This window comes from Lissotriton vulgaris, chromosome 4_1 (assembly GCF_964263255.1).
Source record: "Lissotriton vulgaris chromosome 4_1, aLisVul1.2, whole genome shotgun sequence".
Classification (NCBI taxonomy): Eukaryota; Metazoa; Chordata; class Amphibia; order Caudata; family Salamandridae; genus Lissotriton; species Lissotriton vulgaris.
In genome coordinates, this window is record NC_141691.1 from 230,395,575 (window position 1) to 230,539,753 (window position 144,179).

General features: G+C 42.7%; 1 protein-coding gene across 1 annotated transcript; it reads right to left on the bottom strand.

Annotated features, from left to right (window-relative positions):
• Positions 1 to 28,806: 28,806 nt before the first annotated feature.
• On the bottom strand, positions 28,807 to 115,115 carry ESX1 (ESX homeobox 1). The gene is made up of 5 exons (XM_086966747.1): positions 114,870 to 115,115; positions 111,180 to 111,729; positions 55,914 to 55,959; positions 32,696 to 32,982; positions 28,807 to 31,484 (listed from the first exon to the last, which is right to left on the bottom strand). The coding sequence occupies exons 1-5, from the start codon at positions 115,075 to 115,077 to the stop codon at positions 31,271 to 31,273; spliced, it is 1,305 nt and encodes a 434-aa protein (XP_086822873.1). The 5' UTR covers positions 115,078 to 115,115; the 3' UTR covers positions 28,807 to 31,270.
• Between the last annotated feature and the right edge of the window lie 29,064 nt (positions 115,116 to 144,179).

A 144,179-nucleotide genomic window follows, 5' to 3' on the forward strand; every position in this document is an offset into this window, starting at 1 on the left:
TGCTCAACTAGGCAAATCACTCAATCTCTCCATGACTACCAAAAATGAATGTGCCTGTGTGTAATGTAACTGGTGTTCGTGTAAAGCGCACCAATACCTTTGGGTCGAGTTTGCGCTATATAAAACTAGAATTTTTTTTTAATAATAACTGTAATTACAGCTCTCTCCTAGGGTCAGTCTCATCAGTGGGTAGGCAAAAACGAGACATCTACTGAATTTTTTTTTTCAAAGTCACTTTAGGATCATGAAGTGGTAACAAATGTTGATTTGTTTGATCTGCATGCAGTGTGTTCAGTGGGTGGGGATTTTATTAGTGCTGCCTACGTCATTCATTGACAGGAACAAAGAAAGGTGAAAGCATGCTTGGAGTCATAATACATTCCCCAGCAAGGTGACTGCACAGCAACTCTTTCATGCTGCAGTACAGACACTAATGTTTTTTTATTCATACACTGATACATATCGTTTCAGCAATAATGTACCTGGTCCCATGGCACCGTGGAGATGTTGTCTTGCATACAGGAGTCTACAAGGTGGTTGATGGACAAGCACCTTTCAAGCATTCCATGTACCAATCCCCATATGACCATCCAGTCACCAGTCATACACATCTTCACCAACACTATTCCAGACACTTGATGCCAGAACGAGAATCCAGTGTGCTTGTAGGATATTGTACAAGTTCAGGGTGAGCAGAGACAAGTGCATGCACTCATGTGCACATGCTCCTCAGGACTTGTCAAATCATATGACCATATTTAGAGATTGACGGATGGATACTCAATCATCAAAGTGGCGGATGTCCAGTCCGTTGTATTACAAGGACATTATAACCTACAGCACTTTTAATAAGGTGTACAGTATATGAGCTCTGTTTTGACAGAGTAAGACATCTACCACACTCTAAAAAAGTCCCATATCCTCTTACTAATCAATAGATATCTTAAATGGAGAATCCACAATAAACAAATTACCCATTATGGTTTTCCTTTTAAAAGATGTTTAGTGAAGTACACTATGCATTGGATTTGTGCCATCTGTGGCAGCCTCACACTTACTGTGCTAGAACTCACACACTTGTCACAGTCTCAATGCTTCCTCTATCAGTACCCAATCTATTGTACTCCAGTGCATCATCTGTATTACCCAGGAATAAGAAAATGTAACAGTATGAGAGCAATATAAAGCTCTGTAATGTCACACTGTCTATTCAAACCTTTGGGTATCTTTAATTGGTACTAGAAATAGTTAAAATAGTAAATTTTGGCATTAAAATTTGGAAGCGGAATTGCCTTATGATGTTAGGGCAAAGGCTTCTTTTTTTTCATTTTTATTTGTTTATTGTTTTTTTAAGCCACAAACAGATACTTTACAAAAGAACTACGAAAATATACCACTTTGATACTCTTCAACATAAACATGAACATAAACATAGGTATGGCACACTGTAGAAAAAAATAAAGGACGATCATATTATCAGAGAAAAAACGAGATTTAATACAATAAATCCCTAATCCCATTGGAGACAGGACCATATCCTATTGAATCTTTGCCGGGACCGACAGCCCTGAGCTTTGCCTAAAGCCATCTCCATTTCATAAATTTCCCTTAACAGTGTCCAAAATTCAATAATACTTGGACTCGTACTTTGAATTCAAGAGCGGGCAACACAAAGTCGTGCACAGGCTGAGACAATAGACCAAAAGGTTTCATAAAATGACCCAACTCAGAAAATATTCCCAATATCAACCCTTTCCCAGAGATAAAAAAGGGCTATCGTATCCAGACCAAGTCTCCAGAACAAGAGCTATATTGGACCAGAATTCCTTCAACATTGGACATGCAAGCAACATATGATTGAGATCTGCAGCATATTCTTGACATTTCGGGCAAACTAATTTATCAGTGATGACATTGTTACCTCATTTTGAAATTCACTCTGGAGTGTAGTATAGCATGAATTTTGTTCTATATTGCTGTAGCTTCAAATTTACCGAAGTTGCAGCTGAGTCAATAGTTTCTAAAGATTCCAGTGTCTCTTCTACAGTTATGTTACAGTTAAAATCTCTGACTAAGTTGAGCAGCAATTTGTAGACCGTCATCGCTTACGACAGCTATAAGCTTTTGCCTATAATCCCCCGACCGGCAAACGCTTCTTTCATATGTAAAAGCTGCGTTTATAGGTAACTAAACAATAATATAAAGGAAAAAGATCAAAGACATTGGACAAATATAAGAATAGACACCCTTTTCAAAGTCAATAAGACTTACAAAATGTGTATGCCCACATTAACCTTTTTAATGTACCAATTTTATTTAGTTGTGGAGTGCATGGAATAGCAAAGGTGGTATATGTATGTATTATATATACATAAGATATGAAAAGGCAAATATTCAACTCAGGACAAATCAGAGCCGGCCAACAGTCTTTATTAGTGATTAGTTTATTAGTGATTACAGGAAACATTGCTTAACAATCGACTTTTTGTCAGTCAACCCCTTAGTTCAAATAATCAGTACCATCTGGGGAACCCCATATTCTGTGAAGGGCGGCTCTATGGACCACCTATGGAACATATCTTTCCTGTGTCCATCCCCTTCCAAACTCATTACTTAGGTTATAAAGAGTTTCCAGATTTTCTCACATAAATGCATTCTATTGTGGATGAACGCTATTAATTTTTCAATGGCATAAACATGTCATATATTAGTCCACCACAGACCAATGGGGCGGGTGAGGGGCGTAGGTTGCATCCACCCTTGAGCCAAAAACAAATGTGCCCCCAGTAACAGTTGAAGTATTCGTTGACCCACAATGGTATGAAGGGGAACATTTTATCTTGTCCCAGATTTCCCAATAAAATTATAAATGCCTCCTGAGCTAGTATCACAGTAGTTATGACATTAATAAGAACCAGCAAGTCATCCAAAAAGAGTCGGACATGTTCAGGAGACCAGAATATGTGTGTCAAGGTTCCATGTTGTTGACCTGCCCTTCAACATTGGTTTGCACCCACAAATATTGAAAAAGTGTTTATGTGTTAAATGCCACCTAGCAAAGATCTTAAAAAAATGCTCTCATTGTACTGAGAACATACAAAAACACTTGATTTTTTCCCCCAGAGTGCATAACCACGTCTCCTACAACATTTCAACATCTAATTCTGTCTCCCATTGGCACACGTAACTATTTTTTGTTTGTCCTTATTGGTGTCTAGGGCAGTGTACAAAACTGAGATCCTGCTAGAAACTGATCTCTGAAACCCTGATCAAAAAACGACTCAACAAGAAGTTTATTTCTGCCTCAAATCTAGGACTTCTTCTGAGTCCTACCAACATAGAAGTTGTGGTAAAAGAAAATCATCCTTGTGGGACAAAGCGAAATCTCTAATGCACTCCTACCTGCTATGTTCTTACGTGCATTTGTCAAGTGCACTATCAGCCACATGTGTCTCCTGGCTGTGCTGTGCATCAAGCTTTCTAGACAGAGTTCACCTAATTCAATTGGAGATCAAACCCCCCCATCTGCCGAGGCTGGAGTCCATGAACTCAGGGCTGGTTTCAGGGTTATATAGCAAGTGTGTCATGGGTGGGGAAAAAACTGTTGCATCCTATTTTCTTATTACTTCACCCAAATTTTCAAAGAGGACCAACCCAAAATCAATAGTTATTTTGGATCAGGATGATGCCTGGATAGCAACCTTAACAAATTTAGAAATGGAACCCTAGCTTCATCCATTTCAGCTATTAACCACAGTTTAGTATATCTCACATCTGTTCAATCTAATATTGGGTGTGGCCTACTCCCAGGAAGCCCTGCTTCACACTTGGAGGATTCATTCTGTTTTCCATGCTGTATGTTGAAATGATATGTTTATGATCCAGATCATTATCTGCCTTCAGAACTACCTCCTATCATGCTGCCAGGTCAACTGGATTATGAGGTTAGAGAAATCTGGGATTCCTGAACTTTATTGATACATTGGAAAGATTAGCCCTTTGTAATGACTGCAAAGGATTTTTATTCTGATGTTTTTGGTGCTTAAGATTAATCTCCAAATGAAATATGTACATATTTTTAATGGTTCTTTTACGTTTTTATATAGTATACTTTTACGGTTTTAAATTAACTAAAGTGATTTTGACTGACTGACTAATTCGCCCTCTGGTGACCTTCCTTTCAATCTATGTCTTCTTGTTGGTTCACAGTTTTTCCCCAGCAGCATCCTGATACACCTGGAGCTTCAGAAGGCGATGAACTGTTCCATTCAAGAATGGGACTCACAAAAGGCAGCAGTATGATTACTTGACTTCACATTTTCTAGCGAGAAGGCAGTACATCTTTGACCTTTGTGCTCAGTAAAGCTTTTGCTGCTAGTCTGCCTAGAGAGTTGCCACTTCCACGGCTGCAACAGTTTGGGGAGTTCCCCACTGGCATTGGCCCATCGGCAAGCAGTGAAGAGTGCATGGGTGGGAGGTCAGCAGGATGAGGATGTGAGCACAGATGCAAAGAAGGATGCTAAACTGAATGCCAAGGAAAGCAATTTCCCTGTAAAAGAAGGTATGACTAGCTTTAAATACAACCCTATCCAAAATTGTCACATTACGAGTTTCGTTACCAGAGTTTCTCAATCCATGATCAATAAAGCTATTCTCTCTGGTTGCTATCCCTGCCAATGGAAAACATTTTAGATAGCAAGAATCTTAAAAATGACTGTCCGGTTTCACTTCTCCCACTTCCAGCTAAGATCCTCGTGAAACATTTGCACTGCCATGTGATGGAATTTGTGGAAGAGCAGGAATGGCTGGACAACTCCCAGTTCGGTTTCACAAAAGATCATGGAATCAAATCTGTGTTAATCTCATCCATGGATTGTATTAGGCAATGGATGATGGGCAAGGTGTGGCATTGGTACTTTTAGGCCTATTCACAGCCTTTGATACCATATCAAACCTCACTACTGATTGACCGCTTTCAAGATATGGGCATTACACAACTGGCCCTGGCTCTTCTGTCCTCTTTCCTCATGGACTGTTTGCAGAGGGTGGTGCTATAGCAGTTCTACTCAGATGTTTTTTTTCTGCCATATGGAGGGCCACAGGACTCATAACTGATCCCTACGCTCTTCAACCTCTATGTCTCTCCTCTTGCTTGCATCACTTGGGTCTATGGGATCTATGCAAATTCCTATGCTGACAATACACAGATCATTGTGTCAATTCCTAAGAACTCTGTTGCCACTGCTGATAACTTCTCAAAATGCATGTCAGCAGTCACCGGAATGTTATGAATCTAAAGAGTGATAAAACTGAAATTCTACTCTTTGGTAACTTTGTGCTAGAATAGTGACTGGTTGCTGGGTACCTTGGGCACCTGTCCCATTCCAGACAAGAAGGAAAAACATCTTGGGGTCATTTTAGACACCAAACTCACACTTAATGGCCAGGTTCATTGAATTGTGGTGACCTGCTTTTGGCGTAGAAGGATGCTTAGGAAAATGTCCTCTTTAATACCATTGCCTGCGCAAAAGCAGGTCACAATAGCCCTGGTCATGTCCAGATTGGACTATTGTAATGAATTCCCTCTACGTTGACTCCAATATCAGCACTCAGCATAATCTGCAGGTGACACACAATGCTCTTGCTAGAGCGATCCTTGATATTCTGAGGTGCCAATCAGCCGCTGCTGGGCTGTGTGATCTGCATTGGCTCCCCATCACAAAACACATTATGTTAAAGCTATACTGTACTGTGCACAAGGCCCTTTCCCTCCCTCGCCCTGCTGGGATTAAAGAGATGTTCCATTGGTACACTCCAGCAAGACTCCTGCACTCAGGACACCATAATGTGGTCTCTGTGCCTAGGACCCGAAAGAAGAAATTGGAAGGCAGAGCCTTCTCTGTCGCACCAGGAAGACTCTGGAACTCCCTTCCACAGCGCCTTGCGTCTATCACAGGGCTGTTGTCGTTTAGAAAGACACTTAAAACCTGGCTCTACACTATATAGGCAGCGTTTACCCCTGCTATTATTATGTGGTGGGTCTATGGACATTGCTCAGTTTTAGGCGTCCGGCTACAGCACCTTGATGCCTTGCACTGTATAATTATGTAATCAAATCATGATGGCGTTCACCCTTTTTACGGGGATGCCTTTTCCTCTCAAAATCAGGAAGGAAGCATTATTCAGAGAAGAATGTGTTGTAACACTTTGAAACCATATTCTTCGTTACATTCATTGCCCACTTAGATGCCATTTTCGGCCCTAAGTTAGCTGGATGTCTTTTCTGCAAGACTCATGTTGGGTTCTTTCCCAACCTTATCACATGGTTAATTTGGTGCCTTGGTTTTCAACACTTGAACAACTTCAATCAAAAAGTACCAACAATGCCAAGGAACTCTTTTTTGCCCTTTGTGTCTTGGCTTTTTCCTCCCAACTAGGAGCCTCTTGAGGATATACTTGTCACCTGCATACAAGGTGCAGGAAGGCATCATTGCTACTAGTAGGATTCACCCTTCCCTCAGGTGCACTGTTTGGAGACAACTTCCTTCCATAGACTAGGGACATACATTCTTCTATGGTTCGCATAAATCATTTTCCCCAATCGATTAATTATAAGTGCCCCTGATAGAAGCAAACAGAGCAATAAAAACATGCATACTGACCAGAGGTCTTTGGGACTATACACCAATAAGTATGACTGTAGGGGGAGGAGCTAGGAAGCGGCTGGGCGTGTGGCACTTAAAAGCTTTGTGGCAACAAAAGGCTAAGCTAAAAGAGATAGGACTAGAAGAAAAGAAACAATATTGCCTCCTTAGTAACAGTTTAGGGTGGTTCCCGGTTGTATTATTTTATTTATTTATAAAGATTTATAAAACGCGCAGCTACTCACAAGTGTTTCTAGGCTTTGAGCAGGAGAATAAGCAAGCCAAGTTTGCAGATAACAGTACATAGAGGATTATACTTGGTTGTAAATGAAAGTCTTGAGTGTCTTACGAAAAGCTAAAAGCGACTGACACATCCTAAGTTCAAGAGGGAGAGAATTCCGCAGTTTGGGGCCAAGGTAGGAGAAAAAAAGGCCTCCCATATGAGTGAGCCGGACTCTGGGAATAGAAAACAGAGAAAGGCTGGCTGATCTCAGCTTTCAAGTGGGTACGTAGGGTTTGACCAGGCTTTGTATGTAGTGGGGGGCACCAAACCATGTTTAGCTCGAAACATGTAGCATAAAGCCTTGAACTCGACGTGTTTGTTCACCTTGAGCCAGTGGAGTTAATGGAGCAAAGGTGAAACTGAGGCATGTCGAGGCAGCCGAAAAAGTAGCCGGACAGTCCCATTTTGTATGAGCTCTAAACCAGCCGTAGTAGGAGTTTCTGCAGAGCGGTGACGTGGGGAGGGGGAGGGGCAGGGTGGGGGGTAGTAATGTATGGATTACGGAGTTTAACAGGTAAGTAAACATATAAATAAATAAAACGAATTTCGTTGCGCTCACTGCATCACATTGCGCGCAACGAAATTCGTTTGATTTATTTATATGTTTACTTACCTGTTAAGGTCCATAATCCCACCCTGTCCCTCCCCCTCCCCACGTCACCGCCCTGCAGAAACTCATACTACTGACCGCGGCTGCTCTAAACGGTGGATGGAGGCTTTGTCAGCACCCAGGAATAATACATTGCTGTAGTCAAGTCTGGAAATCACCAATGCCTGTATTACAGTTCTCTGGGCAGGAGGTGGAATTAACCAGAGGACTTTTTTTAGCCACTTGAGAACCGTAAAGCAGGTTGCGGTGACTCCAGACACCTGGGCTCTGAGGGAGAGGTTGCCAATGGTAAATCCCAGGCTCTTAACCTTAGGGATTGGAGCAGGTAAAGGCCCCAAAGTGTTAGGCCAATGGGTAATTCCCCAAAGTTCAGGATTGTTTCCCAGAATAAGGACCTCTGTTTTAGAGCCGTTCAGCTTCAAGGCATTTCTGGACATTCACCAGAAGATATTACGCAGTCCGAGCTGAAGCAGGGAAGGATCCTGATGCTGAGCAGCTGAAAGAGAGAAGATGCCCTGGGTTTCATCTGCGTAGGAAAAAATGGTCAGTCCTGACTTTTCAGCAGGGGGTAAACGTAAAGATTAAGGAGCAGAAGGCTTGAAATTGAGCCCTGCTGTACTCATGACGTTAAAGCTACTGGATTAGATGTAGTGATATGAGAGAAGACTTGGAATGAGTGATCTTTTAGAAAAGAAATAAACCAACTCAAGGCCATAAACTGCGATGGATGAGGCTTCAAGATGGTCAGCCAAGATGGAATATGAGATCGTGTCAAAAGCAACACTCAGGTCCAGTAAAATGAGAGCCGCCATACCACCGCAAACAAGCTGTTGCCTAAGATATTCAGTGACACCAAGCAGAGCCAATTCGGTACTGTACCTGGCACAAAAGCCCGACTGTGATGGATGAAATAAATTGTAAATCGCCACATGAGAGGAGAGTTGGGAGTTGATATGTCTTTCCAAGATCTTAGAAAAGACAGAGAGAAGAGATATAGGGCGGTAATTTGACCAGCAGAGATGATTGAGGCAGGTCTTTTTCAATAGAGGGAGCTCAAGAGCATGTTTCCAATTGAAAGGCACATGACCTGAGCTTAAAGAGGTATTAAGCAGAGTGAGAATCACGCTAAGGGCAGGCTCGTCCAAAAGTGTGAGCTTGCATGGGGGGAGAGAGGATCAAGTGGGGAGCCGGACTTGATAGTGCCCAACAATAATTGAGTGACCAAGTCCAGGGGGAGACAGGCCCTGATTTGAAAAGACTCGTCAGATGAGGGGGCCTGGAAAAATGTGTTGGCCTGATCAAAAGAAGGAGTAGTAGGTGAGATAAAGCTGTCTTGATGGGAAGGGTCAGAATCAAGCTGACGGTGAATAACTCTAATTTAGAGAGGAAGAAGGATGCAAGCTCATTGCACTGATGTAGCAAGAGTGAAGGAGAGGGCAGGAAGGCAGTAGCTGCAGAAAGTTCTTTCACAACTTTGAACAGAGTTTTCTGGCTATGTTGGGCATTCGTAATCCTGTCCATATAAAAAAAGGCACAAGCTGATTTACACAGAGCATGGTATTTTTTCAGAGAGTCAGGTAAATTAACAGCCTCAGGGGTGTAGTGCTTCCTCCATTCTCTCTGTAGTGCAATATTTTTTTATCGATTTTAAGGGAATTGGTAAACCAAGGGGCAGGAGGATGCACTCTGAGTTGAGGTTTGGCTAACAGAGGAAGGATAGAGTCAATAGCCTCAGAAAGCCAGAGATGCACAGAAATTTGATCTGAGTCAGGTGGGAAACAACTGTTACAGCGCATGCATTACAACGCATGCTTTTACCCCACATGCCATGACCAAGAAAATGGCTTGCTGTAGGGGGTATAAGCTGTTGGATTTAACTCCAACACCTTCCCTACTGTTGGACAGACTGGAGTTGGAATAGTAAATTATACTATTCCAAACTCCAGTGCACCCCCGACAGCAAGTCGGGTAAAAAAATGTGTTGTGATGGCATGCGGGGTAAAAGCATACTTTGGAACGTCATGCAACCGGGTCAGGTTGGGATGTAATAATAGGGATTGTGTTTATGAGCCACTCGTTAAGCGCCAGCATATCAAGTTTAGACCAGTTACTAGATTTTGGTGTTAAGGTCAGTAGAGAAGGAGGTGTCAGGGAAGATTTGATAATGAAAGGAATGGCAAAGTGGTGAGACCAGCCGAGTTGAATAGGAGGGGCAACAGACAAGGTTAATAGATTAGAAAAGATGGGGCCCAAGAGATGCCCTGCTGAATGAGTAGGTATGGAGATAGTAATCAAGAAGTTAAGAGTTTTCAGGGAATCAATGAGAACTAACGCTGTTTTGTTATTGGAGTCCTCAAGATGAAAATTGAGGTCACCAATCACTGAAAAAAATTGATACCTGGAGAATATGGGGGCCCAGTGGGTATGCACCTGTTACAACGCATTTTTTACAACGCACTACCACTACAACGCAGGCATTACAACGCATACCATTACAACGCATAGCACTGGGGGGCGCTCTAGGATAAGAGGTAAGTTTAATTTACTATCCAACACCTTCCCTAGGGTCCACGGGGACTGGAGTTAGAATAGTAAATTATACTTACCACTATCCAGCACCCCAAAGCGCTATGCGTTGTAACGGTATGCGTTGTAAATACCGCGTTGTAATGGTATGCAGAGTAAAAGTATGCGTTGTAACGTCATACATCCGGCCCAGTGATTCGGCAAGGGCTAAGCCCCAAATGTTGGAAGGCCCAGGGGGATGATAGATAAAAAGCACCCGAAAAAGTAAATTGAGAAGAGAAAGGGAGTCATCAAATCAGTGCTGAAAGGCAGTGTGACAGGATATATGTACTCAAACTCAAGAAAGAAGAGCAAACAGAACTGAAGATTGAGGAAGCCCAAATGCTAGTGCTACAAAGTAAATAGAAAGAAAAGCCACAGAAATCCTTTGATATAAACTTGACACGATGACACAACACTAACTTCAATTCACCCTCCCAGAAGCCCAAAAAAGCAGGACTTGTCCCCAGGGCAGAGTGTGTGAGTATGGCAGGCAGGCAAGGCAGGCAAATTGATTTCATTACTGAATAAAAGAGAAGTTTTTCAAACTCCGGGCGACCCTGAACTCACAACCCCAGAGATCTCACAGCGGTATTTGCCCAATTCAAAAGAAGTTATACATCTCCACCACACAGCTAAATATTTCATGTCTAGACAGTTCTTTAATGAAACTCCAACTTAACTTATATCAGAGACTGATTGTGACACTTAGAATCAAGAAATCACCTCAGACAAAATGACAGAGGCGATGGAAAAGTTACAATCAGGAACAATTTCCCATCATAGAATCTTATGAAGCAAATACTTCCCTTTTGGCCTCGTATTTATTGAAGAGGTTTACAGGCGCAAAAGATAGAGACAGAAATATCATCAAAGGTCATTAGGAAAGCGGTAATCACAATCATATCTCAACTTGGCAGACAAACTGATAGATGTGATTCCCATCGCCCAACATGAACCCTCAATATTGAGTCTAAAATACCAACTAATATCCTAGCTAATCGATTAACACTAATCATACAGACGATCAGTGGCGGCTGGCATTTAAAGAGGGTGGTGAGGTGGGGAGACAAAAAAAAGTACAAAAATAAGTAAACAAAAAATTATTCCACTTACCTTACTGGTGCTACGTCCTCCTCATTCCAGTCTGCTCCAGGCAGGCAGGCTCCAATGCGGGACCAAGGAAACTAGTAACCAATCTTGGCACTGTTCTCATGCAGCATTAAAGAAGAACCAGAATTGGAGGGAGCAGCCTCCTTCGGTGATCCGGAGGACACTGCAACCCTATACTGTCTCTGAGGTTGAAAATGCGCATGTTTGGCTGGCCGTCGCAAGACGGCTGGCCAAAAAAACATGCGCACTTTAAACTTAAAGTGTCCCACCCATCACTGCTTTCTGCTACTACCTGACTGGCGGCAGCAGAAATCAGAAAGCTCCATCCCACCCATGGTCCTGACACTCGGCTCGGGCAGGGTTTTGCAAAATGTACTTTCTTTCCATTTTATTTTTCTATCTCTGGGGGCAAATTTTTTGTGGAGTGATGCTTCTCTACCTTAACGGAGGAGCGGAGGATGGTCCACGAGAACCAAAGTGGCTTTATGTCACATTGTGTATCTAAACATAACGTATACTGTCTGACACTGGCAAACAGACCAAAAGCCCCTCTAGCAGTTTTCCAACTAGATTTTGAGAGGGATTTTGGTTCACTAGATTCACTACACTGGGAATATTATCTGTATTACTTAATCATGTAAAACTGAAATCAACATTTTATCATCCCCTCGCCTCCTCTCCACAGAACTACTAGCTTGATGCTGGTAAATGCTAATCTATCGCAGCCTATCACATGTGCACGTGGTATCCGACAGTATTGACCCATATCACCATTACTGTTTACACTCACAATTGAACCTTTGGCTGCACTCATCAGTGGAGATCCAAAAATTAGGGACTTAACTGGGGTGAGGGATTGAGGACAAGGTATTGCTAAATGCAGATGACCTCCCTTTAGACCTTAAATATCTTGACAAATTAGGATCACATGGGATGCAGGTTCTTACTGCATTTGGTAAGGTTTCCTGCTTCAGGCTTAACTGGATTAAACTCAGCTTGTACCAGGTCAGGGAAATCTCAATCAGAGGGACTGGATCACCCACCTCTCATTGAGAGTGGAAGTGGAAGGGATTAAATATTTGGGAAGGTATATTTCTGAAGACCCAACTCGATACTTGGAATGGAACTTTCAGTGACAACTTTCAAGACATCACACATTGGATGATGTTACCAATATGCTTAATGGGCAGAATAGCCTTAATAATAATGGTTGCACTCCCTATAACACTTTAATATAAAGTATCCACATAAAATAGCAATTCTTTTGAAAACTTGTCTCTATGGCTAGGTCTTTTCGTGGGTGCAATACAACTACATGTGTCTGCATTCAGAGACTGATGGATTTCATGCCTGAGAGGCTCCTGTGGAAGCTTTAGTCCAGCTGGCACTTGAGGAGAATTCTGGGTGTGCTGACCCTAAAACTAGTGAACTATAGCACTTCAAAAAGAGAGAAGATGTAGAAATCAGATGCTTTCTTCACAGTGAATACCAGTGATCATAAGGAATCTGCCCCTGCTGTGGGCATCCCTTATTCTGGAGATAATGGACTCTCTGTCCTGGGGAAGCCACGTACGTTCAGAGAACCGCAAGGTGGCAGGAGGCCTCTAATGCTAGATTTCTATAAAGCTCATAAAGAGGTCTATTATTGAAGAGCACTGGCATGAAGATGAGGCACAACCTAAAGGAAAGGAATGAGTTATTTAAGACCTACTGGGAGGCCTAGGGTCCAAATGTAACCATGGTCATGTCATTTGCACTCTGACTGGTTTGTGAAAGGGAACGCAACCTGCAATACGACCTAGGTACTAATATGTCACATCACAAATTATCCATTCGCAATGGTTCACAAAATGACCAGCCTAATGAATATTTTGCAATTTACAACTTTCTGTGATTGGCTGACAAGACAGAGGTGGAGGCCTGCAATGCACAGCAGACCTCCGTTCCTGCCTTTGCTTTCATAATCGGCCAACAATTTTGTTTTAAAAGCAGCCCATGTCCATTAAAGGCACAGGTTGTTGTTTAAGAAAATTGTCTCTCATTTGAGAGACATCGGAGGACACAGGCAGTGTCATGGAATTCTAGTTCTGGAACCCAGGATTTAATGCCAGAAGCCATATTCACAGAACTAGGGGAAGTGCACCCCTTTGCTACAAATAAGGGACTAGTAGGTGCTGGAGGTTTTGTAGGAGTGGCTTACGAAGTCCTGAAAGCTGGGAGAAATTACTGACTGATTAACACAGTATTGGAGGGAGTTTTCTACAGATGTTTCTTGTACTTTTGCATACAAAACTCTGTTTTGGAGCCAATACCACCTGCTTCTGCCTGGGGCTCTACAGGGACATTTTTACCCACCCCTCAGTAAAGCCTCCCTGGTAGAGACACTTGCTCAAAGTAGATTTGATGTTGTGGAGATGACAATAGCCTGCCTGGGAGAAACGTATCCTGAAAAACCTGAGTGATAAGCAGATTAAAAAGGGTGAGTATTCATAAGACAATGTACTGATAGGATTTAAACTTCAAGACCTTACATGTTGAGTCAGCATTCATATTCAACCAGCTTTTGATGCCAAATCCAACTCACAAGTTGCGATGCAAACGGTAATGTGTATCCCCAACCATCGACTGGAGTCTCGAGTCTTTAAGTCATGAGAATCTAAGACTAATTGAATCTTGCCCAGATGTACCCGCCTTTCAATTTACTGTTTGACACTTCTCTTTTTGAGCTTCTCTGCACTTGTACCACTTTGAGCCAAACACTGAGCAGCTGAGACACTTCTTGTGTTGACTCAATACTGTGGAATTGGACATTCAACGTGTTTGAGCTGAAGCTTCAAAACTGTAATGTATGCCTTCAAGCATTTGAGACAGCTTTGTATGAAATCAGTACTGTGGTGAGGTAGCAAGGTGCAGCCTGCTGATCTGAATTCCAACTGTACTTCTAAACTGAAGTTACACCCTAGAGTAACTAAGATTGTTTTAGGATAGTTCTATTCTTTTTTATTATTTTCATTCTTATGTATATTCACATTACTTTTTTACACTATGTCCCATAGTGGGTGACTTGATTTAGGTGATTTCTTGTATCTATTTAGATCATTTTATTTAGACCATCAATATATATACCGTACCTGTCGTTCCTGCTTGACTTTGTTTTGTTAATAAAATGTATAAAGTGATCATTAACCAAGGTTTTCATAGTACTATACTGCAGCTCATTTGACAATCCAGAATGTATATGCTTGGAGTAAAAGTCATCTCCGCAAAATCAGTCTAAATCAGCTTAAGGCAGAGGTAGCTCTCTTATCATCTGATAGAGAATTCTAGCTATCAGATGTTAAAATCAACTATTTGTAGGTCTCGCCTAGGCAGTGCTTGCGCTGTCTCTTTGAGACATACTGTGGCCGCCATTATTGGAGATCTTCTCATTAAATACCCCTACCAAAATTCACTTATAGTTGGGGATTTCAATAATAGATCGCTTGATAAGCCAGGAAAGGATAACAAACAATCCAAAGAGGTCGCTGCATTGCAAGCTTTATTTGATTCCTGCTCTATATCATCTGCTTACAATCTTAAGAAAGCAAAAGTTCAGATATGGGCCCCGCTCCCAACATAGAGATACATCTCCACTATAGACTATATATTTGTTGGCAGTACACTAGCTTTTCACATGAATGACTTTGATATAGACAACCGAGCAGAGAGCAACTACAGGCCCCTTAAGACATCATTCAGTCTTTCCATCGCTCTATCCTGCAAGTATTCCCCCACTGGGGAAGAATGCAATAAACTCCCCCGCAGGATAAAATGGACCTTTAATCTTGGCACTAAACTGTCCGTATGGACAACAAAAAAATGAACATTTAAAAACTTAATTCGACCCCCAGGCCCTGCTAGACTACTGGCCCATCCTCCTCACGGATCTGCATCTAGCGCTAGGTGGAATATCAGACGCTCATCAAAAGCAGGGGCCAACCCAGCTAAACCGGTACAAGAATAAGGAAACGCTGGAAAGCAAACAGAACACTCAAAAGGTCCCAAAAGCAAAACAAAGAGGGAACAAAGCATTGCAGGGTGCTGCCACTGGATCTCTTCGAGCTGCCTATAAGAAACATGCATGGGAGAAACATACTAAACAAATAGAAGATGCTTTGCTCAAAATGTTCTCCTTTCTTAAAGAAAAAAATCCAGCTCTAGACTGGAAATATGTAAATCAACTCAGCAACAACAGCCAGTCCTAGGAGAACGGAGTACCTGAGAATGTCTGGGTGAATCATAATAAATAGCACTACAGCAGAGGTACAGGAGAGCCGCTAGTCTCCCAATCATGCAGGCTCCAGGTATTCCAGAGCCAAAGTAATTAAAATCATTAGTAGCATGAGGAACAATGGCACGCCAGGACCCAATGGAATACCCGCTGCGGTCTTTAAGTTGAACCGATCCTTTTGGGCAAAACTCTTTACTCCCCTTTTTAATCAAGCCTTTATTACAGCCACAATTCCATCTACTTGGCAGGGCTCAATATTACATCCAATTTACAAAAAGTGCAACCGCTTAAAGCCAGCCAATTACAGACCAATAGCGCTATTGGACATTGAAGCCAAAACCTATGCTCTTGTCCTGCTGACTGAATTAGAAAATTGGGTCACAGAAAATAGTATTCTCCCCCGTACCTAGTCAGGCTTCAGATCAGGCTGCTCTACAACAGACAATATAACAGCCCTGGCCTATTTGTCCTGGAAGGCTACTCTGAGTAACAATCCACCCATATTCTGCTGTTTTGTGGACTTCAGTGCAGCATTCGATAGAGTCGATCGAGGCGTCCTATGGAATAAGCTAAATTCTTGGGGGATACCCTCCACACTTCTCTCTGCACTGAAGTCACTACATCAGAAGACCTGGGTGAGGATTAAAACCAGCACCACAACAGTATTTGCAAAAATTCCAACAGAAAATGGATTAAAACAAGGCTGCCTATTAGCCCCGCTACTTTTCAATCTCTATACTGCAGACTTACCCAAAGTACTGGCTGGTGCAACCTTGGTTGCCCCAAAACTGGGCGGTGTGCGGCTCCAGATCATGCATTACGCAGATGACATTGTCATCAAGAACCATACAAGAACGGGGCAACAAAGAGCGCTCACTGCCCTCAACACGTAAAACATAAGGAACAAACTCCTGATGAATGAGTCAAAAACTAAAGTCATGATGTTTGGGAAACATCAAAGAAACAAAATATTGTCTTGTAGAGTAGGTGGGTCACAAATAACCACCTGCACCAGATACAATTATTTGGGAGTCTGGTTCAATGAAAGGGGAAATCAAGTGGTCCATCTTAAGCCTCTTCGGTCCAAGGGAGCTGGGTTTATATATAGCCTGAGGCGCCTAATTCGGCAGTTGCACAGCCCCTCCGCCAAGCCAATTTTAAGGGTCTTACGCGCCAAATTGCTCCCAGCATTATCTTATGACCACCTGGCTTTTCCAGGTAAAACAGACCTATTTCTTGCGAATTATCAAACAATGGCCTATAAGAAAATATTTTCCAATCCCCAGCATGCAAGTAGGGCCAGTCTGAGGCTTGAGTTGGGCCTGGACAGTGCAGACCTTCGCTGCTTAGGCGATTTAATGGAATTTTACATCTACACCCTACGCGCCTCAGCTTCATCCTTGAAAGAACAACTTCAATTTATATTCATGGACAAACTCTCCCCCTGGTACAGACAGCTGCATTTTGCCATTATCACATTGAAGATTGAAACCACAAACCTCTCTAATCCAGCTATTCCTCTGTGAACATGGAAAAAAACTATAAAAAGCCAAATTATCCTAGTGTCATTTGAGAGAGACATTGCTCAGCTTTCTAAAAACCCACTCTTTACAGTCCTGGATGCCTCATACATCAAAGGGAAACATCAACCATATATTAATTACTCCCTTCATCCACAGACTCGTAACAAAATTATTTATATGAGGCTTTTAGCCCTATCAATCTATGACTTTCATCCCCTTTGGGCTCGGAGGAATGGACAGCTAACGTATAGGCTTTGTAATTACCCTGATGTGTCTTAGCTTCACCTGCTATGCCGTTGTCCCCTCCTTGCTCACGACCGTCGTCAGTTATTGTTCCCAGTCTATTGGGACAAGCTGCTGAGGCATTGCAGGGAAGCATCTGATTTGTGTTTCAGCAACAACTCCACTCAAGTTCCTGCAAATGCGGGGAAATGCATTAACATTATTTTAACCACATTGCACACAGCTCAGCACTAAGATGCAGCTAAAGAACATGAGACGGCATCCAGGGGGTCAAATCGGATCATCTTGCAGGGTCAAACAACACACTTACAGAGATAGCTCACTAAGAGCTGTTGAAGCTTTGTACAAATGGACTTTGCTGAAAGCTAGGTATTGGCAACTGTAACTAACCCTGGGACATTCTGATATTGCCTTTTGCACCTCACACTTTTCTTCTGGCTCTAATTGGTTAAATTTACAATTCTTGCCATTACCCAGAAATGCTGCTTGGGAATTGTTATTAATCTTGACTGCTTGCTTTTACAATGTGCTTTTACATTTTTTTTCGTTTTAATTAGGTATTGATGAGATGATGGTATGTTACGGTTTTAATTAACTGTATAATAAAGAAGTAGTGACATACTGTGTTCAGTATATGGGCTTGAGCTTCGCTCATAACCAACCCATGTTTTCAATTGGTCCTTGTAACTGTCCTTTGTAAATGCTTCCTTGTGTTTGGTTATTTTCCTTAGCAGTCCCTCCTTGTCTACTCTTGTAACCTCCCATAAGGAGTGCTCCTATTCCATGTGTTGTTACTCGGTATGTTTCATTTACAGTTTGTGAGCACTCTTTTGTTAATAATGACTTCTTCGGTGTGGCTGCCGTTACACGCCTAACAGCTACACACTGCCCGAACAGCACTACCCCAACATGTTGTTCTTGTAATTGTTTCTTGTAACGTTGTGTGTTTTTTCAAAGGTTTCTGTTGCATTAGCGTGAAAGTTTTTTTTTCCAGCGCGGCACGCCATGCTTGATCTTTAACAATGGCGGCTGCACTTCTTTTATTTTGTTGAGTGTGGCTTGCCCAACAACATATTTTTTTGAGGGTGGGAGTGCAGCATGCTGCGCTTCACCTTTACGAATGGTGGATGTGCGTCTTTTCTTTTGTTGTGCGCGGCTTGCCCAACAACATTTTTTAAATTTTTGAGCACGGCATGCCACACTTCATCTTTACCAATTGTGGCCAGCAAGAGGACACCAGCATCCCGGACAGGCTGCAAACACATTACTCACCCGGCGCATGCACACTGTTGCTGGTTGCAGGTCTATAACAGGCCTGGCAAGGAAGTTATAGTCAGCAACAAAGGCAACAAAGTATAGTCAGGCCCGGAAATGAAGTATAGTCAGGCCCATCAACGAAGCAGGGCCAGCGCAGGAAAGGAAGGGCAGATCAACTCTTATTTTAGCTGACCGTGCACTGGCAATGCATCTAAAAGTACGGGGCCTATTTCTTAAGTAGGCCAGTAGCACTAACTTTCAACAATGCAAGACCTATTGCATTGCAAATAATTGTTAGACAATGTATTTATAATCAGCAGGTGGGCCTTGAAAGAGTAAAGGCATTTATTTGGCTGGTAAGGTTGAACATCGTTCCATATGAAAGCGGGACCAATCGTTACAGGTCTTGGTGTATTTTGCAAAGAGATTTAAGTAAGATATACTTTTATATGCAAAGGCAGTACAAGGAGCAAAATATTGGTTGCACATTATGGAATGAGAGGCACCAAATTACAGGTGAGCTGCCTGATAACTAAGTACTAAGCAGCAGGGAGCCTGTGAGGCCAAGATAGAAAAACATTGGCATAATCCAATCTCGTCCCTATGACGGCTGAAATAGTCCTAATTTTGCCTTCTTCATTGGGGAATGGCATGATGGTCTCACATCTCATTTCTCTGAAGTAAGCATGGCTGATTGTGCCTAGCTACCAATGGTGAACCAAGGATTCTGTACAGAAACAAGATTAACTCTGTGGATCAGGGGCCCAGATTTACTAAACTTTCACGCAACACAGAGCAGCAAGGGAACTACTCCCCTGTGCTGCATGGGAGGGAGCAGAAATGCACCATATTTACAAAGATAAGGCACATTTCTCCTCTCTCAGATTGCACTGGTGCACTTTAGGCAGCCTATTGCCAATGCAGGCACCCTTGCGCCATGTTAAGGTCAGGATTGTTTTTGTGCAGGAACGTTTACCTTCCTTCAAAAAATCAATACTTAGGGGTGTATTATTTTTTCTATGTGTGCTGCATTCTTCAGCACAAATGAAGAGAGCAGCTAATGAGAACAAATTACAATGTATTTCCTTGTTACACCTTTCTCAGGTAGGCACACTATTTTGGTGCAAAGAAATGTTTACTGCCTTAAGTAAATCTTGGTTTATGTCCAAATAAATGGGTGGGCGCTCAGGAATGCCCATGATCCACCCATGTAATGCCTACTCGATGCAGTGTAAGGTGCAAAAAACACAGTTGATGGACAGAATGCAGAACAATGTCTTATATTCACCCCAGTACAAAAATCTGGGCCTAAATCCATTGTCTTTTTTGCACTCCACACCACCCTAGGTCAGACAATGGCTATATGCAAATCAGCCTTGACCCTGTGCCTCATGGGAAAAGTCCAGCCCAAACTACCAAGCCATGTCTTTCCTAGACCGGAATCAAGCATCCAAGGACCGGTTTCTGGCTATCAGCCTTCTTCAGCCTGGATAGCTTGACTCCAGTGATGTGGAGCGTCTGGGACTCACGTCTGAGCATACCCAGCCCACTCGGGGTGAAAATTGCAGAAAACACAGTTGATGGACAGAATGCAGAACAATGTCTTACATTCACCCCAGTACAAAGATCTGGGCCTAAATCCATCGATTTTTTGCACTCCACACCACCCTAGGTCAGGCAATGGCTATATGCAAATCAGCCTTGACCCTGTGCCTCATGGGAACAGTCCAGCCCGAACTACCAAGCCATGTCTTTCCTAGACCGGAATCAAGCATCCAAGGACCAGTTTCTGGCTATCAGCCTTCTTCAGCCTGGATAGCTTGACTCCAGTGATGTGGAGAGCCTGGGACTCACGTCTAAGCATACCCAGCCCACTCGGGGTGAAAATTGCAAAAAAAACAGTTGATGGACAGAATGCAGAACAATGTCTTACATTCACCCCAGTACAAAGATCTGGGCCTAAATCCATCGATTTTTTACACTCCACACCACCCTAGGTCAGGCAATGGCTATATGCACATCAGCCTTGACCCTGTGCCTCATGGGAACAGTCCAGCCCGAACTACCAGGCAATGTCTTTCCTAGACCAGAATCAAGCATCCAAGGACCAGTTTCTGGCTATCAGCCTTCTTCAGCCTAGATAGCTTGACTCCAGTGATGTGGAGAGCCTGGGACTCACGTCTGAGCATACCCAGCCCACTCGGGGTGAAAATTGCAAAAAAAACAGTTGATGGACAGAATGCAGAACAATGTCTTACATTCACCCCAGTACAAACATCTGGGCCTAAATCCATCGTTTTGTTGCACTCCACACCACCCTAGGTCAGACAATGGCTATATGCAAATCAGCCTTGACCCTGTGCCTCATGGGAACAGTCCAGCCCGAACTACCAAGCCATGCCTTTGTAAGGCAACACAGCAATTTTACAAAGCCATGTGAGGAGATGCAAATTAGCCCTTGTGCTACTTTGTAAATCTCGATTAGCGTTTTGTATTGTGGTTGCACCAAAAAAGTGGTGGAACCACGATGCAAGATGATAGTAAATCCAGGCCTGGCTGTTTGTGCCTTGTAGGAGCTCTTTCGCAATTCACATCATAGAATCGACCCCTCTCCCCTACCACTCACTATGAACATCAACGTCAGAAAGGATACCAGTGCATGAACCTATATATAATCATTAATAAGTACACAGCAGCCAGGCCTGAATCATTTTATCTGGCTTTTATGGATCTTACATTCGCATTTCATAGGGTCAACTGAGATAAATTAGGCTTTTCTCTATGGATGTGGATCTAGACAGCGTTTATTTCTTGAGTGATCTCCAAGCCAATAGAACAGCATCTATTCTTTATACTAGGATTCTGCAGGGATTTCGGCATGGGTGTATTCTCACCCCATTTTTGTCACCTTATACATAAATGGGTTATAGCAAGCATTTTTTTTTTACTGCCAAGGTTGACTTTCCCCAGACAGGCACATGCTCACTTCTGGTTCTGCTTTATTCAGACTGTTACTGATGGCCAGGATCACAGTTCGTTTACAATTGCTTCTGAATGATTGTTTAGCCTTCATTAATAGTTTGGATCTTTATATTAATTTTTAGTAAATCTTTTGTTATGGTGGCGAGCCCCCATTCTACCAGATCAAAAGCATTGCAGGGTATATAATCACACACTGTCTAAGGTCACAGTTTTCTCTTATATTGGGGTTTTATTTAATTCCAACATGAACTGGAAACACCGATTGCTAGTGAGAAAGAGGATATTATAAAGGCTAATGCAGCCGTATCCAGTTTGGCCTCTAGGGATTAGATCGCCTAGACTCTAACATAGATTTAGAAGGCAGAGTGCATTTCCAAGGTAACATACAGCTGTGATATATGGGGATATGAGAGGATTTGATGCCTGAAGACTATTGAAAATACATTCTTAATGCACCTATTAAGTGTCCCCCAAAGTACTCTGTCAGATTGTGTGCATAAATAATTAGGATTAAAGTACCTTAGTGACTTTATGGCTTGAAGGCCTTTGCTTTGCTGGATTAATGTCGGTACTAGGATTGAATCCCATTAGAATACCATAAAAAAAAAAATCCTTCCTTCAATCACATTTGGTTACTGAATAGACCCCTTTGCTAATCTTGATGTATGTTGTTTTGCTTGATGTTGATGTTTCTTAGTTTTTTTTGTCACTACTTGTAGTGGTTGACCTCCATTTCAAATGCTGACGTCTTTATTGCTGTTTTTGAGTATTATACCATTACCTATTTTGCTCATTACTCTGTGTCACCCTCCTTTTCAAATTTTGTTGTCTATATTATTTTGTTTTGATGTTGTTTAGGTTGATGTTGTTGAGTATTAGGCCTTTTCCTATTCTTACCTTGTTGATGCCCTCCTTTTTGAGTATCTGCTTAATCCCTTTACTCCACTTTTCTAAAAACTCTCCTTTTTCGAATCGTGTTGGTCTTGTTTGCAACGCGGGTGTTCTGCTCCTGTGGATGTTTTTAATATTTTGACATTCCCTTTCTGCCTCTCTTCTGCTCTGATAATCCCCATTTTGAAAATTATTTTCAATCCTGAACTCTCTCCTTATGCTTGTCTGCCTCCATTCTGATGTTCTTCTATTGTGGATGTTTTTTTTATTATTTTGACTTTCCCTCTCCCCCATTTTTCTGCAATGATACTCTCCATTTCGAAAATTATTTTCTAACCTCAGTCTCTCAATCCCTCCCTATATAGTAATTTTCAAATCTTCCCTCCTTATCCTTGACTGCCTCTATTCCTACTGTGCTTCTTACCATGTCTTCCACCAAGCCCCCTCACACTCCCTCGGATCCGGCTCTCGATAGATATGGCCCTAACTCGTGGAGTATCTTGTATCCCCCTATTATCTCTATGAACGCTAAGAAAAATTTCAAACACAAATTATTGAAATGTCACCCTGAAACGTTAATAGTTGATACCTACCACAGCCTGTCATTTCCAGTGAAAACTGACTTTATTTTCCACACCAAATGCCCCACACAATGCAAAAACACTTTCCTTCACCTCCTTCCTATCATTAAATGTACCAAAATCACGTATGGATTTAAACTGTCGACTACCCCCTCCCTCTCCTTCAACTGGGAAAGTGATATATCCATATTCAGAATGGGTAATATTCTTATCCAAGCATCTGAACACCACCTCAACATTTTTGACAGCTATTTCAGTACTATGTCCTACCAACTCTCTCAATTCGACCTTAATCCCTCAGCAATCCAATTGCCTTGCTCCCACGTTTCTCCACCCACCACCCCAGTTCTGGCCTTCCCTCCCCCTCCCTTTCCCGTCTGCAACTATAACCCCTGATGGGGCCCCACTCCTCTGCGGAAGACCCTTGCTCTTCCATGACCGTTTGATCTCTTTCCTTCTCTTACTCCTCCCATCCTGTCCCTACCATCTTCTTAGATTCTCCCTCCAACTCTTTCCCCCTGCCTCCCCTTGTGACTCCTTCCTCTCTCTCCACTATGTCCAAGCCTCCGACTCCTAATGACATCCTTCACAAGCAATATGATGTGTTTCTCTCTTCTATTCCTCTCTCTCTCTCTCACCCTCTGCATCCACTGAGTGTTTAAATGTCCCGAATCACTTCTCGCATAATCTATTCAATACTTGTCCGAATGCCATTTTGACTCCCACCCCAGTCCTTGCTCACCCTCCATTCGATGGTTTGCCTTCCCCTGTCAACAGTGACCCCTTTTCTGTGGGTCTCCCCCCCAGCTTTATTGCACAGACACTCAACAGCATTGAAAGTAAACTCAATGCTATGGCTTCTGAACTATCTCGGCTCAAAGGAGATCTCTCCATCCTTAACGCCTGGGTTTGCCCCAAATAATTGGATTCTCTTCTCTCTTGCTCTTGTCTCTTCGCCCAACATGCCTGGTGGCTGACTATACCCCTTTGCAGACAAGCTCTCAGGCCTCGCCATGCTGTGTGCTCCCTTTCCATGTCTGCCCTAAATGACTTATGCAATTCCTATCTCCCTAAGCTTCTGCCGATGAAGCATCTCACTTACTCCACCATTTAAGTCATTGTGGGCGTCAACCAAGTCCCTTCCACTCCCCTCTCACCTAGGCCTTCTGCACAACTCACCACCATCCACTTCCTTAAACCTGCTAAGGATAACCCTAATCCCCTCACTTGCATGCTTGTTAACTGCAGATCGGCTGTTCCTCATGCTACTGAGATTTCAGAAACCATCCTCAGTGAGGCTATTGACATTGCCTTCCTCACTAAACCTTGGCTCAAAGACCACTCGACGGCTATTCTCGATCGGCTCACCCCCCTGGCTACTCCATCATTAGACAGGACAGACCAGAGAGAAAAGGGGGTGGACTATCCTTAATCCATAAAACGGTGATCACCTGACATTCGAATACCTTGGCGTTGAACTCTCAGTCAAAGGTCTCCTCCGATTAGACTACATAACATCTACCACCCGCCAGGTGAGTTACTCCCCTTTGCTGAAGAATTATCTAATCTCCTCACTCATTTCTCCCTTCCGCCTCAAAAAATCTGTTTTAAGGAGATTTCAAAATCCATTGGAATAATTCTGATGATCTCACAGTTAAGCAACTCATTAACCCTCTTGAGTTCAATAACCTTAAGCAACTATGCAACAATCCAACCCAAATCAAAGGGGCCACACTCGACACAATCATCTCTAACACTGACCTGGTCTCCCTTACCAACATCATTACCACCATCTCAATCTGTTCAACATCTCAATAATTGCCCTACACCCCAAATTAGGTAATTATAAACCATAAGATATTGATAAGAAACCTTAAACAAATCCCCCTTAGTGAACTGGAGTCCAAACTCCAAGGCCAACTTCAACTCCTTCCTCTCTCCCAATGAGCTAATGAGCTCACTGAACATTTCAATAAAGCCATTAGTGATGTCCTGGATCAAGTTGCTCCACTCAAACTAAAACAACAAAGAAGAATCCAATCAAATTCTTGATTCAATCCTGACCTCAATAATGAAAGCAGATAAATTAGACTAGCTGAAAGAACAAGGAGACAACAACCCTCACCCTCCCATTTGCCTTCCTCAGATCTGCAAGATCACTCACAAAAAGCACATTTTTAATGAAAATGCATCTTTCTTTCAAGCCCAACTTGATCGTGCCAAAAACAGGCCCTGAGATTTCTTTAACATTGTCTGAAAACAATCTTCATCTGCCCCCCCCCCCCCCCCCCCCCCCCAGTGCTGACAGCCTCAATCGAAAGATGCGAGGAACTTGCCAACTTCTTCTCGGAAACCATTGCTAAAATTGATCAATCCTTCCCTCAAACCCAAATTTGCACAGACATACCTCCTTTCTCTGGCCAATCCCCCGCCTAATCCTCCCATTCACCTACCTACTCCAACTACCTCTGGGGACATCCTCTCCAATTTACAACAGAAAAATAATGCCTCTGGTCTAATTTCTATCTGTGACTGAGCTTGAAGTCTTTAACATCATTGCGAAATTAAAGCCATCCTTGCACACCAAAGACCCACTCCCTTCTAACCTAGTATATAACCTTAACCACATAATTGCCCCATGTTGGAAAAAAATCATTAACACCTCCTTTGCCACTGGCTGTGTTCCAGACTCCCTCTAAATCGGGCAAATCACGCCCATTGTTAAAAACCTTAATAATGACCCTAACGATCTCAACAACCTCCGTCCCATCTCCAACCTCCCCCTTCCCCCGCGTTTTGACTACCTGCGGGGAAAAAGACTGCGGGATAACAACATATATTCGTCCCCCAGGGCTCAATTCTCTCCCCCTCTCTCTTCAACCTCTTTATGGAACCCCTTACTTTCATTCTGAAACAAGCCGGGATCAGCTATCACCTCTATGCCGATGACACCCAACTCTACTATAAGATCAAATCCCATACTGATGTTATACATTTAAATAATACCCTGAGCAAGATTCAGTCTTGGTTTTACTCCAACCATCTTAAACTGAACCCCAACAAAACGGAAATTATTCTTTTCTCTCCTAAAAGTAACAATCTTCCCTTCCAAGGCTGGATATCTGACCTCAACGACCTCAACTGTCCGCTCACCTTATCCAACTCAGCGAAATCCCTAGGTTTCATTCTTGACAAAAATTTGGCACTGAAGGACTATATTAATAGCTTGGCCAAAGGAGCATTTTTCACTCTCAGACACCTCAAAAAAATCAAACCATTCATCCCCCAAGACAACTTCAAATGTGTAGTACAATCATTAGTACTCTCCAAACTTGATTACGGCAATGCCTCCCTCACAGGAACCCCGAAAATCCACCTTGCCCCTCTTAGAGCTGTGCTCAAATTGGCGGCCAGGCTCATTACTGACTGTAAAAGATCTGACTACATCATGTCTGCCCTCAGATCCCTAAATTGGTTGCCCATTGAAGGTAGATGATTTTTTATAAGACTGCCTGCATCACATACAAAGCTCTCCACTCACAATCTCTGTCATACAAACAAACTCAACATTTCTGACTGCTTCAGACTGATGAGAAGCTCCAAGGCCCTCCTCCTCATACCCTCGCTACCAAAAAAGAAATCTACCCAAACTCGTTCCTTCTCTGGAAATGCTCGAGCATCTGGAATGCCTTCCCGAAGGACCTGCGCTGCAACCCCTCCTACCTCAGCTTTAAAAAACACCTAAAATGTCACCCTCTCAACAAGTACTGGAGTCTATAATTTCCTTCCGACATGGCAAACTGTCTCCCCTTTATTGGTTGCCTTTCGGCTAACCTGTTTGACCTTACGCTCTCCCTTTTGTACTCTTCCCTTCTGTGTACTCTGACCTTGCTCTACCCTGCCCAGCTCCTATCCTAGCAGCTCTAACGTATGTTCTGCTAGCTATCTGAGGACTTTCTCCCCTGTCCATTGCTTCCCTCCCCCCCTCTTTGTTCCCCTGCCTTCCTCCTCTTCAATTTGTGTTCTCCCTGTTGCTACTCCTTTGTCTGACTTGAGTCGTTCCCTTCATTTTATTTCTATATGTATGTAACTCGTGAATCAGCCAGAACTCTGGCTCTTCTTAGAAATAGAGAGATGTGCTCTCTCCTGACTGTTGTTCTCTTTGCTCTGAATTAGTGTTTTGCTTTTGTTGACTGCTCTTGTAAAGCGCTCTGATACCTCCGGGTGTAGCCAGCGCTATATAAAACTTTTTGAATAAATAAAAATAAATAAATACATCTGAACAGGTTGATCATAAAGGATTGTTTATCACTTGATCATTCATCCAAGATCCCATTATTTACTTATAATAAGGAGGCGTTTAAAAAGTTTGGTGTGGGTTGATTTACTTCTCACTCTCCAGACCATGGAAAGCAACGAGCTGAAATGGGAGAGAGATCAAACAGTAATATCTTCTGCTTTCTACACCATTAAGGTTTTGAAGAAAATGTTAGCTTATCTCCCAGAAGGAGTTACGGAAAGTAGTTGTCACTAGCCTTATCCCGTCCAAACTTGTTACTTCAACAATCTTTACCTGAATACTCAAAAATGAATTCTGAGCAAACTTCAAGTCCTGCAGAATACAGCAGTTTTCATGCTTTTAGGTCTTCCCAAATTCCATTTCACCAGACAAGCGCTCCGCAAAGTCCACTGGCTTCTGATTCTCCAAATAATTTCCTTTAAGGCCCTTTACATCACCCATAAGGCTCTATACAGGGCCGTTGTTATACACAAATAAGACCGCTCCCATCAGAATGATCTAAATGGTGCTCAGGAGTGTTATGTGTATGTGAGTGTGGACATCTCACAAAAAGTTTAGGAATGTCCTCACACATCACCTGTGTCATGCTTCATCATCGGCTGTCCTCGCCCTCTAAACACTTGGTTTGATAGAGGGCGAGCATACACCTGACAACAAGGATGCACTTCTAACTAAGTGGGGGCCCAAAGTGAGTGAGTGAAATTAAAAGCTGTTACAGTTACCTCACTTAATTTTAATGTACTAGGTGACTGTATGGTGAATAAAAACAAGTGAACAGCAAAATGGGGAGAGTTATTAACCACTCGCCATATAGAATTGGCGGCCCGGAACACCTTCAGCATGCTTCAAATAGTACTGCCCTTCCAGACAATTGTGCTCTAGGAACTCAAAAAAATTTGATAATCCCTAGCTACAGACTTGCCTTCTGGGTAGGGCGATGATTTGTATGCAATGCTGCAAAACTTTGAAACTCCCTTCCAGTTCACTTCAAATCTATTCCTAAACACTGGCCTTTCAGGAAAGTATTAAAAACTTGGCTTTTCAACATCTAGCATCTTCAATTTCAATAGCTAACCATCTTTATTTAATATTGAAGCAGCGCCAAGATACCTTTGGGTAAACATCGCAATAGTGGATGTTGTGAGTCTGGGTCTCGGAACCCTTGTGGCAGCGACAATGTATCTCCGCAAGATACTTTACATTTCATCATATTTTCTGGTTATTTTAAATCCCCCAGCAGAATGTTCATTATTCCACTATTTAAAGCTTAGCATTCCTCACACACGTTTGACCTGCTCTTCTGTTTTTGCAACTTTTATCTGATAAATCTATCATTTTTAAAGTAGTATGTTGTTAAAAGCTGTTATAAGATTGAGGTATACCCGGATTGATTAATTTTGTTATATATGATTTTAGATTATCATTAGGGCAATGTATATGTCATATATCAATGTATTTACTTTTATGGTTCTAATTGTAACCAGAATAACGTTCTTATATATAAAACAGCTACAGTGAATAAAAGAAGCTATGCATTTCCCAAATAGTAGTAAGGGTAATGAGTTTATTTAATAATTGAACTTTAATAAATTTGAATTAATAGCCATCTTTGCATAAATAAATACACATACGGATTTCAATGTAGTCATAACACAGAATAAACATACATTAACAACAGCTTCTTTACAAATATTTTACAGGCCTGCATTGCCCTTTAGTCATTATACATTCAAAATAATTATAAACTAATTTGCATATTTGAAATACAAAAACAGTATTTGTGCTGGATGTGATTATGTCTTGCACTGCAATGCAAGATGTGTTAAAATACATACATTCATTTCTACTGGTCTACAATACTGTGCAGTTTTATTTGGATGATGACATGATGCGCACTTCAATATGAAGTATGATTTTTTTTTTTACCAGAAATGTTCACCTGCAGAAGATATTTTTATTGCAAACATTGACAAGAAACCTGTCAAAAAGTACAATAAGTCCTAATTCATTCAAGAGAAATGACGCTTTCTGAAAACACAAAATATGTTGCTGAAATTTGGAGAGAATGTTTTAAATTTATTTGGTGATTCTTCAGGGCATGGCCATCTCAATGACTATAAAAATGTATACTCAGAAACCGGTCCCAGGATTCTTGTATCCGGTCCAGGGAGGACCTGTCTTGGCAGTTCGGTCTGGACTGTTCCCATAAGGCACAGGGTCAAGACTGATTTGCATATGGTTTGGTCTAAACTGGGTGGCATGGGGCGAAAATAACAATGGATTTAACTCAGATCTCTTGACTGGGGGTGAAAGTATGATTTATTCAGCATTCCGTCCATCATTTGTTTGCGTAGCACTATAAAAATGTATGACACTGTCCAGGGATTGCACCATGGAAGGATCATGCCTTGCACCCACTGGCTAGCGACGGTCCACTTGTTGTATATTATAAGCTGAGGCGACAGCAGGGAGACAAGGTGTTCTCCTTGTGGGGCAGCAAACCTGATGCCTTAACAGCTGGTGCTACTATCTTGTATGACCCACTTTTAATCAATGCACTCATCCATTGACTGCCTGAAGTGAGGGCAAATGTCTACCCCCTTCCCTCATTCCCACCCGCTCCCAAATTGATTATTCTCAAGCAGGCAGAGTTTGATCACTGGTTGAAATGGCGTCTGACTCACTCTCTGCTCTGCTTCCCTCACCCCATTTCCCACCATAGTCACAGACCCTTTTTAGCGTAATGGGTGCCTCTGTTTTACTCTTCCATCATGTAGAATATTTGTCTGGTATTGCATCATTTAATTTTTGGGATATTTGCATTTCGCCAGGACTTATTGTGGGCCTCAACTACATAAAGTGCTAAGCGCCTGAAGTACAGGCGTTCCACTACTCACATATCGCGACTTTGATGGTGAAAGATGCTCACTTGAAGGTTGTCCACCTGAGGGTATTAGGCTTCGCCTAACTCACCTCTTTCTTATGTATTGTAAATTATTCTTACTGTTGGCATGATGGTCCTAAAACAGCCCTGTGCCTTAAAGGAGGGCTTGGTAACTGCAAATGTAAATGCTGTAACTAAAGGCGTTAAAGCCTCGTGTTACAACTCTGAGGTGTGAAATAAATGTGGATGAAACATGCAAGCGGCCTTTGAACCCTATCTCTGAATTATCAGCTCCCTGGAGCACCACGTTAGTAAATGAAAAGCATCATTTGTGATTCAACATCTATTTTGAACATTGTACAACTTGGTCTGAAAAACATATCTGCATTCTTCGGATAATGGCAAAGGTAACATTTCTTTTCTTTAGGGTGAAAGGAAAAAAAATAGTTTTGGCTGCACATATGTCTATGAGGCATACATTCACATACACATTAATGCTCTAAATCTTCAAATGTCTTCATGCATTCTTGAGATTTTCAGTGTATTGTGAATTTTGAGTTACAGAAATGTCATCAATCTGGCTTGTGCTGATCTTCTGACTTCACCAGTTACATGTAAGCTACTATAAAACTTTGATGTCAGAGGAAAGAACATTTTATCTTCAGGAAAGAATATACATGTTTACCTAACAGGAACTCAATAACAATCCAACCACAAGGAACATTTGCTAGCTTTGGTATCCGGTAAAGAGCAGAGTGATAATTGAAAGAAAGCTATAAATGTTTCACACAGTGTATCAGATACAAAGTAACTGTAAAAATTTTAGAACATGAATTTATGAAATGTATTTCAGTGCCTCTAGGTGAGTATCAACGTAAAATAACAACATTTGCAAAATAGTACCTGAAAACAGTCTTTCAAAATACAGAAAATATAGGTGTCTAACAACTTAAATTTAACACCAATGAACAGTATGGAATTTTTCAAAAAATGAAGTGCTAACTTTTTTTTAATGAAGTGTAATGTGTAAGAATGCATGTTTTCCTCTAACACCTTTTACGAGAATACAATCTGTGGAGTTGACATTATGGTCACCATTTTTAGTCCAGTCTTTTAAAGAATTCCTAGGAATGTTCTTTCTTGGTGTCTGTAAGACTGGACATGAGCTTTAATTGAGGGATTTGTGCTGAGTGCTCTTTGGCTTTGAGTCTTAGCGCTGCGATGCTTGATGTTTTTCTTTCAACGGCTGCTGGATCAGCAAAGGCAATAGGCACTTGCTCTGATGGAGGTCCTGAGGTAGAGGCTGCGGCCACAAGAGGATTTAAAGCATTGAGGAACCTGCAAAAACAAAGTGAGTCAATACTCCTAAATTCACACTCAACCATAACAAAGATGCATTTCTGTTCTTCTGGCAATCTATATGAAACTACAGAAAAATTTCTATTTTGGTATAGCATTTACATTTTTTCAGTTTAGAATATTTATATTTGTTAAATGAAATTGTTATGGAAATTGGGCAAAGGTGGCCTGGACAATGTGTATGGACAATGTTTTAAATTTCAGGCAGGCCTGTGCTTTATTAGTAGCAAAGTACAAGTGTTCAATAAAAGGTATATTCACAATAACAATAACATTTTGAAATTTTGAAGATATCTTTTTAGCATATGGAAAGTACAGTACAAAAAGGTAGAAAGTGAAAAGTAGAGGTAAGGATATAGAGTTAAAAACGTTGCGGCTAATAAGTATGTCAAGGGAAAATGCATAAATGTTGAGGAAAAATGTAGAAGTTTTACAAATAATTTTGTGAATTGTTCAAAGACATGCACTAAATCATACACTAATTCCTGTTAACTCACTTCTTAACTCTCGCCCTAACCATTTTACCATACACCATGTGGTCTCTGCCATTTTATACCCCATTACCACTCACTGTGCCACAATTTTCCTGGATCCTCTTCTTACATCATCCCTTACACTGTCACTTACATTTCACCTTATTCTGACCCTACTCTACTTCTAAACCTAACCTAACCTTAACCCTATTGTCGAACCAAATCCTGATAATTTCCAAGACATAAAATGAGTCACTTTTGTAACCTCACCACCCATAACACCTTAATAATTCTGATTCAGTCATTAACTCTGATTACCGATGTGAGCGAATATTACAAGACTTTCATAAAGAGTGCCCTGCTGTTTGCCAGTGCAAACTTGCATATGCACAGCTTCCGCTTGTGCCTTGGTTTTTAGGTGAAATTTCTTGCAGAAAGTCCTGCTGGAAGCTTTTCTGAAGAGGTCTCTATGATGTGTGAGTTTTCAAGGCCAATCAACCTATTGTACTGTTACAAATGGGGGTGGGGTCGCACACTACTCACACACCGGCGGTGTCGCCCCTAAGGACTCTGGTTGGATTTGTAAAGTTTTTACCTTCACTTTTCATTAAGTTGATATGATAAAGATATCTACTTATTAGGCTGAAGAGACACAACACACATTTTACCAAAATCAGACCAATAAGATGTATAATCTTGTAAAACACATTTTCATACCTTCCAAAATAAGGACTCAAAATCGGGTTTCTGAAGAGAGATGTCCATGTTAGGTTGTTAAAACCGAATGATCCTACGGTAGCTGGGGTGAGGCCGTGAGAGAACGAGGGCATAGCAATAGCTGACATTGGCACTGAACGCCATGCAGGTTCAAACAGAGGAGGCTGATTCAAAGGGACGTCCAGATACAAGCCAAGAGGGTGTGGTAGGGTCATGCCTGGAACACTCCCGAGAATTTCATTTTTTTCACGTTTTCTCCACTTTGCTCTTCTATTCTGAAACCAAACCTTCAAAGGAGAAGATGAAAATCAGATGACTTGTTTTCTCACTGAACATGAAATTACAGGATATTGGGAGGCTAGCATACAGAGGTTATTGGTCAATTTCTCAGTGTGGGCTAAGGCCAAGTGTGGGGAGTGGATATCTGTCATAGCTCCCACATTGTGAAATGTAATCTCTCTGTTTCTAACACGAGACACACATCTAGTGAGTTATGTAAATAGCTTTATGCACTTTTTTCCCCTGTTTCCTGTGACGAAACCACTTCTACTATGGCCCATCCATATCTGTTCCTCTTCACATTCTGGCTGTGGTACATTTTTGACTATGGGATCTGACCTCGATGGAAAATGTCAGATCGAAGTTTAGGAAGGTGAGCGTTTCCAAACTCGCAAGGTCAACTATTTAGGGGGCATATTTACAAGGGCCATATCTCCGCTTTTTTGGCCTTTAAAGCTACAAAAGCGGAGATAAAAATATCGCCCTATTTACAAGAGGGTGCTAACATGCATAAGCGCATGTTAGCACCCTTTTTTTCCGATGCCTCCCTTTGCATCTCTAATGAGATGCAAAGTGGGCGTCACTGGGCAGTACAACCTTGTAAAGATCGCTGATGTACACATCACGAAATTTACAAGGTGGCCCATGCATTTTAGCAGAAGTTAGTTTTGTGCAAAAACCCCTGTTTTCGCCAATAACTAACGTCTGCTAAAATCATGACTAACCCATACCTTACATGGGGGGTGGATTCTTGTGTTACGACCACATGGTCGTATCAACAAGCATACCGCCATTTTGCAGGGAACATCGCTGGAAAATCAGCGATGTTCAATGAAAAACATTGACTACCCGCTATAGCTGGAATTTATATCACCATTGCGCTATGCCTTGTTAATACAGCGCAAACATGGATATACTTTCCAGCGATAGACAGCGATACATATTAAAGCGCTAAGCGCGCTTTGCAATATTTATCGCTGTCTGTTCTTAATATGCCCCTTTGATTTTTAAATCATATTTGAGTTCTTCACACAATTCCCTTGGCCTTTGCTTGGTTAAGCACAAAGTGTAACGTCACCAACAGTCTTCTTGGTGATTCAAGCAATCACAAGCACAATGCAATACAGTTAAGAGTGTAGTGTAGTTCCTACATTCCCAATAGACTCTGCGCATTGGAATAACATATACTATAGTTTAGACGTAGGACTGAGGTCGACTAGGTCTCTATCGAATATATTAGACTTAATTGTGAGTGACAGCTAGCTCAGAGGTCACTAGAAACTTTCTCGAATTCACAAGAAGGGATTTGTTTCTGACAACCGCATAAACATGAGAACTTTGTTTCCCAAGAATAAGAAATCAATCTCTAGAGTTGCGGAAACAATAGATAGCTATTTGACTCAGTCAATCGTGCATGCTTCGTTTCACCAGAGGTGCTGAGAAAACAGAGAGACGGGCGTTTTCAATAAAAAGTATTTATTGAACAGTCTTCTTTCTCAAGCATAAAATGTACTGCTACAATCGTAATACTGGTTAAAAAGCACAGAGTATATAATACGATAAGTATTATAAAGTAGTACTGTAATAGCATGATATGGTTTCTAAGCCATAAAACACCTAAAATACATATAATACATACAGTGATAAAATAATGACTAAAAGTACTCAACTGGTGCTTCTAAAATACGCCTACCCCGGTGTACCTAACCTAAATCTAGTCCGAGCGAAGAAGTAAGTGAGGTGTAGCTTTAAGTTCAGTAAGTTTTTCTCTGCCAAGTATCTGTCTAAGAATTCTCTATGGGTCTAATCAGCTTCGTACCTTGGTTCTAGAACGAAGGAGGTCTTGTATCTCTCTCTCAGGACTCAATCTCCCAGCAACCCGCAAGGGTAGCCTGGAAACACTGGAGCTGGATTTCTCGGCAGGAGAAAAGACAGCGTCTCTCAGTGAGTCAGCTGGAGGGTCGGCTTCCTTCGGCACTTGCTGCTGCAGGGCATTGGGAAAGTAGATAGTCGATCTGCTCCAAACCACCGTTTGTTTTGTATGGGCAAATGTAGGCATATTTATACTTTGAAGGTGCTGAGTTTGACGTATGATTGGACTTAATAACGTCATCAAAGACTCAGTTCTTCGAAAACTCCATGATTTCCTAGTTAAATTAGTATTCAGGCAAGGGGAAGTCCCTAGCTGCTGGAGGCCAGTTTTTCTAAGAAATCGTTGTTTATTCTCGGAATTTAGTGGTAGTAGCCATGCCGTATTTGGACTGCATAGGCTCGGTCTAAATATGGTAATGATTTCTATGCCTATATAAGGATTGGGTAATTTATACCTATATAAGGGCATGAATCGGGAAAATTACACTAGGGTCCTAGATTCATTTACAACAAGAGATAACAACCTAACTTTTAGGCAAAAGTAAATATTAAAATAATAAATCATTCGTTAACAGGAAGTTACATTTAAGGGTGAAATTTGGAAAAAAATATGCTTAAAAATACGTAACTGTTACAACGACTTCACCTTTGGGACCCAATAGTTTGCATGAATCACTGACCGAATACTGGAAATTCAAATATCGTGTGGACAGCATATCGTGTCAAAAATATCGAGGACCAAAATATTGAGAAGGTAAGTGCAAATAGGTAAGTATCATTTTACTATTCTTGACTCTACATCTACGTGCCTTGAAGATATATGTCGTTGTGGCTCATAAATGTGGAGCGACATATAGTAAAACTTTACTTACTTATAGAAACTTACCTTCACAATATTTTTGTCCTTGATATTTTTGACGGAATATTTGTGTTTCCCATATTGTGTCTAAATGCCAATTTATATAATATAAGCCTATTAAAGTTGAATGTAAAAGGATGTAATGTCCAGTGGTAAGGCAGTCCTTCTTAATCACTTTGTTTTGACTCGGGATCTTTCAGTCAACATTTTTTAATTTGTTACTGGGTGAAATACTCTCAGTGGACAACAGGTGTCCCTATAGAAGGTTGATTTTGGCGCAAGCCCTCTGCACAGACGAGTGGAAAAATAAAGTAGATTTTCAGGGTCAACTAAGTGGGATTTGGCTTTTCTTGCACTTTTCCTTCTATCAACAGGATTTCAGTTGCTTATTTTTTATGGTTTCATGTTTAGAATCAGTAATGCTAGTCTTCAAAGAGTGCTCACCAAAGACCCTTTGAGCTGAGCTGGTGACTTTTCTGTTTCCTGATTACTAGCCTGGCTGAGTATAATAGCTACTAAACACTGCTGTTCATCCCTTCCATACACTTGAGTTACAACTGCTAATAGCAAAAGGGCTCATATGATGTACAGAAGACTCCTCTTGGCCAGGAGACGACATAAGAGGGTAGGTACACCAGACCTGGAAGGAATTCTCATTACAAAAGGGAATCTCTCCTTGTCTGACTTTGAGACTAGTGTGTCCAACAATTGTTCAACATGGCAGTGCACATCTTGCACGAAATGTACTGAATTCCTAAATCTCTGTGTGCAGTGGAAAACATCTCTGCCTACGTTCCTTCCTATTTTACGACACAGTTGGTTGTTGTTTCTTGACTGTCGGGTCGAAAGTCTCTTCCATACCCACTTCTAATTATACCATTTTTGATTTACTCACTGCATTTTCCTGCCCAAGCGCCTAGGCCCCCAATCTAGTGACCTACTTCCATTACAGAGCATATTTTTTCACAAGCAGGGTTCTAGATTCAGGTAAAGGTGTGGTTCATAAAGGTACACATCCTTTCAGCCTGAGTGACTATCATCCCCATGTACATAATTTGACATAACTAACAGTTTTTGCATTTGAGTTGCAGTTGTGGGGTAAAGGCTTTTTTTACCTGCACCACAAGTTAGGGTGACTGCCTATTGACTGAACCTTCCCTGGTAGATGTGTGTAGTCTATCAAAATTGAGTTTTCTCACTTCTCCTAAAGTGTGAGGAGTGCGTGTATCATGATCATCTTTTGGGTTATGCTGAGTGGGGGGGCCCCAAATGCATTTGTAGTGCCAAGAAGACGTAGTTCCATGTTATAGCACAGACCATGACACGGCTGCCCTGCTCCCCAACATGTCCAGGCTGTCTGCTCATTTATTTCACCTTACCCTGTAGAGGTCACTTTATTCAGGATTGCTGTATGTCTCGTTTACATCAACAAACTCCTAAATGGAACAGGGAAGGTCTCTTTGTTCTCACTACCCTGGAACAGATGAGTTTGGACATGGCTGGTAGTGGCCTGCATGGGAGTAACATCTTCAAAATAAATGTGGCAAATGTAGTGGCCACTGCTATTTCCCACATTAACCTCATCGCTGCTGTGGTTATTTTTGCGCTGTGCGGCTGTTTTAAAATAACCGTGTTACATGACGAGCTCAGCTCATCATCCGCACACGTCACCCGTGGCTGATGACGAGCTGAGCTCGTCATCAGCATCGAAGGGGTTAAAGAGATGCGCTACCTTCTCAGCCCCACCAAGAATGGGCAGCTCTAGCAGAAGAGAGATGAAGTCCACTATTTCTCTATGGCTGACTGGATAACTGTCCGAGAGAAATAAACAGTTTCTAACAGGGTTAAAGGGTGTCAGCCTCCCATGTAATCAGAGATATAGACATTTTGGGGTGTTTGGACAAAATATTGAGTTTGAAATATTGGAACACATGGATACAGGGGAAAAATATTGTGATGCAAAAATATTGTAGTATAGAATATCGTTGGCAAGAATATTGCTTTTTTGGTATGTACTATTGTTTTTAAAAATATTGTTTTTGAGATTTTTAAATATTTTAATATGTTGTAGTTAATATATGAATTTTAAGTGTTATTATTGTTAAAAAAATTTCGATGTAGTTTGTAATTTTAAGCAATTTAGTTTTTTATGTTATTAGTAATTTATGGTGTTGTAACGGGTCGTTGGCTCTGTGGGGGGACAGGGTGGAAAGGGATTTTAATCAAAATATGTTTCATTTATTGTTACTTTTGTTTTGTTTTCTAATTCGTTAATTGATTATTTATTATAAATTTTCTTGTTATATTTTTAATATAAAGTTAAAATGTAAAAGTTTTATTCAGTTTTAATATTCGTTGTCATAAGATATATTTAGTAGCTGGTAGTTGGCTTTTTAGGGGTATAGGGTTGGAAGTTAATTAAGTTATACAAATTTTAAATGGCTAATTCGTTTGCAATTTAGAATTGTTTAATTTATTGTTGTTTATGTAAATAGCTTATTAACAATTTATTTAAGTTTTACTTTAGTAGTGGGTTGCTTAGTTTGCCGGAGAATGGAGTGGAAAGTTGAATTAAATTAAATGTATTTTAATTTAATGCTATTTCATAGAAAATAATTTTATTTCTTTATCAATTATGTATATTACCCTAATGTATTAATTATTGTGTAATTGTCGGAATGTTTTATTCATTGTAATATGCATTTAGTTTGTATGTGTTTATTACATATGTATTTTTAGTTTTTAAATACTGTTATTTTGATACGAAAATAAAACTATAATTTATTTTTCATAGTAATTTATATTTATATGTAATCTATTGAATGAAAATTAATAATATATAATGTTTTATATTCATTATGTTTAAAAAATGTTATTTATTTAATGAGTGTTTGTGAAAATGTTTTTCAGAGATTACATTTGTAACTTAAAAGGAATCAGTCTTTTTTGTATTTTATGAAATTAATTTTTTTTTGGAAGTTAGTGTTCAAAAATATTTACTAAATTAATAGAAATGTATTCATGTATGTAATCCCTTTTTATGCCAAACATTTGCCCTGCTGTTACTCAGACTTGAGTGGGCCCAATAGGTCTATTCCCTCCAAAGTTCTTTTTTTTTTTTTTTTTTTTTTATCATTTTTATTATTGCAAGATACGACATTGAACATTACATTTCAGTTCCATAATGAAATCCAGTTTTCAACAGTGTATTACCACTGGTATCATGTTAAGATATAAACATATATATAAAAAAAAGATACAGAAGAAGAGTAGAGGTATGGAAACGATTCAAAAATATTGCAAGCAAAAGTTCATGTTACCACTAAACTTGGAACAATAAACTAATAACCTAATAAAGCAAAAGAAAGGAGGTATTAGAGGCCTATTCACCCATCTTGCCCTTCAAAAAAGTGCTTCCATATCCTTTCCTTTCTAATAAGGGCTTTTGGACCTCTAAATTTAGCTAAGGAAAGTTCCATGGTTCTGATTTCATGAACCAAAGTGAGCCAATCCGCCGCTTTAGGGGGTTCTCTAGATATCCATGCCCTAGCTATAGTTAGTCTTGCACAAGCTAGCAAAATCGTTATAAGATCTTTATTAGGACTATTACTATCTTGAATGTCGAGTAAAACCATTTGTACTGTGAGCTCCGGTGTGGTTATCTGGTTAAATCTTATATGGTCGGATACTCGGTTCCAGAAGGTAGAAAGTGCTGGACAAGAGAAAAGCATGTGCTCAATTCCAGCCGCGGCAGTATTACATTTAACACACATAGATTTGTCTGATATTGTGTTTCCTTGCGCCCAGCTGGATATTTTTTGTGGTGTATAATATAGCTCAGTAATTGTCCTATATAGTTGCATTCTAAGGTTAGAAGAGTGTACTATATCGCTTAAATGAGTTAAAGCGCTTCTGATCTGTATTGAGTTTATATTTAAATTTAGTCTACGAGACCATTTGGCTGCAATTTAAGTTGTATTTTCACCCCTATCCTTAATTAACCATTGGTATCCCAGTTTGATTAATGATTTTGTTTTATCAGAGTAAATACACTCAAGAATATCTGATTGTTTAGCTTCTGTTATTCTCATTTTATTATAGAAAAAATCTCTCAATTGTCTATATTTAAAGTGCATATCATCAGTAAGCCCATTTGTAATTTTTAAGTTCTCAAAGTCAATCAAGCCATTAGTACCATAAAGATCTCCTAGTGTATTTATTTCATGTCTAATCCAACGATTCCCCAAACCATCCGAGAATATACCCGGAAGACCAGGGTTGTTCCATAATCTAAGTTCGGCGTTGTAAAATGAACTGTTACTAATGTGCAGAATTTTATCCCAAATTCTTATAGCATGCTTTGCAGTCTTGAATTTGACCCGTTTAAAGTAGTTCGGATCGTGAACCCGTAATAGAAATTGATTAGCATCGGCACCTAACATATACTGATGAAAAAATAAAGAGAGAGTGTTTTTTAATAAGCTCCTTATGCGTAGAAAAAAAGTAGCTAAAAAATAGAGGTTAAAATCCGGAAAGGTGAGTCCCCCTTTAGAAATTGGCAGTGTCAAGAATTTCATCGCCCTTCGTGCCTTTTTATACCCCCAAATAAAACTACTACAAATACCGTCCAGTTTTCTAAAAAAAAGTTTGTTTGGTTGCAGCGGAATGGCTCTACACAAATACAACAACTTAGGTAAAATTTTCATCTTAATCAAATTAAGTCTCCCTATGAGACTCAGAGGTAGCGTGTGCCATTTTTTAAGACTAGCAGTAGTTTTCTTTAGGAATGACTCATAGTTTATTTTAAAAATTTCCCCCACTTTAGCAGTGAGTTTAATACCTAAATAAACGGCTTCTTTGCATGTATCATAGGCATGTGTAACCGGGGTATAATTCAGTATAATTTGGGTTTTGTTCACGTTCAGTTTATACCCAGAGATTCTCCCAAAGTTTTGCGCTTCTTTTATGATTTCTGGCATAGCTTTGTTAACATCGGATGTATAAATTGCTATATCATCAGCGAAGGCAGTTAGTTTAAGAGTTATATCCCCATGATAAACTGGTGTAATATTGATTTGGTCATTTAAAGCGTTTAAAAAAGGTTCTAAAGAAAGAGCAAAAAGTAATGGGGAGAGGGGGCATCCCTGTCTTGTGCCTCTTGCTATCTTAAAATCGACGGAGTCATGACCTCCATAGCTAATCACCGCCCGTGGTTCATCATAAAGTGACCTAACCCAATCTAAGTAGGAGCCAATAATACCCATTTTCCTTAGTACGGCCCACAGATAGTCCCACCCCACTCGGTCGAATGCTTTTTCCGCATCTAACATTATCATACCGAGTGGGGTGTTGGTGGTTTCCACTACATCAAAAGCTGTAATTGCAAGGTAGTATCTCTGCCCACTACAAAGCCATGTTGTTGAGGGTTGACAATATCAGGCATATAGGGAGCTAACCGGTTGGCCAGAATTTTAGCGAAAATTTTCACGTCAGAATTAAGTAGAGATATGGGCCTATACGAGCCACATTCTTATTCAGGTTTTCCCTTTTTCAAAAAAAAAATAATTTTGGCAATCTTCCATGATGAAGGTGCTTTTTTAGAAACAATAATTGAATTAATCACATTTTGTAGTAGTGGTAGCAATTCTTGAAAACAAAGTTTATAAAATTCCCCGGGTATACTATCTTCTCCGACCGCCTTTCCTAATGGTAGTTGATCAATTGCTAATTTTATCTCCTCAATGGTGACATTAGAATTTAATTGTTGGATTACTTCAAGGCTTAAAGCCCGCGGTGGACTTAGGTATTGGTCAAGATATTTTACAATCTCTATTTTATGTGGTACAACCTCTGGTGTATAAAGTTGTTTGTAAAATTTGACAAATTGATTTAATATTTGATCCTCTCGTTCATAAGTTATTAAGTCGGATCCAATTATTTCCTTAATTTTAGTTTTAGCTTTTCTATCCGCGGATTTGAACGCCAATATTTTACCAATACGGTCGCCACCTTCGTATTGATCTAGTTTATATTTTTGTAAATTTTTTTTTCACAACCATTTTATTGATGAAGATGAGCATATGAAATAGAGTGGCAGCCCACAATCAGGACTACACCACCAGACATTTCGATACAATCACAGCAGTGAACCAAGTGTCCAAGCAAGGAGATAATGCAATCAAGGATATCAGAAAACAGTTACCCCACCTTCATCTTATTCTGCTACCTACCTACCCAACTCCCCGATCCCACCCTGGAACCCACCCGAACCCCATGCATGTGTGCACTAACTGTATCGACGTAAGATTGTGACGTGGGTAATGTGTGTGGCCATGGGCTCTGCCAGCCAGTACGGGGCTAAAGATCTTCTTCCTGCTCCACTGGAGGGTCCAGTGTCAGACCTCTATAGTCTGCCCACCTCTTCCAAATCTTAAAGTGTTTGCGGGGGCATCCTCGCGCCTCAAATATAGGTCTCTCCAGGCCCATACAGAAGTCTATACCAGCCTTCCATGCAGTCAGGGGGGGGGCCTCACATTCTTCCACGCTCGGGCCAGGTCCCTTTTAGCCACCACCAGCCCCAGTAGGAGCAGGTGCCGCTTATAGATATTGCCACCAACCCCTTCCAGGACGTGCAACAGACCCAGACGGTGAGTACGGGGGAGGGTCCAGCCCAGCACCTCAGACAGACAGCCCCAAACACCCCTCCAGAAGCCAACCAGCCTAGAGCACGACCACATTGTGTGAAGTAACGAACCCACTTCAGCCCCACACCGCAGACATTCTGGGGACCCAATCAGGCCCGCCTTCCACAGACGCTCTCGGGTATAGTATGCTCTATGAAGAATCTTGAATTGGATGAGTAGGAATCGCATTGCGATAGCCGCCCCCCTCGGGGATTCCAAGGCCTCTCGCCAGTCGTCCTCGTCCAAGGGGCCGAGATCAGCCTCCCAAGTCGTCTTCAGTGAGAGAAGAGTAGGGGAGCAGTGGGTGACCATGGTTTGATAAATGCGCGATACTTTCTTGTCCCCAAGATCGCCCATGAAGACCTTCGCCTCGATCGGGCTAAATTCAGGGAGTGAATCAAGGTTGGCAATGCTGGGCGTCAGTGCATGTCGGAGTTGTAGGTACCGGAAAAATTGAGATTGGGGCATATCAAATTCGGTACTGAGGGTCTGAAAGGATTTGAGCGACGTTCCAGACATCACCTGGCCTAACTGCGAGATACCTATTGCATCCCAGCCATCGAAGCCTGACAATTTAGAGAGTTCAGGTAGCATACCGTTCCGCCATAAAGGCGTTTCTGCGGTTAGTCGGCCCCACCAACCCACGCGACGCAAGGCCTGTCGCCATATAGCAAACACGAGTTTAGTAACCCTTGGCAGCGAGTTACGCAGTCGGGGTGAGTATAGGATGGTATGGAGCGAGTTATCGCCCATCAAAGCACGCTCTAGGGCATAGGCCGGATCCCCACCGTCACAGTACCACCATTCGTTCAGAATAAGGAGATGAGCGGCCTGGTAATACGACTGCAGATCCGAGGTGGCCAGGCCTCCACAGTAGGTGGATAAAAAGCATGTGCGCAGTGCTACCCGGGCAGAGCCTCCCGCCCAGAGAAAGCGACCCAGCACTGAGTTAACCTGTTTAAACCACCGAGTATATTTTTGTAATTTTACTACATATCTTTCTCTTAGAGTTTTTTTTTTTAGTCCTGCCTGTAGTTCCACCAGTTGTGCTCTAATCGTCTCTATATTATTTTTTGAATATAGCGTTGCATCAGCCAGTTGTACTTCCAAATCTAGTAATTTAGATGTCATATTTTTATTTTTATTACGGCTTTCTGCATTAAGCCTGAGTACATACTGTTGGACAAACCCCCTAATACTACACTTACAAGTGTCCCATACAGTGTTTATGCTAGCTGAGTTGATGTTTAATGTGATAAACTCCTGTATGTGATTTTTAATTAATGAGATAAATGTTAGATCAGCTAGTAAGTGTCTCGGAAAAGTGAACTTTCGTGTTTTTTTATTTTGATCTTTGATAGTAACCTCCAAAAGTAGGGGGTTATGGTCAGATGTAACTTTGGGGCAAATTTCAATTTCACAGTTGTCTAGGATTTGATCAGAAGCCCATATCATATCAATTCTAGAGCAGGATCTATGCGGCGCAGAATAGTAAGTAAAGCCTGCCAACCTAGGATGCTTGGCCCGCCATAAATCTCTGATATTGTTCAATCTTGCAAGTTCTAGAATCGCTGCTCTAACTTTATACATTCTTTTAAAGTTCTTTGGCCCCGTAGAGTCTATTTTATAATCCATAACACAGTTGAAATCCCCGGCAATAATAGTTTCTCCTTCCCATTCAAGTAGTTCTAAACTTAAATCCTCAAAAACTTTAGGGTTGTCAATATTTGGACAATATACCACACAAAATACAAGTTTAACATTGTCCCCTTGCATCTGTGCTATTGCCCACCTTCCTCGAGTATCTGAAGCAGTTTTAATTATTTCTAAAGGGACTGTTCTTTGTTTTAAAAATAGCTACCCCCCTTATAGTCACATTTAGAGAGGTGCATGCAACCAATTTGTAACTAAGTTGTGATAGTAGCTTTCTATCTTGATATTTTATGTGGGTTTCTGAAACCAGAACTATATTAGGACTGTACATTTTAATCTCTTCTTGTACCAAATTTCTTTTGCTTTTACTATTTAGGCCATCTACATTCCAACATAAAATCCTTAATTTAAGCATTTAACTAATATGCTGTTGTTCTTGTACATATTGTTCCCCTCTACCTTTATTTGTTTCACCGTCTTTAGGTTTTCCTTCCTACTTCTCTTAGAAAAAAAGTCAAATCTTGCAATCACGTTTTTCCCTCTTATTTCCTCCCACCACCCTCGACACCAGTTGTCACCCCCACCCCTGTGACAACCCCACCCCCTCCCTTGCAGCAGCCCGTCCCTTGGGGGGGAGCACCCCTCTAGCATTTACTGCCGCTGTAGGGGCAGCATAGTGAAGCTGCGTACATGAGAGACTGCTCATGCCATGTTTTAGCTTAATCCTTTTTTGTCCATATTTAACTCATACCCAAAGAGAAAATGAAAGAGTGAGAAAGAAAAGAAAAGTTAAGCTCACCCACTAATACAATGAAAGAAAGTGTATTTGCGCGAAAATACAAAAAAATGTCATATTACTCAGTAGATGCATGTTCAATATAAGGTATTCGCGCATGCTCCTGTTCATTAATTTTTTTGGTTTTTAGTTTTACTTGCATTCCCCACCCCCGCATTAATTTTCTTTCCCTTTTTGGTTTCTTTTTTCGCTATCCCAAGAGAATTTTTCCAAAGATTGTTCAGCGGAAATTGGATCAGTGAAAAAGACAACTTGTCCGTCTCGAATGACCTTAAGACGCGCAGGTTCTTGAAGATAAGCCATACAGCCTAGATTTTTAAAAACATCTATCAAATTCCGAAGCTCCCACCTTTTATCCATCGTAGTCTTACTTAAGTCTGATTTCACAAAAAAGTGAGATTATCAACGGTGACAGGATTATTGGGTTTATCCTTTAGTGCTACCGCTTGTCGCAAAAGAAAGTTCAACACTTTCCCTACAGTTGCATAGATTGAAAAGTGAATAGTATATCCATTCCCTCCAAAGTCTTACACTTTCCCTACTGTTCCCTACTGTTGCTTACACTGGAGTGGGAATAGTTAATGTAACCTCGCTAAAGTCCAACACTTTCCCATCTGTTCTGCTGACAGTAGTAGGAATATTACATCTAACTCCTCCAAAGTCTAACACTTTCCCTACTATAGTGCTGACTGGAGTGTGAATAGTAAATGTAAACCCTCTGAAGTCCGATTCTTTCCCAACTTTTGACATGACTGGGGTAGAAATAGTAAATCTAACACCTCTGAAGTCCAATGCTTTCCCTACTGTTTTTTAGACTGGAGTGGCAATAGTAATTTTAACCACTCTTAAGTCCAGCGCTTTCCCTACTGTTGCTTAGACTGGAGTAGGAAAAGTAAATCTATTCCCTCCAAACCAGTGGCGTAACGAAACTTGAGCCCCCCCCCCTGCAAAGTAAAGGGAGGGACCCCCTCCAGATTCCATCAAAAGTGCTCAGGCCAGGGTAATGTGCTGAGGTGGCCGTCTGGAGCTCTGGGACCGCCTGCACCACAGGGGCTTCGGGGGCTTATGTTGTGCCACTACCTCCGATGTCCTACTCTTTCCCTACTGTTGCTTAGAGTGGAGTGGCAATGGTAAATGTAACCCCTCGAAAGTCCAACACTTTCTCCACTATTGCCCTGACTGGAGTAGGAATAGTAAACCTAACCCCTCTGACGTGCAACACATTCCTTACTGTTGCACTGACTGGAGTGAGAATAGTAAATTTAACCCATTTAAAGTCCAATGTTTTCCCTACTGTTGCTAAGACTGGAATGGGAATAGTAGATCTAATATTCCTGGAGGCCAATACGTTTCCTAATACTGGTTAAATAGATTTTTTTGTATTACTTATTTATTTTTTATATTTTATATGATTTGTTTTTATTTTGAATTTTTTGAATGCTTATAGCAGTTTTAGTAAATATGTTTTTATATTATACACACACACACCCACACACACACACACACACACACATATATGTGTTTATGTAAATATAGAGGGGCTTATTATGATGTCGGATGGAATCACTTCTGCCTGACACAGATTCGGTCATGGGACCGACCCACACCTGGTCAGCGGCCCGACCTCCTCATTAGGTTGAAACCGAACACTGTTAGGTCACATTTCTATATTTCACTATGGGAGCATGCATTACAGCCATAAACCGGCCCTAGTGCAGTCTCCCATAATGAAATAGGAGGTGCTGTGCAGGGGCACCCTGTGGCAGGCACCGCAAAGTGCCTGCCACAGGGGAGCAGGGATCAACATGGGGGCACCATAGGTGCCCTCCCAGACTCCAACTGGAGGTTGTACACCAAAGGAGGCCCTGCTGGAGGCCCCCCAAACAAATTTTTCAACATGGTTTTCATGTTGGACAAACCGACATGGAAACCATTTCGGAAAACATGATCGTAATCTCAAGGGCAGAAAGACCTTCCCTTGAGATTACTTACCGGTTTCCGACTGATAGATAGGCTATCTGAGCCCATCGCAAGCCAGCCATAATGGCCAGCTGGTTTCCAGCTTGGACCGCCACCAACATAAGGAGGCGCTCGGAAAAGAAACCGAGCGGCCCATTATGATGCGGCCCTAAAGGCTCCGACCACAGGTCGGAGCCTTTATTGGCCGTATCATAATCTTCCCCATAGTACTAAATATTAGTGGATTTGAAATTAAAATTATATTATATTAATTTGATATAATATAATATTCAGCAATTTCTACTTTAAACTGAATATTTATCATAAAATAAATATTTTTGTATGTTTTTGGTTGATATTGCTGTCCATGATATACCATTATAACTATAGAAACACGATATTGTGGTAAACTATATTTTTTACATCATATTTTTGTCTGCTACCTAGAACCTGAACTGAATCGAAAGAAGGAAACAGTTTAAATACCCCCAAAATATCAACTGCTTGGCCCCAGAAGAGGGCTTGCAGTATATCGGGGCTCCGGGCTGGCGGGAGAGGGGGCTGACCTGCTGGTGGCTCTGGACTCTCTGACTCTACCCAGGAAGCCGGCGCTTGTCACAAGCAGTGGCGAATTATCTACCTGCTGCTCTGTCGGCCGGGGGGTAAAGCAAGAGGACCTGTGGAGAGACAATTGTAAATACAATGGAAATGTATAACCTTGATATATTATTTGTGTGCTGTGTTTTTTTTTTTAATAAAGCAAGAATAAAGGATGGTCACGAAATTAATAGAAGTGAGGCCAATGGAGTAATTGGCCGTATCTGAAGTTAATAAAGTTTACACTGTGAAGACCAATTACTGACTCAGGTGTGTATATACGAAGGAAAAATGGGAAGGGGAAATGTGAAATGCACTTTGTCTGCCAGCTATTACCCATGGGTTACTAACGCAAATCCGTATCTACGGTCATTGGTAAACAGGGATGTGTGCCACAAACACACACATCTCGCGTTTTCTTAAAACTCTCCTACCTTCGCATGTGTGCTGCACTGCACAGCACACATACAAGGTGGGGAACTAACTTATGCGTATTGTGTGTCCTGGAATAGCTCACCCCTATTAAACAAATATATGCTTGACAGAAAAAACAAACTCCTTCACTATAGAGTAATGGTGTCTGCATTAGCACATGGCAGCCAAACGTGTGTCAGTGCTGAGGGAGAATAAAACAGCACACATTTGTTTTTAATATTGCCCTGTTTTATTCGTTCCCACTGACACAGCTCATCTGTTCTGGTTGCTCTGCTGGGATGTGCCAACAATGAGTACATCTTCCCCCATGTATTTCCAATCAATGCCTCTTTCAGCAAGGGCTGATTCTAGGGAAGGTATGACTAGGCAGGGCCAAGGGCAGCACCAACAGATGGCGCCAGAATGCTCCTTCCCAAGTTCCAAACATTTCTTCTTGCGATGGGGTATGGGATGCAGCAAGGGGTGGATATTGATTTACTTGAAATGAGTTCAAGGGAGGTTAGGGGAAGGAGATCAAAGGGGGATTTGGGAAATCATTCAAAGAGAATAAACAGGGGAGTATTTCTCTGGTCCCTGCTAACGAGTCCATTGCTCAAGAAAACCCAGTGTAAGGCCCATAGAACTGCATTTTAAATTAAATGAATGCAACGTGGTCTTTATGCAGGGATATGCTAAAATTGTTTTTTCAATTGTGAAGGCATAAATTAGGAAACAGTATTTTGTAAATAAAATGTGAAATGGAAGGTTTAATAGGTTTATTTCCCTTGAGTGTCATACTGGAAAATCCTTTCATGGGCAGATATTATACTGTGTAGATTTTATCATACTGATCGTATTACGTTTTTCCTACTGAATGCATTTTGCACCTAACATGTTATTGGGAAGATGTTAATTCATTATGCAATATATTTTAATTGCAAAAATATGTGAAATGGAGTGCTACGCATTGTAGTAAATATGCACTGGATACAAACAAATGTCACTGGAATATAATTCACATGGACACAGCTGCTTCAGAGAAGGGAAAGTCCTGGGTTAAAAGACTGGCGATGTCTGCTCTTTTGTACTCAAATGGGACAGAATTCACCTGCCCTGATGGCGAATCCCAGCCTCTTGTCAACAGCATACTGATTTAAATCATGCAGGATAAGGACAGTGTTGTATCTTTGCCTTTAATTGAGTACATTCCTTGCTGAGAATGTAGTTAGGTCATTATTAGAATGTAATGTATTAAAGAGTGTCAGTTGTTACATGGTCTGTGAAGAGAACAACTTGCCTCCCTGTTGGGCTTAATAAACTACTTTCTACTCAATTTATGAAGAACTCATCTTTACATTACTGGCGACAATGAGCCCAACAGGTGATTAAGAACCCTGCGTGATTTTGTTTTTTGGATTTCTTGGGATTTCCAACATCTTTACGACAGTGACTTTATTATTCATTTGAATTTTTCGAGTGACTTTCCAAGTCTGAACTGATTTCTGAGGTGGCGACTCCATAGCGGCAAGTACATTTTTAATATTTACTATTTTTGAGTACTTTCACTGCAGTAGTGCCTACCTTCGTTGGACTGCGTGTTTTTTAAATCCTGCACGTGAACAGCGCGAGTTGTACTAGAGCGTACTGGAGCGTGCCTGCCATTGATGTCTTGAACTGCGCGAGTTGTACTAGAGCGTACTGGAGCATGCCTGCCTGTCGTCATACAACGGACTCGGAACAAGCTGTGAGAGCGTCTTGGCAACTGTGGGAGCGTGTTGTCGTCACACGTAGAGCGTGCATCCCACGTTGCTAAGCAACCGCGTGCATTGCCGTCCTCTCACTCTCACGAACTGTGACGCGCATTGGTTTCTTTGGCAAGTTACGGAAGTGCGTTCTGGCATTTGACGAGTACGATACTCGCTCAAATATTTGACATTATTTTACGCATTTTAATAAATTTTTCGCATGGATTGAGGCAAGTCACATTTTATGTTTTAAGCAATATTTGACCATTGAATGCACGCAATCAGCTGGAATTCGTCCCTGATGCTTAGAAGATTATTGATGTTCGTTTAAAGAAAAGAAGTACCAAAAAAAAAGAAGTAACCAAGAAAAGAAGTGACCAAGAAAAGAAGTACCCATCTATGAACAGAGAAGTTATTATTTTCGTTCATACTGATGATTTCACTTCTTTAGTTTTTCCTTCATTATTTTAGATTGTTGTGTTAGCTTATTTGGTTAACTTATTGTGTTAGTTTGTTTAGTTATTTTTGCCTTTCAGCATATCATCTTCTGCGAGTGGAATGAATCAACCTCCCCAATTTTTGAGTGAGCAAGGTGAACCAAATTTACCATGGAAGAAATGGAAGCCAATTTTTGACTCTTATTTACTTGCCATTGGTGGGGAGAAGTTTTCTGCCATCAGGAAACAAGCTGTTTTGTTGAACAATCTGGGTATCGAAGGAAGAAATATCTATGACAGTTTGGATCCAATACCTATTGGTAGGGGTGCGGGTGAACCTTCTGATGTGTATGGGATGAGTGTACTCCTTTTGAAGAATCATTTTGGTGCACGCATTAACGTTGTCATGGAAAGACACACATTTTTTATGCGTACACAGGCTAAGAGTGAGAGAGTTGGAAACTATGTGGCAGCACTTAAATCCCTTGCACAAACTTGCGAATTTGAGCTTTTGACTGACTCTCTCATTCGTGATCAACTTGTTCATTGCACTAATGATCTCAAGATCCAGTAAAAACTTTTGTCAAAAAATCCAAATTTGAAAGAGGCCATACTTATTGTTGAGAGTGTTGAACATACCTCTACCTGGGTTAAGGAAATTAGGAAAGGTCCTTCTCTAACTGATCCTGTTTCCAGTGTAGGTAAGGAAAATTGTCAAATCTTTCAACCAGAGACAAATGTTGCTGCCATTAGTAAAGTTCCTTCAAAGCAGGAGAAAACTTCTTTTAAAGTTGAGAGACCTAAACAAAATTACAATTTCAACAGTTTTAACAGAGAGAATAAATTCAGATGTCCCAGATGTGGAAGTGAGAAACATGGACCAAACTATCCGAACTGTTTTGCTAAGAGTACCGTTTGTTGGAATTGTGGGAGGAAAGGCCATTATGCTAGGATGTGTAAAAGCAACAAAGTTAATTGTGCTGATGATGATGAAGAGTACTCTCAGGATTCAATTCATTGTATCACCAATTTGCAAGATGATGCTGTTAATGGTGTGAGTCAAGTTGATGATGACGAAGTATTCATACCCTCTTGTGACATCCAAATTGCCAACAAGATTGTTTCCGTACTTGCTGATTCTGGTTCACTTTTCACTCTTATCAGTGATAAATTTTGGTTTAAAAATTTTGATGGAGATAAGATCAAACTTTTGACTCCTGACATTAATCCCGTTGGGTATGCTAAACAGAAAATTGATTTGATTGGATACTCCATCCAGACCATTACTTTTAAGGGCAGAGAAACTGTTGGAAAGGTGTATGTTGCGAAAAGGGGAGATAATCTCCTTGGTTGGCGTCATCAAAGGAATTTAGTAATTACTTTGAATCCCAATGCTCCTGAACAGGTTATGTTGGTTTCTCATTTGGGTGATTTTTTGGATATATTTGAGAAATTTCCTGAAGTTTTTAGTGAAGATTTGGGTCTTCTGAAAGGTTTCAAGCACAAGATAATTTTGAAAGGTAATGCTAAACCTGTTGTACATAGAGTTCGGAAGGTGCCTAATCTCATGTTAAAACCACTTCAAGTTGAGATTTATAGGCTGTTGAAGCTTGGTGTAATTGAGGAGATAGAATCCTCTGAATGGCTTGCTCCAATTGTTTTGGCACCCAAGGACAAGGGTAGCAAAATTAGGATGTGTGTGGACCTCAGGAGTTTAAATGGTTCAATTTGGGTTGATAGGCAGCCTTTGCCTAATATTAATGAGATTTTGACAAAGTTGGGTGGTGCTACTGTGTTTAGTGTTATGGATTTGTCAGCAGCATATCACCAAGTTTTATTGCATGAGGAATCAAGACATTTGACATCTTTCGTAACTCCTATTGGTGCGTACAGGTTTATTAGGATGCCTTTTGGCTTAGCCAGCGCAGCTGCCTGTTTTCAGAGGATCATGAAGAATGTTTTATCTGGGATTGATTCCGTTCTTTTCTTCCAGGACGATATTTTGGTCTACGGGAATGACGTTGGTAGGCATGATGACATCTTATTTGGAGTTTTGTCGAGACTCAAGGAATCTGGTTTGACCTTGAAACGGGAGAAATGCAAATTCAGGGTCAAATCAGTGTCTTATTTGGGGCACAATATATCTGGGGAGGGTATCAGTCCCAAGATTGATCTTGCGGAGGCTATCCTCCAAGCCCAACCTCCTTCTAACAAGGAACAGGTGAAATCTTTTAATGGGTTATCCGAATATTATTCTAAGTTCATTCCAAATTTTGCTAGTGTGATGCAGCCAATCAGACTCCTACTGAAAAAGGGTGCTGTTTTCAATTGGGACAAGGAATGTTCTGAGGCTTTTGAAACTGTCAAGTCTGGAATTGCAAAGATGCCAACCTTGGGGAATTTTGATGTGCACAAGAAAACTATTTTGTCTACTGATGCGAGTTTACGTGGATTGGGGGCTGTTTTGTCCCAGCTGGTGGGTGGTTCGGAAAAGGTTATTGGTTTTGCGTCACGTTCTTTGAAGGGTGCTGAGGAGCGATATTCGGTTATTGAGCGTGAAGCCTTAGCTTGTTTTTGGGCCATCAAGCATTTTAGGTTCTTTTTATGGGGTCTACCTTTTGTTGTTAGGTCCGATCACAAACCTCTTGTGCAGTTGTTCTCGTGTAGAAATGTCGAATGCACAACTCCTAGAATTAAGAGGTGGGTCGAAGGACTCATGGAGTACAATTTCTGTGTGGAATACTTACCTGGTCTTAAAAATGTCCCTGCGGATTTTCTCTCCAGGTCACCCCTTGACAAGCTGGTCTTGTGTGACTCTGAGTCTCCTGTTATCTCTTGGGTGAGAGAATCAGCATTAACTGAGGCAGAATGGATAGACAGTTTTTCTAATGACACGGCCAGGAGTTTTGTTTTAGAAGCAGTGGTTAATGGATGACCTGTTTTAAAAGAGGTTCCCGATCCTGCTAAGGGTTATTGGAATGTGAGGGATGAATTGAACATTGTTCAAGGTGAATTATTCAGAGGTGACAGGTTGTTTCCCTCTTTTGGGGTGAGGGAGAAGATAATTAATTTAGCTCATGAGGGACATCTAGGTCGTAGTCTCACTAAAGCTAGGGTCAGTGAATCCTATTGGTGGCCTGAATTGGACCGTGAGGTTGAGATTGTTGTTAGGGACTGCTACATTTGTTCTGGTAATGATAAATCTAGGAAGGTGAACACCGCCCCTCTTTCCCCTGTTGCCATACCTGAGCGTCCTTGGTCTAAAGTTGCTGTTGACATTATTGGACCTTTTGAGAACTTTTTTGTTCTAGTAGATTACACTTCAAAGTGGTTGTCTGCTTCTTGCATGGGTTCTGTGTTGAGCAGGAATGTTATTGAAGTCTTGAAGGATGCTTTTACCTGCGAGGGAGTACCTGATGTTTTGGTCTCTGATAATGGTGTCCAATTTACCTCCCAGGAAATGTCTGACTTTTTGAAGGATCTATCTATCACCCACCATAGGACTGCTCTTTATTCCCCGCAGGCAAATGGTTTGGTGGAGAGCATGAATAGGTTGGTTAGAGCATGTGCCCAGACCGCTTTGGAGAGAAGACTTCCATTGTAACCCATTCTCAGGGAAAAACTGTGGGCGCATAGGAACACACCTAATAGTGTAACTGGGTTATCACCTTTCAAAAAACTGAAAGGTAGGGTTGCTGGTTCTAAGCTTAATCCTTTGTGGTTGTCTGTTAAGGATAGAGGCTGTGTGATCAAAGATTCTAGGTTGCAAAACTATCAAGATAAGTACAAGAGCAGATTTGACGTTCTAAAGGGGGCGAAGAGTGCTTCTTGGTAAGTGAGTGATTTTGTATTTATTAAAAAGGCTGTTTGGTCCCTGAAGGGTGAGTCAAAGTATTTTGGGCTTAGACGCATTATAAAGGTCATGAAGAATGTGGTTATGCTTGCTGGGGGAGATGTTTGGAGTATGTCGCGGTTGTCAAGGTGTGTGGAGGGGGATGATGGTGTTGTGAAACCTGGTCCTGGTAAATGTGTTGTGGAACCTGCCTCTGAGAAATGCTCGAATCAACCACCTCAGAATGAGCATGTATCTTCTCGCAGCACTAGCATTAGAACTAGGAGACCTCCATTGTACCTACAGGATTACTTCCCAGGGTGACTTATCTCTTTTACTTGATCTTTGTTTTCCTGACTGTTCCTTCTTTCTTTTTCTTGTTTTCTTTTCACCTTTTGTACTTTTATCCTTTTTTCTCTCCTTTTTTCCTTCCTTGTTTTTATTCTCTTTCGTTTTGTTATTATAATAAGGGAGATGTGTTGTATCTTTGCCTTTAATTGAGTACATTCCTTGCTGAGAATGTAGTTAGGTCATTATTAGAATGTAATGTATTAAAGAGTGTCAGTTGTTACATGGTCTGTGATGAGAACGACCTGCCTCCCTGTTGGGCTTAATAAACTACTTTCTACTCAATTTATGAAGAACTCATCTTTACATTAGACAGTATTTTATGTGGTGTTATTTTTTCATTGGAATTAGGAAGTAGAATCAGGGCAATTAAATTGCAGACCTTCCAACTCACAGGGTGTCACTGTGTATCACACGATATTGGCTCCCATAAGATCCCCACCTGGTAGGGAGAGGATATCACACGGTGTGCACACATTTAGCTGTAACCCTCTGCAGAAAGCAGGTTTCCGGCTAATTGTTTGGAGGGTTATCCTCAGCTGATATCCATTATGAGATGGGAATCCTCCCCAGGACATGGGCAGTAGCCTCAAAAGCTGTGTTTTTGGTTTTGTCTTCAGCTTTGAAGCTGTGAATTTAATAGAGTCTCTGGCAGTGCTCGGCACTAAGTCCCGCCCCTTCAAGGACCCACCCCCTCCTCACACAGGGGAAAAAAATCACAAGTTGACAGGTCTGAAATTATCTGTAGGCAATTTAAGTGCGCACACTCATAGACACAAATGCTGGGCACAAGTCCTATAAAAAGAAGTGGGAGGACTGACAATATGCAAATGACCTCATGAGGTCACGTGCTGAACGTGTTCCGGTGTCTGAAAATTACACCGGGACACGTTCAGCTTATTTCTGTGAAGCCTAGCTTCTTGGCAGGGGGAACGGTGTCCACCCTGTGAAAAGATTGGGGGGACGCCGTCCACCTGCGTGTACCCCCGACTCGAGCCCTGCACAAATGCATTACCTGGCTGCATTACACATTTATGAGGAGCACATGCATTGTATGTCAGCATGCCTAACAATCAGTAGGTAAAGAAAGACCCACTATATTTAGAGGAGTATTTGGGAAATTACTTTAACACTGTACTGACACATGCCACTTATTTCCTCTCTTGTTGTTCTTTGCTTTCATGTTTTTTAGTTTTACCTGGCCACTTCTGATAATATGTTCCTAAAGCTGGGGTGTTGGCGTTAAAAATTGTTGACCGATACAATTGTTTTGCTGGATCTGTCGATGTTTTCTAATGTTTCAAGTTCTTTCAATCTTTTGCGTGTCTTTCAGGTTAAAAGCAGTGGCATAACATTAGCCCCGCAATCCCCACGGTGCTGGGGGGAGGACCGAACTCCAGGGAGCCCCCCCGCACCACCCCGGCACGGTTCACGGGAGGTGGGCCCCTGGCCTGAGAACTCCTAACTGGGTCTGGAGTGTTGGGTCCCCCTCTATGTACTTTGAAGGGGGACCCACTCAAGTTTCGTTATGCCACTGGTGTTGAAACATGAAAATAGTCGATTGGGCATAGAAACTTGTCTGCCTTGCCACTGTACGCATATTGTAAAAGGATGTGCACCTGTTTTCATGCTATACTTTCTATACTTTCTTCTATTTCCTTTGCTTTTTTGTGAATTTAAATAATATAATTTAAATACAAAAAATTTGAAAATTGCAAACATTTAACCTTAATTTGATACTGACCTGCACTCTGGCTTCGGTTAAATCCAGACGCATCGCCAGTTCCTCTCTGTAGAAGAAGCAGACACAAAATGATTCACTATGCATAATTTCGAAGATGAAATTGGGGAATAACATATATCAGATCATCATGTAATTACTCTGCATTAGACACTGGAATCATATCTTGTTTTTACTCTGCAATAAATACTGGAATCAGATCGTGTTATTACTCGACATGAAATACTGGAATCAGAACATGTTATTTATACTTTTTTTAATATAACGTACAATGCACAGCCACAACATTGGTGACCATGATATATCAGACATAGCATTAACATAGCATTAACAGGGTGCCATGACTGCAAGTACTTTAAGGCAGTAGACCCAATACTGTAAGCTCGACCACTAACAACCTGGAAGGTATGATACCAATCAGATTACAGCATGCTCATGGAAAGCGACAGACATCAAGGAGCGATCCAGGAAAGGAGGGCTCCACAATGGCTTCCTTCACCTTTCAGCAGAGACAAAAGGGGCACAGCAGCAGGAATATGTACAGTGAAGTAGGCATGCATCAGGAACCTTGGACCACAGTCCAAAGTTGCAAATAGGTATGTAAAGGTTGCCAGATGTATTTAGGGCATGGGAGGGGGCAAGAGTGTCACATATGATGTCAACTGAGTGTTGAAGTAGACAATATCATTGAGCCAGTCCTTAAATTTAGGTGCCCGCCCTCTACACAAGCAACATGCAATGCGTCTCTTGGCAAGCAGTAGGGACAGAGCATTATGTTTACAAGTAGTCGCAGGGAAATCTTTGCCATAGCCCAATAGGATTATCAAGGGTGTCAGCACTACCCTGCCCTCCGTCAAATTATAGAGCACCTCCTGTACTCCCAACCAATAGGAGTGCACCGGTCCACACCCCCATGCCAAGTGCAGAAAGTCTGTGCCATCCAAACCCCACCCGCACACTGGACGCATGACCTAAGCCCAAACGGATGTAACAGGACGTGAGTATAGTATCATCTCTTCAAATCATGTTATTAATCTACATAAAATACTAGAATCAGATCTTGTTATTACTCTATATGAAATACTGGAATCATATCTTCTTATTACTCTACATTAACTTCTGATATCAGATCATGTTATTACTCTGCAACTATCCGCCACCCAAAAAATTCCCCAAGGTCTAGTTATCTCCATCGCCCCCTCCCAATTTTTGCAAGCGACTGCAACTCTCACCATCTATAATAATGGTACCATTCTCAAGCAATCTACTGATTGCAATCTTAGCCTCTTAGACAACATCTTCCCACTCATCAAAGAGCAAGTATCTAACCCCCAAACGGTCACTCATGCCACCCACTCTGCTAACACCCCACACCTTATCCTTACCGACAACAACGCTACTCCTTCACGATCTCTACCCACATGTGACCTATCTGATACTCCTCTAACTCCCGCCTACACCAACACACGTCAATCCACCACACCGAACCCCCAACTCATCTCAACCAAAGCTACCCATACGCCTATGCCCACTTCCCAACCATCCATTGCCACAACCCACCACGGTCATCCACAACTCTACCCGCCCTAACAGACATGCCGCCCTCCCCCACAGCCCTCCTAACATACACACTCACACCTGTAACACCCTCACCGCCCCTGCATACAGTGGCCCCAAACCACACTCCAGGCCGCCCCCCAGAGCCTACATCTACACCCTTAACACAGACACATCCCTCACTTGAAACCACTCCCACAGCTCTCCCAAAACTCCCACTCCCACCTGCTGCACCCCTCCTATCCACACTCTTACATACAACAAATCACAAACCAGGCCAGACTCCACTGCATGCATCCATATCCACACCCACAACACAGCCACTTACCACTCACCCGCCTGCACAAAACGACAGACTTGATGAGATCATAGTCTCTTTGAATCAAAGAAGAGCTCTAAGCACTCAAGGATCGTTTCTCGAAACAACCTTGGGGAATTAGAGCAACAAGACACCCCAAAACTAGCTGGCCCAGAATCCAACCTACAACGAACATGAATCCCTACCAATTGGCCCTCAGCCCTTTCTTACAACAATTCATGTCGGCCAATTAGATGCACCAATCCGCTCTCAGAGAGCTATTTACTCGCCGTGTTGAATTCATATGCCTCTGCCCCCATGAAGCCTTCCACACCTGCATCATCGCTGATTCCTACTATCACCTCCAATCCCCATAGAACCACTAAACCAAACACTAGAGGCGTCACAAACAACAACCTTAGAAGAATTCCTATCACTCTGGAACCTTCCTCAACCATCAGTACGTCCAAACTCAAATGTATACTCTTAAACTGTAGATCGGCTGCCAGCATTGCAGCGGACATAGCTGACCTCATCCTCATACATGAGCCAGACCTGATAATGCTAACCGAAACCTGGCTAAAAGAATCCTCCACACCAATCATTGACATCTTAGTCCCACCTAACTACAACATCATCAGACTAGATAGAGACAGATCTGATAAGTCCGGGGGATGTATAGCCTGCATACATCATATGAGTATTTCAGTAAATAGAGCCATTTCCTCTTCTTTCCAGTCATGTGAATACATGTACCTCAACATCACTAGCAAGGGAAAACCTGTCTGTTCTCTGCACATCATCTATCACCCGCCAGGTGAAAACCTCACCTTCATTGAACATTTCATGGACATGGTATCTTCAAACACTGGGCGACAAAATACCCAAATATTCCTTGGAGACTTCAATCTCCATTGGGGCGATCCTAATGATACAGCAGTAAACAGTCTCAAGAATTTCCTTATGAACCTTGACTTAACGCAATTCTGCAACATCCCAACATACAACAAAAGTTCTATTCTGGACTCAGTAATCTCTAAAACTGACTCCATTCAGCTAGAGTCGATCTAACCATGCGACTGGTCAGACCATCATATCATCACTTTCTCCATTAAGGAACAGGTGAAATTGATCTCAGTGCAATCCACAAGGTCAAAAGTGTGGAAAAGAGACCTGAGAAAACTCAACCCCAACACCCTGCCTTCCTCCTGCTCCAACCTTCTGCTGCCTCCTGTAGGATCGTCCAAAGTACACGATCTCCCCAACCAGTACCCCTCTACCATAACATCGATATTAGAAGAGGTGGCACCTCTTCATTTTTTATTAATTTTTTATTTTTATTTAAAACTTTTTACAACATTTATTCCCCTAAATCTCCCCCCCCCCTGCACAGGACATGAAAAAAGCAAGAAATACAATCAAGTTTCGATTTTCTAGGACATTTCTGTATCTCAGGTTACAATATTTCGGCCTAGCAAATTATAATGGGTAACCAAGAGCATCAATCAAAACAGCTGGAAAAGAAAAAGCGTGAAAGAGGATCAAATAAACATAACCCCATGGATACAGCGCAGTTAATATTCCTGATTTACATTGCACACCCGCCTGGAAACCCTATGGAAGTTCTGTGTTTCCTGCCACCCTATTCTTCCAGTCTGTTATTGGTTTCCAGATCTGAAGACCAAGGGATCTGCCCTTCTTCCCTTTTCTAGCATATAGCGCTTTTTCCATGTTGTATATATACAAAAGCCTGGCCAACCAATGCTGCATAGTGGGGGGGGAGCTTATCTCGCCATGCTGAAGCTATGCATAGACGAAATACAGCCATGGCTACAAACAGAAAGTTCTCCAGCTGTGGTTGCTCTCCAGTCCCATCCAATCCCATTATTATTACTTCGGGTGTCATTGTTAACTTACAATTCAGCGATCTATCTAAAAACGCTTCGATTTCTTTTATCAAAGGAACCAGGTTGGGGCATTCGCCAAACATGTGCACTATGTCTCCCTCCTGGCTATCGCATCTTGGGCATGTTATCACTTGTGTGCCCCCCCCCCCACTGTGCAATTCTGGCTGGAGTGTAGTATAGCTTGTACAGGGTCTTATAGTGCTGGGCTTGCAATGAAGAAGAGCGGAGAACCTCCTGTCCCATCTGTAATGACTTCTCAAAGATCCCCTCCGTAATCCCTAATGCATCTATCCATTTTGCTTCGAATTTACCCAGGTCATCTCCCCTGTGTGCTATAAGTTCAGCATAGAACCTTTTTATTGTGCAGCCGTGCCCCCCTTCTATTACTTGTAGTATTATATTGTCTCCAAATCCTAAAGGTCCTCCTCTTTTTCCAGCCAATAAGCTTTCTTAGCTGTAAATACTTAAAAAACATCCTTGTACTGACCCCACATTTTCTCTGTATCTATGATAATTGGCGCACTCCTAGCGGGCCTATCAAATCCCCCATTCTTTTCACTCCTAACCGTCCCCATTCCTTGAAAACAGTATCAGCAAAGATCTCTGGGGGTAATGTGTGGTCGTTCCCTAACCTAGTATATGCATGATATCTACCCAGTCTAAAACTCTTTTTAAAAGCCTTCCACATCTTATAAGCTGCCTCCAGATTCTTGAATCTGGTCCTCTTAAAGTAGCTCGGTTCAGTGTATCTCAGGAACACATTCTGTGCCTCCTCACCTAGAATCAAACCGAAAATCTCTAGTGAGCCGGTGTAAAATTCTACTTCCATCTCCGCCCCACCGATGAGGCCCGTTATTTGCTGCAGCACTGCTGCCCAGTAATAGAGTCTCAGATCCGGTAGTGCCCACCCCCCTCTCTCTTGGTAATGCCATACATTTTAGTGCTCTTCTTGTTTTACCCTGTGACCAAATAAACCAGTTTATTATGAGCTCTATTCTACTAAACAAAAGTGGTCTAAAAAAATAGAGGGATAGTTCTAAATATATATAGAAATTTCGGGAGGAGATTCATTTTACTAAAATTTACCCTGCCAACTATGGACATGTGCAGATTATGTACCCTATCCAAATCCTTCTTCGCTTTCGCGATGATAGGAGAAGAATTTAAGTCCATCAAATTGCCCAGGTCAGCAGTGATAGTTATTCCTAAGTAAACCCCCTCAGCCACCACCCGTGAATCTGTGCATGTTGCGTATGTATTCTTTATAATTTGTGTCTTAGTTTTATTTAGTGCGTACCCCGCAACCCGCCCAAATTGCTCTGCCTCCTGCTCTATTTTACTGATAGCCTCTGCCGGTGAGGGTGTGATAATCGCGATATCATCCGCGTATGCTAGTACCTTAATCGGTCCCATTTTAGTATCTAGCGGCCTAATTCGATCATTTTGCTCCAATTTCTTAATTAATGGGTCTATGTAAAGTGCAAAGAGCAGGGGTGTGCATGGGCACCCCTGTCGTGTGCCCCGTGTAATTCTAAATGGGATAGTGCGGCCTGCATTCACCCTTACACACGCTGTTGGTCCTGCATACAATGATTGTATCGATTTTATAAATCCTTCTCCGATTCTCCCTTTCCTTAGCACTGCTCGCAGAAATTCCCATGCCACGCGGTCGAAGGCCTTTTCGGCGTCTAATAACATGGCTGCCATTGGTTTCTCCTCCGCCCCTTGTACGTCAAATAGCGTGATCATCTTTCTAACATGCAGTGTCGTTCCTCTATGTGGAATAAATCCATGCTGGTTAATGCTTACTAGTTGCACTATTACCCTAGCAAGTCTGTTCGCTAATGTTTTAGAGAAGATTTTTAGGTCAGCATTAATCAATGTAATCGGGCTCTGCGGGGGGTTTCCCTTTTATAAGGATTACAACAATATCTGCCCCTGCCCAGCTGGCTGGTATAGAATTCCCTGCCTGTGCCTCCCTAAGTGTCCTGACTAGCTCTGAGATGATTGATGCAAAAAACACTTTGTAAAATTCCCCGGGTATCAGGTCTGGCCCGGCAGCCTTGCCGGAAGGCAGACTGAGCATAGCCTCCTTAATTTCTTCTGCCTCTAAACAAGTCTCGAGAGAGTCCCTATCTACCTCCTGTAGGGCTTTACTTAGTAGTTCTTGCAGGTACCTCTGAATATCGGCAGGATCCCTGTCCTGCTCCTCCTCATAGAGCTTGCTATAGAACTCCCTAAAGACCTCGAGGATACCTTCCCTATCTGAAACCATATTGCCCCTGCTGTCTCTTATTTCTTTAATTTCACCTTTTGCCATCCTCTGTCTCGTGCGTGTTGCGAGTGTCCGCCCTACCCTTTCGCTATATTCATAGCATTGCTCTCTCTTGGCATTGTATATTTTAGCTGATTTTATTGCTATACTCTCTTCTGCATCCGCTTTAGCCACCATGGTCTCCATTAGATATTGTTCCAGCTCCCGCCCCTCTGTAATGGCCTGTTCAAGTCTCTCCTCTGCTTTCAACAGGTCACTGTTTACCTGATCTACCTTAGCTTTCTCCTTTTTCTGATTGGCTAGGCTAAAGCTCAGTGTTTCACCTCGCACCCTGGCTTTAAAAGTATCCCAATCATTTCCTGAATTAGTGCTCTCTCTGTTGATATCCCAGGAGCCCTTTATCCAAGCGTGCATGTGTTCAATATAGTCTATATCCGTCAGAAGTTCCCTTTCAAATGTCCATGATTTAGCCTGTCTTTTAAGCCCACGACCCGTTATTGTCAATAATAGGGGGTTGGGATCAGACAAAATACGGGGTAGCCTTGCTATCGTGAGGGTATTTGAAAGTAACCCGGAGGTAAAGAAGTAATCCAGATGGACGCACTTCCTATGGGGGGCCGAGTAGTAAGTAAAACCGTCCTCACCCACTTTAAGCTCTTCCCAGACATCAATAAAGGCGTTGTTACTGGCCATACTTCGGATTGCTCTGCACACCCTCTTTTTCCTTCCTTGGTATAGGCCCCTATTATTCAGTCCCAAACCTGATGCCCCGTCGATGTTGAAATCTCCTGCGAGGATCACTCTTGGTGCCCAGGTAGCTAGTTCTATATCCAGGAACTCGAATACTTCAGGGTCATCCTCTGTTGACTCATAAACGGACCCGAGTGTAATCCAGACTTCTCCAATCAGACACTCAATCAGGGCCCACCTTCCCCAAGGATCTTCTAATTTCTTCCTAGTGCTAATGTTAAGTAGTTTAGTTAGAATGGCCACTCCCCTGACCTTTGCCCCCTGTTTTGAATATGCCAGCACGCGCAGTCCCAATTGTTCCAGCAAGAAAGGCTTGTTACCTTCTATGTGTGTCTCTTGTAAACATATAAATTCTGCCTGAGTGTTTTTAATTAATAAAGCTACCTTTTGTCTTTTCAGCCTATCATTCAGCCCACATACATTCATTGTTAACACCTTAACTTTTGAGCTCATCCTTAATCTTTATTGTTCCTGAACCTTTTAAACCAAAGAGATAGAATTTCTTTTCCACCCTCAATACCACCATTGCTGCAAGTACCATTGTCTTTGCCTTTAAGTTTTTGTCTAGTTTTTGCCAAATCCAGCTGTTTAATCTAGCCAAAATTAACTCATTAAACGTGAATGCAGCCCTTGTTTCCCTTACATGTATCCTGAGTTCCTTTTGCATAATTTCCTCGTTTTGATATGTCCCTGTCCTTTTCCCTATATTCTGCCCTGTGCCCCTTCCCCCTCCCCCCTCCCCTTAAGGCATCCTGGGTCCAGCCGGAACCAGGTGTGGGCGTCCGTTGACCAGTACGCCTCAGTGCGCTCCCCCCCAGCCCAGCGTGAATATTATAATTAGATTGGGAGAAAATCTGTGAAAAAACAAAAGTTCTACACCTAGTATTGATATAATCATGTATTACTTCATATTAGATTTGCGAATGGTATTAAGCTCCCCATATTATTCGCGAGAAACATTTTTAAACAAAAAAAAGAATTGAAACTTATTATCCAGTCCACATCATAATAAAAGATTTAATTCTTGATCATTTTCCGGTATTATCTTTTGCAATCTCTGAGATCTCTTTAAGATAATTTTCAGCCTGTATTTCGCTGCTGAAACTGCGAGTTGATCCCCTAAAAATGACTTTCAGTCGGGCAGGATTCTGTAAAAAAACGTTAGCGCCGATCTGCTCAAAAGGAGTAAATAGCTGTCTCAGCCTCCACCTCCTTTCAACGGTATCGTGGGCGAAATCTGGTCTCACAAAAAATATGGAACCGTTATATTCTCTCTTACTTGTAGGACGCGCTAAGTCGTAGAAAGTATCACGAAGTAAAAAGTTTCCAAAAACCACCAACATTGCCCTTGGAAATTTAGGTTGATTCTGTGCTTTCTTGGACTGAGTGAGAGGGAAATTGATGGGTGCGTTGAACTTCTCTCTCTAGTTCCCAGGTTTGAAGTTCAGGGAGGGCTGATTTAAGAAGTCTGATTACATACACTCTGGAGTCATTTTCCTCGACGCCTTCTGGGAGCCCCAGGAAGCGCAGATTGTTTCGTCTTGATCTATTCTCCTGGTCCTCGACTTTTATCAATAAATCCTGTATTATTCCTTCTTGTTTTTTTTCCTGCTTTTGGAGGTAGGTAACATCATTCTCATGATGGTCGGTTCGTGTTTCAACTGACACCTTCCTTTAGGATATCTCTATACATGTACTTCCCACCTTCTTTACAGCACCTTGCAGTTGTTGGATGGCTAAATGATGCTTTTTGGGTTTCCATTTTAACATCTTTATGAAGTTCTCTTATTGAGCTTAATATATCTTTCAGTGACGGCTCAGCTGCTTCTCCTATTTCTTCATCATATTGAGAGATGTCCACAGTTAAATCCTCCTCGCTTTCTTGAGCCGGTATTGTTTCCTTTAATTTATTTTTATTTTTTAAATTTTTTCGGGGATTGATGGATTCTGGGTTGCTTCCTTGATCGGTGGTTTCTTCATAGGTACTTTTGTTTAATATTTTATTCCTTATTCTTCTTTTCTCTAGTTTTTTTCCTCGGTGTATTTCCTTGCCCAAGACTGCTTATGCCTGAGCAACCTTTTCTATGCCCATTTCCTGCATTTTCCCAGTCTCTTCTTTCCCTATAATCTTCTTGTTAGATTCGTTTTATTTACTCTGCACAGTTGATATTGTATGGGCTAGTTGAGCTGATTGTAGTGCGGCTAATCCCTGCCCTGAGTTAGCCAGTTTTGCCAGTTGCAGTACGTCTACTATGTTCAATACAGTCAAAATACTCAGTGTGATGCGCCGTTCTGGTGCATTTCGTTTGCAGTTCAATTGGCACAAAGGAATGAGTCTAATGATACCACTTTCAAGTTTTCATTTTATTTGCCCCCCTTGCCTGTCAGATTGTAGGCACTTGAAGGATTCCTTAAGTCCGGTTGCCGTTATTCGAAGAGCACAGTATTGAGATTTTTATCTCTCCCTCCACCAGCTGCTTTCGTGTAGGAAAGTTTAGGCACCGAGGGTAGCGCTCTTGGGTTTTACGCCGAGGTCCCCCTCGCATTGTAGGATATAGGACTTTTTAGAAAAAAATGTTTTTTTAAGTAAATTCCAGTTTTTTCCTTCTCAAAAATGTCCCACACAATCTTTTGAACAAGTGGTGGCGAATTCAAAGCGGATTCAAAGCCTCCCTTGCGGCCCTGACGGAGCCGGCAGCCAAGGGGTCATTGCATCGCAGTTAGCGCTTCAACGTTTTAATGTCTGTCACTCGCAACTGCACCTTGTTTGTTTGCTCCTGTCTGTAATGGGGGATGTAGCAGATCAAAGATGGCAAACTCAGTAGGACCCCCCCGACTTTCTCTTATTTTCTTTTCAGTGCTCATTTATTTACAGCGCTCTTTGAAGTTGAGACTGGCGCCGATAGCTACACACAGTTGATGGCTTCCCGCTGTTCAAGGAGTTAATGAGCCGGTGGGAATGGTTTTCACAAAATAATTGTCAGACCCCTTTTTTTCCTTTTTTCCCGACTATGCAGCTTATACAGCCCTGCCAAACATTCACTGACAGTCGAGTAATATCGCCGCTATGAACGCTGCCACACACAATGCACCCCCGCTCCTCAACCTTCCACCTTCCACCTCCACCTCCAGCAGGCCGATCACCGAGTCGAGGATTGAGAGCTCCAAAACGAGAAATGGAGTAAGGGCGGGGGGCAAAGGGCAGCCGTCGCTATCTTTGAGAGTCTGCAGGTTTTCTGCAGTAATGCTTTTCTCACAGACCCCCTATAGAAAACATCAACCGGCGATATCCGAGATTGTCAGGGGGTATCCCTCAGATATCAGCACAAACTGCGAGCCGCATAAAAAAAGCCAAGGATCAGCTGGCTACAGTCTTTTCCGCAGTTCCTTTCGCAAATCCTTTCAATGAATCTTTTTTCCACGAGTCACTTCGCGATGACCAGACCGGCAGGGTTTATTTCTCCCATTTCTTCTTGGTTTCTCGGTCTCTCCCGCAAGGCTTCAGGAGAGCAGAGAGCGCTCAGTCAGCAACTGCACACGCCGACGTCATATTACCTCTGTTGGCACCTCTTCAACTAAAAAGAGTCTCTTGGAAAGACTCAAAACCTTGGTACAACGGTATACTCAACGAGGACAGGCGTTCGCTCAGAACATTGGAACGGGCCTGGAGATCAATACCATCAGCCAACCACCTCAAGATCCTCAGGACAAAACGAAATGCATATTTCCGAAAGATCAAGCGCACCAAAGCCGACTTTTTCAGCCTTCAACTTGATCAGGCAAGAAATCGTCCCAAAAAACTATTTGAACTGATCAAAACTCAAACTAAGGAGGCTCCTCATCGTCCACCAGAGGTAGAATGCCGGCAGCCAAACTGTGAAGAATTCTCCACCTTCTTCACCTTGAAGTCTGACACCATCAAGAAAGAACTCCTAAAGGATCTATCCTTATACGCAAGACCCAATGCACAAACCCCTCTGACTCCCCAAACTACGCCATGCCAATTCCTATCAAAGTCCAACCCAAAAATGAATGCAGCCTGGTCTGAAGATGCCATAGGCAAAATACTCAGGGCATTGAAGCCAGCTAACCACCTCTCTGACCCGCTTCCGGCAAGCGCAGTTAAAGACCTCACTCCACTGCTTTTACCTTTCTGGTCCAAGATCATAAACAGCCCACTTCAACAAGGATGCATTCCAGATACCCTCAAAGTAGGCCAGGTCTCACCCATTCTAAAGAAGCCCACGGCGGACCCCACGGACCTTACCAACTATCGCCCTATCTCCAATAACTCTACCCTGCCAAGCTGCTGGAAAAATGTGTGCACTTACAGCCAACGAAACATATTGATCACTTTAATCTTCTCAACAAACACCACTCAGGCTTCTGTGCAGGCCACAGCACAGAAACAGCCATGACACACATCATTGACGACGTGCTGCAAATACTCGACCAAAATAGATCCTGTCTACTCATCCTACTGGACCTCTCCTCGGCCTTTGATACGGTCAAACATGAGAACTTGTTAGACCTCCTGAAACACAGAATGGGTTTGTCTGGGACAGTGCTTAGTTGGTTCACTTCATTTCTCCAAAATCGGACACAACAATTCAAAGTCAATAACACCCTATCCAAACCTGTCCCAGTATCTTTAGGTGTCTCAGAAGGATCCGCACTATCCCAACACTGTTTAATCTCTTCCTAGAGCCTCTCACTGAAATTCTAAAAGCCTCTAACGTGCAATACCAAATGAACGCAGATGATACACAACTACACCTCAAGATACACACCCTAGAGGACGTCAAACTACTTAATACAGCGCTTAGAACACCCAAACTTGGCTTGCAGAAAATCATCTCAAAATGAATGCCCTAAAGACCAAATTCCTACTAATAGCTCCTCCGGCTCAAATCCTCATAATGCAAGATTGGATCAAACAATTTACAGCGTTTAACGTTCAACCTACCATCTTAGACTCAGAGAAATCACTAGGAATCACGCTTGACCGTGGCCTCAACATGCAAAAACATATCAGCAATGCTACAAAGGGAGCCAACTTCCAGATAAACTCATTGAGGAAAATGAAACTCTTCCTACCACACAATGACTTCAAACAGGCAGTACAAGCTCTGGTTATACCCAGAGTGGAATACGGATGTGTGTCTCTCTGTGGCCTACCCAAAACATCAACTGCACCACTCAGAGTATCAATCTACACCGCAGCAAGACTCATAACTGGATCTACACGTACCTCCCACATCTCCCCGGACCTTCAATCCTTGAACTGGCTACCCCTGGAGGCGAGAATCCAGCTGAAAATTGCCTGCATGACACACAGAGCCATGCATCACAAGTCACCCAGCTATCTGGCACAAGAATTGACGATCTTGGGTGAGTCCAGATCCTCAAGAAGTGCGGGAAAACTACTACTGAAACCACAAAAATTCCATAAGAAAAAAACGTACAACAGATCCTTCTCTGCGATGGCACTCAGAATTTGGAATGCCCTACCCCAGAAACGAGACTCAACCCATCCACTACCTTTTTAAAAAGGAAGTTAAAGCCATCCTCATGGTCAAGTTCACATGATTAAAATCTACTGAAATCCTGTGTCGAGACGCACATGCGCCCCCACCCTCAAGACACTTTCTTTCCTTTGATGTTACACCTAATTATGCTGTTGTACTATATGCCTTGTACATATGTTTTGATCTGCTCTTATTTTCGGTATAAGTAACATTTACTGTATGTACAGCGCTCTGATATCCGCTAGGATCTTGTTTGCGCTTTATAAAAGTTTCAAAACAAATAAATAAATGAAGACTGGAATGAGATCATGTTATTACTCTACATGAATACTGGGATCAGATCATGTTATTACTCTACATGAAATACTGAAACCATATCTTCTTATTAATCTACATGAAATTCTGGAAAGAGATCATGTTATTACTCTGCATGAATACTAGAATCAGATCATATTATTTCTCTCCACAAAATACTGGAATCACATCTTGTTATTACTCGACATGAAATACTGATATTGACTCATTAAATCCTTGCACCATAAACTGAGTGAGAGTGTGAAAAGGTGACATGAAGTAGACAAGAGGGGTTTCTTGGTGTTTTCTGTCTGTGTTAGGTGAAATTAGGAGAAAGGATGCTTGGTTTTATGCTGTTAGGTGATAGCAACTGTCAAATGCTTCAATATGTGCTGCCAATTTCTGCTCAGGCCTATAATCGTGCACCAGTCAATTAACACCAGTTAGCACCTTTAGACAGAGAAGGTGGTAATCTCTGTTAAGCTCTAGTGGGCAGGGCAAGAAAACTTTAATATTATTAAACCATGGTTATAACTATGGGCCTCATTATGATGTCGGTCGGAAGGACTCTGGATGGCATTCGGATTTTCCTAACTCTTATCAAGACCCATGTTTCCGACAACTCTGAAACATTTCTGACCGACCAATTACAATAGAAGTAAGCCTTTTGGTCATTCTGACTCGGTTTTCACGGGCATTCGGAGAATCCGAGTCGGTCGGAGCTGATTTGTACAGCTTAATGAACAGCTTTTCCGACCGACCAATTACGATGTCGGATTCTGACACGGTATTTGCCATAGGAATCAATGGCAAATACCGTTTCCGACCGGTATTAAGGTTCCTACATCTGGCCCTAAGTTCCTTTGTTCAGTATTTGGGGAATACACTGGTGTAGCTACATTTTAAAAGGTTTTTTTTTCAAATAAAAATCTTATTTTACCACAGATTAGCCAGGTTCCGTCTGCCTATTTCCAGGACAATTTTAACATTTCCTATATAGCTAAAATGCACTAAATGGGATGATTTTCCACAACAGACCAAATCTTAATCAGCCCATTGGTCTACTTGCATTTCATGCATAGAATCATAAAATTTCCTTTTTGCCACTACATATGGCTCTTTAACATCTAGGGTCAGGGGATTACTTATGCATATCGTCGCTTTGATAGCCATTGCAAACACAACTTTTAAAATGCACCTAGGTAAAATGATACAACAGAACATGTGGCAGGGACCTCATGCATAACCAACTTTTAAACACTGTTATCTGGGTTAAAATCCCAACTTGCACGATCACATTGTGTGCTCCTGGGCAGCCGCGGTCCACGTAGGTAACATTGGTGGGGCGGGGGCCGTGTAAGGGGGGATTCAGACGGATGATGCTGACGGAAAATGAAATAAATAATTCATTTTCCCTTGGCATTGTCCCTCGGAATCTCCCCTTACACGGCCCCATCGTCCCACCGCTGTTACCTGCACGGACCGCTGCTGCTCCTGGGCAAATCACAGAGAGCCTGGTTTATTTCTTGGCAGTGGGGGTACTCCATTGCAATGGAAATTGAGTTCCCTACATGCCAAGACTATGGTCCTCCTGCCCAATTTAAATTCGGCCACGCTCATTGTGCCGGCAGACATTTCCACCAGGCCGACGGACATTGCAAAATATGGTGGTCAGCAACTCCGTGAGAGCGATGGAGTTGTTTTTTCCATCATCTTGGCAGAGGATGGACTGACGTATGACGGCCCAACTATATATCAGCCTGTATCATTTTTTTTTACATCAGTTCACTTAGCTGCCAATAATCGGAAACGCTTGAAAGTGGGTACCCTAGTGTAAAGCACACAATAAAATAACTGGACATTTAATTATGTGTTTACTTTTTTATGCAGCATAGAAACACTGCTCACTTTTTTCAGAAAGAAATGCTTTTCCATGAACTTGGTAAGCATGACATATAGGTCAACCATTGTTGATATAGCCTGTGGTTCTGGAGAGTTTCAGTGAGTGTGACAAGCACAAGTAGAAAGCACAGTGCTACATAGATAGAAGTTTATTTCTGGGCAGTCGATTGAAATTTACAATGTAGGTTTGAAGGGAGAAGATGATGAAGCCAGATTCTGGTGTGCCCTGAGGCCTCCATGTCAAGGGGTCAGTCTTCAGAGGGGTGTTAAATATTATTAGAGAAGGTATGTCCCCAAGATGTACAGGGTGTTTAGGCTGTGTGGCATGCAGGGCTGATGCTTGTAAAGAGCACTCTTCGCTGGTCCCAGGAAACTCTGCTATGTCAGTCTGCACAAATCAGATCTATTAACGCTCAATATTTAGAGTAGGTTGGATTGAGTCCTTCATGACGGATCTCCGATGTGTGGTCCCAAACCACTCCCCAAATCTCTCATATGTGATATATGATCCCATAGTTCTGATTTAATGTTATGGTGTACAGAAAAGCAGAGTGGTTCCCAATGGTAAGCATTCAACCACAATCAATAGTTATGTACCCTTCAGAGATGTAAAGTGAATAGATATCTGTAGAGTAATTATGTTGCTAGATAAGCTCCAGATGGAAAGCAAACAGCAGCGCTGCTCGAGCACTCAGCAGTAAATTACAAAATATAATTGCTTCTGAAACAGTGGATAAAAGTCAAAGGAATAAACAACGATTTAAAAATCTGAAGGAGAACAAGGAAAGAGAAGGTTCCCCATTACCACAAAGTGAAATGTGAGAGAATGATTTTTAGACAGGACATATCATTAAAACGGTAGTTGTATGCACAGAACAATACCATTACAAGATCTCAGATTCATGGCTATATATAAAGTATAACAACATGTGTAGTTAGCAGGCAAAACACCTACAGAGTGTCAATGTTTTAGCCCCTTCTCAGTAAGTGAACAAAATCATCATAAGGACTAGTGATTATGCTGGAAACATCAATTTTCCTGTTTCCTAGAGAGATAATTGATATCCAATACCTGAAAGTGAGAATAACATCAGATCATCGATGAAACATGATTGTCATCAAAACGAATTTTGATTGATTTTTTAGAAGCGTAGTACGGGATACTTTTTGCAACCAGGGTGAATTAATGTTAAAAATGTCTTACACTGTGGGGAGAATCTCTGTAGCCCATGGTAATATCACTTTAGTGGAGGTTTTGGGCCATGCCTAGATACAGAGGCTTTCTACGCAGAGCCCTCCCGAAGCTTTCCCACCTTCGTATCAATCAAGGTCTTGATGATTGATCATGCTCCACCCAAAGCTGGGTCGTTCATCCAGATTTTGGAGTGCCGGCTTTACTGGTACCTAGTTTATGTCACTATTTCTACATGGGTGTTTTAATCCTAAAGGGATCCTGTGGATCTCTATCTCTTTCTATGTTTGCATTCACCTTACTCACAATACATTTTTGTGGCCTTTGACTACTTCAAACAGTGTTGATCAAGGAAACAGATATGGCAAAGGGAACATTACTGTTAATTCTTCTATACTAAATTGGTGACATTATGTGCACAGTCTATCCAGTAAAGGGAATCTCTTTTTTGAGTTCTAGGGAAGATGAGGCAGGTCACAATCTTGATGTGAGACATGACTGCATAGAAAAAAAGACCCTGGAGGGAAAGCTGTTTTCCTTAGGAGCAGGCTCAGCTCAACTTTGATAGCTTCAGCTGAGCAGTGAGGCATTCCTAGATAGATTTATGTGGGCACTGTGTGAAGTAAAGCGAGAAAGCAACTAAATGATTAAAGAAATAGAGAACACATAAGGAAAGTCACTGTGCTGTCATCCTCATTTACAACATCTTGGCCAACCATCTACTTCATTAATCTCTGTAGCTATCACACCATGTCTGTAAACAATACAGGTTGTATGGTTTAGTAATCAAGATATTTTCCAGGAAAAATATTAACCATTGTGAAAGAAATTACAAATGCTATTTGTAGTGCCTTTTCAATCAATATATTGTCCCTCCATGACATTACCTGGGAGCATTAGTAGACGCTGACGTTCTTTCTTAATTTGCCACATGGCCATCTCTTATGCCATCTCAGATGCATCACCACCTCATTTAGATGATTAATGTTAAGAATAGATGGTCACATAGTCCTGATTTAATGTTGTAGTGTACAGAAAAACAGAGCAATTCCCAACGGGTATGCACAATTCTGAAAACACCAGATGCCACATGAGTTTGGAACACAGTCAATCAGGACCTAGCACATGTAGTGATGACGCGCTCCCTATTCCGGACATCTGGACACATTCACAACTGGCCACACTGTGTCCAGGCAAGGTCAAGACCCACCTGCAGTAACCATTTGACCATTTATGTATTACTCCAAGGCAGCAACCACCATTCCTCACCATATAGGTATGCTGGAAACGTTTAATGCTTATTGTAATATTGTATATAAGATGCATGTGAACCCAGTGTAAATTGAGACAGTCCTCATGTTTGTAACCGTTCTCCCGGCAGAACTGTTTAACTAAACAAACTGTTCCTGTTTTGCCAAATGGCTCTTGTCTTCTGTTTTTATTAACCCCATGCATGCTCAAGACGGAGCCGCTCCGTCATGAGCCGCGGTTGCGCTGTGCTCATGACGGAGCGGTTCCGCCATGGCCCTGCCGCCGCGCCTGCGCGGTGCTGCTTTCGCGCCTGCGCAGCGCGTTCTATTGAGCGGGCGGGGCCATGACGGAACCGCTCCGTCATGAGCACAGCGCAACCGCGGCTCGTGACGAAGCGGCTCCGTCACGAGCATGCGAGCGCCGCTCGGCCCCTCCCCCACCCTAGCGCTGCGGCGGAATTGCCGCCGCAGCGAAGGGGTTAAGGAATTAGAACCCGTGCAACATTTGAAATTGTAGAGAGAGGATCTTTTGGTAACTCAGGGGCAGGTGTAAGGTTTCAGAAGAGCTCTGTCTTACAAGAAATCTTTTTGCCACTTTCAGCACGGGTGCCTGCGTTTTAAGCAGGAATGTTTTTGTGCAGGAAGGACAATCTGCACAAAAACTATTCTCTGAGGCATTCTCCTCTTTCTATATGTGCTGCAAAATGCATCACACATAAAGAGAGGAAAAACTGAGGAGAAATAAAGCTGTCACTCCTTGTTCCGCCTCACCTGGGGAGGCATAACATTTTGATGCTTTTCCAGGTTTACCACTTTGGTAAACATGGGAATGCTCAAAATTCCTGAGTGGATGCGTGGGAACACTCACACTCCAGCCATGGAATGCTTCGATGCGGTAGAGTAACGCAACGCAGGGATTTGCGCTGTGTTGCGTTATTCTAGATTAATCAAGCCATGCAGGGCCACGCAAGTTGGTCTTGCATGGTTTGATATATCTTACTTAGTGGTTGCATTGCCCTTGCGCCCAATTGTGCAGCATGAGCGAGAGATGCAACTGCTTGATATATATTCCCCTGTGATTCTTTTTTAGATCGAGACTGGCCAGATCATGTGCTGCTCTGCGTCATGCTGTATTGGTGTATGGAATAGAAGCCCTGCCCACACTCCGCCCATATTTGTCATTGGCTTGTGTCATTGTCCTTCGTAAATGCTGGCTTCTGATTCATTAATAGACTTGTTAGTCCCTCCTTAGTACCACCTTGTCTTCATTTGTCACCTCCCCTGAGGACTGACCCTTTTACTTCAGCTGTTACACAGTACGTCTTTTTTAGTCTGTAAGCACTATTTTCTTTAATGAGTTTCTTCTGATGCAGGCACGATATGCTTTCCTGCAACATTCAGTGAGCCATGCACGCTTTCACTTTCCGAGCAGCCAGGGGCGATGGCGGCCGTTTCTTTGGATAGGTTTCACATTTACAAGAGTTTGAGCTATTGGCATTGTAAATGATAATGTCTTTTATATATGTGTTAGTTAGCAAAACAATGTCAATAGCTTAAACTGTGGCAAATGCAAGACCTATTGCATTGCAAATGCTTGTTGTATTCTGTAAAATAATGATATTGATTGAAAAGAGCCATCACATGTCTGGATGCAACAGGCGGAACCTGATGACCAGTTTGGAACAGTAGACAGAGAGGGGTAGGTAGGTGTGGGCGGAAAATCCGTTCCGCTCGCGGATTTTGCGGATTTTCGGGAAATCCGCAATCCGCGAGATTTGCGAATTTCCCGCAAAATCCGCAAATCCGCGAGCAGCGGATTTTGCTCGCGCTGCTCGCACTGTTAGCGTGAGTTCGCGCCCCGCGAATAAGTGCGAAATTGCAGAAATACGATCTTGGCAAAACTGAAAGTAACTACTTACCAGGTTCAAAAGTTCAGGCACATCATTAGTAGCCATTTCCTGTAGGGCTTCCTGAGGGGCCCCTCCAGAGTTCAGTTGCCAGTTGAAACTATTATGTGACCCTGCTCTGAACCTCAGAATAGTTACACATATGCCACAAAGGTCCTGAATTACAGCTAAGGGAGACAAGCAGGAGCCAGGCTGGAAGTTAAAATCCATTAATCAGCCCCTAATTCATTATTGTCAGTTGGGGCAGGGCAGGTGTTGTAACTAATTTTGCAACAATGAAAGCACTTAGCAAGTGCAAAAGATCACTAATCAGGGCGCACTAAGGAAGCAGGTGCCAGCTAAAAAAATATTCTGTGACACATTAATCAGCCCCAAATTAATTCAGGTCACTTGAGGCAGGGAAGGTGTGCTTTGCTTTGCCGAAAATAATGTACACTGGACAACCAGAGGGTGTAGTGATGAAACAGAGGGTGGCATGGGTGGGCCAGAGGGTGGCATGAGTAGTCAGAGAGTGGCAGTGGTGACAGAGAGTGGCAGTGATGAAGAAGAGTGTCCCAAACAGGCTGGACACGTAGAAACAACAAGTTCGCAAAACTTGCGACCCGACAGGTAAGTTCGCAAATTGCGAAATTGTAAAAACCCTCGCGAACTGGCAGAAACACGGGCGAACACAAAAAAAAAAAAAATCCGCAAATTCGCGGGAATTCGCGGATTTTGCGGATTGCGAATCCGCAAATCCGCAAAATTCGCGGATTGCCAATCCGCAAAATCCGCTCATGCTTAGGGGTAGGACAGGGAGCCAATATTTAAACAGGTCCTGCACACATGACTACGAGGAGAACGTGTTAACAAAGGGGGTGCAGTTTCTAGAGTGAGGATGGAAGGTGAAGGGGAAAAGACAAATCTTTTGTCATGTTGCCCTCACACACTCCGAGAGGTGTCATGCTTCATCATTGGGCCGTGCTCCTCGTCGGGACGGCGCTGCAATGCTTTTTGGGCTCACCATTGCCGGGGCTCTTTGTCGGAGATCTTTTTAGAAGAAGCTGTTGGGTTTGTGTGGGTGTGAGGACAGTAGAGGGTTTTGTGCACGTCAGGAGTGATCTAAAATAGGTCAGGGTCAGTCCTATTCTCAATTAATTTAATGTTTAAGGTAGATCCTTCCTAAATAAAAATGAAATGGATGCCCTGTGGGAATGTGATTTTCCTAGGGGGCAGTCACTAAGGTGGGGTCGACATGTTTCATGCCTAGTTGTTCCTAAAGAATCAGGTGGCACTTCTTCAGGACCTATGTGAAATGTTGTGCACAACTAATGACAGGCTCCAAGACTTCTGAAGGTAGCCTGGTGTGGGGGCCTAGTAGTCCTGTACTGGGTGTGTTGAAGACCTGCTGTACAGGAGCTACAGCCCGACTGGGATGTTTGAGAGCACGATGTTCATCCACTCAGAAGGGTGGCGGAAACTTGCTTCTAATCCTACCCTCGTTCCGGTACCCCGTTTGGAACAGTGTAAAGCTATTAAAGTGTACAGTAAAACAGAATTCCAGGGTGGCCGCAGCTGCGTTCCAAAGAGGCTTTACAATAGCATTGGCTTTGCTAATGCTTGCTCCACACAAGTAATGGCAAAGCCGATTCATGTATTGGCAAAGCGAGTCCAATTGGCCTTGCCAACGCTTGTTTTCAGCACTATGTATGAAAAAAAGGTTTGAATGGGTTTGTCAAAGTGTATTGTAGGTAGTGGCAATTGGAATTATTGATGACAGCTAAAAGTCAGATGTTTGTGGACATTCTCAATCATCACAAATGTCATTTCCAGCACCAAATATTCTCTCATATTCACTTGAGCTCATTTAGGATGGTGAAGTTCTCCACTCTCATGTTTTCAGGGGGTGTAGGGAATGAAATTTCTCCACAATTAAAAATGTTTTCTCTTTGAGCTAAAAACAAATTCACATTGTCCCCTTACTCTGAACCTTCAGATTGTTTACCTTCAAACAATCTATAGGTGAACGACAGGGGATATAGGAGTATAGGTAAAATGGTGTTATTTACAGAGATTTCTATAGGCTACCCTTGAGACGCTTTGAATCTGATGAAAAGATTTGGGTGGGTAAAACATTCCTCCAAAATGCAAAATACGCAATATCCACCCCTGATGTGATTCCGAATGTGAAACATACTTACCCCTAGTTTTTAAAACTTCTCTCAATTGACTTGTCGATTCAGGGAAGTTTTGTGAACGTTTTAGCATTTCAAAGTCTTTAAAAAATGTTTTTTCATATTTTGTGTCATTTTTGTCCACATTTGACCGTTTAGGAACAACAATCAACAGTCTACGAACCTTGGCTGTTTCCCTGCTATATTGTGACAAATAAAAACAAGCATTTGCAATGCAATAGGTCTCACATTTACGAGACTTTGAACTATTGGCACTGTAAATGTCAGTAGCTTAAATTCTCGCAAATGCGAGACCTATTGAATTGCAAATATTGTTTGTTTCCAAGTGCCCCATGCTGCGTTTGCACTTAATAGAAGCCATGCCCCTTTCATTAGATGAGCTGGGTCTAAAGAAAGGGGTGTGGCCTCTATTGAGTGCATTAAGAGTAATGGGGTAACCCACTATACCTCAGAACCTGGGAAGTCTTGTAGTATGCAGCAACAGTTGGTTCTGTGGGGGAGGTTATATTTCTTCAACATGAACATTAATTAATCGCAAAAAGAAAATTGTGACTTGGTGAATCAATCACACCTTGGAACGGACAAAATACTATAGGACACCAATGAGACAGAGTTTGTAATACCGATATATTATCAATCATATATCGTAAGACGATGTACAAAATAATAGGCCACAGAATTACACAGGACTGTTGAGAGACAAGTACAATAGTGTAAATGAAAAAACACATAAAAAAACAGGGGTACAAAACATTGCTGACTTAAATACAATAGACATATACAATGATAAAAAAGTTACATAAACAAATCTTTTTGGGGGTATCTCAAAGAAGCATATAACTGCACAAGCAGATGTCCTTTTAAAATTGGAAATATAAATAGCTTGGTAGGTTAAGGGAGCACCCACAAGTATCGTCGACGTTTCACAAACATTGCCCCGGGTCTTCATCAGGACTGAGCCAAGAAAACAGCCTGTGTGTTAGAAAATATGTTTGGTGTCAGTTGCTGAAAACTCATCAAACAAGTAGTTGCTCAATTACTCCATGCGTGTCTCACCTCCGAAAATGGTTAGAAGTAGCCTCTACTGTAGGTATCTAGCTCCAACAATGAATGTGGTGTAGAGAAGTAAAAATAAAAGAAGCGGCAACAACTGCTACGTGCTCCCACAGCATGTTGGTGCCTGCTTCTCCCAAATAGCTAATGAAAGCTAGGGATTAAAGACACGTATAGGAGGAACTGTCTTTATGAGAGGTAACAACAGGAGAGAGGGAGGTACTAAGGAGGGACTACTAAGCCTATTGACAAATCAAAAGCAATCATTTATGAAGGACAGGAAGAGGAGTCAATTGTAAAGATGGGCGGAACATAAATGGAGCTTAATGCCCATATCAAGCACTGTCTGGGCGAGTCCTAAAAACAGGGAAAGCTTTAAAGCAACAAACTTGTGATTTGTCATAAAGAAATCACAGCTTCCAAGGGGCCTATGTCAAGTGTGACACCTTCAATCAGGGCCTCAATGTTTTCCAATAGATGTCTGCATATTTTGCTTTACCATGCTAGGTTCAGGCTTACAAATACCAGCATGAAAAAATGCTTCAGGCCCAAATACCCAGGTGTGGTTGAAGATGCCAGACATTGCATGAGGCAGATCATCATATTACTGTTTTCTTCATCAACATATGTCCTCGTTGTATAACAGTCTCTACTCATTGAGTACCCTGGAGATACACAAAACACTTATACTTCAACTGCACATCACCAAGTGGTCGCCTGATGCAACACAACCAGTGCTCTCCTCCCACTGTGCACTAAGCTCCCCCGACAAACACCACAAAATGCTCCATGTAGGGTAAAGTTAAAGGTATCTCATAACAAACAGGGGGAGAGGGTCACAGGGACATACAAATATTTAGAGACTACTCCTGGTTCAAGGCCCCAGCTCAATACATGATACACAAAAAGGAACACAGGGGGTCTAAAGCAACACGACGTGTGGCTCGCTATCCTGAACTCAAATAAAACTTGTGAGTTGGTGCCCTAGTCACCCTAGATAGCCTGAGAAGTAAAGTACAGTATTACAATGGGTCTGTGTGCATGGAGTCACGTACATGCAGTGCCAATTTACTCAATCCCAGTAGCTCGTAAGTGGATAACCATCAAAATGAACTTAGTGATCAGTCCTATCATCTGGCTCACCAAAATCAGGTGGTTGGTCCCTTGATCATCGAGACCATTTAACCACAGAGTTGATAGTGGAGCAAAATCAAGTCAATAGGCACTTATGGACGACCATACATCAGCTGATCATTGATGGTTGTGAAAGTAGTGAATACGCAGTGCAAACAGAAAAGTGGTGAATGTAAAATAGAGTGGAATGTCCTAAAAAGTGTTTATCAGGCAAAGGACAAGCCCCCTAATTAAAAACAGAACAGTGCAGGCGACAGTGGAAACAAATATCTGTCGTAAAACAAGGCCAACATGTTTCTGCCTAACGGGGCAAGAAGTCCCCCGGCTTTCATCAGGGCATCGGCTCTTAGTGTATTGCTACTGCTATAAAAGTGGTGTAAATCATATTTATAACACAAATATCAGAGGTTGGAACAAATACAACCTGTGGTAATTGTCAACACTAGCACTTATGATAGCAGCCACATAGTGGCTCTTTTTGTGTAGTTTAGTGATGAGCTGAACAACAATTGTTTATTATTCAATACACATTAAAAACAACTATTATCTACCACACACATCATTCTTATAGCTTTAGGGCCCTCAAACAGTCTAATTTGTCACACTTGTAGCAGTGTGTGATTATTAGTAGTTGTGTAGGTACTGTCATTGGCAGTGGTGGCAGTGGCAAGTGATGGTTCTAGCTGCGGTGGCCTCCTAACAAGGGCCCTGACACTTTTTTTTCCCCACAAATTAAGCACTGCGTGTTTTATGGCAAGTGGGTCGCTAGATCTTAACCCCTTCGATGCTGATGACGAGCTCAGCTCGTCATCAGCCACGGTGGTCGTGTGCGGATGACGAGCTGAGCTCGTCATGTAACGCGGCTTTTGGAAAAAAGCCGCGTAGCGCAAAAATAACCCCCGCACGCATGTGGTTAAAGAACACAGTTTCACACAGTGCTTTTTAATATCACTGGCAACACTGACTTTCTTTATCTCATTGGAAGGTTTAGGATTAGGGGAGGGGTCTGCTTTGGTACTTTTAATTGTCTAAAGAGGGAACAACCTACCATTTGATTAATGTGTTTATGTCTCATAGAGGCATGAAAGTCTCGCTAATGGGCAGAGATTAACTTTATTGCTTCTACTATTCAAAAACATATCTGCAAGAAGAAACACATTATGGTTTCACAACAAAAGGAATAACTGAATAAATTGACGAACTTGGTATGCGGACCTGCGCCTTGCAGGTCACACAAAGATCTCATCAGCGGGTACTTAGCCCACAAAACACATTAAAACATACAGGCAGATTTGAATTATTAGGATCTAACACAAAAGGGGCATAAGGAAAACTAGGATGTGAGATGTTTAAACCTAGTCATACCTATGCGACTAGAAACAAAGACCATAGGTAATTACTCTATCATAGGTTGTAAAAAAAGAACCAATCGTTATATTCAGGGTTTTGAGAGGGTTGTGATTCTACTTTCGGTGATGTCACTTTTACCTTATTGGGTACTCTGTACTACTTTAGACAACTGCTTATTAAGCATTGTCTTTTCAGTAAACTATAGAAAGGATGAGATATATCATGTGTCGATTTGCTGAATGTGGTAATGGGAAACCTGGGCTCACATCTATGCTTCCTGTATTGCCCAGAATCTGTGATCCTGGATAAATCATTTCACCTGGATCACTGATTTCATTCGCCTACTCACCTCCTGTTGCTGAATTTCGTTTTTGTTGGCTTTATGACTCTATGCACTTTACAACTGCTAACCAGTGATAAGGGGCTTGTGCTCCCACCTTAAAAAATTATAAACCTGGCCTACACTTCATTGGCACGTTTAATATACTTATAAGTCCCTAGTAAAGTGGTACAAGATGTACGCATGGCCTATACAGGTAATGCTACTAGTGAGTCTGCAGCTCTTTTTGTGCCCCCCCCATGTAAGAAGAAGCTGCCAGAAGGGGAAAGGGTAAGGGGCGAGAGAAACCAGCCCCTAAAAGAGACACTTGTCACTGCAGAGATCACCTGGGAATGGAGCAGCACCAGTCACAGGGTTGGTAGGAGGAGCATGGGTAAACGCCCTGAAAGCAGGTGCAGCAAGCATGTCGAGCACAGCGACTGTGCAAGCGACAACATGACTAGTGCAAGAGCAACTGAGAAGCTGACACAACAGCACCATTTGTCACCCTGATGCAATCGTTTTTTAATGCCCCATTGTTAAGAGGTGTCGCATCGGAACAGACGGGCCTGTAGTCTTACTATCACCCAAGATAGCCTGAGGAGAAACACAAGGCAAAAAGGGAGAGATTGAAAGAACACCCATCAAGAACTACCTACTTCTTTGTCTAGTGAGGAGGTCAATGTAGATCCCAGCCATATTGCTCATGTCCAGTTGGGTGCACTTCTACCTCTTCAGGAATACCCAGGCTCTGGAATAAGAGGTTGAAGTGCAATTCTTGTCCCTGGTCCTCAGCTGACCTTGTAAATATCCAACAACAACTCCACAGTATATTTCAGAACTCTTAAATGTTATATGAAGAACTGTAAACTATATTTCAATGTTACAAACCCAACTGGGCTGATATCTGTCAATCGATAAGGAACCATAGCCACCCAACCGTATGTATCGAAGCCAGACGGGGAGACGTGCTGCACGCGATTGAAGAGCGTGTTATAAAATAGCGAGAAAATACGTCAGCATATGTGGCCTTCTTTGAAAACATGCCATTACATCCAGACTGGTAGTGGGACACCACAGAGTATCAGACGGACGACTGACTCTCTGCACATTATAAGTAGGAACGGAATAGTACAGTGTCTCCCAGGCGTTAAGAAAGCATCCTTGTACGCCACTATTTGATGCCCTGCATGGCTCCGATAAGCCTTTGAATGATAATGAGAAGGATGAAGGATCTCTCTAATATATAAGATAACCCCCGTCCACATTTGAGATTTATTTTCTAACCAATATGGTTCTGATGAAGGTGGTTGTAAAGCCTCTCCACCGAAACGTGCATTGACCATGGCTGTTCATTTGGGAAACCCCTTAAAAGACAACACATCAGTGGAAGGTTTTCACATTCAATCAAACCACATAACTATGAAAGAGTGTATGTCGTTTACAAAATAACAGGATTTTCCCACTCAATTGTATCTCCTTGTGTATGAGTGTTAGTGTGTGTGAGATTGATTGGCGAGAGTGACTGCTTGATGGTTGAGAGTGGGGTTACTGCTAATTTTTATAAATTTAATTTATTGACGCTTGTATGTTAAGTTGTCTTTTGTTATAGGATAAAAAGTTTAACAAAGAAATTGCTGATTTTGTATTTGCACAATGTTATTTGTTGTTTATCTGTTTGCATATGAATTGTGGAACATATGTACAATGTTGCTAATAATGAACTGATGAACAAAAAATTACAGAAAATCATTTTATAAAAAAAAAACTTTTTATGTATAATAAAAATAAATCAAATGCATTTTTGAATGATTCACTTTGGTTGACATCTGTGCTGGGGATCTGTCGTGCATGTGAGCCCTTAAGAGGCCGCTTATAAAGAGATATAGGTCTGACAAGAGTTCTCTTTGATAGTAATCAGTCAATTATTAGATATTGTTATAGCAAGTTATGTAAAAGCCTGAATATTAGACAAGGTTCATTGGCTGTGACAAGCACCCGTTGATGAAGATTCTCTTGTTGCTGCTAGAGAGGCACTGCTGAATGCTGTTGTTGAAGTCTGTCCTCTTCAAACTGATTGAACCAAGATTTATAATTGAAAACAGAAAAAGCAGGAAACCACCTCCTGCTTACCATGATCATTTGTAAAAATATGTTTGATCATTATTTTGGCACTGGTAATCCTATGGAAACTGCTCCAGAAGCTGTGGGAGTGGTATTTGTTCAAGGGGTATTGCCCGAGGTACAGGAGCAACTGCGTATTATATGTATCAGATGACAAACTAAAGGTGGCTCTGAATTAGTTTCAGTTGCAGATCATTATGTTGCTGTGCAAGAATGAAAGAAAGATTCCACAAACCTGCACTACTATATTTACAAATGCAATCTTTCCAATAAATGGCCAGAAAGAGGGTCTGGCAAAGAATAACAAGGTAAAATGATCAAGGGAGACAAGAAGAACAACAAATTGGGAGGTCCGGGTGAAGCTAAGGGCACTGGAGAGTCTGCACCGTGCAGTAGGCCCTCATGTTTCAAAGTGGCCTGTTAGGAGATTTGAATGAGATGTTGTAAATGTGCCCCAGAACTCACATGATCAGCCCAGCCAATCTGAATTCACCTCTCTCCCACAAAATCAACTCTCTAATTTTTATGATAACCCAATGGGAGCTGACTACTCTGTCAATGCTTTAATCCCTGGAGATCAGGAGTGGTCTTACATACTAGATGCCAATAACAGGAAGCCCACCTCACTCCCTTGATACTGGTGCTAGCTAGAGGAGGTAGCTGAATTTGTTGATTTTGACTATACGAAATTTGTGGAATTACATTAAAATTCCCCGAGATTCCAAGGAATTTAGTGACAGGGCAGTGTGGACACCCTCATATCCAAAAAGGGATGCAAGGATGCGTTTTGCCTCAGAAAATAGCACAGCCAATTGTCACCCAATAGGATTCATTGCTATTGGCTGCTTAGTGAGTGCTACTTCATTGGGGAATAGCTAGTACATTGTCTATGCCACAGCTACGTGACGAAGGGAAGATAATATGCGAAGACAATGAAATGATGGTCGCCTGTGACTGCGAGGAGTTCAAGAAATGTATTTCTTCCTTTTTAGGTCTCGCCTACGCAGCGCTGCGGGTTGCATAGGGTGGACCTCTTGGAATCGATCCGCTTTTGTCCGCAAAAACGTGCACGCGTTGTATTGCTTTCAATGGCAATGCGTACATGTTTGGCGATTCCCTTGCGGGAGCGAGCTTTGGCAACATGCGTTTGTAATTAACTTGCAAACATATGGTGCCCAAGGCTTGCTCACGCAAGGGAATCGCTCCCCCCAACCCTCCCACTGTTAACCCGGAGGGCTGTTTCACTTTTGCGGCCGCGGGCCGCGCTTGTGTTTCAGCACTTGTGTTTCTTTGGTGCAAGACTGACCTCCAGTGGTTGCCTTTGGTGACACACATAGATTTAAAAAAAAGACATTACATTTCCTGGTCTTCATTGCGCCCTGACACTGACACAAGTGAGCTTCGCCAGTGTCCTGTGATTGGAGCTGAGGAAGCAGGCTGGGAGATGAACTTTCACATTACATCCTGCCAGCAAGTAGCATGGTCACAAAATTGAGATTTCATTCACAAGAAGAGGGCTGTTGGAGGAGACTCTTATTTGTAATTGTCGTTTCAAAGCTGTGCCAAAATCGAAGTTACCCAAGCGAATATTTGCAGTTTAAAAGCACAGTTTTTAATTTCTAGGGTGCCATTTTTTGACGTGATTTTATTTTTACACCAACTTTGTTTGAAAAAGGTAGAACAGGTTTATTTTTACGTGCTGCTTGAATTTTTTTTTTAGCTGTTTAAGCAATGGTTGAGTGATATGCATTGATAAGAACGGATTTACTGGTGTTAATTATTTTATTGTACTATACAAACCTGCCTGCTCCCAGATCCTAATGTACATGTTATGCAAATACATCTTACTCAAATCGGCACCGCTGTGACACTCCATTTTGTAACTGTTGTGCTCTTGCAATCTTCTTGATGCTTTGGTGCAACCAGGACTGTTTTGATCACTGTATTGCACAACAACATAATATTCTGGAGTGTGTTGTTTTTCTAGCCTACTTGGCAGAGAATAGCTGCTGCTGCCTCAAACCATCATTTAAAAACCTAGAGCTTTTGTTGATACGTTCTCAATTATAAGATTAGAGTCATAATGCAGTCCCTGCAGCCAAGGAGGGGACCCAAATTATTTGAGGGTTTGATGGGGCATAATCCTTCACTGGCCCTCATTCAGCCCAACGCTAGTGAATATCTGTGAGAAATGGGAGACTCACGGGCACTCATTACCTCTGGAGGGTTCATTTTGTGTTACTGCGCTGTATTCAGATAGCCTCCAGTTTTATTATGAAAGCAAAACTTGCGAAATTTGCGAAGTCAAGTCAAGTCAAGTCATATAATTTGTATAGCGCACTACATACCCAGAGGGTTTCAAGGCGCTTAGGAAGGGGAGGAGGATTATTTGTCAAATATCCACGTTTTAAGCTGCTTTCTGAACGCTAGGTGGTTCTGGGTGAGGCGAAGGTAAGCGGGGAGTGAGTTCCATGTTTTAGCAGCCAGGTATGAAAAGGATCTGCCTCCCATGGTGGTCTTGTTGATGCGAGGTACAGTGGCGAGGGCTTGGCTGGAAGAACGTAGTTGGCGGGAGGGGGTGTAGAAGGACAGTCGAGAGTTGAGGCAGTCTGGTCCGATGTCGTAGAGTGATTTGTGTGCGTGGGTAAGCAGTCGGAAAGTGATCCTCTTATTGACGGGAAGCCAGTGGAGGTCTTTAAGGTGACCAGAGATGTGTTCGTTGCGTGGGATGTCTAATATGATCCTGGCTGAGGCGTTTTGGATTCGGTGGAGTTTCTTCTGGAGTTTAGCGGTGGTACCTGCGTAGAGGGTGTTTCCGTAGTCCAGTCGGCTTGTGACCAGAGCGTGGGTGACTGTTTTCCTTGTTTCGGAGGGGATCCAGCGGAATGTTTTTCTGAGCATGCGAAGAATGTTGAAGCAGGAAGAGGATACGGCGCTGACTTGTCTGTTCATTGAGAGTGAAGAGTCCAGGATGACGCCAAGGTTCCGTGCGTGGTCTGTCGGGATGGGTGCTTTTCCGAGGGCTTCCGGCCACCAGGAGTCGTCCCAAGCAGAGGGGGATGTACCTAAGATGAGGACTTCAGTTTTGTCTGAGTTCAGTTTCAGACGGCTTTGTTTCATCCATTCGGCGACTTTTTTCATTCCTTCGTGTAGGTTAGTTTTGGCGGTGCCGGGGTCATTGGTGAGAGAAAGGATCAGTTGAGTGTCATCCGCGTAAGAGATGATGTTGAGGTTGTGTTGGCGGGCGATGGCCGCGAGGGGGCTCATGTATACGTTGAAGAGGGTGGGACTGAGTGAGGATCCTTGAGGTACGCCGCAGATGACTTCAGAGGCCTCGGACTTGAATGGAGGAAGGCGGACTCTCTGGGTTCTTCCGGTGAGGAACGAGGTGATCCATTCGAGTGCTTTTCCTTGGATTCCGATGTTATTGAGGCGTTGTAGAAGGGTGCTGTGGCAGACTGTGTCGAATGCTGCAGAGAGGTCGAAGAGGATGAGGGCGACTGTGTCTCCATTGTCCAGTAGAGTTCGAATGTCGTCTGTTGCTGCGATGAGGGCGGTTTCAGTGCTGTGTTTGGCTCGGAAGCCAGATTGTGAGGGGTCGAGGGATTTGTTGGCTTCGAGGAAGGCGGCGAGCTGGTTGTTGACGGCTTTCTCGATGACTTTGGCCGTGAATGGAAGAAGCGAGATGGGGCTGTAATTTTTGAGTTCGGTGGGGTCCGCTGTGGGTTTTTTCAGAAGGGCGGTGAGTTCAGCGTGTTTCCAGTCTTCTGGGAAGGTGGCGGAGTTGAAGGAGCAGTTGATGACGTCTCGGAGGTGAGGTGCTATGACGGAGTCTGCTTTGTTGAAGATGTGGTGAGGGCATGGGTCTGTGGGGGATCCAGAGTGGATGGAATTCATCAGGCGGATGGTGTCCTCAGTGGAGATTGGGTTCCAGGCGTCGAGGGTGTTTACGGGGGGAAGATGGTCAGCAGATGGTAGGGTGGGTTGGTTTCCGGGTTGGTTGTCAAAGCTGTTGTGGATGTCTGCAATCTTGTTGTGGAAAAAAGAGGCTAGGGAGTCGCAGAGGGTTTGAGAGGGGGTGATGTCGTTGGAGTTGGCCGAGGGGTTGGAAAATTCCTTGACGATGTTGAAAAGTTCCTTGCTGTTGTGGGCGTTGTTGTCAAGTCGATCCTTGAATGCTGTTTTCTTGGCTTTTCGGATCAGTTGGTGGTGAGTGCGGGTGGCGCTTTTGAAGGCGTCCTTGGTGCTGGTGGTTGGGTCTTTTTTCCAGGCTTTTTCAAGGGAGCGGCAGAGTTTCTTGGATTTCTTAAGATCATCGTTGAACCATGAGGCCTTCTTGCTGCCAGGTTTGCTTTGACGTTTCTTCAGTGGTGCTAAGGTGTCGGCGGTGTTGGATAACCATAGGGTGAGGTTGGCGGCGGCTTCGTTGGCGTTAGAGGAGAGGGCTGGGGAGTTTTGAAGGAGCGATGCGGAGATTTGGTCCGTGGTGATTTTGTTCCAGTTTCTTTGCAGGGTAGGTTGGGAGTGGTTGATGGGTTTCGGCTTGTTGTAGGTGAAGTGGACGCAGCTGTGGTCAGTCCAGAGGAGATCCGTAGTGTGGCTGAAGGAGACATGATTGCTGGAAGTGAAGATGGGGTCGAGTGTGTGACCTGCGATGTGGGTGGGGGAAGTGACTAGTTGTTGAAGTCCGAGGTTGGCGAGGTTGTCCACGAGGGTGGCGGTGTTGTGGTCGTTTATCTTTTCAAGGTGAAAGTTGAGGTCTCCCAGAAGAATATAGTCTTTGGAGGGGAGCGCGTGTGGAGAGATGAAGTCCGTGATGTCTTCACTGAATTTTGCGCGGGGTCCTGGTGGTCTGTAGAGGAGGGTGCCTCTGAGTGTGGTTTTGGGGTCGATGTGGATCTGGAAGTGAAGGTGTTCGGAGTTGGCGAGGTTGGTGTCAGAGCTGGTTGAGATGCGGATTGATTTCTTATGGACGATAGCGATTCCTCCTCCTGTGTGGCTGGTACGGTCTTTGCGAGTGATCTTATAGTCTTCAGGGATGGCAATGGTGATGTCTGGAGCGGAGGAAGCATTCATCCATGTTTCCGTAAGGAAGGCGACGTCTGGAGAGAAGGTGTCTAGTAGGTTCCATAGGTCAATGGCGTGCCTGTGCACCGATCGGGTGTTGAGAAGGATGCATTGTAGGTGGTTGGGGTCGGGAATCTGTGGTGTAGTCGTGGCGGAGATGTTGTCGGTGCCGCTGAATTTGCAGGAGTAGCAGGAGAAAGGTCCATGGGTGTGGCCAGGGGCGGCTTGGACGCAGTTGGGGGCGCGACCGGGGTTAAGGGCTAGGAGGGTTGCGGCATCGTGGGTAATGCGGGGGAGCTGGGAGGGAAGGGGGACAGGGGGTCTGGCGCTGGGCGCGGTCCAGGCGCGGACGGGCGTAGACGGGCTTACCTTTGGCGCACCTTCGGCGTGTCCGTAGCGCGTGGACGCTGCGCGTGGGGACATTGGCCATAAATGGGGGGCGGAGCGTGGGAGGGGAAGCAGCTGGGAGGCGGTAGCGGGGAGGAGGGGCGGCCCAGGAAACTGCAACCAGCAAAATGGAGGGTGATAGTGAAAGTGAGGCTGGGGCAGCAAATGGACCAGCAGGTCGGATAACAAACACAGCGTCAGCAAAGTACAGCGCTAATTAAAATCGGGCGTGTAAGCACACAGGCACAGCGCTAATTAAAATCGGGCGTGTAAGCACACAGGCACAGCACTAATTAAAATTGGGCGTGTAAGCACACAGGCACAGCGCTGATTAAAATCGGGCGTGTAAGCACACAGGCACAGCGCTAATTAAAACGGGCGCTTAAGGGCTAATAATGCAGTGTAAGTATACAGGCACAGCGCAAAGCACAAAGCACAATGTCAACACAGCGTCACCACAAAGTACAGCGCTAGTCACCCAAATTCGATCTGCGGCGTCCACAGTGCGTGAGACCAGCGAGGGAGGGAGGGAGGGAGGGAGCGACCGTTCAGGAGCAGGTCCAGGTGGTCACAGTGGGTCAGGGGATGAGGCTATCCCTGTGTTCGTGGGTGGGAGGGGCAGCAGCTGGGAGGCGGTAGCGGGGAGGAGGGGCGGCCCAGGAAACTGCAACCAGCAAAATGGAGGGTGATAGTGAAAGTGAGGCAGGGGCAGCAAATGGACCAGCAGGTCGGATAACAAACACAGCGTCAGCAAAGTACAGCGCTAATTAAAATCGGGCGTGTAAGCACACAGGCACAGCGCTAATTAAAACGGGCGCTTAAGGGCTAATAATGCAGTGTAAGTATACAGGCACAGCGCAAAGCACAAAGCACAATGTCAACACAGCGTCACCACAAAGTACAGCGCTAGTCACCCAAATTCGAATGTTTAGGTGCCACTGAAGAGTGCGTAGCTTTTCACGGTGCAGCGATAATATTTCATTGGACATATTGTTTATTTATTTTTGTTAGTGCTGTTGGGGGACACAGTATCCCGGGACCAGATCCGACCTCACCGGCCATGTCTGATCTTTTTTTAATTTTATTTCTCCAAAAGTCTTGTTTAGGCAGTGGTTGCAGCTGTTGCTATAACGCACCACTGAACTCTGGCAGTTCAGTGCCTTGCTGTATTTACACATGGTAACAGTGTTTATATCTGCATCACGCTTTCACTTTACAATAGCTGATGCACCACACAGCACTTGCGGGGTGCGGGCAGCAGCTATTGTAAAGTGAAAGTGCGATGCAAATATAAACAAGTGGCTGCCTTGTCACGCACTCGCCCAAGGGCATTACCTGTTCCAACACTTCTTCGAGAATGAAGCGCTTGGAAGCGGCCCGCACTTCTTTTAGAACCAAGCGCTTAGAAGTGGCTAATTTCTTAAAGGACGCTACTCCAGTTCCTCACTCGCACACTAACCCAGGGGCTTAGCCCGCCCCTCCACTTCCTCAAGCAAGAAGCGCTTAGAAGCAGTTCGCTCCCCAGTACGGTGCTACGCGCCCATCCTTACCTGTGCAGGCTGGAAGCTCGGTGTCCGTTCTGCAGCTGTAACACGCCAATTATTGATTGCTGGTGATGCAGGATTGAGTAAATGGCTCTTAAGTCAATTACGACACAATGATGTCAAGGTCTGGCATACGTCATAGAGGCACACCCTGACCTCACTGGTACTAGTATTTTAGAACTGATGACGGGGTCCTCTAATGAATGACGTAACAATATGATCCATTTCCCTAACAGACCTCATCAATTAATGGGACAGGCCTAACGTTTTCTAAACAATTACTGGATTGAAAGAACCATGTGTTTTTCACAAGACTGTCCCACCTAATGATGTATCTACCGAATGACGTCAGGGCAGGCATGTGTTAACATTAAGTAGACACCATCAAAGAATAACCACTTCGTGAAAAACATATTATTGATCTTTGGTGGCTCTGGATTGGGTTAGGAAACTGTTTTTCATTCCTGCCACTAGAGACACAGTTTAATGGAGGCATCTAGTGAATGACGTCACAACTAGGCTTAAAACGTAGCCAGACTCCACCGAGGAAGGGACATGATTTGTTCATGATTTCTGAAGGTGGCGCCAAGATTGGGTTAAAAGGCTGTTTTTTTCGTTTTCACTGACAGACACATTAAAGGCGCGATCTAGTGAGTACTTCCACAGCTGGACTGAACTATGCGGTGTCCTCGAGAGGAGGTTAAATGGTGTGTACAAGTTATGCAGGGAATGAATCTTTTCTGGAAGTGAGGCTTAGTAACTAACGAGCCTGTGTCACCAAAGCGTTCCCTGACAGTCCCTCTCCGAGACCCCCAAAAGTCCCCCATTCCATCTTATGAAGTGTGCAGAGGCCCCGCCCCGTCACTCCCCCAGACTTTCTGCACAATCTCAAGCCCCAGCTGCAGAGTGGGGTCCGATGCCCTTTTCTTTCCCGATCTGTTATAGTTATGTTTTCGCTTTAGTTCGCCAGCAGCAACACAGATGTTGAATATTCACTGTCTGTACCCAATGTCACTGTATCACTGGAGTGTGCATGTGTGCACCCCTGGCAGTCAGTGGCTGCCCCTCTAGGAAGGGGCACTCCCCCAAGCCCCTGCCCCTTCTCTGCTTCCAGCTCACATTTGCTTTTCATTAAATGCAAAGGGAAAGTTTAGAGGAGAAAAAATGTGAAAAGAGATTTGTTCCGGAACACTCCTCCCCTAAAAACAAGCATTTGCAATGCAATAGGTCTCACATTTACCCGAGTTTAAGCTATTGACATTGCAAATGACACTGCCTTTTAATTATGTATTAAAAACGAAAACAAAAATAAAAGGCATTGTCATTTGCAATGTCAATAGCTCAAACTTGAGTAAATGCGAGACCTATTGCATTGTAAATGCTTGTTTTGGATTGATTTTGCAGGGGAATGAAGGAAAGCAGAGCAAGATGAGGCCATGATAGGTGCTTCTACTTTTTTTAGTGGTAGTTTCCTATGATTCCTCAGGGTGGATCCCTGCAGAATATTAAGGGCACTGAGTGATATGCAGTGGTTTCTAAATGTAGAGGGGCTGCTCTCTCTTCCTGCCATTTTTAGAAACCACTCCATACCCCTGAGCATCCTTGCATACTCTGCAGTGATTAAAACTTTTAATCACTGCAGAGTATGTAAGGGCACTAATGTGTGTGCACTGGTTTCTAAACATGACGGGAAGATGTAACAGGCCCTCTATGTTTAAAAACCCCTGCATAATTTAAAGTAGTTAATTACGCCGGTGGATCGCTGGAATTTATCAGTAATTCCGCATTCCAACAGTAATGTGGAATTACCAAATTCCTCTGATTCCACTGATGGAATTAAAATTCTGCCTAGGCTTAGTACTAGCCTATCTGCCTTGAAAACCTCTCAATTTCACTGCACTTCGATCAATGTATGATATGATTGATCGGGTGGCTTCCATGTTATGGCCTGAACATGCTAATTGCGTGGGCTGTATTTTAATTGTAAAACATGTAAATAACAAGGCTAATGCTATAAAAAAAGGTCCCATCATACCACAATACACATTATGCCCTGAGGTGGAAGCGGGGCTTCACCTTATCATTACTGCTTTATTAAATTCATTGTATTGTTTTAGTACCAATTGTAAGCCTGTAATATTCCTATTTTGACAATCACAAATACATTTCAAAAAGCTATTGGTCTGAGCAAGATTTGCATGCCATAAATGCTGTTGAATTGCTGTGTCTTACTGTTGTTCCAAACCCTGCTACCATCCTGCCACACATGCCAGCAGTGGATGTATTGTTCTGTTCTAGATTTTTGTGTTGCCTTTTTTGCAATTCCCATACATCCTGATAGCCAATATATTTTGCTTTTTCATTTTCCGGTGGCCAACTCAAGTAGTCTCCATTGCCTCAAGGATATAGAGAGCCAAATTCAATCTTCTTACAGGCACGCTAGAAGGATCTGGCCACCCTCGGTTTCCCCGAAGGACCAATGCTAGTTCAATGTGCTAATGAGTTGTTGGTTGCTTCTAGCTCTCTGGGCCAATGCAGGGTTGACTTTCTGCATCTACTGACTGAATGTCTAAAAAGGGACATAAAGTATGTAAAGAGAAACTAACATGTTGTTTCCCCATGTTCGATATTTAAGTCACAACAAATTGGCATGCGAGTGGCACCTGTCTGTTGAGGGAATACATCTATCTATAAGCCTCCCAGTTACTGTCTCTTAGTTATGTACTCTTTTGGAAATTGTGGGGTTGCATTGTGAAACCAGTGCAAGATTAAAAAGGTCACCCCTGAACTATTGCATTTTTCCAAGGAAGCAGAACAAGCAATTGTGTCAATGAAATAACTATAGTGTCATTGAAACAAGTATTGTTCTTTGCACTTGCAAAAGGATTGCCTTTAACAGTGTATAGTATTGCCAAGAAACGTGAGTGCGTTGCTTTAGGTGTGTTAGTACAATATCAGAGTGGCAAAAAGAAAATATTTTCATATTATTCCTTTGCCATTGATGCTTTAAAGGCAGGGCTGGCTACCTCTGTACCTTTGCACTATGGCATTGTGTTAGGATCACCTCTCACTGTTCCTGTACCTCATGCGGTAGCCGCACGGTGCTGCCCACAAAAACTTGAAACCTTTCCATGTCCAGGTTGTCAAGTTATGCTATCTGCTCCTCATATAAAATTGTTACAAAGCTCTGTGTTGAATACACACTAGATGGGGAGACTGATGATTGTGTTCTGACAATTGCCAACTTGACAAAACCTCATACTGACTGCATTGATACACCTTTCTCAAATCTTGTATATAATGTTAATGGCTAATTTCCCAGAAATGAGAAAGGAATTTCAATTGCTGCTTACGCTGTCCGTACCATTTACGAAGTTGTCGAGAGACCATTTTTATTGCATGTACATTCTGGCCAAGTAGCTGAACAGGTAGCCCTCACTCATGCCCATATTTTAACTGCCCAGAAATGTGTTAAAACAATAACTATTTTCACTGATTCTAGGTATGCCTTTGGGGTGACCCGTGATTTTTGGCTCCTCTAGGTGCAGAAAGAGTTCCAAATATTTGTCAGGTTATCTACTAAAAATGAATAGTATGTAAAGATTTTGCCTGATGCTCTGCGGCTTCCTTCAAAGGTTGCTATTGTCAAATGTGCTAAACATCAATACAATGAGGGGGAAGAGTCTGATTTATAGTTGGGTAGGCAAGCTGGTGTCTGTCATGGGTGGCAGGGAGGAAAAGTGTTGATTAGCCTGCTGAGGCGAAATGCTTGCATATAGCCTTATAGCCCGCCGTAGAGGGCTATACTGGCTATTAAAGGCCCTCTCCAGCGTTAAAGGCCCTGAGCCGAAGGCAAGGGCCTTTAACAAGGGAGAGGGACTTTAATAGCGGTATAGCCCATCTACAAAGGGCTATATGGCTATTAGAACATTCTGTCACTAGAGGACAGAATGTTCTAACAAAAAAAAACAAAGCCTTTTGGCTCCCTGAAGCCTTTGTTCACAGCCAGAGCTGTGAATAAAGAAACATTGGAATGTTGGAGCTCCAGGCTTTTACCAGCCATTATAGGCCCAGAGCACTCCATTGTTTTCAATGGAGCTCCCAACATTCCAATGTTCTAATTCTTGTTACATATGCCTCTTCTCCCAATAACTCAATCTTCAGACACCTGTATGCCAATTTGTTTAACTATACCATGTGCCCCGTATACAGGCACACTAATGAAATGTTATAAATGTGTGCCTTACCCTTATACAATGAGCACACTACACCTCATCTTTTTGCAGAAACCCTTCTCCAGATGGGCCTGTGATTCACAGACTATTAATTATTTTTATTAACAAATCCTTATTGACTATGATTGAGTATGAGTAGATTTTCTGTGGCACAGCTCACTTCCAACCCCATGCCCCACTTTAGGGGGCCTGTCCTACAGAGAAAGAGAAATATTGGTTGCATCAACATGCAGTATCTCAGTGACAGAAGCTGCTGTCCAACACTCAAGGCATGAGTTTGTTAATATTGATAATATTGATGCCAATGTTTATAATGATACATTCATATGTAAGAACGAAATAGCACCTCTATTATCAAATTCACCTGTCATGAACTCTCCATCAATCCCTACTCAAAAATATGTGGTCAGCCAGGCGCTGAGACCTAGGCCTGAAGTTAGTGATTGACAAGTCACAGGTGGAGTGGAACGTGGCCGGAAGACAAACGTGTGAACAGGAAACTCAGGTCAATCCCTCAGATAAGCGCAGCGACAAGACAAGGGTCCAGTTAGCTTGGCCCCAATAAAGCTTATATGGTCGGAGGTGAGCATGCATTCCCCAATAGACCATAAAGTCAGATGCCACAAGAAGTTAGGAACACACAGCCAATCAGGACACAGCACACACAGTGCACGCCGTGATCACGTGCTTCTCATGACGGATATCTGGACACGTTACCCACTGGCCCCCACTGCGTCCACATAAGACAAGGCCCACCTGCATTTGTTATCAGAGGCCTTAGTATGACTCCAAAAACAAGACCCACATTCTTTTAGCAAAAAAGGATAGACTGAAGCACTTTACAATACCCAAATAAATGTATAAAACCTTGTTTAGATTGATTGTACTTTGAGACAGTCCTCAGATCCACTCCTTTAACTGTGCTCCCAGCCGAAGTGTTAAATTAAACAAACTGTTCCTGTTTAGCCAAACACCTCTTGTCTTTTGTTTTTTCAAGTTAAATTCATATTTGAGCCACATTTTGGTGAGCCAGCCAGGAAAGATTGGTACCTCGGACCCAACGTGGCCGAAGGAAGGGGCCGCGCCAGGACGGACTCACATTTGTTCATTAAGGAAGGTGAGCTGACACAATAATTGATTGAAAGTCCTGCTGAATCTATGGGGCAGAGGTCCATACTGAAGCTGCCTTTAGTGGGTAAGAGACCACATCTGATCCTTACAGCCCCATGCATCAAAGGAAATTGCATTCGCAAACAGTGCGAATCGCAAAATTCGGCCCTTTGCGAATGCAATTTCCATTTTTTGGATGCATTAACATTTTAGTAATTTTCGCAATTTAAGAAATCGCAAAATTGTGATTTCTTAAATTGCGACTGCATTTAAGGAATCTCAAATTGAGATTCCTTAAATGCAATGCATCAAACTTTAAAAATTTGCGAATTCGCAAATAAGAGGAGCAAATTACCATGAAGTTGACCTTCATGGTAGTTTGCCACAACTTTGAAAAATGCACTAAAGTGCATTTTTCAAAGTTCCATTTCACACACACACATGCCCTTGGGGCATGTGAGTGTGCAAAATGTACTCCTAAGCAGATTTCAGGGGTGCAACAGGGTGTCCTTTGAACACCCTGCACCCTTGAAATTGCTTTCTTAATTTGCGAATTTTCAATGGTGAATTGCAAATTAAGAATGTCTTTCCATTCATTCCTATGGGCCTCTAGACCCATAGGAATGAATGGGGAAGTATTCCTTAATTGCGATTCTCAATTAGAGAATCGCAATTACGGAATTTTAAGACATCGCTATTTTTTATAGCGATTTCTTGATGCATTGCAGTTTGCAATTCCTTAATTGCGATTCCTTATTTTTCGTAATTAAGGAATCGCAAAATGCAATATTGATGCATGTGCCCAATAGTCCACACATTTGGCGCATGGGAAACTAAGAAGTGCAAACATTTAACCTGAGCGCCCTGCCACTGATAGAAATCTGGAATGTGTTCTATTTTATGTGTCAAACTGAGTAGTCACAAGGCAACCTCAGCGGTGCTCCTATGGAGATCACCTTTTTTCGATAGTCAGCCCGCTAGGAAAGGTACCCCGCACAACCGGAATTGAGGCCACAACCATGGCAGGCAGGACTAACTCCTGGGGTGGTAAAGCCTTCACATGAACGCAGAACCCAAATGTGCTATAAGTTAAAAATCCCTAATGCATACTGCCCATTTCACCCACACTTCAACGTATGTTGTACCAAAAAATCAAAAAGAAGGACCAATGAGATAATATTTGAAATTCAAGCCTTCAGTTGCATTCATGAATTCAGGGCTGCTGTATGTACTTTGTCGATGAGGTATCCCGACTAGAATTTGCAATTTAGGGCGCTGCTCCCCAAAGGCGGGCAGGCTGGCCTTACCCTAGGGGGGGCTCGTTTTTTCAATATTACTCGCATTATTGTGTGTCAGATCAATGGTGATTTGCACACCAGTCACTGCGTGTTTGAAGACTGCTGCAATATTTCAAATTTACTGTGTTGGATTAATGGTGATTAGCACACCACTCACTTTGGCTATAGTTAATCTGTGTTGATCTTCAGTGATTCCCAGACCTTAGCATAGGTAGTGAACGGTACTTTTGAATTGGATGTACGGTGAGCCACACACTTTAACGGGGCATATTTAGCATATGGAGAATGTTTAATTCAATGTTCATGACAAAGGGCCGGATGTATCAAGATATCGTTTTGCGATTTCTAAATAGCGAATTTTTGCGAATCGCTATTTAGAAATCGCAAAACGGTATGTATGTAGAAAATCGCTATTTTTTAGCGATACCTTATCATTCTTTATTTGCGAATTCGCAATTTGTGAAATCGCAAATAAAGAATGATTTCCAATGCATTCCTATGACGGTGCAATATTTCTCAAATTGCGAATTCGCAATTTGCTAATCGAAATTTGAGAATTATTACAAGGGTGCAGGGGTGTCTCAAAGACACCCTGCTGCACCCCTCAAATTTACATGTGTGTGCATGTGGCACACATACATGCCGTATGGGCATGTCTGTGTGTCACATACCACCCTCACGAATGCCAAATAGGGCATTATTATGAGAAATCGCAAATTACCACCAACTACAAGTTGGTGGTAAATTGCGATTCCTTAACACAAATTCGCACTTCAAAAATGTATCATACATATCATTTAAGGAATCGCAAAATTTGCGATTCCTTAAATGCTATGGCAAAATAAGGAATCGCAAATTATTGCGATTCCTTAAATTGCGATTGTATGATACATTGGAAATAATGCAAAAAGGCCGTTTGCGAATCGCAAAGGCAGAAATTCTGCAAATTTCGACCTTTGCGATTCAAAAACGGCTTCATACATATGACCCTATATCATTTAAATATTTTATATGTTATGTTAATTCAAGTTGTGTTAGATATTTGTTCTCATGAGTTATAGGATTTGGTCAACTCTTGGAGCTGTGGTAGTATATTAACTTCCCTGTTTGAATGCATTGTAAGAGTGTGTTTATCTTGCTCAACATGCAAAACGTGTCCCATCCACCATTTTTTATCTTCTCCAGGCAAGCCATTAATATGATGGAAAAAGGGGAAAAATGTATTTGAAAAATATGTCAGAGTGTGTGGACCTAGTTTAAGGGCTGAGAGGAAGATTTCTCTCTTATTGCACTATTTAAGAACTGAACAGCAGGAATTTTTTGATCACCTACCTGGTTTGTCAGGGTAAGAAATAGATGGATTGAATTTATTTGAAGCATGTATCAAGAAGTTGGATGTTCATTTCTTGCCAATAGTGTCTTCCATTGTGGAAAGATTTTATTTTGGGAGACGATTGCAGGAGAACAGGGAAACAGTTGGAGACTATGGGGCACATTAGGATGGCGGGCGGATCGCCACCGCCAGGCTGGCTGTAGCCACCGCTGGCCTGGCGGGGGCGATCTACCCGCCATCCTACCCAGAATGACCCCCGCCATATTAGTATGGCGGGGGGGAAAGAGGCGGACAGAAAGACCGTCCGCCGCTTTTCCGCCCCAGTCGCCTTGCGGCCAGGGAGGAAAAGGTATAATATGGTGGCGGTGTATGTCAGACACCGTCAGCCATATTAGCATGGGCCTTTTCCAATGCCGAAAGGCATGCAGAGACACCCTGCGGGGTCCTGCTGTGGGCCCCCAGGGACTCAGTGGGTGCACATGGGGGGTACCTATGGTACCCCCGAGCATTGCAAAGTACAACGTGGCAGGCACCGCGCGGTGCCTGTTACGTTGTGCTTTGTAATGCACAACATGTATCTTTAGCATTGCAGCGGGCGGTGCTTTTAGCACCGCCCGCCGCAATGCTAAAGATACAGGATTCGCCCGCCACTGTGGCGGGCGCATCCTAATACCCCCAACAGGTCCCCCACCCCTTATGGTGGACGGTCCCTACACATGACAGGATGACGGGCAAACAGAGTCCGCCCGTCATCCTAATTGGCCCCTATGTCACTGTTCCAAGGAAGTTAGCTTCTTTGTTGCACATTTGGTAATACTGTTGATGAACGCATATGGGACCAGTTTATGCTTGGATGTATTGATGACAAAGTCAGAGAAGAATTGTGGTCTCGAGATGATCCTATGCTAACCGAGATGATGAATTTAACCAAGAGATTGGAACATAGTCTTGCATGTGCAGAACAGATTAAGAAGAATGTTACTGGAACTGTTGCTAGCAGTTCTTTGTCTGCTATCAGTAAAAGCGTGCACCATGTTTAAAAGAGTAGATGGAAACATTGTGAGAGAACATGGCAAAAGTAAGCAATTTTCAGAAAAATATTTTAGGTGTGGGGCTGTGAGACATATCGTGAATGATATGAATTGCCCTAGTTGGAAAATAACTTGTAAATTGTGTTTGTGCAAAGGGTAAATGAGCAAGAGCTCTAGGAGTAAAACTGTAATGGTAAAGGGAATGAGCTAATGGATGATGATGAGGAGGGTGGAGAAATAGTGCCGCAGGTGACAGGAAAACAAGGAGATGATCCTAATGATGTTGTAATTGTACAAGAGTAAAAGGTGAGTATGCTTTTTTATTCAGGGTCAAAATTCACCCTTATTCTCTGAATGTTTTTCAAAACAAAATTGTGGATAAGGTAACACTGTTTAAACAGGACAAAAAACCAACTGGATATGGCAGAGAACCCATATAGCTGGTGGGGCATTTTGAGGGTGAGTTGGAATACTAAGGGAGTTTAATTGCAGGCAAAATGTATGTTGCAGTCAAAGGGGATGCTTTGATATCTGGTTCTATCCGCGAGATTTAGGAACCATGTAGATGCTAATTCTGACCCATCTATTAGGTTAAATGAGAGTGAGGATATGAAAATGGTGGCACATGATGGCAATCTGAAAATTGATGATTTACAAAATATTTTTTGTGAAGAATTTCCTGAGGTGTTTGGTGACTCATTGTGATGTTTGAAGAAATATATACATAAGATCAAAATCAAGGAAATATCTATCCCAGTTGTGAGCAGAATAAGAAGGGTACCATTCAAGGGAAGGGAAGTTGTTGCCAGAGAACTGGGAAAACTGAAAGCAGTGGTAGTAATTGAAAAGGTTGAAGGTACGGAATGCTTGTCTTCGGTGGTTGGGGCATGCAATCAGAGTGAAGACATCAGATTGTGTGTGGGTTTGAGGGGTTTAAATAAGGCTGAGGTTGACAGATTTCTCGTTCCTGGGTCATTGATTTGCTGAGTATGTTGGGTGATGCTAAGTGGTTATCTCCTCTGGACTTTGTGTATGCATTCCATCAAATTAGACTTCATTAAGATTCCATGGACCTCACAGCGTTTGTCACGATAATTAGAATATGTAGATTCAAACGGATGTCATTTGGTCTAGTATCTATGGCCTCAGTTTTTCAAAGCGCGATGGGCAGCATGTTCCGAGATTTGTCAGGCATGAAAGTGTACCAGGACGACATTTTGATTTTTTGGAACAGTAGAGGCCACACTGTGTTGGTAAAGGGTTTACACTCAAAGTCAATAAGTATCAATTTCATAAGGAACACATTGACTTCCTTGATCGTACGTGGATAAACTGGCCTTTTTGGGTGGTTTAGTAGAATTTTATAGCAAATTTATTCAGAACGTCACAGGGAAAATGTTTTCATGTGGACTTTGCTGAGGAAAAATGTAGAGTTCAAGTGGCATCTGGAAGTGAGTTTTTGAAGTTGGAAGAACAGCTGGAGAGTGTGCAACGTTTGAAAAGTTACTGCCTGGAGTATGATAACGTGATCAGCATTGAAGTTTGGGTGCTCCTTTCACTCTGAGAAATGGTGGAATGCAAAGAATGGTTATGTTTATCTTGTGTGCTCTTAAACCAGTAGAGATGAGATATCCTCTGATTGAAAGGGATGCACTAGTGTTTTGGGAAATAAAGAAGTTTAAAAAAATTGCATGAGGCAAAGAGTTCACAGCAAGGAATGATCACAAACTGTTAAGGGAGGTGTTCATGAAAAAAGGGGTTGATAAAGTTTCAAGTAGGATTGCTAAGTGGGTGATTGCTTTGAAGGAATATGCTTTTCAGGTTGCGTATGTGCCAGGTAAAAGTAACATGGTGGTGTATTGTTTGTCCAGAATGGTCAGGGAGGAAGATATGGATGATGTTAAAGAGCAGGAGGATGTGGAATGAGGAGAAGGTATGTGTTGTGGGGAAATGAGCAGTGAAGATGGAAGAGTAGGAAAGGAAAGTTGGTGGTGCGAGGGTGTTACAAAGTGTGATAATGATGATGGAAAGTGGTTGGGGAGACAAGAAGTTGGATGCAGAGGAGGTGACACAATTGGTATGTTAAGGACAAATTTCATTAGATGAGGGTATGGTGTTCAGAGGAACTAGATTAATTCCTCCTGAATTGATGCATAAGAGATTGGTTGGTATGGCTTAAGAGGGTCACCAGGGCATTTCCCACCCCGTGAGGTGTTATGGTTGAGCTACTGGTGGCCTGCCATGGACAAGGAGGTTGAGCAACAAGTGAAAGAGTGTGTGGAATGTTGTCTAAGTGACAAAGAGTGTAAGACCAGAGAGCAGCCTATGGTGGTTCGGGGTCGACCGAAGAAGGTTTGGGATGAGATTGTAGTGGACACAGTGGGGCCTTTTAGTGGAGTGGTGCAAGGGAAATGTATCATTGTACTTGTTGATTTGTTTTTCAGATGGCCAGAAATTAAGATTGTTATTGATGATGTCAGCTCTAAAAGTTTGGTGAAGTTTCTTCCGGACATTTTTGCTAGGGAATGTTTCCCAGGCTTATTGTTAACGGACAATGGAGTACAATTTGTTTCTAAAGAGATGTGTGTCTTTTTGAAAGAGCGAGGTATCAAACATAAAAGGTCTGCACTTTATCATCCTAAAACAAATGGCATATTGGAGATAATAAATAGAACAATTAAAGAGGGTATGCGCTGACTCCTCATGGGACCATGGATAAAGCTCCTTTTGAACTATTCAGAAGGAGATAAGCCAATACCTTGTTATCACTGTCATGGATGAATGAATTTCAGATGATGGAGCAATGTGTTGAGGGTGATGAGTGAAAGTGTAGGGCGGTAAGGAAGAGATATGTGGATGAAAGGAAGGCAGTTTAGACTTCGGTCACTGAAGTTGGTGAAGTGGTGTTGGTGAGGGCTCCTATCACCCATGAACAATTTTCCAAATTCAGTGGTCCTATGAGAGTCGTTAAAGTAGTGAAGAATGCAGTGAAGATAGACGATAGTCACATTTGGAACTTGAACAGAGTCGTGAAGGTTACATGTGGACATGATCAAAAGAAAAGGCAAGAAGATCTGGACAACACAAGGAGAAAGCCACAAAGAGTATGAAATGGAAGGAGGAGGTGGTCTGAAAGGTTGAAAGATTGTGGTATTTATATATGACTTTTATTGTATATTGCTAAGTGTTATCAATGGGTGTTGATATGTTGTTTTCTTTGTTGAATGTACAGAGTGAGATGTGTGGTATCCTGTTGTGGAATACTAAGGTGGAACCTTAGTAGTATTCTACTAGATTGCGATGTAAAGAGTATGGAATGAGGGAGTTTCATATGATGCAGTGACCATTGGGGGTGAAGCTGTTGCTGGAGTGTTTTCTGGAGTAAATGTCTTCAAAAGTGCCACTTTGTGTCTTATTTATTGGATCTAGTTTATTACATGTCCTGGTACACTTTGTGTGGGGAACAGCTCCTATGATAGCACAGTGGACCGAGTGCCTGCTGTAGACAGGATTACATGTTCCAGTTCCAGTGAGATTGCTCCATGGATTAATGCATCTTGCCGGTCTCCGGGTTCAGCCTGGATAGGGTTGGATCAATTCTCCTTCCAAGGTTGACTAAATGCATTATTTTAAGTTGGGTCACGACAACAGTGTGTAGTGACAGTGGCATTTCAGTTTGAAGGTTTTATTACATAAGGTGTCAATAATACCTGTATTAAAATTGTTATATGGGACCACCTCCTGTGAGACCCGACTGATGAACTTCCAAGTTGTGTCCCTGGAGTAGAAGACTTGTGAGTGAGGAAGTCACATAAAAAATAAAAAAAATAAGCCCCTTTTAATTACACGCAAAACCCAGAAAAAATGGGAAATAATGAAGTGTCAATCAGAGGAACAAATACATGTATTTGGGAAAAGCTTGAATAGCATGGCTACGTGGATGAATTCATCTCAAAGCGAACTCTGAAAGAAGGGGATGGGTGTAGAAATGTAATTGCAAATTAAGTAGTAAAATAAACTTATTTGTGCCAAGGGGCTGCATGGTAGATGTGAGAGAGGATGAGAAATGTGTGAGGGGTGAGACAGTGAACTGATTCTTTGGAGGTGCTCCTGGTAGGAGTGAGAACAGAAGGAGTGGTGTGTGTCACAAGTGAGACAATGGACTACTTGGTCTCAAGGCACTCCCTCGCATTAGTGAGTGAATGAGTAGAGATGAGTGGACTGAGGCAGTGAACTGATTTACCATAAGGTCTCCATAGCAGGGGTGTGTGATTGTTGGGAGATGTATATGGGGTGAATTAATTGACTGGTTCACCTCAGAGTGCTACTTTGCATGAGTGAATGAATGAGGACGGATGTCTGTTGAGTGAGACAATTAGCTTTATTGAGGGTGCTACTTGGAAACAGATTTGGTAGATGGGGCTCCTCGCACAGCCAGTGGAAAACATTGACTGCGGGCATAAAGATGTTGTCTATGCTTCACCGCATGGACTGACACACAGAGGGAAACAAAAAGAAAGTGCAACCGGGAGGTGCCTGGGGGTACTGACCAATGAGAAGCAAGGAAATGAGAGTTATGTTGAAGTCAGTGCATGTGCTGTCTCGGGTGAGACCTAAAAACTATTTGTTGAATGTGGAAATTAGTAATGGTTCCCCATTCGTCTGGCCAACATATTTCAACCAGACGTTGTTTAGCGGTATGCAGGGTCACTGGATGTTGATTTGACTGAAGAGGTGTAATGCAGTGCACACTCCAGGGGGCCATTTCCCTAAGTAAAGTTGGAGATGATCCAAACAGTGCTTGAGTACTTTACATGCAACATTAATGACTGTTTGGATGCATTTGAGGAATGAAACAGACACAGGACCAACTTTCATGCAAAATCAGGTGTGGATCAGAGAGTGACTAATACTGAACAGTAGGTCCTGAAGAAAACCAGTGACGCTGGATAGGTCTAACCAAGGACCGATTGAAACAGGTCGACCACAGGAAAGTGGAACCTTAGAAAGTTCCCTCATTCCACAGATAGTTTTAATCTGCTCGTAGGAGATCCCCAATAAAATGATGCCATATTTTAGTAACTTTCCTCCAAAGTGTATAATTGTGAAAACATAACAGATCATGCACTTTACCCAAAAGGAACTCCTTTTTTAATGTTCAAATGATTTATAATTCCTTAGCATCACCATGTGTCAAGCCACATGGAACATAGACTATGTCTTATCTGCTACAGGGCTACAAAGGCCGATTTGACAAGTTAAGTCAGACAACAAACTTCCTGGCTTAGACTACACATGCACATGCGTATATTGCATGTTAATAGCAACATGTGTTGTGTGCAACACACTCAGAGGTTTTTACCACACAGGCAACTGACCTTATATTACTTGGCGGACACTAGAGACTGCAGCATAAAACCAATTTACACAGAGCACTACAGTGAGTGAGACTCCATGTGGCAGTGTCACACCACAACAGAGGTAAAAACAACAGAGGTCCTAAAGCAAAAGATCTGGGGACTACCACAGATAGGGACCTCTTCTCTACAAAGCTCCTCCAAATGAATACTGCATGGCAACTCCATTATCAGCACCATCTGGTTCATAGGCAGCATGAGTCCCTCTTGAGCTAGTTTCAAGGAGTACAGGTAAAGATATGTGTTAGGGCCTTGAAAGTAAGAAGAGGGAGTGGAGCTGAGAGGGCTCTGGTAGGGGAACTTTGTTGTTGGGGTGGATATGTCCCTTGCATTGTAAACATGTGTGTATCCCTGGCCTGAATACCCAACTCAAGTATACTGATTTATTGTATGGCCCTGGACCTAAGCTTCTTTGCAGCTGTCTAGGACGAATACAACAAGGCCCAACTGCTAACTACACCCAATCAAGTGACCAGAGACAACGGGCACCAAATGGCTAAGGCAAGAAAATGCCAATTTTCTAAAAGTTGCATTTTCAGAATTGTAATTTAATATCCACCTTAACCATAAGTTAAGATTTTAAATTGTGCTTCCAGCGACACCAAACTTGAAAGGACTATCTATTCCCATTGGAAAATTACACTTATAAAAGGTAATTAGGTAATCCCCATGTTGTCCTGTGCGAGAGATAGGCCTTGCATTAGTGAAAAATGAATTTAAGAGTTTTTCACTACCAGGACATGGAAAACTTTAATGTAGATGCCATACCTTTTAAATACATTGCACCCTGCCCTATGGGTTGTTCAGGGCACACCTTAGGAATGACTTATATGTATAAAAAGGGATGGTTTGGGACTGGCAAAAGGCCTATTTTACCAGGTCGAACTGGCAGTTTAAATTGCACACACAAGCTGCAATGGCAGGCCTGAGACATGTTTAAAAGGTTACCTAAGTAGATGGCACAATCAGTGCTGCAGGCCCACTAGCATTTAATTTACAGGCCCAGGGCATTTCTAGTACCATTTTACAAGGGACATATAAGTAGGTTAAATATGCCAATTGGGTATGATCCAATATTATAATGTTTAGAGGAGGGGCACATGCACTATAGCACTGGTTAGCAGTGGTAAAGTGCTCAGAGTCCCAAGGCATGCAAAAACGAGGTCAGAAGAATGGGGAGGAAGTCAAGAAGTTGGAAGGAATAGCACCCTGAGGCTGTCAGATCTAACACTGAGGAACAGCAAGAAAATGACACTTGAAAGTGAACCAACCCAAACTGATTTTGAAACCTCAGCCGGAGGATCCACATCCCCTTCCTGGAAAATTAGCATAAAAGTGGGATCCAAACCACCCCACTATGTTCCAGTTATAACTTCTTCACAACCAAAGAAAAGAGTGAGTCACAGATTACTTGACTTCTGTGTGACCAGGCTAGAGTTTGCAAGACAGTCAGTCTCCCTGAAGTGAGAGGACATCATCTGAAGTGCGCACTTTCTGTTGGTGGAGCTGAAGGTCTGCCTAAAATCTCGAATCCTACCTGCTAAAAGAGGGAAGAGGTGTGACTGGCCCTGTAGAAGGAGAGACTGGCCAAGACGATAAGACCAGCAAGTTCCTGGTGTGTGAAACAACCAGAGAAAACAGACAACTGAAAGGGAGCAAAGGCAGAAGTAAACCATGTGTGGAGAGATCCCCCGGTCTCTACAAGAAGTTCTTCCTGTGAGCTATTCCAGCACTTCAAATTGCTGTTATTGACGTCCTGCGTGTGCCCGAAAGACCGGTGCTGCTGACTTTTGAGTTAGAGATTCCTCATCACTGTGGGAGATGAAGCACTGATTGGCCCAAAGTCCTCAGCTATAAGACTCCTAGCTGCTGAAGACCATCCATAGGTTGCTCCTCCTCATCCAAGCACCCCATCTGCACCTGCCCAGCATGGAACAATGTCCAATGTTATTGGCTTTGCCAAGCATTGAATTTGAACCTTGAAAAGGCAAAGAGGTTAGAGGCGGCAGACCCGGAAGCTGAGACCAGGGTTCAATTCCCCACCTCGGCGGGTCTTGGGCTAAAAATTCCACGGACTCGATAATTCTCGCTCCGGTGCCTTCTCGACTCACGGGTTCACACTCTGCGACTCTGGGCAATAGCTTGCTTAATCTCCACAACGGCCCCTCGCGGCGGGATGCCTGGCTTTCACCTTGTGGATACCCTGCCGGGGCTATCTCACAGGGGAATACCAGGACGGGTTCCCTAAGCAAGCGCCGGGAAACCCACTGCGGGTAGCTATGCGCTATATAAGCTCAAATACATTTACATTTACATTTACATCTGAAGGCACTGGCGCAATCTTCTGCACCTTGTTTTCTACAGACGTACATCAGGTGCTCTTCGGCACCATGTGCATGTATGTATACATGCACTGCCTTTCTGGAGTCTTTCCCCACCCCTTGCATTCGCAGTATTTTGTGCCCAAGACTAGCACCATTGCCAGTGTTAAACATTAATGGAGTAGCACATTGTGCTTCGTGCATTCTCAAGCGTGATGAAGATATTTTCAATTAATTAGACACAAATTCTCCAGCAGGAGTGCAGTTAATTGCTTCTAGAGACCGTTTAGAAGGAACACAAACTAATATAAAGATAAGTGTTTCACTCCAAAGTGGCACAGACTTTATTTCAAAGACCAACTTATAAAATGTAAGACTTTTTGGCTATACGAATTAACTCATCTTGCTAGCTTGTTGCACCCATGCTTTGTACTATAATGTTCAAAGAAATTTAAAGATGGCTGCCATTTATTCAACTCTCCAGTACCTCCTCTGTTTTCCTCATTTGGCAAGCGTGCCTATTTATCTTTATTATAGGGACCGCTTGATACTCTTTTGTTTCTACTAAATTCCTCCTGTGACCAGTGATGACTGAAAGCAATCAGGTACGGTCTTCAGCCATCAGGCTGTTGCATAGCAGTGAATATAGTCAATCTGCACACCACACCTAGATGACTGTGAAGCTGAGCACCATACTCTCTGTAAGAGACACATGATGCATGTCCGTTCTTCATGTAAACTAAAATTGTGTTCATGTTTAACAAGCATTTGCAATGCATTGGGTCTTGCATTACTGAGAGTTTAAGCTACTGGCAATGCATTATTATTTGCAACACCAATAGGTCAAACCTTCAGTAATGAGTGACCTATTGCATTGAAAATGCTTGTTTAATCTAGATCTTACCTCCGGAATTACATGACTGTTCTTCAGCAGGCCAGCGGCCTGTAGAAAATGACATAAATGTCCCCCCTCCAGATAATGACATGGATGGACGCTGCATTTGCGTGTGACAGGGGAGAGGGTGTGCGAGGGAGGAGTGAAGAGATGGCCAGAGCTGGCCAACCAAAAGAATAAATTGGTCTTGTCCACTGAGAGGGAAGCAAGCATGAAAGGCGGAACAGATGCACATTATTAGCCAACCACAGAAAAGGAATTTTAAAAAGCAGCCAAATTGACCAAAAGCGGTGACAGTGTTCAACGTCCCCAATAGCCCATATACTGAATACAGCATGCCACGCAGAGCAGCGCATGCACAGCCCAGGCTCAACCTAAAAATGTGTCATTGCGGATGCAGCCGGGTACACTGCTCAATCCACAACTTTTAAAGTTATGCCCAACATTCCAGTCAGTCTTGTGTGGTTGTGTATCACTGCTCTGCTACATGTGACACTAAAAATGCCATAAATAGGCGCATCACTCGCTGTCTGGTGTTTTGTTTATGTCTAGCATGACACATAGCTGTCATCTTCAATGATCAAAAGTAAAAAAGATTTAGGAAGCACTACTGAAAGGGGCTTTGACTCCACCAAATGTTGATTCTCTTTAGTACAGGTTTTGATTGGGAAGAAGTTGCCTGCTTCTACTGGCAAACAGTGCTCTTATTGCTATTATTGCCTTGTAAATTAGTGTATGCTCAATACTGCAGGGCTGAGATGGTTATGGTAAACAGAACACCTGAAAATTAATTACACAATGTCCCTGCAACTACAAGGCCCTAAAAGCTATTTTCGCTGTAAGGTGACTCCGGTTTGCCGATAGAGAAACACTGGGAAGCTTGATTAAATATAAATTCTGCTACCTTTGTGTTGGGACCAGCTAGAATCATGATGAAGCCCCTATGTTTTATATTTATTAAAGCCCTACTTAATAGTGAAGTTGGCTTTTTAATAAATATTAAGGAAAAGTTACTTTTATAATGTTACCTTTTTCCGCCTGAAGTTCCTGGGGTCTCATTTTATTAGCACCCCAGTAGTAGTAAAGCCCGGATTAGCCCTGATGAGATGTGAATACTGCTATCAGGACAAAAACAATGACTTGGGCATGGGAAGGTGTTTTGTTCCTCTGGCAGGAAGACCATTTGGGGTGCACACAGGAGCTTAATTTACCTCACAGGGGCCTCCCCTGTGGCAGCTTCTGTCCTACCTGTCAAGTTGGCCCAAAGCACAAAGGGGAAAATTGCCTGCAGGAAATTACTTGGAATGACCGCAGAGGAGAAGGACGCTGCTTACCTTCCTTACACCTCTGGGTGGGCACAAGTGTTCTGCATAAGGGGAGATGGGTTTCCTCTTAAAAAAGGCTAAAACTAGTGGTTTACCCATGTTTAGTTGGTTTTTCTTCTAAAGACAATCCATTTTGGAATGGCAAGCCAGTGATAAAATATAGCAAAAACATTCACAAATGGCTGCCGGTTCATGCGCAGACATAAAAAGACATTTTTTTAATGTTTTTCGCCTTTCCATAGCATCACTTTTCTGTTCTAAGATGGCTGACCTGTTGTTTTCAACACATCATACCCTATTTGATCAGGAAGCTGGGAATAAACTATGCCAAAACATATTCAAGCATGATCTCCTGAAACACCAGACCTATGGGCTTTGTCAATGCTTATTTATTTTTGTGGCATATGCTTCAAATATAACAAAAAAATAATTATAACCAGGTTGCCAAGGCCAGGCTGATTTGTTCTGTCACTGTATGTTAATTACGTATCTTGTTTCTGACCATTTTTAAGTCAAGCTCTAATCAAGATGTCTGACTGATGATATTCGTCCTTTTGCAAAAGACTAAAGTGGGTCTAATTGGGTCTAAACTGGGGTGGCATGGTGGGCAAAAGAATGATGGATTTAACCCAGATCTCTTGACTCGGGTGAATGTTTTGATTTGTTCTGCACTCCATCCCTCAATTGTGTGTCTTTTGCTTGCTCGCCCTAAGTGCGCCAGGTATGCCCAGACGTGAGTCCTGGGCTCACTGTGCCACTGGAATCAAGCTATCCTGGCTGAAGAGGGGTGAAACCCCGAAACCGGTCCTAGGATGCTTGTTTCCGGTCCAGGGAGGACAAGGCTTGGCAGTTCGGGCTGGACTGTTCCCATGAGGCACAGGGTCAAGACTGATTTGCATATGGCCAGGCCAAAACTGGGGTGGCATGGTGAGCAAAAGAATGATGGATTTAACCCAGATTTCTTGACTGGGGGTGAATGTTTTGATTTGTGCTGCATTTTGTCCATCAATTGTGTGTCTTTTGCTTTCTCGCCCTAAGTGTGCCAGGTATGCCCAAAGGTGGGTTGTGGGCTCACTGTGCCACTAGACTCAAGCTATACTGGCTGAAGAGGGGTGAAACCCCGAAACCGTTCCTAGGATGCTTGTTTCCGGTCCAGGGAGGACCTGGCTTGGCAGTTCGGGCTGGACTGTTCCCATGAGGCACAGGGTCAAGACTAATTTACATATGGCCAGGTCTAAACTGGGGTGGCATGGTGATCAAAAGAATAATTGATTTAACCCAGATCTCTTGACTGGGGATGAATGTTTTGATTTGTTCTGCATTCCGTCCATCAATTGTGTGTCTTTTGATTTGTCTTTTTGGACATAGTGCTTTCTGTTTTATTCCCTTTTAATTTCTTATTTCTAAATTTGATAGGATTCTTCTCTAGCAATATGTTTCATGAAGTTTTTGCTGCCTGCAAAAGACTGATTAAGGTATATTGGTAGGCAAAGGTACTGAATGTTTTCTGACTGGGGCGTGGAGGTGCTATGATTTAAAGTGTGCAGTGCCAGCTTTTTTGGGCACAGTTGACTATCATTTATGGATGCCAATATGTGTATTCATGAGGACATGAAAGGCTGACATGTTGGATTGGCCAATGAATGTTGTATTTGACTAGTGGCTTCTCCAGCACTACAAGTAATCTGTTACTTCTTGTTTTATCAATTCAGGTGTTATCCCTTGCTGTCATGTTATCTTCTGTAATATCACAATGATTACTAGGCATGTCTTATGGGTCAATCAACCCCAACCAGACGCGGCTGGTAGTGGGAGTACCGGCCGAGCGGTGACGTGGGGTGGGGGAGGGGCAAGGTGGGGGGTAGTAATGTATGGAATACGGACTTCAAGAGGTAAGTAAACATATAAATAAATAAAACGAATATCGTTGTGTGCACAGCATCACCAAATGGGATGCAGTGCGCGCAACGAAATTCGTTTTATTTATTTATATGTTTACTTAGCTGTTAACCCCTTCCATGCTGATGACGGCCTCCAGCCGCCATGAACTACGGTGCTCGTGTGCTGATGACGGCTGGGGGCCGTCATAAACCCGCCCACTCGCGATTCTACCGCACAGGCGCAGAATCGCAGCCGCATGGAAGGGGTTAAAATCCGTAATCCATACATTACTACCCCCCACCCTGCCCCTCCCCCTCCCCACGTCACTGCCCGGCCGGTAATCCCACTACCAGCCGCGGCTGACCCCAACCCCTAGTAAATTTGGAAGTCATATGGAACATAGTAACGCACCTGCTGAACACATCTGGATAGTGGGACTTGCGGAAGGCTCTTTCCAACTCCTCTAGCTGAAAGTTACTGAAGGTGGTTCGGTATCTGCGCTGCTTCTTCTTCACAGGCGTGAGCGCAAGGCTGGGAGACACAGAGGTGTACGGTCCACCAGAGGTGCTACAGTAGCTGTCTCCATTTACTGTGTCCCCGTCATCCCGTTCCTGGTCCAGCTGCTCCGCCTCCACACTCTTCTTCTGGGGTTCCTGGATCTTTGTCTTTAGACTTCTTTGTGGGATGGCTTTCACCTCAGGCCTTGTGTCCCTCTTCAGTGAGTCCTCCTGCTCAGCTCCCAAACGCCTCTTGAGGGACCCCGCATGGTCAGCATATGCTTCCCTATGTAGAGTGTCCTGGCACTCAAGCAATGCTCCTCTCTTGAGGGCTGGCTCTGGCTTCTGTATGCCACCTTCTATGCACCTGCTACAGCTGCTGGACTCGACCCCTTGGTGGGCAAGGCATTGAGGGCTACTGTTGGGTCTCTGTGGTTCTGAAAAATCTTCATTTTCTGCCAAATCTGTGCAAAAGAGAAGCAAAACAAATGCAGAATAAGAAACATGAAGCATGGAATTCAAAGCGACAGCAGCATTGCATGTACCATATTCCACACATTAGGGCTGTTTCACAAAAGCATTTAAGACCGGGAAGCGGTAGCACAGGAAGACCCTTTACCGACTCTGACATGTCTTTGTAATTCGGCTTTGAAACGTCCAAATCTCTATTAGTAAAAGTCCGAAGACAGCACAGACCTTTCTATTTGCACTAATTGCAAAATATTATTCTGTGAATATCCCCATATTATTCGAATTTTACATGTTGGTGGGGGCAACACACTAAGGGGTAGAAGAGTGCATTAAAGGGTTCTGCAGGATTCATGCTTAACACAATCCTAAACGACTTTATGAATAGACCTAATATATTTTCCAGTTTCTTAACAGTGCTTGCAGTGTTGGCCATGCATTTTTGGAAAACATATTTCAGACTTTAGGCATCACAATATGATTGTTCTGTGTTCGGTACTGAATACCTCTGACTTCACAGTATCTTTAGAAATCAAGCCAATCTTAGAGACCAATGTTTGTACTTCAGAAAGAATTGAGGTAAATATGAAATATTATATAAAACCACACATCTATGTAAAACACAATGCAAAACTGAATTTTCTCTGGGTACTGGAAACAGGTAGTATGTTTATAGAATTCAGCAGAAATTATTTAGCAGACTTCCCATGCATGAAAGTTGAGCCAAAGTTGAGCCAGCCAATCACTAGTGTTCCATCGACATTTAGACGTGTACGCCCACACCCAGACAATATTATGATTATATAAGAAAAGAACTGTGACTGATAAAACTAATGCCAGTACAGTCACAACATCACAACTGTTGGTTATCACAATTTTGACAGACCAACCCTATTTTGTGTTTTTTAATTTGTTTAATGGTACTACTATGACATTACAATACCCTGACTACCATAGTATTAGGGAATGTGAGGTGACAAATGTTTACATGTTGTGATAAATACATAGTGAGTTAAGGAGGAAGGATATCAACAATGTTTCACGTTTAAAAATAAAGGCGTGGAATGAAGTAAGGTCTTTTAAATTTATTTGTCATCCTGATCTATGTTAAGTGATGGTTAATGTCAAATGCAAAGTGGTAGCATGCACCCGTTTTGAGAGAGTGCGGTTTCAAGGGTTTCTTAAAGATGTGCTAACATTGTCCTGTTCACAGAAGTTAGAATGGTATTGGTGGAGACGTCCGCCTCTGTACCTACTTTTGTGACTTATTGCTATTTACCCACATTTCCAGGAGTAAACGTGGAAAGCTACACCAGGAATAGAATTCCAGGCTACTCCTGGTAAGGTCATGTGACCTCTCCAGTGCTGCGGCAGAGTTCTCCGTGGTAGAGAATCCCGCACAGGAAGAACAGAGTGGAGGGGAGTCTGGACGTGCACACAAACACACATGATTGAGGTAGCTCCCAAAGTTACAAGGCTGCCGCGCCGGAACGCCTACCCCCAACCCTTGAGTGGGGCACATGGACTGCGCACTCATGGTGGAGACCTGGCCTGTAAAAGGGTTTACACGTTGCGGGAACACCTTTGTGAATGTGAAGGAGACGGTAAAGGAGGCCAGACTTGTGTTGCTGCAGACACTCCTCGGCCTTTCTCCGAGAGTGCTCCGGGAAACCAGTAGAGCATGGATCTGCAGTTACAGAAGATGCGATTGAAAGTTCTTTGAGGCATACACCTGCCCGCCCTTGTCCTTGTCCCCAATTCTTTTCTAAATAAATAATATGACCCGTCGTCCAAAACTAGAGTTAAAAAAAAGACACAATAATCGTTCTCACATGAGGCGCGTACATTGTGCTGTCGGGCATCTGGATTTCCGGGGTGCACAAAGAGCGCCTGGTCCTTTTATGCATCCCTCGGAAAGAGGGATGATGTAGACCGAATGCGTTACCCCGTAATCTGCGGTGCGCAAAAAACACGCGGAGTGCGCTGTCGGCCCGCACCATTTCCAGCAAGTTTGAGCTGCCGAACATCGACGGAGCAAACATAACACTTGGATGTGCAATTTGCACCGAGATATCATAATTGAAGTGTGTGCAAACGGAAGTTTGTCTATCCCCTGAAAGCAGAACACCCACCCGCATTCCAGAATAACATCATGGATGCAGGCAGGTCCGCCTTCAAACATGTATTTGTGAATCAGTTCTCTGGTGACAAGAAAAGCACAGAATTAAAGAGGACCGCAGTATGTGCATTAACCGACTGAGCAACCTGGATAAATATTTTTGAGGGTAATGCGAGAGGTAACAACCTCCGGAGCAGTAGAAAGAGCTTTTCGGTGCAGAATTCCACACCGTTGGAACTGTGCCGAAATCTCCCATGACGGTTTCAGGGGAAGTAGATTTGAATCCCAGCGCCCACATTTTACCACATTGTCCCGGGCCGCTTGTCAGTTCTTGCATCCTCCGCGTTAGGAAGTTCTCGGAAATACTCAAGTAAACACAAGTAATGCCCAAACCCCACAATAATGGCTTTTACTGCATGCAGTTGTTGTATATACAGGCATTTGTGACATTAGACTATTTAAAAATATAAAAGTAAGTTTTGCTGGTTAAATAAAAACACACATCACATTAACTCCGATAAAAAAAAAACACAAAACAAAGATAACAGGTTCATAGATTCAGACTGAACGGGATTTTTCCACAGCAGTTTAGTACAGCGACTGGCCGGCAAGAAGATTCAGTAAAAACCGTTTGTAACTGGTCCACTTGTATGCCATCTATATATAGACTTACATTGGTTAAAAGTATTATAAACATCGCTCAGCACTCACTCCCACACCTGGAAATACCATCTAATGTATAACATTTGACTCTACAAAAAGCTATGTTTAAATACGTTATATATTATTATTAGTAATTCTAATAATAGTACGATAGTAATCATAATAATACATATAATGATACAAATGAATAATGTTTCGATATGCGTTCACTCTAGTACTGGGAGAAGGTTGCTAAATTTATATGTGCTATCGCAAGTAGCTTATACCTCTCGGGTGCAGTCTCATAAATTAGTTTACTATAGTTCACTATAATAAGCCCCTGAAGCCCCCGGCTATGGGGCGAATACCACTTACCCCGCGAGAGCAGCAGTCCCTCCTGGGTCCCCCCGGGGGACGACCCGAAGCGACCCTCGTGGCCCTCGGATCTGCCCAGGATGCTGTCTATGAAGTAAGGCGTCAGCAGGTGCACGGGGCATCCCTGCTGAGAGCCGGGACCCTGGGGGCTCTCCGCCGGACCCGGGAGCACTCCTTCGGACGCAGAGGGGCTGGATGTGGTCTGCATGGTTGAGGCAAGGGGTCTCACTGAGCCGCACAGTGTGATCTGTCACCGGGACCGGGGTGTCACCTCACAACATGCTCGCGGCTCATCCCCTGGGGCATTTCCATTGGTCCCCGACACTATCTCCTTAAGCCGGTTATTAGCATTTCATTGCTGTGCTGTCGTCAGTCGCGGGGTGGGGGCTGCCAGCAGCTAAACTGCCCAAGCCACATTTCAGAACTGACGGGGAGGGTGGATGGAGGGGGCTAGTGGAGGTGGAATGAATCCACGAACTTGAAATTGTCACATATTGTTTACATAAAGTAAGCAGGAACACACGGTTGTCGTGTGAATGATCTCATCTGAGATTACAACTTTCTCCCCTATTCGAAAAGCTATCTAGCGTGAGCGCGAGGTTATTTGAATGTATCGCGCACACAGCCCGCCCTTCGAGGCTTCGTAGCGCTTGTGTGTGGTTAATGTGCAATGCGAGCGAACGCGTATTTTGTTCTTGTTCGGGTGTATGCAAGAGTAATGTGAGTGTGTGGATTATAGACTAAATGTGCATTTGCTTTTGGGTGTTTTATGTTGTGACTTGTGAGGGTGTGTGTGCTACGAGAGTATTTTCTTGTTTGTCGGTGTACTATATCAGTGTATGTGTTGTGCTACAAATTAAAGAACGGCCAACTTTCCCCTTCTATATTCCAGAATAAGTCTTTAGTACTATTTTTCAGCCCACTAGTGGTAATTTTTGTTTCACTTTTTTCATCCTATATTTTTTTAAAGTTTGTAAAGTTTACAGTAACACGTGCTTAGTGAGTCAATTAATTAAAGAGGCAGGAGTAGTGAAAGTGAGGTCACATGATGTTTGACTAAGATGACACAATAGCAAAATGTCACATTACCAAGATGACATCATAGGAAGCGACTTAACTGGCGTAAAAATAATATGACGTGTGCTACTGATAAAAGCATAAAATATCTCCCGCAATAAAAATAGCGGTTCTCCTTTTATAATATGTATTATAAACTGGTATATAACCAGTATTTGGAATGGAAAAATAGCGGCAGGTACTTGCAGGTACTCTCCCTTTCAAAATAAAAAAGTGTCGGTACTCCGTACGGGTACAGAACCGGCCCATTTAAAGCACTAAGTTATAATCCGGCAGGATGCATCCATGATGCGAGTGGCATAGGTAGAGAGTGAAAAATATAGGCAGCATCAATATAGATTCAAAAACATTACCTTGCAGGATATTTAGCTTTCATAACTATGCCCCCTAAACAAACTTCGACATTCACCCAAATCTCACATCAACCACTCCTTCCTTAATGTGATAGGACAGGTTTTTTTGGGTCTGTGAGTGAAAGCTTTTAACCTGATCACACCTGCACATCCACTGAAAACAAAGAGCACTGCAGTGCCTCGACTAGTGGGCAAATGCTGTACTTTGTCAATGTCAATGTTTTTTTATTTGCATTATATATATATGTTTTTTTTCATATTTGTGTGTTTAAACTTCGTCTTTGTGATATAGTAATTCAAAGTCAAAAGTATCTTTTATTTGCACTAATAAGAAACATATATTCCTTCTATGTGCAATAAAACTAAATGGGTTTCTACTCTTGTTCTATCTATATCTGATGCCAGGAGACACCCATACCGTTCTATTAAAATTACATACAGTTATTAATTTATATTTAAATGTGCATTTTCCATTGCAGGCGTATGACACCCACATATAGGCAACATCATATTTTCGTTTTCATCTTGCTTATGTGAAATAAACTTGCGGCCCGTCCACTCCAGTGACTCTTTCCCACTCCCCGCATTTCCTGCCTCCCAGCCTTCCAGCCCCTGCTGCACTCTACTTAAGGGCGTCCACTGCACGGTGAAGGCGCAGTTCACTGGCTTTACCAGTGGACTGCTCCCTTCCCAGCACAGCTCCACCTGGTAGCTGCTGCCCCCATTGCTGCTGCTGGCCCTCTGGTCAGGAGTTCGAGGCCCTCCTCCACCCGAGGCTCCCGCCTGCGCCTCATCCCTGGTGGTCTAGGGGTAGAGGGTCTCTACTTTGCTGCTGGCCTGCCCTTATGTCTCTCTTTTTCTGCTTTTTGCCTTATTTCTGTTCGTTGCAGTAGCAGCGATGCATTGGTTCTGCTCAGGATGTGCTGCACAGCAGAAGAGATGCATCAGTTCTTCTGGCGCCAGAGATGCGCTGGCAGATCACCTTCAGGCCCACTTCCAAGGGTCCAGGACTGGGGTAGCATTACTTGGCAGAGTAGGGCTTACAGATGCTGGGTTGAAGGTTGTTGGAGCCTTCTATCCCTGAAGCTCTACTCGGGAGTCCAGCCAACTAGTTTTTTGAGTCACTTTAGTGTCCTGATGAACAGATGCAGGTCCAGTCCTTCTCACACAGGCAAGCAGGCAGCAGGTCAGAACAGCAGGGCAGCAGTTCCTTCAGAGCAACAGTCCAGTAGAGTGGCAGTCCTTTTAGCAGCACATCAGCCCCTCTTCCTGGCAGAATGTCCACTGTTCCAGAAGGATACTGAAAAGTTGGTATCCCAGGTCCAATATTTACACCTGGTGCCCTTTCCCTGGAAGGTGAAAGGAGCTTCTAGAAATCTCTTGAAGTACATAGGCTTTCTGACTTCCCTGTCCTGGCTCCAGACTAACTACAGAGGGTATGCAGACCTTTGTGAGGAGGCGGGAAACAGTCTATTCAAGTGCAAGTAGTGCTGTGCCCAGCTCCGCCCTCCTATCCTGCCAGGGATGGCCCATCAAGGCACACCTCAGCATTCTAATATTTATGGCTGTTTAGGAAGAATACACAAACCCCAACTGGCAGCTACACCCAGTCATGCGACCCAGTGGCAGGCTATAGGCACTATATGGCTAAGGCAGGAAAATGTCAACTTTCTAAAAGTGGAATTTTTAAAATTGAAATATAAAATCTTACCATGAGGGAGGATTTTTCATTACAATTACAAAGACACCCAACAAGAACTGGTCACCTGTTCACATTTGGAAATGGCAGCTTATTAAATGTAGTAAGGTAACTACAAGGTTATCCTATGAGAGCGGTAGGCCTTGCATTGATGGAAAGCAAATGTAAGAGTTTTTCACTAACAGGAAATGTGAAACCTAAAAATGTATGTCCTACTTTTCAAATACACTGTCCTCCTGGGCCTAACTTATGGATGACATATATATTAAAAAGAAAGCTTTGAGACTGGCAAGAGGTTTATTTCATCCATACACCAAGACCTGGTCTCTGAGGCGTCTACCTTCCAATTACTACCTAAAAACATATTCAAAATACTGCAGTTTTCTACTTTACATCGACTCCTCTTTCTATTTTTTATGAGGTAGCTGCAACATGTTTTCCGCCTCTCATTAAAAACATTTTTTCAACTGACGCGAATACTATGCAGGATACTTGGCTCGATATTCAAATATGTGTCCCCAGAAAACAAAATTATGAGACCCCAAACAATCGAAATTATGATGCGACAATTTTGGACTCTGTTTCGCATTTGTGAAATGGATTGTGAATACTGTTGACATTGAATTATTTACTCGAGATTTCATCCCTGTAAATATTTCCACCCCTACGAAAGATGGCGCTTCTCACGTCGCGTTATGTACGCGCTCACATGATTGTGCGCTGAAACATTTATACACGACGTTTCTGCGCTGGGAGGCAGCAGGAGGAGATAACATGCTCCATGAGGCCCCGGGTGGTAAGGAGGACGGGGAATGATTTGCCGTTGAGGGTGAACGTATTTGATGCAGTGTATCTGTGTATGAGCGGTTTTAAATGGGTAAAAGTCTTGACAGGGCCTGTGCTGATGGTTGTGTGTGTTTTTGAGGTGCACGAGACACATGCCGAAATTAGATTTCTGTGCTGGGAAGGAATATATGTGAATAAATATGCAATTCAATTCAATTCAATACTTTATTTCGGTCTGCTTTGGACCATAAAAGTGCAGAAAATAAAATACAGCACATTAAATTTAAAAATCATCATTACAGGAATTTACAAGGAATTGGGCTATCCTAGTTAATATACCAAATATCGGGGATGGGGGAGTTATTTCCATATTTCATCAGGAATTTACATATAAAATTAATTATGTTTAAAAAATACAATAATTATATAAATAAGTATAAAAGTAAACAGGGGTGTTGGAATTGAAAACTCTCATTCCATTAAAAATATTAAATATTAATATACAGTCAATCATTCACTGTTAAAATGCTCCAACATAATATTATAAAAGAACGGACGAACAACTTTTTAAGATAACAAAAGAGAATGAATAAATTAGTTAATTTTCCTCCTTATAACAGTCTAATTAAAGTGCTGCTGCAATTACAATTTTAAACCACTTTTGGCTCTAAGAAACATTACGTTCATAAGAAACCTAGACAAACAGAATACAGTCCTCAGTCCTGGTCGCCCCCACGCTCCTGTGCAGCTCCTACCTGCCTGCCTGCTGCCGCTTCCTGCCTACTGCCGCTGCCTGTGATCTTCGTGCTCGGGCGACCCAGCCGCCGCTGAGCCGCCCGCCCGAGCTTCTTCCCGCCGCTGCCTCCCTGCGGCCCCGCCCCCCACCAGCCCATTCGCCGCCCCGCTCCCGCCAACCAGCTGCTCCGCCCACCCGGCCCCCTACTTATGCTGCCCTCACGCACGCGCAGCGGTGACGCGCAGCGGGTGCGCCGATTGTGCGCCGAAGGCGCGCCAAAGGCAAGCCCGTCTGCGCCCGTCCGTGCTTGGACTGCGCCCAGCGCCAGGACCCCTGGCCCCCGCCGATGCAAGACTACCCGACGGACCTACAACGCCGCTACTCTCAACGCACTCAATGCCGGCCGGAACCCTGCTTGCTACCGAGCCACCTCAAGACGCACCAACGGACCCTTCGCCTGCAAAGCCTGCCGGTTCACCTGCTACCGAACCTGCACTGCCCCCGCCGAGTCCAACACAAACAGCAACCACCTGAAGTGCATCCTGCTGAACACCCGCTCCGCCCACAGGCACGCCGTGGAACTCTGGGACCTGCTTGACACGACAGCACCGGACGTCGCCTTTCTCACCGAAACCTGGATGAACGCCTCCTCAGCGCCCGACATCGCCACAGCCATCCCGGACGGATACAAGATCACCCGGAAGGACCGCGTCAACCAGACGAGAGGAGGCATCGCCATCGTACACAGGAACACCATCCGCATCTCGACTAACTCCGACAAAACCTTCTCCGCCGCCGAACACCTGCACTTCCAGATACACACCGACCCCAAGACTACACTCAGAGGCACCCTCATCTACAGACCCCCAGGACCTCGCACACAATTCAGCGAAGACATCGCAGACTTCATCAGCCCGCACGCCCTTCCCTCCGCCGACTACATCCTCCTAGGGGACCTCAACTTCCACATGGAGAACAACAACGACAGAAACACCACCGCCCTGCTGGACAACCTCGCTAACCTCGGACTCAAGCAACTGGTGAACACCCCCACCCACTACGCCGGCCACAGGCTTGACCCCGTCTTCTCATCCAGCAAGCACGTCTCCTTCAGTCACGCCACCGGACTTCACTGGACCGACCACAGCTGCGTCCACTTTAGCTTCAGCAGAACTACGACTCACCATCATTCGCAACGGGTCCCCCGCCGCAGCTGGAGCAAGATCACCGCCGAGCAGCTCACCGCCTCCCTCAGCCAGAACATTCACACCAGCACAATGGACCCCAATGAAGCAGCCAGCAACCTCACCAAGTGGCTGACCGCCTGCGCCGATGACCTCGCACCACTAAAGAACCCTCCCAGCAGACCTGGCAACTAGAAAACCCCCTGGTTTACCGACAAACTCAAGGAATCCAAGAAGAACTGCCGCACCCTCGAGAAAGCCTGGCTGCTCCACCGCACCACAGACAACAGGACCGCCCTCAAGCACGCCAGCCTCAAACACCATCAGCTGATCCGCGCCACCAAGAAAACAGCACTCAAAGAACGACTGGACAACAATGCCCACGACAGCAAGGAACTCTTCAGCATCGTCAAAGAGTTCTCCAACCCCAGCGCCGGAATCAACAACATCACTCTCTCGCAAGACCTCTGCGACTCATCCGCCTCGTTCTTCCACCGCAAGATCACCGACATACACAGCAGCTTCGACGCACAGATCATGCACCCTACCACCGAACCAACACCCGCCACCACCACCCTCTGCAACTGGACCCCGATCAGCACCGAAGACACCACCCGCACGATGAACTCCATCCACTCAGGATCACCAACCGACCCATGCCCACACCACATCTTCAACAAAACCGACGCCATCATCGCACCCCATCTCCGAGACACCATCAACTCCTCCTTCCACACCGCCACCTTCCCGGAGAGCTGAAAGCACGCCGAGCTGACCGCCCTCCTGAAGAAACCAATGGCAGACCCCACCGACCTCAAGAACTACCGTCCCATCTCGCTCCTTCCTTTTCCGGCCAAAGTCATCGAGAAGACCGTCAACAAACAGCTTGTCGCCTTCCTCGAGACGAACGGATCCCTCGACCCCTCGCAGACCGGATTTCGGGCCAACTACAGCACCGAGACCGCCCTGATCGCAGCCACCGACGACATCAGAACCCTGATCGACAACGGGGAAACAGCGGCCCTCATCCTCCTGGACCTCTCCGCAGCGTTCGACACGGTCTGCCACCGCACCCTAGTGAAACGCCTCAGCAACATCGGAATCCGAGAGAAAGCACTGGAATGGATCATCTCGTTCCTCACCGGAAGAACCCAGAGAGTCCGCCTCCCTCCGTTCAGATCCGAGGTCACCGAAGTCATCTGCGGCGTACCACAAGGATCTTCTCTCAGCCCGACCCTCTTCAACGTCTACATGAGCCCCCCCGCAGCCATCGCACGCCGACACAACCTCAACATCATCTCCTACGCCGACGACACCCAGCTGATCCTCTCCCTCACCAACGAACCCATCACCGCCAGAGCCAACCTACACGAAGGGATGAAAGACGTCGCCAACTGGATGAGGAACAGCCGCCTTAAACTGAACTCAGACAAGACGGAAGTCCTCATCCTGGGATCATCACCCGCCGCCTGGGACGACTCCTGGTGGCCCCCGGCCCTGGGCACCGCTCCCAAACCAACGGACCACGCACGCAACCTGGGCTTCATCCTGGACTCCTCCCTGTCAATGACCAGACAAGTCAACGCCGTCTCTTCCTCATGCTTCAACACCCTGCGCATGCTCCGCAAGATCTTCAGATGGATCCCCACCGGAACCAGGAAGCCCATCACCCAGGCACTCGTCACCAGCCGACTGGACTACGGGAACGCCCTCTACGCCGGAACCACAGCCAAACTCCAGAGAAGACTCCAACGCATTCAGAACGCCTCCGCACGACTCATCCTGGATATCCCCCGACACAGCCACATCACCGGACACCTGAGAGACCTGCACTGGCTCCCCGTCAGCAAGAGAATCACGTTCAGACTCCTCACCCACGCACACAAGGCTCTCCATGACCTGGGCCCTAAGTACCTCAACGACCGCATGACCTTCTACACGCCCACCCACCAGCTACGATCGACCAGCCATTCACTCGCCACCGTACCACGCATCCGCAGAGCCACCGCCGGAGGAAGATCCTTCTCCTACCTGGCAGCCAAGACTTGGAACTCCCTCCCCACCCACCTTCGACGAACCCAAGATCATCTCTCCTTCAGGAAGCAGCTCAAGACCTGGCTGTTCGAGCAGTAACATACCCCTCTCCCCCAGCGCCTTGAGACCCTCCCGGGTGAGTAGCGCGCTTTATAAATGCCGTGATTGATTGATTGATTGACATCAATCGAGTTGTGTCAGATCGTAAAATCCATTCAGCCTGTCTACATTGTCTTAAATTAAGGATGTTACATAGAGATTTAATCCATCTTTCTCTTGGATACCGATAAGCCGGGCAAAAAAATAAGATATGCATATCGTTTTCTATGACAGATGTGACATTTTTCAAAAACTACATTTGTCTGAATCTTTATCTTGTGCATTGCTGCCCCATTTGGATTTCTTATCATTGGTCTGCAGGACCCCATATCTGAATTTAAGATATAAGGATTTTGCTACCGGGGGGTTAATCTCATCCAAAAAGGTTTCAAATTTAGGAGTGTCTTTGAATTGAAGAAACCTTATAGTCAACAAGCCTGAATTGGTATCCTGTAGTAGAATGTTACTTAAGTAATTCCCCAAAAATCGTTTAACTTTTTTATTGCAAGATTTTGTTAGCTCTTGAGGGTATTCCCAGTAGTTTAATAGTCCTAGTCTTTTAAACCAAGAGGCAATATGTTTAAACCATAAAATATTTTTCAGGATTCCAAAGGGCATTATTTCTTGTATTCCCGTTCTGTAATGGATACGCTCTTCTGTTGTTTAAATTCTTATCCAATACGTAAGGGGGCATAACGCAGCAAGACTATCAGTACGCTGTAGATTAATGTCCATAAAAACCGGTGTCATCGGTGTTCTGTTAGTTAAGGATAATAATCTTCTTACAAAGTTGTTTTCGTCCACTTCAAAATTATGCTTACAATGTAGACCCCAAAGATCTGCTCCATAGAGGGCTGCTGATTGGGCCTTAAATTTAAAGACCTCAATAGCAGGTGATGCAGCCTTAGAGGTGCTCTCTCTATGTTTCTTTATAATATACATAGAATTTTGGAGCAGTATAAGTTTTGTTTTTACCAGTTGGGGTTTCCATGACATTTTGGAGTCCAGCGTGATACCTAAGTAGTTAAAATTATTCACATATTCTAATCTTTCCCCTTGCAATTCCTGATTTTTTCTAAAAGTTTTACTTGGGTTAATAGACTTATATTTTGTTTTGCTAGGGTTAATTTCAAGTCCTTTTTTGATACAATATAAATGAAAGGTGTTAATCAGCTTTTGAAGGCCACCGGGAGTCTGGGGGATTAAAATGGTGTCGTCAGCGAAGAGTAGTGCAGGGATCACATCCCCTCCTAACCTTGGTGAATCACACTTGCTTCCTTCAAGGAAGGAGGGGATGTCGTTTACATATAAGGAAAGCAAAGTTGGTGCCCGCACATAACCTTGCCGTACTCCAGGCTTCACTGGAATTTCTCTCGTAAGTTCTCCCCTTGGTCCCCATCTTACTTTTGCAAAGTTGTTTTCATGCATCCTGATAATTTGAACTAGTAATTCATTAGGTACTCCAAGATTTTTCATATGGGTCCAAAGCCTAGTTCTTGGGACCAGATCGAAAGCGGCTCTAAGGTCCACGAATGCTACATGCAATGCTCCCTGTCTGATCGTGCATAGACATTGAAATCTAAAGACTTGGTCAGTGGTGCTGATCTTTTTTCTAAACCCTGCTTGGAATTTTGTTAATAAATCAACTTCTTCCATCCAGGATGAAAGACGCAACAATATATGTCTAGCGAATATTTTCTGTGGAATGTCTATCAGACTGATCGGGCGATAATTTGCCTGATCAAGTCTGTTCCCCTTTTTAAAAATCGTAATATTTTCAGCCCCCCTCCATGTTTTTGGAATTGGGTCAAAATTTGCTATAGTGTTGCATAGAGCATTCATATAAGAACCCCAAACTGTCAAATCATGTTTTAGTAAATCGCCGGGGATTTTGCCGGGGCCCGGGGCTTTGCCTGATTTTATTGTTTGTAGAACATAATTAGTTTCTTTTATGGAGAAATGTAGATTGGCTGCTTTTGCTAGCTCAATCATTTCATTTGTCAAAATAGGGTTATTGGTATTAGGTTCAGTATTGGATTCGGAAAAAAGCCCACAGAAATGATTAACCCAAGTGTCTTCATCCAGATAATCTCTCTATGTTTATTGCCTGTCCTATTGCCTTTTGAGTATAACTTCCAGAATCCTGCTTGGTCCTTTGTCTTGGCAGCATTTATAAGACCTGCCCATATCTCCTCATCCCAAACTTTCTTGGCAGCAACTATTGTTAAACTGTAGGCATGTCTTTTTTCCCTAGTTTTATCTATATCTTTACTTTTATTGCTTTTATTAACTCGGATTTTGCTGTTCCACAATCCTTATTAAACCATGATTTTCCATGGTTGACCCTTTCTGTTGGTTCTCCCATCTTACTTTGTATTGTTTTACTTAATATAGGGCCTAAAGCTTCTACCAGTCTACCATGGATCTCAGTCAATGTAAATGGCTGGACGTTGCTCTCGATATATGGAGATAAAATATCTGTAAAGGTTAAATTGATATTAGTCATTGCCTTTTTTTCCTCCAAAATATATGGCCATTTCACCGCTCGATCATTCCTTTTTAACATGATCTGGTCATCTAAAGAGTCATAATTCACTTTCGCAAGTTCTATTGTGGAAAGAAATTCTGTTGATGCCGTCAAACACAAGGGTAAGTGGTCACTCTCTGTTCTGGAGATTATTTTAAAGTCACACAAATAACACCAATAGCTTAAAGACACCATCATATAATCTATATGGCCTTGTGAAGTGTTTCTCCGAAACGTATGGGTTTTAGGTCTATCAGACGGAAGGCGCCCATTGCATGATCTAAGACTGTGTGTCAAAGTTAAACCCAAAAGCTGAGTCACAGCAATTGTGCACTTCACTTCCTTTTCACTAGCCAAGGATGGTATATTATATGCTTGGTCTTGAGGCTCCATCAAATCGCCGACGCCTAGTACTGGTTCATAGTTAGAATTAAAATCGCCAGCTATGAATACACCTGTACTATGGGCTAATGCTTTGAGGACACTGTCCAACAAATCGATAACTGTTGATGGACCATTAGTAAGGGATGGTCTATTATATACATTAAAAAAATATGTAACTATATCATCTTTTTTTTTTAATCATCTGTTCTTTTCTGCGCCTTCCGGGCGCGTCAGTGGGCGGAAGAGGGCCGAGTCAGCAGGCAAAGACTTGTGGGGGCTGTAGTCCCCCCGCTCGGCGGCCGCGTGGTGTTGCTGTCGCGGCGGCGGCGGGACCAACAGCCGGTGATGAAGCGAGCGCTGGAAGCGCTGTGTCCAAATAAGTTCCCAATTTCCAGGGGTCTGCTGCCCACGGTAAGTTCCGAGGTCTTTGAAAAGGGGTCTTCACATCAGGCTTCGGAAGAGTCCAGCTGCAGGTGGACGAACAGCTTTTCGTCAAGCAAAGAGGTGTTCTCACGAGGTCCGTGTTGGCTAACAAGACCGCAGGAGCCCATTTCTTCCCTCCCCATAGGTATCTGCTTCCTCCTTTCACAACTCAATAAATATGCAAACCGGTGCAGTATCTCTATTCTGTAATATGAAAATCGGTAATACTAACTCTCTGTAATGTGAATAAACCAATGCCTTATACATCTGACAATTTAAATGGTGAAGTTTTACGCTGCATATATGTTAATCGCTGCCTGAAATAGTTCCATTCTCTTTCCTTGGGCATTGTTTTAGATTGACATTACAATTGAATGGTCAATCCAATAGGAGGACTCATATGAGGAGTTTTTCCACTAGACCTCAATCATAAAAGCTGGCACGAGAGACCGAGGCTTTTTGAGGGTAATTATGATTAACATTAATCCATAAAATACTACTCTTAGGGATCAGCAGCTGGGAAAATTACATAATGTGGTGTGTGTGTGTTTTTTACAATTGACAGTCTACCATAACGATGTGTCCAACTCTGGTACTTTGGCGAAGTGTTTGGCCCTGAAGAATTTGCCAAAAATCATTGTGGCAAAGAAACATGTTGGCGTTGGAAGTGATATGCCTGAATAGCAACCTGCCTATTTTAATTTGACAGAACACACTCAGTAAATAATAAAGTGATTGTGATAGGAGTGAGTATGTCAATTTTAATCACATTTGGTCACAACTTGTGATGTGATCTGTTCACTTCACTGCACCAAAGTTGTTTAGTTTTGTTTGGACACTTTTTCTTTTGAACAAAATGACCACCGATGATGATAACAATGGGCACAAATGGTTAGTACCTACCAGTAACCCCGTTGGTGGTGCGCACGTGAGGGGTCATTTTGTTCCTTTCACGTTTTTTCTGTTTTTCACAAATATTTTGGTGGTTTACTCAGGAAATCACTGTGGTGTGGAATGTACACGGAGTCTATTTGTAAAGACTTCAGTGTTAACCTATTGGTGGACTGTCAGTTGAATGTTTTTAATGAGAGGCGGAAAACGTATTGCAGCTACCTCATAAAAATAGAAAGAGGAGTCGATGTAAAGTAGAAAACTACAGTATTTTGCATACGTTTTTAGGTAGTAATTGGAAGGTAGACCCATTAGAGACCAGGTCTTGGTGTATGGATGAATTTGGAATGGAGGGCAACCTGAGTTTCTTTTCCCTCTGTGCTCCATGTTGAATATATAAGAGGTTTATTTTGCCAAGTTGAAATGGCAATTTAAAGCTGCAGATGCAGGCTGCAATGGCAGACTTGAGTAATGTTTAAAGGGCTGCTTAAGTGGGTGGCATAATCAGTGTTGCAGGCCCACAAGTAGCATTTAATTTACAGGTTTAAAGGTCCTGGGTATATGTAGTACCACTTTACTAGGGACTCTCAAATACATTAAATATTTCAATTGGGGTTAGCCAATGTTACCATGTTTTAAGGACTGAGCACAAGCACTTTAGCACTGGTTAGCAGTGGTAATGTGCAAATAATCCTAAGGACAGCAAAAAAGAGATCAGCAAAGATAAGGGGAGTAAGGGAAAAAGTTTGTGGGAAAACCACAGTAAGGCTTACAGGTCTAACTGTAGCAATATGTCCAAAAGATAATGGCTGAAAATCCTGATCCATCCTGGCTAGCATCCTTATAGTCACGCTGTCACCTGAATCTACTAATAACACTGTTCGAGCTCCTGCAAACCCTTAACAAGTTTCTACCACCTAGCGAACAATCTTTTAGTCAGCGTGACTGAAGATTTTTTTCCCATTTGCCTTTCAAGACCAATAATGGCTGCCTCGTGGGTATGCTGCTACCTGGACTTTCAAATAACTCCTTTGGGTTCCTTCAAAACTTAGGGGCCCATTAGGATGTCGGGCGGATTGCCTCCGCCCGGGTAGCGGTGGCACCCTGGCGGAGGCAATCCGCCCGACATCCTTCCCTGCATTCCCCCCCGCCATATTACGATGGCGGAGGGGACCGCAGCGGTGAGAAAGACCGCCCGCCTGTTTTCCGCCCTGGTCGCATAGCGGCCGGGGCGGAAAAGGGAGAACATGGTGGCGGTGTCTATCAGACACCGCCAGCCATATTAGAATAGGCATTTGTCAATGCCTTTCCGTGGCGGCAATGCCGCCACGGAAAGGCATGCAGTGTTCACTAGGGGGGGCCCCTGTGGGCTCCCAGAGTGACGGGCAAAGGGGGGTGGCACACGGGGGGTACCTGTGGTACCCCCCTGCATTTGCATAATCGCAGCGGCAGGCACCGCGCGGTGCCTGCCGCCTCGGTTATGCAAATGCGTGCATTTGTTTTGAACATTGTGGTGGGCGGTGCAGTGAGCACCACCCGCAACAATATTAACTTGAGGAATGCGCCCGCCACTGTGGCGGGCGCATCCTAATGCCATTGTCGGGACCCCCGCCCTTAAGGCGGGCGGTCCCGATCTCCGTTAGGGTGGCGGGCGGACTGTTTCCGCCCGCCATCCTAATGGACCCCTATTCAGCTACCAGAGGGCAAAGGTTTTTGGATCACCGCTTGGAGTTCAATCTTCTACTTCACAAAGCACCTGTAGGGCTTATCGTCTCATGCGCTGCCATCTGTGGGCATTGATCCAACGTCATGTATGCATATATGATCCCACTACTCACATTATATGTGATATATGGGTCCTCATTGTATGAAATTGCTCATGCTTGTGATCTGATAAGAGCGCTGTATGAGGAATACCGGATTGTGACATTATCTTACCACATGATATTTATTTGCAGAGCTGGTATTATGTGACCAAAATATCTTTAGTAGTCTGATCTTTCTGTCATTACCAGTGGTAACTGTATTGCATTTCAATCCTGACTGACCTTACTTGGGAGACAGAGACATTCATGGTATGGACGCTATCAGAGATGGCACATCATTTGGGCACACTGGGAGAGATGCATATGTTCTCCAACTCCCTCTTGTTATTGACATGACTTGTAGTTGTGCCATCCATACAACGTCACATTCTTCGCCAGTGAACTGAGGTACATTCCGGGTTATAGTCATGTCATCAAAATGGGCTGACACCATGGTTCCTTTTCTCAAGACGACCATCCATGGTGTTGACTCAAACATTGTCTTAAATGTGCTGCTTTAAAATCTGTTTCCTAAGAGGACTGTCTCCTGGTGAAATGTAATTTTCCTTCACTCATCTCCTCTGCCTCTCTAGGGCAGTGGGCACTGTTATCAATTTTCCTTCTTGTGATTGTGTTAGGTTTGGATTTTGGCATCAGAATCCGAATGTTAAATGAAGAATGTTTGGATTGGAAACAAACCCCCAGTTGGAGCTGTTGCCTCTACTCCGTTGTGGAGTGCCGCAAGGATCTTCCCTAAGCCCCACCTAGGTTTAATGCCTATACCTGCACCCTTGCGGAGTCAGTCTCACCCCTTGGAGTTCACATAGTCACTTATGCGGATGATACGCAATTGGTGATTGGGCTCAGTAAAGCGGAAGATCCCCTTCCTTCCTTTGGCCTTCGCCTGGAAGAAATTGCAAGATGGATGAGCCACTCTTTCCTAAAATTGAATGGGGGAAAGAGTAAAACTATGATCTTGGGTAATCACTCCCCCCATGATTTGATTGAAATATGGCCTACTTCCATGGGTCCTTTCCCCACCCCTAAGACTCAGTTAAAGAGTCTGGGTGTATGGATTGACCAGGAACTTACATTTAAAACTCAGGCCAAGAAGACGTCGGCCTCATGTTACGGGATCCTTAAAATGATCCGGAGGTTCTTCCTCTCCTCCCTTTCCAGGCTAGAAAAATCTTGGTCCAGGCTCTGGTGCTATCTAGGCTGGATTATGCTAATGCTCTCTATTTGGGGGCCCCCGTTGCTACTCTCTCCAAACTACAGACTACCCAAAACTGGGCAGCAAGACTTTAATTGGGCATTACCAAATATCACTCTGCCAAACCTGCCCTTAAATCACTCCACTCGCTGCCAGTTCAGGAGAGAGTTAAGTTAAAATCCTTGTGTATCGTTCATAAATCCTTGTTTAAAACTGGGCCCTCCATTCTTCATGGTATCATCCAGCCTTACGAGGGGTCTGGCAGCACTGCTGGCCCTTCGCTCCAAAACCAAGAACCTGGTCACTATCCCTAGGATCAGGATGGCCAGAAGTGGAGGCCGATCTTTTTCATTTAACGCTGCCAAACTCTGGAACTCCCTCCCTTCCCACCTTCGAACACAATCCAAACACCTTTCCTTTCGTAGATCCCTGAAAACATTCCTCTTTCCAAACTGAGTAACACTGCCCCGTTGCCACTGTAAATGCTGGGAGGCCTCCGGGTAGCCATGCGCTGTATAAATGTTTTTACAATTACAATTACAATTGGTTGGTCGTTTTACTTGCATCTTTGTCGCCGATAAATCATTTAGAATTTACCGGTGAGTCCTGCGTTACTTCCCCATAGTGCCTATGTTTTAGGGCCACCCTGTGTGAGGAAGCCTCCAGCAAGATTTCAGTAATATTTGTAACCTGTCATTTTATATAAATAAATGTGGGATGTGTCTCAAAATTCTGGCAAGTATTTTGATGTTGATTACATTTTATTTTACTTTTATTTTGTTTAATTTGTTTTTTGCAATAGGTTGTAAGGGGTGAGATATGTTGGGTTTGGATTCTGGCATCAGAATCCGAATATCAATTGGAGAATGTTTGGATTGGAAACTGTCCGGCTATTGGAGCTGTTTCCTCTGCTTGGTCGTGTTACCTGCAATTTCTATCACCAATAAATCATTTGGAACTAACCAGCGGGTCCTGTGTGTTACTTCATCAGAAATCTTCTTAGGTTCTCATGTGGAGTTAGTGGGGATGGAGTTAGGGACTTGTCAACTAAAAAGCACCAACTTTGGTGCATTCTTCTTGACAGAATGTGACTGAACTCTTATATTAACTTATGTATTGCCCATTCAAAGTTATTTTTCTCCATTTTAGAAATTAACATTACTTCCCTATGAGTGCATAAACCTCAACACTTCTTCATTTCCCTGTGGCCTTTGAGGAGTGATGTTCTGGTGTGATGTTAAGTGATAAGAGATAAGTAGAGAACTCATGTCTCTGAAATGGAGGCCCATTGTCAGTGCAAAAGTCTTGGGGAATTCAATGTATAACAATCCTAATCTCTGCTTCAGGGTATTTGCTATGATTGCGTGGGGCCATCAGGAAGGATAGAAAAGTCAACATTCCGCCTGGACCAAAGCAGAGGAGGAAAGGCTTCTGAGATTATTGGGGCTGGTTATTCATGAGGTTCCAGTCACCTAACGAGAGTTCTCAATGAGATAATTGACTTGTTGATCTAGATGTAAAAAGAGTATTTTTTTAGGCACATTTTTGTCTTTATCTTGATGACCCCATGATGCTCAGCCTGGGCCACCTCGAAGACCTCCAATGTTTGTGGGACACCCATGCAACTTGCCTTTAGCAATGGTATTTCTTCCTGGTTGTATGTCACTACAACGGGGGCTATTACCACGCGTGCCATTACAATGCTGTTTTTACAACGCAAGCCGTTACAACGACTTGCGCTGTAAGCACTGGATAGTGGAATAGTTTAATTTTCTATTCCAACTCCAGCCCACGTTACAGTAGGGAAGGTGTTGGAATAGAAAATTAAACTATTCCCTATCCTGCAGCGCCTACCAGCGCAAGTCGTTGTAAAAGCAGTGTAGTAATGGCAGTGCGTGGTAATACCCGCGTTGTAAAGTCTGCTCACCTTTCTTCCTTGATGGATAGATAAGCCTTTTGGTTTGCTTGTAATATGTTCCTGACATCTTCAGTGTGATGAGATGCTTGCAGCATGACTGATTATTAGTTGTTATCAAGTATGTCAAAGTTGGTAATCATCAAGCATTCATCTGCCACTAAGTCTAAAATGATCAGAAGTTGAGGACAAGAATTACATACAATGATGTGGATATCTTTTTATGTCTCAGGGGCTTTGATTATTTGTTCTTTAGTTGTTTGTCAAGAGTGGCATATGAGGTAGTCATCTGGGTTTCCTTGTCCCAGATGGCACACTACCTCAAATGAATATTCCTGTAATTTCAGCATTCTATTTCTCTATGTGAGGAGTGGTATCGTTGAAAGAGGGGTATCAGTGGACTAAGATTGGTATTGAATTGATTGCTGTTGGGATGGACGCGGAAGTTAAAGTAGCCCCTCAGGATCTCCTTTGCTTCTTTCTCTATCTGGAAGTAGGGCTCCTTAGTTCCAGTAATTATATGGTTAGCATATGTATTGTGTGCTCAATGGTCATTTGATTGCTGGTAAAGCAGTCTTCAGCTGGTGTTGACTGATAGTTTGATGGTTTTGGAGGGGGTCATAAAACCTTATGTTTTTTTCCACCAACAGTTATTTTTTCTGCTGCGGAATGACGATTCTTGTTCCATCGACCGAGACCTGTGTGAGCCTTTAGGAGATCTTTCATTGGCTTTCTTAGTGCGGTTAAATTGTGTATGAAGCACCCACAGTATGTGACTATTCTCAAAGGGTAACTAGTCAAAATATCGAGTTTTTAATTTCGACTAGACATATTATCGAGTTAAAAATATAGAATAGATATAATATCGACTAGACATAATATAGACTACAAAAATATCGACTAGAATAAATTAATATCGACTAGAATAGCAAAAATATTGAATCAAAAATATAGAATGGACATAATATCGACTAGACAGAATATAGACAACAAAAATATCGAATTTAAGGTAAGTTAATATTAATATTTAATTTTTGTTTAATATACTTCTGTAGCGGGTTGTGGGTTTATAGGGGAATAGGGTGGGAAGTAATTTAATTATAATTAATTAAATATGTTATTTTATTTATTGGTATTTATTTAGAATTAATAGTTAAATTAGTATGAATTAATTAATTAAAATATAATTGCTAATTAATTTTCATTGATTAATTGATAAATATTTTATTTTTAGTAATTTATTTATTGTAACGGGTTGTGGGTTTATAGGGGAATAGGGTGGGAAGTAATTTAATTAAAATTAATTAAATATGTTATTTTATTTATTGGTATTTATTTAGAATTAATTGATTAATTGGTAAATTAATATTACTTGATAATTAATTAAAATATAATTGCTAATTAATTTGAATTGATTAATTTATAAATATTTTATTTTTAGTAATTTATTTTCTGTAGCGGGTTGTGGGTTTATAGGGGAATAGGGTGGGAAGTAATTTTATTATAATTAAATAAATATGTAATTTAATTTTTGGGTATTTATTTAGAATTAATTGTTAATTAATTATTAATTGGTAATTAATTAAAATATAATTGGTAATTAAATTTAATTGATTAATTGATAAATATGTTAATTTTAGTAATTTATTTTCTGTAGCGGGTTGTGGGTTTATAGGGGAATAGGGTGGCAAGTAATTTAATTAAAATAAATATGTTATTCTAATTATTGGTATTTATTTAGAATTAATTGTAAATTAATTATTAATTTGTAATGAAATAAAAATATTTTGTAATTTAATATAATTGATTAATAGATAATTATGTTACTTTTATTAAATTAATTTCTGAAGTGGGTTGTGTGTTTTTAGGGGAATAGATTGTGAAGTAATTTAATTGTAAGTAATAACATTTTTTAATAAAACATTTATTGAGTTAATTTTTCAAAATACTTTAAATTGTTAATTATTTTATTATTAATCGGTAAATAATTAGTATTAGTAGGTAATTTTTATTATTACATAATTTTTATTTGTATTTTAAATTGATTATTTAATATATTTTACACAATTGTAAAATATTTTAATTAATTTGTAATTGGTGATACTATTTATATTATTTATATTTAAATAAGAAGTATTTATTTGCCCTACTATTGCACTCACTGTAGTTGGAATAGTAATTTTAGCCCTACGATATCCAACGCTTTCCCTACTGTTGCACTCACTGGAGTTGGAGTAGTAATTTTTACACCTACGCTATCCAACGCTTACCCTACTGTTACACTCACTGGAGTTGGAATAGTAATTTAAACCCCTACGCTATCCAATGTATTCCCTACTGTTGCCCTCTCTGGAGTTGGAATAGTAATTGTTACCTCTACGCTATCCAACGTTTACCCTACTGTTACACTCACTGGAGTTGGAATAGTAATTTAAACCCCTACGCTATCCAACGCTTTCCCTACTGTTGCACTCACTGGAGTGGGAATAGTAATTTTTACCCCTACGCTATCCACCGCTTTTCATACTGTTGCACTCTCTGGAGTGGTAATAGTAATTTTTACCCCTACGCTTTCCAATGTTTTCCCTACTGTTGCACTCGCTGGAGTGGCAATAGTAATTTTTACCCCTACGCTATCCAATGCTTTCCCTACTGTTGCACTCACTGGAGTTGGAATAGTAATTTTAACCCCTACGCTATCCAACGCTTTCCCTACTGTTGCACTCACTGGAGTGGGAATAGTAATTTTTATCCCTACGCTATCCAACGCTTTCCCTACTGTTGCACTCTTTAGAGTAGGAATAGTAATTTTTACCCCTACGATATCCAACGCTTTCCCTACTGTTGCATTCGCTGGAGTGGGAGTAGTAATTTTTACTCCTACGCTATCCAACGCTTTCCCTACTGTTGCACTCTCTGGAGTGGGAATAGTAATTTTTACCCCTACGCTATCCAACGCTTTCCCTACTGTTGCACTCACTGGAGTGGGAGACGTAATTTTTACCCCTACGCAATCCAACACTTTCTCTACTGGACTCCTGGACTCCTCCCTCTCCATGACCAGACAAGTCAACGCCGTCTCCTCGTTGTGCTTCAACATCCTGCGCATGCTACGTAAGATCTTCCGGTGGATCCCCACCGAGGCCAGGAAGACGGTCACCCAGGCCCTCGTCACCAGCCGTCTGGACTACGGCAACTCCCTCTACGCCGGAACCACCCCCAAACTCCAGAAGAGACTCCAGCGGATCCAGAAAGCCTCAGCACGACTCATCCTGGACATCCCCCGTCGCAGCCACATCTCCGGACACCTGAGAGACCTGCACTGGCTCCCGGTCAACAAGAGAATCACCTTCCGACTCCTCACCCACGCACACAAAGCCCTACACAACCAAGGCCCAGGATACCTCAACAGCCGCCTCAACTTCTACGCTCCCAAACGCCAGCTTCGATCGACCGGCCACGCCCTCGCCGCCGTCCCCCGCATCCGAAGAGCCACCACAGGGGGACGGTCCTTCTCCTACCTCGCCGCCAAGAAATGGAACTCCCTCCCAACCCACCTCCGCCTGACCCAGGACCACCTCGCCTTCAGGAAGCAACTCAAGACCTGGCTGTTCGAGCAGTAGCGGACCCCCCTCCCCCAGCGCCTTGAGACCCTCTGGGTGAGTAGTGCGCTATATAAATGCTTTGATTGATTGATTGATTGATTGGTTGATTGCACTCACTGGAGTTGTTACAGTAAATTTAACCCTTTGGCTATCCTACGTCAAAAATATTGTATATGTTTTGTAAATATTATGTATATATATATATATATATGTATTAAAAATATATAATTTTTTTTAGTTACATTAATTATTTCTCAATTTTTCATTTATTTAAGTATTTTAAGTATGTTTACATTAATTTAATTTATTGTTATATTACTTTTAATTTACTTTTAAGACATTTAAAAAATTTGATATTTTGACAGTCTATATTTTTTACCCTCGATATTTTGGAGTCGATATTTTTGTACTTACCTGCTTGAAGATAGGAATTCGATATTTTTAAGTCGATATTCTGTCCTCTCGATATTTTGACTGTCGATGTTTTATCAGTGATCCTCTCAAAGAACTGCAGACTTTGGATACGTTGTAGTATAGTAACCTTGATTTGATATCGCCTGCTTTCTTTGGGTCTGATGCCATGCTTTCAGGGGTCAATTCATATTCAAATAACTTTTTCATGTTTTGGGAGCTCAAAGTTTCTGCATTGCAAAATGAGTTTACTCTCTCTGATTCTGGACAGTGCTGCTTTAAGCCAGAAGTGATATTACTCAATGGAGATTGTGTCCTGAACCCAACTTCCGGAATGGGAGAACACCTGGGTAGATCTCCTAAGATTCATTAGGGATAATCTGTAGCATACCCTTGTCAGAGAAAAGGAGAACAAATGGGTGTTGCACACTCTTCGCCTGAAGTTGTGCTGATATAAGAAGAGCTAGGAGTCAGACACCTCTGTCAGAGTTACTCTTATCTACAGGCTGAGTATTGTACACAGGTACAGATCCACAACCTGGCCCCGTAGAATCAGTAGACAGACACAGTTGTTAGTATTTTACAGTAAAAAGTTCTTTATTATGCACTATTTGTATACAAATCTTATATAACAGAATGAGGATAATTATTGTGAGCTTGGCAGTCATAATATATAACAAGATGAATATGAGAAATTCCTCAAACATTTTACATCACACATTCCTTATCTCTTTATTAGATTATTCTAGTCCGTATCTAATATCTACATACTTGTTATCAGCCTCAGGGTTATTGTATTGGCTGAATGGTTCTTAGAATTTATATTGTAAGCCAATTAAGGATCTCTGCATAGCATAGAAAGCCCTCAGGTCTGCAGTTGGTTAGCAGTACTATGGCTTTTCCCTTCAGCATTCTATCCTCATGTCGGCTTGTCAGACTCATGGTTCCACTGCAGAGGTGACTGGATTTTAATGCTGCTCCGTTATGCCCACATTGTACTCCAAGGAGGCCAAAATCTACTCCCAAGTTCATTGGAGGAAAGGTGAATTGGGAAAAAAAGATATCATTGCCTAGCTCCCTCTCTTAGACCGGGTATGGATATGTCTCATGTGGTCAAGTTCTGAAGAAAGGAAACACCATGACTATTTATTCTCCTGAACTGAGATATCTAACATAAGAGGTAAGTAACACTCTACAACTATTTTTACTTGTAATTGCGAATGATTCACCTGTAACAATTACCTGCAAGAAGTATTAGTCTAAATTCTAACTACTCTGAATGTAATGATCAATGCATACAGAAACAAATCCTTCAACTACTGTGAATATTATTAAACACAGTTCACAGTCCATTCAGAATGCCAAATCAAATAACTGCAATAAAATCTTTAGAAGGAATGAGAGAGTCTCACGCCACAGACAAAAACATAACTTTAGTTAGAGGCAATCACAAAACAAAATTGCTTTTGAAAAAAGTTTTCCAAGTCCATCCAAACACTGATGGTGGTACTTGAAAAACAAGTATATTTCTAAGGATAGTCATAGCACAATTCAGTCTTCAAACTGAGTGAGACACGAGTGGGCAAATTGTAGCCATTGGGAAGCATTTTGATATACTAGAGTTAGTACCTTTATATACTAGAGTTCAAGATGGCATCCACATTCTAGTTCACAATTAGGGGCCGATTATGATGGCGGAGGGACCTGAGTCCGTCCGCCACCATAGAGTAGGGGGGACCGTCCGCAAGGGTTGCGGCGGTCCCTCCGTGCAAATTAGGATGTGACCGCCACCCTGACGGTCACATCCTGTATTTTTATCATTGCGGAGGGTGCTGCTTGAAGCAGCATCCGCCGCAATCATAAAAATGTAAGTTGTGCATTTGCATGCACAAAGCGGCAGGCACCTCGCGGTGCCTGCCGCTTTGTGCAGACAAATGCAGGGGGGTACCATAGGTACCCCCATGTGCACCCCCCATACCCCCTTCACCCCTGGGGGCCCGCAACGGGCCCCCAAACACAAATCCGTATGCCTTTACACGGCGGAAATGCTGCCGTGTAAAGGCATCTTTCCGCAGACATCCTAATATGGCTGGCGGTGTCTGATAGACACCGCCAGCTATGTTAAAGCTTTTCCGCCGCGGTCGGAAGGCGACCGCGGCGGAAAAGCTGCGGACTGAAAAATGATCCCCCAGCCATCCTAATCTGGCGGGGGGTCTTTTTCAGTCCGCAGCGGTTTTCCCGCATCCTCCGGGCCGGCGGTGGCTTCCGCCGGCCCAGAGGATGCGGGAAAACCGCAATCGTAATCAGGCCCTTAGTTTTGTTTAACATTTGATTTTCATTATTCAGGCACTATCTCAATTTTCTCCCTTTGGGAAAGAGACACCAAATGGAACTCTTGCATGCAGTGTTAGCAATACCAGTAAAAATATAAATGTTCTAGTCCATAAGCCTGACACACACACTCTAAGAAGTTAGTAATCTCATGTTGACATATAATCAGGCCTAACGTGGATGTAACATGTAGGTAGTACTAGCAGAGCCCTGCCACACACAACACCCCTGTCTTGTATGAGAACCATCAGATTGACAATCATTTACCCCAACTTCAATGCATTACCTTCTTTTATGCAATTTCTGCAAGTATAGTTATTTATGACTTCTATACTTAGTGCATATGTAATGTGGTGTAATTTAATGGTCTGGGCTGGCTTACTGAGTAACAAGAAAAGCTCAGCTGGTTCAAACTGTTGCTCTGTAGTTCAGACTATATTGATTCATGGTGTAATTGTTCATTAGTTTTAGGAAGTGCTGAGTACCATAGGACAATTACTCTCAGGTCACAATTGCTCAAGTTCTCTATCAGTTCAGTGCACTTATAGTTGTGGGTTGAAGGCTGACCCATTTTTTCAGTTAACGTACTAACACTTAAAACACCTTGTTTACAGTTTCTTAATTTCTTCAAAACCAATATTATAATTCATTTAATCACACCCACGATTCAATTAGGAGCCAATCCTATTAAAAAACAGGAAAGTATATACCCCACCATATGCAAAGCTGATGTTAATGTGTTCATGAATATCCCCAGTACACTTTTCTGCGGGAAAAGGTTTCACAATTCGTTGGAAGAGAGTGGTTGTACCAGGTCATCTTTGATTATTTGGAAATTTGTTCAATGATGGTGATGTTGGTGTCTGAGGTAAATTCAAGTGGCTTGGCATTCAGTCAAAGTTGCAATTCAAAGCCTGCAAGCTTCATGTCACTGAGCTAGATTTCTACTGTTTCTTGTTTGTTGTTCTTGACAAATGACAGAAATTCTGCCTTGATTTTGTTGAGCTTCAGATAGGTGCTGCACATCTTAGTCTGAATGATGTGTAGGTAGTGTTTGAGGCAGTGGATGTCTGAAGCACAGGAAACCTTCAAGTAGAATTGTGTATTATTGCCATATTGGTAATACTTGATATTGTTATATGTGAGTAGAGCACCAAGCAGCTATGTGTAGAGATTGAATATGTCAGATTAGAGTGAGAAAGCCTGGGGAACTCCATAGCTTATATGGCTCTTTTTGGCCCTGGAGGTGCCCATGTGAACAAACTGGTGTTGGTTGGAAAGGTAGGAAAAACAGTGAAGTACATTGCTGCTGAATCCCTTTTGAGACTCCAGGGTCTGTAGGAGGGTGGAATGGTTGACTGCGTTAAAGGCAGCTGAGAGGTCTAGCAACATCATCTGAATTTGTGGTCAAGAGGGCATTGCCCAGGATGGGTAAGGTAGTGGTCTCTGGGCTGCAGCTTGAGCAGAAGCTAGACTTATAGCTGTACAGGACATGGCTAGCAATGATCAGATCTTTGAGTTCAACAAAGAATACTTCTGCAATTATATTACCTATGAATGGTAGGTGTGTGACGGCCAAGCAAAGTCCTCAGGGTCTAGTGTAGGTTTCTTTAAGAGTGGGAGGATGTGGCCTCTCTTGAGAGCTTCTGGGAAGTTGCCTTGAGTGAGAGAGGCCCTAACAGTTGTGAATAGACGTGGGAGCACTCAGAGAACTTTGAGGAAGGACATGGGTAAGACATCATCTTCATAAAAAGTGACTTTAAAGGAGTTGAATGTGTTGGCAAGATCTGCAAGAGATAGGGCTTTGAAGGCTTACCATTGCAGGATTCTATCAGAAGGGTTGAGCGTATGAGATGAAGCTGGCTCGGTGTTTATGTGCTGTCAAAACATCTGTATTGTGCCACAGAAGAAGAGGTTGATGACATTGCACTTTTCTGTGGAATTAGGAACAAGAGGGTCTGGCTGGTAATTAATTGTCTTGACAAGTGTTCTGCAACTGTTGGTGGCTTCATTAGTGGTGTTAGTGTAACACTTTGCTTTGGCTGATGTGATGATCTGCATGGGTGCTGTGCATAGAGACTTAATTATCAGGAGGTCATCAGAAGTTCTGCTTTACATCCATCTTCTTTCTTGGCTGCGGATGGATCATTTATTGTCAGCAAGGTTTTTATAGTTTCAGGGTACTGAAAGCATTAGGCTGTACTTGTGTGGTATTAATTTCCCCCCAAAAAATGTGTTGAAGTTGATTAGGAGGGTTTTTGCTTGGGATGTGAATTTGATAGGGCGAGAGATGAGGTAAAGCATCACGTTGTCTATAGAGAATTCTTTGAAAGGTGGGAAGGTTTGTTCTCTGTTGTGTTGAGCTTGGTTTTCTAGTAGAACACTGAGCAGGTAGATAGTGATGGTAAAGTGTCAGTTCCAGTCAAGTGACATGGGTGGTTTGCACTGAATTGCTGGTGATGCTGTGTAGACAAGGCCTCTGGAGTATGTTGATTGTGTGATATGCTTTACCAGACAAAGTGCATCATTACAGATGAAGAGTCTCTCTTGTGTTTATTTGAACTTGTGTTGTCAGGGAAGTTTAAGTCACCCAAGAGGGTGGGGTGGGCATGTCAGATGGACAAGGTGATGAGGATATCTGAGTATTCATCAATGAAGTCCTTTTTTTGCCCAGAAGGCCTGTAGCTCAAATGGAATATGGTGGTCTGAGTTGTAGATAGTGGGAAATGGCATGTCAGCAAACTCTATGGTGTTGTATGTTTCTTGCTTGGCTATTGTGCAGGACCAGGGTATTTGGACAAAATGTCGACATAACAATATTGTGATACAAAAATATTGTGCCAAGAATATTGGGATGTCAAAAATATAGAAAGTAAGAATATTATCTTAATATCTTTATTAAAATATCAATTTAGAAAAATATTGCTGTATGTAATATTGTTTGTAAGTGTTATTTTCTGTATAATTTTAGTGTGTTTTACTATATATGTTTAATAATTTTAATTTTGTGTGTTTTTTGGAAAATAATGTATTAATTATGACATTGCTGAAATTAATATTTTTAGATGTTTTAATGTCTAAAAATTATGGATTGTTAGTTGTTTTAGAAGCGGGATATTGAATTTATAGGCGATACTGATAGGGAGGTTATTAAAACGTGGATAATGTAATTTATATTTCATGTTAATATTTTAATGATATGCAGATTACTTTTGTTAAATGTTAACTTTCTTTTGCTATAATAATAAATGTTAAAACTAATAGTTCCTAATACTTTTAAATATTTATACATTATATATCTTTTTTGTTAAATATTAAAATACCGAATCAATTTATAACACATTTTGGCTAATATCTATACTAATATAATAAAGAGAGAGCCCAAACCTTTGAGGAGGGTAATCTCAGGAACCACAGCACCAATCACAACACCCAATACAACGTTGGAAAGGGCATTTGCAGCAGAAGGACATAGGCTATGCAGACGCCCACCATATACATTTAAAAGGTAAAAGAACCGTACCAGCAGAGTAGTCCCTTGTGGGCCTGTCTGCATTGTGCTGTGGGCGTGTGCTGGGGGCGTGACAAACGCTGGGGGTGTGTAGTACGTTCCGCCCTTAATGCCATGTCTCATATCGTGTGCTGTGGGCGTGTGCTGGGGGCGTGGGCGTGTGCGGGGCACGGGGTTCCGGGAAAGAAAAGCGAGCGTAGTGCCCAATATTTCATTGTTTTTTCTTCCCAGGTTCTGTACATTCCAGCTCCGAGTGTCCACCCTGCTCCCCTTAAATACCCCTGCACCCCATAATCATAACCCACCCTTACTCCTTAAAATACCCCAACACCCTTAAACACTAACCCATCTTAACCCTATAAATATACCCTGTACCCCAAAACCCAAACCTATCCCTAAACCCCATAAATACCCCTGTACCTCAAAACCCAAACCTACCCCAGAACCCTAAAAATACCCCTGTACCCCAAAACCCAAACCTAGCCCTGAACCCTAAAAATACCCCTGTACCCCAAAACCAAATCCTACCCCTGAACCCCAAAACCCAAACCTAGCCCTGAACCCTTAAAATACCCCTGTACCCCAAAACCCAAACATAGCTCTGAACCATAAAAATAACCCTGTACCCCAAAACCCAAACCCACCCCTGAAACCCAAAAATACCCCTGTACCCCAAAACCCAAACCTAGCCCTGAACCCTAAAAATACCCCTGTACCCCAAAACCCAAACCTAGCCCTGAACCCTTAAAATACCCCTGTACCCCTAAACCCAAACCTACCCCTGAACCCTAAAAATACCCTTATACCCCCAAACCCAATCCTAGCCCTGAACCCTAAAAATACCCCTGTATCCCAAAACCCAAACATCAAAAACATGCTTTTACCATTCATGCATTTACAAGAATTTCGTTGCCATGCGTTATAATGGCATTGCAGAGTCATGGTACTTTCGCAATGAAAGTAGGCGGAGTGATGGTATGCGGAAAGAAAGTTGCGGAATAATGGGTGTTTACCCTCCCCCAGTAAGTACATTGGTGGCACAGCAGCCCACATCTCCAGCAACATACTCATATTTTTTCACCACCGATTTGAAAAATGCACAGGTCTCTCTCATTGATGGCCAGTACCGACATGCACTTTTAGACACACCTCCCACCACAAGTTCTAGAATTGCGAACTTTAAAGCTGGGGAGCTACATTCGAATCTCGGCATCAGCTCAACATCCTGTGATTCCAGGCAAATCGCTTTGTCACCCCGTGCCTACCACAAATGAATGTGTTCTTCTGTAATGTAAATTGTGCTCATGCCATGTTGTCGAGTTCGCGCTAAATAATATTGCAAGGAAAAATAAAGTAGGGAAACTCGAGTTCACACACTACTGAACGCGCACTCTTAAGTGCATCAGCAGTGCACTGTGAATCGGAGCGTTTCACAGGCCTGTCACAGGTAAGAAATGCTATCAAAACGAAATCCTACAAAACAATATACTACTGGTTGGCAGCAATTCATACCCTGACAACGTCGGGACGAGCTGCTAGTAAATACATAAAACATAATTTTAGTGTTGAAAACTATAATGTAAAAAAGTTTTTGATCTTTGTATACTTCTGTACAATTATTTGAAATATTTTTCTTTTTTTAAATTATAGTATAAAAATAATATAAATATGACTTCATTAAGATGTATAGATTCATATTTTTTGTATATTTATAAGTTAGTTTATTTATATAATACAAAACAAATTGAACTTTAATATGTTCATTATTTCAATGTAGGGAACATATTTTATAAAATGTAGTACATTTAAGTTAATACCATTTATTTAGCAAAATTTGCTTTATATTTTTATAAATATTTATTATTGTTAATTTTGGAGTATGATATTATTTTGTATTTTATGTTTCAAATTCTAGGAATGGCAGTAACTATTTATACAAAGATATATTTTAATATTAATAGTTATAAGAATAATCTATTCGTTTTAACTTTTAATTAGGAATATTTTGGTTTGTAGTTTGGGTCCAAACATTTTTTTATAGTATACACTTTCTCTGTGCATATGAAGTATTGCTTGTGTATATTAAACTTTTAGTGTGTAATGTATTGTATAAAATGTATATTAATGTTTTAAAAATAGTAATTGTGTCCCCTTCAATGTTCAACATCTTCCCCCAAATTAGTAAAGATTGTAGTGGGAATAGTAAATGTCATCTCTTTAGTGTCCGACACCTTCCCCAAATTGGTTTAGATTAGAGTGGGAATAGTAAATGTTAATCATTTAGTGTCTCTCACTTTCTCCAAATTGATATGGATTTGGAGTGGTA

What these genes read in the sequence shown, in the direction of transcription:
- ESX1 (XM_086966747.1), bottom strand. Translation starts at nt 115,077, where the DNA reads ATGCAGACCACATCCAGCCCCTCTGCGTCCGAAGGAGTGCTCCCGGGT. An exon ending in GGGACTGCTGCTCTCGCGGG is followed by an intron (nt 111,730 to 114,869) that starts GTAAGTGGTATT and finishes TCTTTTGCACAG; the next exon opens with ATTTGGCAGAAAATGAAGAT. An exon ending in TTGAGTCCTTATTTTGGAAG is followed by an intron (nt 31,485 to 32,695) that starts GTATGAAAATGT and finishes TTGTTTTTGCAG; the next exon opens with GTTCCTCAATGCTTTAAATC.